Source organism: Nomascus leucogenys, chromosome X, assembly GCF_006542625.1.
Source record: "Nomascus leucogenys isolate Asia chromosome X, Asia_NLE_v1, whole genome shotgun sequence".
NCBI classification, from domain to species: Eukaryota; Metazoa; Chordata; class Mammalia; order Primates; family Hylobatidae; genus Nomascus; species Nomascus leucogenys.
This window is the reverse complement of record NC_044406.1, coordinates 55,185,734-55,329,912: the sequence shown is the minus strand read 5'-3', so window position 1 is coordinate 55,329,912 and position 144,179 is coordinate 55,185,734. Positions and strand designations below refer to the sequence as shown.

Genomic DNA, 144,179 nt, shown 5'->3' with positions numbered 1-144,179 from the left:
AAACACTGGAAGAAATACTTTCGTTTTTCTTTGTATGTTACATATTTTTCTGCTGGTTATCAATTTATTGACTCTCAGCTCCAAATGCAAAATTTCAGGATGCTCTCTGAAATTGAATCTGGGCTCTTTAAATATTTTTCCTTTGCCAACTGACATTGAATCCTTCTCAATAGAGGGCGCCAAAGATACACTGCCGGAGGAAAGGGTTGTACTTCCTTGTTCCGCTGACTCAGCGGGTTCCTGAAGCAGGCTTAGCTTTCTCCGACATTAGGCTCCTGCAGCACGGGCAGTTTCTCCAGTACCTAGCTCTTGCAGTGTACAGTGCCAGCAGTATCCAGCAGTAAGTAGCTTCCCCTGGCATCCTCCCAAAAGCCTTTTTGTAGCAAAGTGTTTCTGATAAAATACCTCTCCACGCCGGGCGTGGTGGCTCACGCCTGTAATCCCAGCACTTTGGGAGGCCGAGGCGGGCGGATCACGAGGTCAGGAGACTGAGACCATCCTGGCCAACATGGTGAAACCTCGTCTCTACTAAAAATACAAAAAATTAGCCGGGCATGGTGGCACATGCCTGTAATCCCAGGTACTCGGGAGGTTGAGGCAGGAGAATCGCTTGAACCCGGGAGGCAGAGGTTGCAGTGAGCCGAGATCGTGCCACTGCACTCCAGCCTGGGCACCAAGAGCAAGACTCCGTCTCAAAAAAAAAAAAAAAAAAAAAGAAAAAGAAAAAGAAATACCTCTCCATGGGCAACTTACCTCCTCACCATAGAGGGAAGATTTCCAAAAAGTTCTGTGAGTGTAGTATTCCAGAAACGTCTCTGTTATTCAGTGAACCATGGCTGTGGTCTCTCCAACAAGGTCTGGATTTCAACCCTAGGGGAGGAGTGTCTTCCTGGGGTGCTCTATCTTAACCCTGACATAGTGACTACTCATTATATCTGCTATTTCTGTATTCTTTAGAGGCATCTTTTCTTCCTACTAGCCAGTCTTTCATGATGCCAATAATATATTATTGTTGATAATTTTTTATGCTATAGTTAATGATTATAGTGAATATTATTTATATTAAACACTCCCTGTTCAGATTATAATATGGTTTGTCTCAGATTCAGATTGATATGCAATTGGTACCAGTAGTGATCCCAGGAGATAGACTCTCTGTCAAAAACAGGATTTTAGTGTGGTCATACCTTTGGGTTTGAGAGCTGTGCTGATCTCCTTGCCAATGGGAAAATTGATGTTGGTGTGGTGGCCTCAAAATTAATCAAGCTATCAGTTGTGGTTGATTGTGATAAAATGCTAACTGAAACTTGTGCCTTAGGAGCCCAAGTGGCTGCTAAACTTGATTATTATGACAGTAATGATGACTAAAATGACTGTGGTATGGAATAGATTATTTGGAGTTCACTTGAGTGCTAACAAAGAGAAAATGACAAGCTCAGAAATGTTAAATCCCAGCTCCAGTTATAGTTCACGAATCAAAGAGCTTCTATGACAGTCCTAAAAGGAGCTATTACTTATTGTACTCAGAGGGCTGTTGTTGCTGAAAATCAAACACAAAATTTAATTATGTGGGTTGCTGAATTACAATGGCAGTTAAATTCTCAGGCTTGCCAAGTTTCTTGTGAAATTTAGGGCTAAGAATGGGATGCTGAAATTTGCAATGGAGACAATTGGTTGGATCCACATAAAATTGACAATCTTGAGCCCCAGTGTCAAACTTGCTAAGGCATTGCATTGCGAAAGCTGTGGGCAAGAGCTAACAAGCCAGGTTTGAAAATGCATCACAGGCTGCAGACTTTATTTCAACCTGTAGTGCCCTTGAACATGTTCAGAGGTCAAAAATATCACTATATAGAATCAGTTCCAGAAACCTGTCAGTGGATAAGAAAACCCTGAGAGTATCTCCTGAAGAAAAAAGAAATCTTTCCTCTGAAGGGTGAATGGAATAGGAGCCATTAGAAGGACAGAGAAAAATAGAAGGAAATAGGAGAGGAGGATGTTGGGGAAACACATGTAGGAGGGTATTTACAAATGATAGAAAGGGCCAATGGTGTAAAATACTGCAGTAAGTTCCATTAGTGAAAAGACTTAAAAGTGTCCACTGGAATTTTTCTTGGTGACGTTTGCAAGAGTGGTTTGAGTATAGTGGAGTAGAGAGTGGGATGGTAGATGAGGAGATAGGAATACAGATTGCCTTAACTCATCTGCAGTAAGTTACTTCCTTTGAGTTTGCCCTGTGTTTCCTTGACTGACAGTAATTATGAAACAATATATGTATTTCCTTACAGACAGGAATAAGGTCAGCATGCCTGACATCACCACAAACCTTAAATATAATTCTGGATGTTCTGACCAATGTAATGCAATCATAAAAAAGGAAATGATAACGATGATGATGATGATGGAGATGCATAAATTCTTGACATAAAGATAAACATTTAGTAAAATATCATTATATGAGATTGAGAAACTGTTTACTTAGAAAACCTTGAAAAATAACTGATGAAATACTAGAAATAATCAGAGAAGTTCAGTGAGGGAACCAGATGCCAGATGAAATGGAAATAAATAAAATTAAGCTTTCTTTTAACCAGCAATAACAAATTAAAAATAATAATGAAAAATATTTACCACTTACAATATATGTGTATATTAAAGATAAACTTAAATACATGGTAAAATTTGCCATTTCTTGAATGGAAAAACTCAATGTCTTAAATGTATCAGTTTTCTGAAAATTATATATTTAAGGTCATCCCAATTCAACGTTACAAAACTTTTTATTTCTTAACACAGAAAAAAATTATTCAAGAGTATAGACAATTGAATGGACGAAAAGAGTCAAGAAATCAATGTAATTGATATCTTTGAGGTAGAACTTTCTGTAAAAAATAATAAATAGTAGTATAAAGTTGTTGTAGTTTAAAATAAAAAAGAAAAACACCAGGATTTAAATGGACTTTAAATTAAAGTCAAGAGCACATAATTAACTTAGCATATCACAAAAGAGTTATTTTATATCACTATAGATACAGAATAGTATTCAATAAATAATGTCTATCAGGAAAAATTTAGGGAACAAATACTGCTAGACTCCTACCCCAACTCCTCCATAAGAATAAATTTAAATGATTCTTTCCATTATAAATGTCTGTGAATATGCTTTTCCCCCAAGCCCCAAAAAATTAGTCATAATAAAAACATACAGACGAGTATGAAACAAATGACAGTGAAAAGGTACTGATTGCAGCACTGGTATAACACTAAATAGTTGGAGATGACCTAAATATTCAAAGAAGGGATTGGTAAAATAAATTAGGGTGTATCTATAAAGCTGAATAATATAGAACCATTGAAATGAGGATTTATATATGTGTATAAGACAAAGATGATCACTATTTGTTGCGTGAAAAATTGTTTAAAATATTATTAGAATATGTATGCATTTTAGTAAAAATGTATATATTAATATATGTTTAGAAAAATTTAAGTATGCTGACAGTGATATATTCAGGTATAATATATAATGCCTATGATTTATTTATTTGCTATCTTCATAATATTTTTTCTGACATAATTTTGCATTCATATGAAATAGAAAATCTATTTCATAATTGACAGTAATATTTTGATGGCAACCATTTTTGTATATTAACAGAAGCTGCCCTTTGGATTATTTGTAATGAAAATAGAAATAATTGTATAAGCTAGGTATTACTGCATAATGGCTTAAAATAACAATCAATTGTTATTTACCATAGTTGTTACGAGTCAGAAGTTGGAGAGGGCCTTGGATGGTTGCTTCTGGCTTTGGGTCTCCTATTAGGTCTCAGGACTGAAAGATCAGATTCCAAGGTAGATCATTTACATGGCTGGAAAGATAGTGCTGGCTTGTGGATCAAAGACCACGGTTCCTGTCCTCATGAGGAGAGCAGCCACGGGACTGCTTGCATGTCCTCAATATATACCTGCTGGCTTCTCCCACAGTTAGTGATTCAAGAGCACAAGGAGGAAGCTGCAAAATCTTTTATGGCCTATCCTTTCAAGTCACAAACTGTCGTTTTTAGTATTTCATAGGTTGCAGGTTTGCCCCATTCTTTTTTTTTTTTTTTTGCCCCATTCTTTATTGGAGGGGATTACATAAGGGTGTGAATATCTGGAGGTGAGGATCAGTGAGGACTATTTTGAAGTCTAACACATAATTATATTAAGAAAACATAAAAATAAAATAATAAATGTATAAAAAATTGTAAGATGCAATAGAATATCTGTTATGTTAGCATAGCAAACTGATTGGTCTTATTCATCAACTGAAATGATTGAAAGCGTTATTGCAGAGAAAATATTTTAAAACTAATATTAGGTAAACAGAGATACACACAAAAATGCATATAGGGTATTAGCTACTATTTAAAGTGAACGGTGGATAAAGATTGAGGTAAAATGAAGAAATTCAAATGGTTATATTAGAGAGTAGGATTATGGGCAGATAAACATTTTTATTTATTTTCTTTAATATGGTACCCCTTTTTTTTTAGCAAGACATGTATTTAAAACAGAGACAATGTCAGTATTATACAACATTTAAGTCATTATATATTAATTCTGTTTGTCTATAATTGAAATAATGGATGATTAATTCAAAACAGTATCAAAAATTAATAAAAACAACACAAAAGCCTACAAAGAAACCAAGAAAATTTATAAGAAATTTATAAGAAAATCTTACAAACATCAAAGAGAAAACATAACCTAATGATAAATATGGATAAACCAATATTGAATATACTTCTATAAAAGTGGAGGGATTTTAAATTTCGACACATGAATACAAATGTTAGAAGGTAATATGATCCCAGCACTTTGGGAGGCTGAGGTGGGCGGATCACGAGGTCAGGAGTTCGAGATCAGCCTGGCCAATATGGTGAAACCCCATCTTTACTAAAAATATAAAAATTAGCCGGGTGTGGTGGCGTGCACCTGTAGTCCCAGCTACTCGGAGGCTGAGGCAGAAGAATCACTTGAACCCGGGAGGCAGAGGTTGCAGTGAGCTGGGATCGCACCACTGCACTCCAGCCTGGGTGACAGAATGAGACTCTATCTCAAAAAAAAAAAAAAAAAAAGGTAATATGAACTGTTTCCAAATTGTTATGGCACATTTAGTCCTTCATTCAATAAACAATTATGGAGCACTGATTTTTTGTGTCATCATTAAATGAGGTGTTTATTACATAAAGTTGGATAAGACACTGTCTTTTATTCTCCAGGTACCCATAATCAAGTAGTGAAAGCAAATAATTGCGATATATTATGATAAATCTTATATTTAAAAGCCTGGTATAAATAAGGAAGTAATCTCCATAAAAAGAGAAAGAAGGGGTCAGCAAAATGATTTAAAAACTGAGTAGAGCTTTTATTTTCTATATACTATCAAAATGAATAACAAACCCAAGAACATTGGTGTTTTAAAAGATTAATTTTGTTCTATTTTGTAACATAGTTTTCTGTACATATGTTAGCCTCTTTCAAGTTGCAAGACACATGCTCAATTTCCTTCCTGTAATAGGATTTGTTTTAAAGATAAACAGAGAAGGCAGGAACAGCAGCCACAGAGCCAGGACTCATGTGCGATTGAATTGTCAATCAGAATGCAACACAGCCTTAGCAATTCAGGTATCCTGTCCTTCTCTTAAGAAAAGCTACACCTTGCTGGCATATCCTGTAGATATGTAATACCAAGTTTGTTTTTTCAGTGTATAACTCAAGGTTCCTGCTGTTCATGACTTGTACCATCCAATGGCTTCTCCACCATTAGCTGAATTTATCATCCACTCACTACTTCATAGTCAGTGCCCCGCTGGGGAGCACTCTAATGTCAGACCATCTAATGAAATACTGCTCAGCAATAAAAAGGTATGAGCTACTAATCCATGTAGCAACATGGATGAATTGCAAATGAATCATGCCAAAATAAACCACTCAAAAGGCTACATACTGCATAATTCCATTTATGTGAATTTAAAGATAAAACAATATTTTAGGGGCAGAAAGCAGACCAATGCTTGGGGTTGGCGATAAGGGGAGAGTATGAGGTAATATTTTGGGGTGATAGAAGTGCTCTATATCTTGGTTGTGATGGTGGTCACATGACTGTATGCATTTGTCAAAACTCATAAAACTGTACACCAGAAAGAGCAAATTTTATTGTATGTACTTTATTTTTATTTATTTATTGAAACAGAGTTTCACTCTTGTTGCCCAGGCTGGAATGCAATGGTGCGATCTCGGCTCAGTGCAACCTCTGCCTCCTGAGATCAAGTGATTCTCCTGCCTCAGCCTCCCAAGTAGCTGGGATTACAGGTGCCCACCACCACCCCCGACTAATTTTTATATTTTTACAAAATACAAATGAGGGGGTTGAAATATTTGTCATTCTTTCTTACTTATTTCCTCTTATTTTTAGTCTCTAACCAAGGAACTACGGAGAGACGGGGTTTCACCATGTTGGCCAGGCTGGTCTCGAACTCCTGACATCAGGTGATGCACCTGCATTGGCCTCCCAAAGTGCTGGGAGCCACCATGCCCAGCCTACTTTATTTTTAAACAAGTAAATATAAAAACTGATTTACGGTTTTTATGCATGTAGCTTCAAGACCCAAAACAAACCTACAACAGAGTTACCTGAGAATCACAGAAGGAAAAATGATCTAGAAAGCTTGCTGTCAATAACCCCTCATTTTATTTAAAAAATTCAGAAGCTGAGCCTTGATGGAAACAAAAATACTTGCAAAAGGGGGCAGAAAATATTTAATCTTGATCCTTTGAGGCCCACATCAAAATGTAAGGAGAAGATGACAGTTGCTAGGCACTTCCCAGAACCCACCATTTGATTATCTCAAGGTGCCAGAGAAATAAAAAGTTGAAATAAAGTCTTGAAAAATGTCCAGGAATCTCTGAATTAGATTACAGATGAATATGAGACCTCAAGGGAATATTCTGCATATTGAGAGTAAACAGGTTATTCTTTCTAATATTCTTCCATTTTTCAGAAAGTTTAATCCCTGACAAATAGTTCATTTGAAATATGAGGTAGTCAACCCACAAACTCCAAGTTGAAATTTTCTCCCTTACGCTAGGCTTCTCAGAGAAGAATTAATAATTGAGGAATTGGGCAGTTTGAGTAAAGTCTATTACTTTGCCTTGATATTGGGGACAAAATGAAGGTTTCCCTTCTTTCCCTTTCTCTGACTCCTATGTGAAGACATCACAGGAATAGGGAAAATATTTCTCAACTTTGGAAATTAAATATCATTTAATTGACCTGCTTTTCTAATAACTGATTCAATTTTCTTATCTACATGCTATTTTTAAAAAATATAAATGTAGTATTAGATTACTTATTTTAAAAATAAGTTTGAAAAGATAAATTCTGTAACTCTTCCTCCATAGTTCCTTGGTTAGAGACTAAAAGTAAGAGGAGATAAATAAGAAAGAATGACAAATATTTCAAGAGTTGGAAAAAAGAGAATAATAGTACTATTTGGCCTCTAAGATCTTAACAGCAAACACTGATGGTTTTAGAGGTACATATACCTCATGCTGTGCTATGTTAATAAATACAATTTTTAAATGAAATGAAAAGCTAAATAATATAAAAGTTATACTTTCAACTCCAGTCATGCATATTGTGTAACTGGGGCTGAACACTTGAGTTTTCATTATTTAACATGAACTGGTCATATCACTGCCAATTCCTTTTTTTTTTTTTTTTTAGAGACAGAGTCTTGCTCTGTCACCAGGCTGGAGTGCAGTGGTGCAATTTTGGCTCACTGCAACCTCCGCCTCCTTGGTTCAAGAGATTTCCCCTGCCTCAGCCTCCTGAGTAGCTGGGACTACAGGCATGCGCCGCCACGCCTGGCTAATTTTTTGTATTTTAGTAGAGACAGGTTTTCACCATGTTAGCCAGGATGGTCTTGATCTCCTGACCTCGTGATCTGCCTGCCTCAGCCTCCCAAAGTGTTGGGATTACAGGCGTGAGCCACTGCACCCAGCCCAATTCCTTCTTTTGTCATAGAATTTTTTTTGGAAATAGTTTGTTTTCATAACAGAATTATGAAAGCATAAAATATCAGAGCACTTGTTACTGAGCACTGGAAATATGGCTATTGTGATACAAGAGCTACATATTTTATTTCATGTAATTTCAATTGATTTAAGCTTCAAATAGCCACATGTGGCTAGTGGCTACCTTATAAGGAAACATAATTTGATACACTGGCCAAGAAGACATGTGAATCGCCCACAAGAAAAGGAGAGGTTTGAAGGACAAACAAATTAGTCCAGTCAAGGATGTCAAATATAACTGCAATTGTCTGCTAGCACTTTTGATTATACTGAAACCTTATGTGGCATGGGAAAGGGTTACCACTAAAAATAAATCAGGGCCTTTACTGCTGATTTCACATTTTCTTGCTACATAGGTCAACCAAGAGAGTACCAACTGGCTGGCTATTTACATTTCCACAAGAAAACAACAGATAACTTACAGCTACCTATAAATATAGTGGAGGACACTTGAAACGGGAAACCAGATAATCAATCTGCCTCACTGGCACAAATTTACTGAGCGAATTCTCACCGGGTGTGCTGTCTCTGCAGGATTTTATATATTCTTTACACTGTCTGGCTGAATTATATTCATATAAATGAAGTAAATCTCCCTTTGAATCCACAACAAAAGTGGAATGGTTTAGAATTTTGAGCAAAATGGTACACTCACCATCAGGAATATTGTGCCCAAACACAACGAGATATTATGTTTTGTTATATTCTTAGACCTCATATACATTTTCCTCAGATATCCCAATGGTAACACTTTCGGGAGTAGAGGATACTATATACATTTTATTTATTTGTATTTATTCAAAATTTTATTTAAATTCTGTATTAATATAATTGTGGATTCACATGCAGTTATAAGAAATAATACAGAAATCTCTTGTGTAAAATTTTTGAAGCTTCCCTTAATGGTAACATTTTGCAAAACTATCATATAATATCATATCCAGGCTGTTAACATTTGTATAATACCCCTATATTATTCAGATTGCCAGTTTTACCAGTACATGTATGTGTGTGTGTGTGTCTGTGTATGTGTCTTAGTTCTATACAATTTTGTCACCTTTGTAGTTTCATGTATCCTCAACCAAAGTCAAGATAACACTTCCAACACCACAAAGATACCTTATCCTGCTCTTTTCTAATCATACCCAGCTTGCTTCTGCCTCACCCTATACTTAACTACTGACATGCCCTCCATTTCTAAAATGTTATCATTTTAAAGATTACAGAAAGGAATCATGCATTATGTCATCTTTTGGGAATAGATTTTTTCTCACTCAACTATTGATACACCCAAGTTTCTGCATGTATCAGTAGTTAATTTCTCATCATTACTGAGTAGTGTTCCATTGTATAGATATATGACAGTTTGTTTAACAATTTACCTGTTGAAGAGCACTCAACTCTTTTCAGGTTTTATTATTATGAATAAACCTGCAATGAATATTCAGTTTTGTGTGAACATAGTTTGCTCCTCTCTAGGATGAATGTGTGTGACTGCAATTGGTGGACTGTATGGTAGTTATATTTTTACTTTAATAAGAAAATGTAAAACTGCTTTCCAGAGTGGCTATAGATGTTACATTCCTACCAGAAATTTCTGAATGATCCAGTGGCTCCACATTCTCATCAGCATTTGATGTTATCCTTATTTTTTTATATTAGAAGTTGACAATTTAGTGGTCTTTCACCAAGCAGCTCTCGGTTACATACAAACACTTCCCTCATCACCAAGTTCCCCGTATAGTTTAGCATAATTTTGTTTGGATTAACCTACAACTTTTTTTTTTAAATTTTGATTTTAATTTTTGAGGGGAAGTAATGGGCATATATATTTATGGGGTACATGTGATGTTTTGATACAGGCATGTAATACATAATAATCACATTATGTGAAATGGGATATCTGTCTCTTCAAGCATTTGTCTTTTGTGTTATAAACAATTCAATTATACTGTTTTAGTTATTTTAAAATATAAAATTAAAATATTTTGGACTATAATGGCCCTGTTGTGCTATCAGAGACAGATCTTATACATTATTCCTAACTACATTTTTTTTTTGTACACATTAACCATCTCAACCTCCGCCCCACCCTCCCACTACCCTTCCCAGACTCTGGTAACGATCCCTTTACTCTCTACCTCCATGATTTCAATTGTTTTGATTTTTAGATGCTACAAATAAATGAAAACATGAGAAGTTTGTCTTTTTGTACATGGTTTCTTTGATTTGGCATAATGACCTCCAGTTTCATCCATGTTATTGCAAATAACAGGACCTCATTCTTTTTATGGCTGAATAGTAATCCATTCTGTATAAGTACCACACTTTCTTTATCTGTTCATCTGTTGATGGACAGTTAGCTTGCTTCCAAATCTTGGCTGTTGTGAACAGTGCTGCAACAAATGCGGGAGTGCAGATACCTCTTTGATATACAGATTTCCTTTGGTATATACTCAGCGGTGGAATTGCTGGATCATATGGCAGCTCAATTTTTAGTTTTCTGAGGAACCTCCAAACTGTTCTCCATAGTGGTTGTACTAATTTACATTCCCACCAACAGTGTATGAGGGTTCCCTTTTCTCCACTTCCTGGCCAGCATTCGTTATTGCCTGCCTTTGGATATAAGCTATTTTAAGTGGGGTGAGATGATACCATGTTGTAGTTTTGATTTGCATTTCTCTGATGATGAATGATGTTGAGCACCTTTTCTTTTTTTTTCTTTTTCTCTCTTTTTTTAAAAAAAATTATTTTACTTTAAGTTCCGGGATACGTGTGCACAGTGTGCAGGTATGTTACGTAGGTATACGTGTGCCATGGTGGTTTGCCGCACCTATCAACCTGTCATCTAGGTTTTAAGCCCCACATGCATTAGGTATTTGTCCTAATGCTCTCCCTCCCCTTGCCCCCGACCTCTCAAAAGGCCCTGGTGTGTGTTGTTCCCCTCTCTGTGTCCATGTGTTCTCATCGTTCAACTCCCACCTGTGAATGAGAACATGCAGTGTTTGGTTTTCTGTTCCTGTGTTAGTTTACTGAGGATAATGGCTTCCAGCTTCATCCATGTTCTGGCAAAGGACATGATCTCATTCTTTTTTATGGCTACATAGTATTCCATGGTGTACGTGTACCACATTTTCTTTATCCAGTCTATCACTGATGGACATTTGAGTTGGTTCCAAGTCTTTGCTAATGTGACTAGTGCTGCAATAAACATATGTGTATATGTGTCTTTATAGTACAATGATTTATATTCCTTTGGGTATATGCCCAGTAATGGGATTGCTGGGTCAAATGGTATTTCTGGTTCCAGATCCTCGAGGAATCGCCACATTGTCTTCCACAATGGTCGAACTAATTTACACTCCCACCAACAGTGTAAAAGTGTTCCTATTTCTCTACGGCCTCACCAGCATCTATTGTTTCCTGACTTTTTAATAATTGCCATCCCGACTGGCGTGAGATGGTATCTCATTGTGGTTTTGATTTGCATTTTTCTAATGATCAGTGATGAAGAGCTTTTTGTCATATATTGTTGGCTGCATAAACGTCTTCTTTTGAGAAGTGTCTGTTCATATCCTTTGCCCACTTTTTGGTGGGGTTGTTTTTTTCTTGTAAATTTGTTTAAGTTCCTTGTAGATTCTGGATACTAGATCTTTGTCAGATGGGTAGATTGCAAACATTTTCTCTTATTCTGTAGGTTGCCTGTTCACTCTGATGATAGTTTCTTTTGCTGTGCAGAAGCTCTTTAGTTTAATTAGATTCCATTTGTCAATTTTGGTTTTTGTTGCAATTGCTTTTGGTGTTTTAGTCATGAAGTCTTTGCCCATGCCTATGTCCTGAATGTTATTGCCTAGGTTTTCTTCTAGGGTTTTTATGGTTTTGGGTTTACACTTAAGTCTAATCCATCTTGAGTTAATTTTTGTGTAAGGTGTAAGGAAGGGGTCCAGTTTCAGTTTTTTTGCATGTGGCTAGCCAGTTTTCCCAGCACTATTTATTAAATAGAGACTCCTTTCCCCACTTCTTGTTTTTGTAAGGTTTGTCAAAGATCAGATGGTTGTAGATGTGTGGTGTTATTTCTGAGGTCTCTGTTCTGTCCCACTGGTCTATGTATCTGTTTTGGTACCACTACCATGCTGTTTTGGTTACTGTAGTCTTGTAAGTATAGTTTGAAGTCAGGTAGTGTGATGCCTCTAGCTTTGTTCTTTTTGCTTAGTATTGTCTTGGCTATATGGGCTCTTTCTTGGTTCCATATGAAATTTAAAGTTGTTTTTCTAATTCTGTGAAGAAAGTCAATGGTAGTTTGATGGGAATAGCATTGAATCTATAAATTACTTTGGGCAATATGGCCATTTTAACAATATTGATTCTTCTTATCCATGAGCATGGGATATTTTTCCATTTGTTTGTGTCCTCCCTTATTTCCTTGAGCAGTGGTTTGTAATTCTCCTTGAAGGGGTCCTTCATGTCCCTTGTAAGCTGTATTCCTAGGTATTTTATTCTCTTTGTAGCAATTGTGAATGGGAGTTCATTCATGATTTGGCTCTTTGCTTGTCTATTATTGGTGTATAGGACTGCTTGTGATTTTTGCACATTGATTTTGTATCCTGAGACTTTGCTGAAGTTGCTTATCAGCTTAAGGAGTTTTGGGGCTGAAATGCTGCGGTTTTCTAAATATAGAATCATGTCATCTGCAAATAGAGACAATTTGACTTCCTCTCTTCCTATTTGAATACCATTTATTTCTTTCTCTTGCCTGATTGCCCTGGCCAGAACTTCCAGTACTATGTTGAATAGGAGTGATGAGAGTGGGCATCTTTTGTCTTGTGCCAGTTTTCAAAGGGAATGCTTCCAGCTTTTGCCAACTGAGTATAATATTGGCTATGGGTTTGTCATAAATAGCTCTTAGTATTTTGAGATATACTCCATCAATACCTAGTTTATTGAGAGTTTTTAACATGAAGGGATGTTGAATTTTATTGCAAGCCTTTTCTGTGTAGATAATCATGTGGTTTTTGTCATTGGTTCTGTTTATGTGATGGATTACGTTTATTGATTTGCATATGCTGAACCAACCTTGCATCCCAGGGATGAAGCTGACTTGATCATGGTGGATAAGATTTTTGATGTGTTGCTGGATTCAGTTTGCCAGTATTTTATTAATGATTTTTGCATTGATGTTCATCAGGGATATTTGGCCTGAAGTTTTCTTATTTTGTTGTGTCTCTGCCAGGTTTTGGTAACAGGATGATGCTGGCCTCATAAAATGAGTTAGGGAGGAGTCCCTCTTTTTCAGTTGTTTAGGATAGTTTCAGAAGGAATGGTACTAGCTCCTCTTTGTACCTCTGGTAAAATTTGGCTGTGAAGCTATCTGGTCCTGGGTATTTTTTAGTTGGTAGGCTACTAATTACTGTCTCAATTTCAAACATGTTATTGGTCTATTCATGGATTCGACTTCTTCCTGGTTTAGTCTTGGAAAGGTGTATGTGTCCAGGAATTTATCCATTTCTTCTAGATTTTCTAGTTTATTTGTGTAGAGGTGTTTTTAGTATTCTCTGATGGTAGTTTGTATTTCCATAGGATCAGTGGTGATATCTCTTTTATCATTTTTTATTGTGTCTATTTGAGTCTTCTCTCTTTTCTTCTCTATTAGTCTAGCTAGTGGTCTGTTTTGTTAATTTATTCAAAGAACCAGCTCCTGGATTCATTGCTTTTTTAAAGGGTTTTTTGCGTCTCTGTGTCCTTCAGTTCTGCTCTAATCTTAGTTATTTATTGTCTTCTGCTAGCTTTTGAATTTGTTTGCTCTTGCTTCTCTAGTTCTTTTAATTAGGATGTTAGGGTATTGATTTTAGATCTTTCCCGCTTTGTCCTGTGGGCATTTAGTGCTATAAATTCCCTCTTAAAACTGCTTTAGCTGTGTCCCAGAGATTCTGGTACATTATCTCTTTGTTCCCATTGGTTTCAAAGAACTTCTTTATTTCTGCCTTCATTTCGTTATTTATCCAGGAGTAATTCAGGAGCAGGTTGTTCAGTTTCCACATAGTTGTGTGGTTTTGAGCGAGTTTCTTAATCCTGAGTTCTAAGTTGATTGCACTGTGGTCTGAGAGACTGTTTCTTATGATTTTAGTTCTTTTGCATTTGCTGAGGAGCATTTTACTTAAAATTATGTGGTCAATTTTAGAATAAGTGCCATGTGCCACTGAGAAGAATATATATTCTGTTGATTTGGGGTGGAGAGTTCTGTAGATGTCTATTAGGTCCACTTAAACCAGAACTGAGTTCAATTCCTGAATATCCTTGTTGATTTCCTGTCTTGTTGAGCTGTCTAATATTGACAATGGGGTGTTAACATCTCCCAGTATTATGGTGTGGGAGTCTAAGTCTCCTTGTAGTTCTCTAAGAACTTGCTTTATGAATCTGGGTGCTCCTATATTGGGTGCATATATATTTAGGATAATTAGCTCTTCTTGTTGAATTGATCCCTTTACCATTATGTAATGGCCCTCTTTGTCTCTTTTGATCTTTGTTGGTTTAAAGTCTGTTTTATCAGAGACTAGAATTGCAACCCCTGCTTTTTTTTTGCTTTCCATTTGCTTGGTTGATCTTCCTCCATCCCTTTATTTTGAGCCTATGTGTGTCTTTGCATGTGAGATGGGTCTCCTGAATACAGAACACCAATGGGTCTTGACTCTTTATCCAGTTTGCCAGTCTGTGTCTTTTAATTGGGGGCATTTAGCCCATTTACATTTATGGTTAATATTGTTATGTGTGAATTTGATCCTGTCATCATGATGCTAGTTGGTGATTTTGCCCGTTATTCAATGCAGTTTCTTATAGTGTCATCAGTCTTTATATCTTGGTGTGTTTTTGCAGTGACTGGTACCGGTTTTTCCCTTCCATATTTAGTGCTTCCTTCAGGAGCTCCTGTAAGGCAGGCCTGGTGGTGACAAAATCCTTCAGCATTTGCTTGTCTGGAAAGGATTTTATTTCTCCTTTGCTTATGAAGCTTAGTTTGGCTGGATATGAAATTCTGGGTTGAAAATTCTTTTCTTGAAGAATGTTGAATATTGGCCCCTACTCTCTTCTGGCTTGCAGGGTTTCTGCTGAGAAATCCGCTGTTAGTCTGATGGGCTTGCCTTTGTCAGTGACCTGATCTTTTTTTTCTCTGGCTGCCCTTAACATTTTTTCCTTCATTTCAACCTTGGATAATCTGATGATTATGTGTCTTGGGGTTGATCTTCTCATGGAGTATCTTAGTGGTGTTCTCTGTATTTACTGAATTTGAATGTTGACCTGTCTTGCTAGGTGGGGTAAGTTCTCCTGGATAATATCCTGAAGTGTGTTTTCCAACTTGGTTCCATTCTCCCCATCACTTTCAGGTACACCAATCAATTGTAGGTTTGGTCTTTTTACATACTTCCTTATTTCTTGGAGGCTTTGTTCGTTCCTTTTCATTCTTTTTTCTCTTCTCTTGTCTGCACACCTTATTTCAGCAAGGTGGTCTATGATTTCTGATATCCTTTCTTCCACTTGATTGAATAAGCTATTGATACTTTTGTATGCTTCACGAAATTCTTGTGCTGTGCTTTTCAATTCTATTGGGTCATTTATGTTCCTCTTTAAACTGATTATTCTAGTTAGAAGTTCCTGTAACCTTTTATCAAGTTTCTTAACTTGCTTGCATTGGGTTAGACGATGCTCCTTTAGCTCAGAGGAGTTTGTTATTACCCACCTTCTGAAGCCTATATCTGTCAATTAGTCAATCTGATTCCCCATCTAGTTTTGCACCCTTGCTGGAGAGGTGTTGCGACCATTTGGAGTAGAAGAGGCATTTTGGCTTTTGGAATTTTCAGCGTTTTTGCACTGTTTTTTCCTCATCTTCGTGGATTTATCTACCTTTGATCTTTGAGGCTGATGACCTTTGGATGGGGTATTTGTGTGTGGGGTGTCCTTTTTGTTGATGTTGTTGTTGTCCTTGCTTTCTGTTTGTTTGTTTTTTTTTCTAACCGTCAGGCCCCTTTTCTGCAGGTCTACTGCAGTTTGCCAAAGGTTCAGTCCAGACCTTGTTCGCCTGGGTATCACCAGTGGAGGTTGCAGAACAGCAAAGATTGCTGCTTGCTCCTTCCTCTGGAGGCTTTGTCCCAGAGGGTCACTAGCTTGATGCCAGGTGGAGCTCTCCTGTACGAGGTGTCTGTCGACCCCTGTTGGGAGGTCTCTCCCAGTCAGGAGGCACGGGGGTCAAGGACCCATATGAGGATGCCATCTGTCCCTTAGCAGAGCTGGTGCACAGTGCTGGGAGAATCCTGCTTGTCAAGATCTGCTGCTCTCTTCAGAACTGGCCAGCAGGAAAGATTAAGTCTGCTGAAGCTGTGACTGCAGCCGCCCCTCCCCCGAGGTGCTCCATCCCAGGGAGATGAGAATTTTATCTGTAAGCCCCTGACTGGGGCTGCTGCATTTCCTGTAGAGATGTCCTGCCCAGTGAGGAGGAATCTAGAGAAGCAGTCTGGCCACAGCCACTTTTCTGTGCTGTGGTGAATTCCATCCAGTCCAAACCTCTCAATCTCCTTAGCACTGTCAGGGGAAAACTGCCTACTAAAGCCTCAGTAATGGCGGATGCCCTTCCCCCCCACCAAGCTTGATCATCCCAGGTTGACTCCAGACTGCTGTGCTGGCAGTGAGAATTTCAAGCCAGTGGTTCTTAGCTTGCTGGGCTCTGTGGGAGTGGGATTTGCTGAGCAAGACCGCTTGGCTCCCTGGCTTCAGCCCCCTTTCCAGGGGAGTGGATGGTTCTCCTGTCTCACTGGAGTTCCAGGCACCACCGGAGTACGAAAAAACTCCTGCAGCTAGCTCGGTGCCTGCCCAAACAGCTGCCCAGTTTTGTGATGGAAACCCAGGGCCCTGGTGGTAGAGGCTCACAGGGGAATCTCCTGATCTGCAGAATGCAAAAATCCATGGGAAAAGAGTAGTACTTGGGACAGGTAACACAGTCCCTCACTGCTTTCCTTGGCTGGGGGAGGGAGGTCCCCCAGTTCCTTGCACTTCCTGGGTAAAATGATGCCCCATCCTGCTTCTGCTCACTCTCTGTGGGTTGCACCCACTCCCTGACCAGTCCTGATGAAATGAACTGGGTGCTTCAGTTGAAAATGCAGAAATCACTTGCCTTCTGCATTGGTCTTGCTGGGAGATGCGGACCAGAGCTGTTTCTATTCAGCCATCTTGACCAATACTATTGAACACCTTTTCATATGCCTGTTTGCCATTTGTATGTCTTCTTTTGAGAAATGTCTATTCAACTATTTTGCCCATTTTTAAATCAGGTTATTATATATTTTTTTCTTATAGAGTTGTTTGAGCACCTTATATACTCTGGTTATTAATCCCATGTCAGATTGGTAGTTTGCAAATATTTTCTCCCATGCTGTGTGTTGTATCTTCCCTTTGTGGATTGTTCCCTTTGCTGTACATAAGCTTTTTACCTTAATGTGGTCCTATTTGTCAATTTTTGCTTTGCTTGCCTGTGCTTGTGGAGTACTTACTACTCAAAAAGTTTTTGCCTAGAACAGTACCCTGGAGAGTTTTCTCAATGCTTTCTAATAGCAGTTTTATAGTTTGAAGTCTTAAATTTAAGTCTTTAACCCATTTTGATTTGATTTTTGCATATGCTGAGATATATGGGGCTGGTTTCCTTCTGCATATGGATATTCAGCTTTCCCAGCACCATTTATTAAAGGGATTGTCTTTTTCCCAGTGTATGTTCTTGGCACCTTGTCAAAAATGAGTTCACTGTAGGTATGTGGATTTGTTTCTGGGTTTTCTCTTTGTTCCATTGGTCTATGTGTCTGTCTTTATGCCAGTACCATGCTGTTTTGGTTACTATAGTTCTGTAGTATAATCTGAAGTAAGGTAATGTGGTTTGTTCTGTTTTCTTCTTTTTGCTTAGGATAGTTTTGGCTACTATGGGTCTTTTGTGGTTTCACATAATTTTTAGTATTATTTTTTCTGTTTCTGTGAAGAATGTCATTGGTACATTGATAGGGATTACATTGAATCTGCAGATTGTTTTAGGTCTTATGGGCATTTTAATAATATTGATTCTTCCAATCCAGGAACATGGAATATTTTTTCACTTTTTGGTATCTTCTTTAATTTTTTTAATCAGTGCTTTATAGTTTTCATTATAGAGATCTTTTACTTCTTTGGTTAATTCCTAGATATTTAATTTTATTTGTAAATGGGATTACTTTTTAAATTTCTTTTTCAGATTGTTCACTGTTGGCATATAAAATGCTACTGACTTTTGTATGTTATTTTGTATTCTGTGAACGTACTGAATTTGTTTATCAGTTCTAATAGTATTTTTTGTGGTCTTTAGGTTTTTTCAAATATAAGATCATATCATTTGTAAGCAAGGATAATTTTACTTCTTCTTTTCCACTTTTGATGCCCTTTATTTCTTTCTCTTGTCTGATTGCTCTAGCCAGGATTTCCACTACTATATTGAATAACACTGGTGAAAGTGGACATCCTTGTTGTGTTCTAGATCTTAAAGGATATGCTTCCAATCCATTTATTTATGCTCTGATCTTGATTATTTCTTTCCTTCTGTGAATTTTAGGTTTTGTTTGCACTTGCTTTTCTAGTTCTTTCAGATGCATCATTAGGTGGTTTATTTGAAGTTTTTCTTCTTTTTTGAAGTAGGCATTTGTAACTATAAAATTCTCTCTTAGTACTGCTTTCCCTGTATCCTATAGGTTTTGTTATGTTGTGTTTCCATTTTCATTTGTTTCAAGAAATTTTTCAATTTCTTTCTTAATTTCTTCATTGATCTACTGATCATTCAGGAGGATATTATTTAATTTCCATGTATTTGTACAGATTCCAAAATTCCTCTGTTATTGATTTGTAGTTTTATTCTATTGTGGTCAAAGTAGATGCTTGATATTATTTTAATTATTTTGAATGTTTTAAGACTTGTTTTGTGACCTAACATATGGTCTGTCCTTGAGAATGATTCATGTGCTGAGAAAAATAATGTGTATTCTGTAGCCATTGGATAAAATGTTCTGCAAATATCTATTGGGTCCTTTTGTTATATAGTGTAGATGAAGTTTGATGTTTCTTTATTGATTTTTCTTTCTGGAAGATCTGTCCAATGGTGAAAGTGGGGTTTTGAAGTCTCCAGCAATTACTGTATTGGGGGCTATTTCTCTCCTTAGCTCTAATAATGTTTCCTTTATCTATGTGAGTGCTCCAGTGTCAGGTGTATATAAATATATCCATAATTATTATAGCCTCTTGCTGAATTGACCCCTTTATCATTATACAGTGACCTTCTTTGTCTTTTCTTATAGTTTTTGTCTATTTTGTCTGATATGAGAATTGCTACTCCTGCTCTTTTTTGGTTTCCACTTACATGGAGTATCTTTTTCCATCCCTTTATTTTCAGTCTATTTGTATCTTTATAGGTGAAGTGTGTTGCTTGTAGAGAACATATCATTGGGTGTTGTATTTTTATCCATTCAGCCACTTAAAATCTTTTGCTTGGAAAGTTTAGTTTATTTACATTGAATGTTTTATTGATAAGTAAGCTTATTCCTACCATTTTGTTGTTTTTCTGATTGTTTGTGGTCTTCTGTTCCTTCTTTCCTTCCTTCCTGTCTTTCTTTAAGCGAAGGTGATTTTCTCTGGTGATATAATTTGGTTTCTTGCTTTTTAATTTTTGTGTATATGCATTGTATATGTTTTGGTTTGAGGTTACCATAAGCCTTGCAAATACTATTTTAAATTCCATTATTTTAAGCTGATAAAAACTTAACACTGTTTGCATAAACAAACAAACAAAAATGAAACTAATAGAGACTCTGCACCCTAAGTTCATCACCCTAGTTTTTAACTTTTTGTTGTTTCTACTTATATCTGATTGTACTATGTCTTGAAAAGTTGTTGTAGTTATTTTTTTATTGGTACATCATTTAGTCTTTCTACTTAAGATTAGAGTATTTTACATACCGCACAGTGTTACAATATTCTGTGTTTTTCTGTGTACTTACTATTACTAGTGAGTCTTGTACTTTTAGATGATTTCTTGTTGCTCATTAATGTTAATGGCCTTTTCTTTCTTATTGAATTACACCCTTTAGCATTTCATGTACCACGGATCTGGTGTTGATGAAATCCCTCAGCTTTTGTTTGTTTGTTTGTTAAAGTCTTTATTTCTTTTTTAAAAATTTTTTGAGACAGAGTCTCACTCTGTCACCCAGGCTGGAGTGCAGTGGCATGATCTCAGCACACTGCAACCTCCACCACCCAGGTTCAAGCGATTCTCATGCCTCAGCCTCTTGAGTAGCTGGGACTACAGGTGTGCACTATGAAGCCTGGCTAATTTTTGTATTTTTAGTAGAGATGGGTTTCACCATGTTGGCCAGGCTGGTCTCGAATTCCTGGCCTCCAGTGATCCACCCACCTCTTCCTCCCAAAGTTCTAGGATTACAGGTGTGAACCACTGCCCCCGGCCTCCAGTGATTTTCTCTTTCTTAACAGAAATTTAGTTATGTATAATAACATCTCTTTACAATCACACCAAGAAAGTCCTAGGTCTCAGAATCTCTTTTTTGTTTTGTTGATATAATAGAAATAATGGCTGTCATTTGTGGAAACTGCATGTAAATCTGGTTGTAAAACTCTGTATTGAGGGTTCAGCCAAAAGCAAACCCCACCAACCAAAAAAAGGAAAAAGGGGAGTAGGAGGGTGTTGGGAAGAGGCAAAGAGACAAAACTTTCAAGAGCTTCTTCATGGAGAGGAAAGAGTTTCTGATGTATGCTAACAGGGATGAAAAAGCAGTTTATCCAACATTGAATAACATAATGGATTTGGGTACACTACAAGTTATATTTTCTCCAACCATTCAACAGGAACAAAATTTTCCTATTCCCACTCTCACCTCCCGACTCCTGCCCCTGAAGATATAATTGCCAGGATTACTGGTACTCTTCAGATGCAAATTATCAGTGCATTTTTAAACACTCATTTTTTTATTATGAAGAATCAGCTACTTTATATATTTACTTTCTAAAATATATGTATATAGATGATTTGATATATTAATTTTCAGTATGCTTTTCTATAACAGAAAAGAAAATATATATAAAATATGTATAATTTGATATATTAATTTTCAGTATGTTTTTCTTTTTTATTGAAAAGCAAAACATACTGAAAATTAATATATCAAATGATATATAATTATATTATACATATATATTATTTTAGAATCTGTAATCAAACATTTTTTTATTACCTGTTTCACAGGTTTTTCATCCCCTTTGGTTACGGAACATATCTTCAAATTATCTCATTTATTTTGCCAATATCACAAGCCCAAACAGATTTTTTATTCTATTGCACATAATTAATACCAAAGGGGTTTGGGGAAGCACCAGGAAATGAATTGAGGTATGAAAGATCCTTGAATCATTTGATGAATAATTGCTTTCACAATTACTACTTTGGGACTTTTTTCTCAGTCAACTAGTCACATTTATTCAGGTCCTGATTTGATTGTAGTTGCGTTGTATAATTCAATAGGCATCAATATCCCATAGCCAAAATATATTTGATACAAAACTAGTTTTGTCTAAAATGCCAGCGTATATAGTTCAGCAATCAAATACTGAACTCTTAAATAAAAGATAGAAAGATACAGCAATTTTTGCTTTGACAAAAGCATAAAGTTAAAGGGAGAAATGACAAAAACGGAATTGGAAATGTACAACAAAGGGAAAGGGCAAAAATTCAGGCATGTTGAAACTATGGAAAAAATCGGAGTGAAACAATTTAAAAATACATTCAGAGTCATTACCTAGATATAGTAAATCACAACAGAGAAATATAATTATTAGTACAAATTGAAGAGAAAAAGTAGGAAAACCAATATGCAAAAGTGATTATTTGATAGAAGTATTGAAACTCAACAAGCAATTCCCAGAGAATAAATAAGGGAATGTGCTATCTAAAGAATTAATGTTCAGTTGTTAAGTTCTGCTAATCATGTACTAAATTAAACTTTTGAGGAAACTTTTAATATACTATACTACATTTTGAAATTATCATAAATTATGCAGTAAATGATGTTGGGGTAGTTTGGATCAGCAAATCACTTTTATATCAGGATAAATTTTATATGAATAAAAACCCAAACAAACAAAAACATGAAAAAAACCCCAAACAGAAACAATAGTAAACAAACAGTAAAAGCACCAGAAGGAACCATGGGAGAATGTTGGTTCTTCATTATCCAATTTTGGCATAAGGGGAGTTTTTCCAGGAATAAATAAAAATGCTTTTTAAAAACTTGAAGCCATAAAAAATGATACATTTCACTAACACAGTAATTAGAAAAGTTTAAAAAATAGATATACAGAAATATATATTTATGCAGACAAGACTAATTTCCTTAATATATAAAGCACTTCCACTGTTGATAATAAATAGATCAACATTCCAAGAAAAAGTATATGAATAGACAGAGTATAGGAAAAAATAAATACTAATGACTTTTAAATAAATGAAAAGATGTTCATTTCTATCATAAGAGAAATGCAAATTAAGCTGCATGGAAATATCATTTCTTATGTAAGATAGTTGCAAAAAGATCAAAACATTGATAAAGTTTTTGTTTTCTATTGCTGCATAACAAATTACCACAAAGTTAACAACTTAAGACAACAGACATTTATTATCTCACGTTTTTTGGGGGGCAGAAATCTGAGCACTGCATGGCTGGATTCTCTGCTCAGAAATTCATACAAAATCAGGATGCCTGCAGAGCTACACTCCTTTCTGGTGGCTCTAGAAAAAGAACTCGATTCCAAGGTCATTTAGGTTGTTGATAGGATTTAGTTCATTTATACTAGAATATTCAAATTCAAATCAGTAATGGTGTATTAAGTCCTTCTCATACTAAAGATGTCTCTGACTGGCTGGGCACGGTGGCTCACGCCTGTAATCCCAGCACTTTGGGAGGCCGAGGCGGGTGGATTACAAGGTCAGGAGATCGAGACCATCCTGGCTAACATGGTGAAACCCCGTCTCTACTAAAAATACAAAAAATTAGCTGGGCGTGGTGGCGGGTGCCTGTAGTCCCAGCTACTCGGAAGACTGAGGCAGAAGAACGGTGTGAACCCGGGAGGTGGAGCTTGCAGTGAGCCAAGATCGTGCCACTGCACTCCAGCCTGGGTGACAGAGCGAGACTCCGTCTCAAAAAAAAAAAAGAAATGAAAATGTCTGACTTCTAGCTCACTCTTGAGCTTGAGAAAGCTCTCTTATGTTAAATTAGGCTCACCTGGATACTCTCCGTATCTTAAGATGGGTTATGCCATACAAATTTACATAGTCGTGGGAGTGATAACTCATCATATCCACAGGTTTTGTGAATTAGTTCAGGATCTATGAGTGGAGGGGGTATTTTAGAAACCCTGCCTACTACACATACTGTAACAGCTTAGGCGTGGGAAGAAATGTACTCTCATTTTTTGCTAGACTGTGATGAATATAAACTCACTGAAGAACAACTTTCTAGTTTCTATTAACAGTGACATTTCTTGATAACCATCTAGTGACAAGTGCACAGAACTTTGATCAATTCTCCTTATAGTAATTCTGTTATTCTATAGATATACTCACACATGTGAGAAAAAATATACACAACAGTCATCACTACCCTGTTTGTAATTTTAAAAAGATTGCAAACAACTTAAGGTGAATCAGAAGTTCACCAGGTCAATAAATTATTATACATCCATATAATGGAATATTATGCTGTTTGTAAAAAATGAGGACACTCTTGATGTACTGATATGACTTCCAAGATGTATTGTGTGAAATAAGCAGTAAAGTAATGATGTAATAGTATGCTACGAGTGATACAAAAAAGAGGGAGAAAATATTCCCCCTTCCCCTGTGCCCCACGGGTACATGTAGCAATGTTTGGAGTTAGTTTGGGTTGTCATAATTGAGGGGAGGGGGGTGTGCTACTGACATCTAGTGGGTAAAGGCCAAGGAAATAGCTAAATATTCTACAGTGCAGAGGATAGCACCTTAAAAATACAATTATCTGGTCAAAAAATGTCAATAGTTCTGAGGTTGAGAAATTCTGCTGTAAAACTACCATTTTGAGATTTTCAGAGTCTTGTTGGTTTTAAAGTTTCATGAAAAAGTTTGTGTCTATTTTGCTCTTTCGCGTGAGTACTATCTAATTCAGCCAAATTCTTCCTAATTCTTCATATTTCCATACTGTAAAGTCCTGGTATTTTAGATTGCCTGTCTTTCTCTCAGTTCCTGTAGATGTTATTATCCAACTCTGTTAAAACTTTCTTGTGATAGATTGACTAAAAGTGCCAACATCCTTTCAGGTAGTACGAGAAATGGCCCTGTAGGAGAATAAAATAATGCAAAAATTACTCTTGTTACTATCAAGTGAGGCCTCTCCTGATGAGAGATACTGCATGACATGATGGACTTTCAATTGCCTGTTTCACTCAGGAATCTATAATTACTCAGGAACCAGAGGTATTACTTGCCATCAGGTATTTGCCCGCAGTGAACATGAGAGGAAAATTGAGGGTCACCACAGTAGTCTAGAGGTAGGAAAGGTTGGCAGGAGCTTTGGACGGCTAAAACAAGATTTTTCAAAAGTTATGATACTCAATCTAATAGGGTGATATTATCAGAACTGTTCAACTTCATGGGGACATGCCCTTCAGAGCTCCTGTCCTCTATTGGTGTCTGCGTTGATTAGATTTAGCTGCTCTATAGGGACTCAAACTAATAGTGCATTAAATATGATTTAGTTTCAACTCTCTCTCAAATAATAGTCCCGGCTGGGTTGGTAGTTTTGCTATACAATTTAGTCAAGGCCCAGGCTCCTTTGATCTTTTCACTCTATCTACCTTAAAGTGATCGGGTGGCCCACTACCATATTTACAGTGAGCCCAAGAAGCAAGATAAGAGGGTAGGGAAACCATCTCCCACCATTGTAAGGCACCATTTTAACATTATAATTCAGAAGTGGCACAAGTCAGTTACACTCACAACCAAACCTTGTTTGCATGGCTACATCTAGCAACAAGAAAGCCTGGAAAATGTAATCAACCTGTGCAGTCATAGGCACATCTAAAAACTCTACCATGAAAAAATAGGAAAAAATGGATAATGCAGCACAGTTAGCAGTCTCTGAAATGATTTCTGTTTGTAGTAAAGCACACTTGTTACTAACATTAGAAAAAACGTGTATCCTTTGGCCCTGATCTCTTGAAGCCTTTCCTCATTCATCGTATCCTTTGTAAAAACAATGGATTATTTTTCTGGTAATTCATCTTGCTGCCATCCAATTCATGCTATTCTATTCTATCCAGGCATTAGTCTCATCACTTTATTCTTATTGGCATGGCTTTTTATTATCTAGAAGAACTTTTAATCATATACTACCTTAGTCAATTGTATTGTACATTACTCACTTTAAATTATTTCATAAACACATTGATTACTATACTTTTGTATTTCATGTCAATGATTTTTGGGGAACAGGTGGTTTTTGGCTATCTGTATAACTTTAGTGGTGATTTCTAAGATTTTGGTGACCTTCACTTGAGCAGTGTACACTGTGCCCAATATGTAGTATTTTATCCCTCACCCTGCTTCTGCCCTTCTCCCTGAGTCTCCAAAGTGCATTATATCATTCTTTTTTTTTTTTTTTGAGACATAGTCTTGCTCTGTTGCCCCGGCCTGAGTGCGGTGGGGCAATCTTGGCTCAATACAACCTCGGCTCACTACAACCTCGGCTCACTACAACCTCTGTCTCCTGAGTTCAAGAGAGTCTCCTGCCTCAGATTCCTGAGTAGCTGGGACTGCAGGCATGTGCCACCACACTGGCTAATTTTTGTATTTTTAGTAGAGACGGGGTTTCACCATGTTGGCCAGGCTGGTCTCGAACTCCTGACCTCAGGTGATCCACCTGCTTCGGCCTCCCAAAGTGCTGGGATTACAGGCGTGAGCCACCACGCCTGGCCCATTATATCATTGTTATGCCTCTGCATCTTCATAGCTTTGCTCTTACTTATAAGTGAGAACATAGGATATTTGATTTTCCATTCCTCAGTTACTTCACTTAGAATAGCAGCCTCCAACTCCATCCAAGTTGCTTCAAAAGCCATTATTTTGTTTCATTTTATGGCTGTGTGCCTAGAGGAAATCTTTTTATCCTATTTCAGTAACATCTAAGTCAGTACTCTAACCACTATAGTAGATTTTTCTTGATTGCATGCAGACTGCATTTTAAATAAATTATTTGATCTTTGAAATCATTTTTTTCAGTCCTTTAAGCAGATCTAAAAGTAAATATCTAAACATTCTACTAAGGATAATTTTGCATACTTCCTCACTGTTATCCCTGCCTTGGTGTTCAGAAATTCTAGACTTCATTAGAATTTCCTCTAGCTATGTATGAAGTAGAACCTTTGATTTCTAGTTCACATGGCAACTTTTATAGTTATTAGATGAGAGTTATATTTTTTCATAAATTAATTCAGAGTAGAATGGCAAGTCTGAATTGAACATTTAGGATGTCTCTCCTTAACTTCAATGGCCCCATAATAGTACTGTTCATCATTCACTATAATAATAAAGTTTAACCTTATTTATAATATATACATTGTTTCAGTAAGAACACCTTCTTTGACTTTTACATACAAGTTCTTGCCAACTATGCTGTCTTGGAAATATGCACAAAAATGCACATAAATATTTAATCCATGGTATATAATCAACATTATTCTTCATGAAGTCTGCAGAAGATTTTTTAAAATATATAAATATATATGTATAACATTTATAATACTATTTGTATTTTAATTACAATTATGCAAAATCTCTTGTCATTTTGTGTTATTTGTTCAACTTTAAAGTAATTACATAAATACACATGGTTGAAAATTTGGCTAAAAATAGCTTATATTTCAGTAAAAAGCCTTGAACTGTTAGTCAACATAATACTGGAAATATGAGCTAAAGCAATCAGACAAGAGAAATAAATAGAATGGAAGAAGTCAAATTATCTCTGTTTGGGATGATATGATCTTATATTTGGAAAAAAAATCTGAAGACTCCAGGAAAAAACCTATTAGAACTGATAAATTCAGTAAAATTGCAGGATGCAAAATCAACATACAGAATCAGTAGCATTTCTATATGCCAACAGTGAACAATCTGAAAAAGAAATTTAAAACGTAATCCCACTTGTAATAGCCACAAATAAAATTAAATATCTAGGGATTAACCAAAGAAATGAAAGATCTCTAAAATTAAAATTATGAAATGCTAATGAAAAAAATGAGGAGGACACAAAAAAGTAATGGAAAAATATTCCATGTTAATGGATTGGAAGAATCAATATTGTTAAAATGTCCATAAGACCCAAAGCAATCTGCACATTCAATGTAATCCCTGTCAATATACCAATGACATTCTTCACAGAAATAGAAAAAACAATACTATAATTTATATGGAACCACAAAAGACCCATAGTAGACAAAACTATCCTAAGTAAAAAGAAAGAAACAGAACAAATCACATTACCTTACTTCAGATTATACCACAGAGCTATAGTAACCAAAGCAGCATGATACTGGCATAAAGACAGACACATAGAACAATGGACCAGAAGAGAGAACCCAGAAACAAATCCATATACCTACAGTGAACTCACTTTTGACAAAGGTGCCAAGAACATACACTGCGGAAAAGACAGTCTCTTTAATAAATGGTGCTGGAAAAACTGGATGTCCATATGCAGAAGAAAACAAGCCCCATATATCTCATCATATACAAATACCAAATCAAAATGGGTTAAAGACTTAAATTTAAGACTTCAAACTATAAAACTGCTATTAGAAAGCGTTGAGAAAATTCTCCAGGGTCCTGTTCTGGGCAAAAATTTATTGAGTAGTACCCCACAAGTACAGGCAAGCAAGGCAAAAATTGACAAATAGGATCACGTCAAGTAAAAAAGCTTATGTACAGCAAAGGAAATAATCCACAAAGTGAAGAGACAACACACAGAATGGGAGAAAATATTGGCAAACTACCCATCTAACAAGGGATTAATAACTAGAATATATAAGGAGCTCAAACAACTCTATAAGAAAAAAAAAAACTAATGATCCAATCATGAAATGAACAAAAATTTGAACAGACATTTCTCAAAAAGAGACATATAAATGGCAGTCACATGAAAAGGTGTTCAACATCACTGATCATCAGAGAGATGCAAATGAAAACTATAATGAGATATCATCTCCCCACAAATAAAATGGCTTTTATCCAAAAGTCGGGCAATAATAAATGCTGGAAGGGAATCCTTATACACTGTTGGTGGGAATGTAAATTAGTACAATCACTCTGAAGAACAGTTTGGAGATTCCTCAATAAACTAAAAACTGACCTACCATGTGATCCAGCAATCCCACTGCTGGGTATACACCCAAAAGAAAGAAAATCCGTATATCAAAGAGGCATCTGCACTCCTATGTTTGCTGCAGCACTGTTCATCATAGCTAAGACTTGGAAGCAACCTAAGTGTCCATCAACAGATAAATGGATAAAGAAAAATGGGGTACATATACACAATGGAGAACTATTCAGACATAAAAAAGAAATGAGGTCCTGTCATTTGCAACAATGTGGATGGAACTGGAGATCATTATGTCAAGTGAAATAAGCAAGGCACAGAAAGAGAAACATTGCATGTTCTCACTTATATGTGGGATCTAAAAATCAAAACAGTGAACTCATGCATAAAGAGAGTAGAAGGAAGATTTCCAGAGGCTGGGAAGGGTAGTGGGGGGCATTGGGAGAGGTGGGGATGTTTAATGTGTATTAAAAAATCATTTAAAAGAATGAATAAGACCTACTATTTGCTAGCACAACAGGGTGACTTGACTATAGCCAATAATTACTTAATTGTACATTTAAAAATAACTAAAAGAATGTAATTGAATTGTTTGTAACACAAAAGCTAAATGCTTGAGGTGATGGATACCCTATTCTCCATAATGTACTTATTTCACATTACATGCCTGTATCAAACCATCTTATGTAACCCATACATATATACACCTACTATATACCCACAAAAATTAAAAATTGAAAACATTAAAAAGTCTTTATATGGCCATTCTTTGAAAATAGAAACTGAATGAGAGAGTTTAGAGCTAAACATGTGATGCAAATATTAGAATATTTCATCTAAAATTAATAGTTTGAGTGGATAAAAGAATATATAAGAAGCCAAGAAGGTTTATGTATAGTTACTAAGGACAATGGATTGAGCTTTAGGCTTGTTGAACTTGTAGAGCTATGTGACATTCCTCCTTTGTTGATGAGAATACCAACAGAACAGATAAACAAAATTGTTCTTCATTTGATTTTTATTGCCATATCTTTGGATTATACATAAAGTCCAGACTTGGGTTTTCTCCTTGAGAGTAAAAAATTAGGGAGTTTTGAGCTTCTTTGGAGTTTCCAGTTTTTTCAGAAATTGATTGAGGGGCTTTGTATGAACTGTGGTCTTGATTCAGTCAAGTTATATGAGCTATTGTTATTTCAATGCTGTAAAATTGTCCTGCGTAGGGGCTGAGGAGCATGGATGGGATTTGTATTGTGATATGGTAGTAGCGACTAGTATAAAAATTCCAGCCATGATTCACATCTCCCACTTGTTAAACCAAGATATATAGAATTTTGAAAGATAATGTCGATGGTTTGCATCTATCAATTCCTAAGAATTTACAAATAATAATCACCACTTCTGCTGTTTTTCAACTATTGACAGCAGTTCCAAGAAATGTGACTACTTGTCTTTGTATTTAGAACTACTTATTAATCTCTGCACCCTTGTGGAAAATGAAGCAAGAAATTCTTTATCATCTTGGTACTGTGAGAACCTTGTAAAAGTGTTGTGGGAAAGGTTTTACTGTTGAAGAATGACTGACTGGCTGGCAGATGGAGAGGCCATTCTCCTCAGAGTGAACATAATCTGCAGTAGCAAGGAGGAAATGAAAGCGCGTGGTATATTTTGAAACTCTTAGATAATAGAAGAAGGACGAGGAGAGAGTAGGGACTGGGCAATGTGAATATGAGTTTGTTGGAAAAGTCCTCATCTAGCAGCGAAGATGTGTGATCTCTATCTCCTGAGTAACACCATTTCACAAATGAGGACCCTGGAATAGTTAACAAGATTCCTAAAGCCTCTATATTCAATGTGTGGCCCCGGAACCAGAAGCCTTGTAATCACCTGGGAGCTTGCTTGTCATAAATACGGATACTTAGACCTTGCTTCAGACATACTGAAACAGAATCTGCATTTTAACAAAAGACCCAGAGGATTGCTTTTACATTGTGTGTGTGTGTGTGTGTGTGTGTGTGTGTGTGTGCATTTAAAAAGATACAGGTGTCACAATATGCATACTGTTTGGTCAATTTTAAAATTTAATACTGTATAATGGATATCTCTTATGTCAACACAGATCTACGTTATTATTCATCATAAATAAACAGTAAGTTATTGTATCCATCGCTACTGATTGGTATTCATATTAATCCAATATTTTGCTATCGTAAGAAACATTCTGATTCAGAAACGCTGACGTAAAGACCTCTGAGCAGGACATCTATGAGACACTGACTTTGTTTCTCCTATATTTCTCCCTTTCTGTTATATCTTGCTGCCTTAATAGACCACGTGGGCACATCACTTTCACTGATCTTTTTTTTCTTTGTAAATTTAAATTTTAATTGAATTATAAGGCCAGTTTACAGTGCATCTGTGGGCAGATTTCTTTAAAATGCACGGTACTTTAAACTTGGTCTTAAGAGAGGTCCAGGAAAATGCCCACTAAGCCTCTGTGATTTTAATACCGTGCCAGGCCATGGCAAAGTGAGGTGCCTCTGACGTTTGGGCTGCCACAGCGTGTTTTTCAGTTACTCTGGTGACACCTGTGACCTGAGGGTTATTCTATTCGCGTTAGCAACTTGCGCAGGTTGGGAGGCGCCAATGAGAGCAGGGCTTGAAACTAGAGCTTGGCGTCTGATGGTTGCCTAGCGACGGTCGTCGACGCTAATCCTTGGCCGGACGGATCCACATCTGTTTTCTGGCTACCGAGAGGGGAGCCATGAACACCCAAAGGGGTTCCCTCGTCCGCCGGGATATGGATAGCTCGGGGAGAGACATGCAGCTGCGGGTGATCTCCGCTGAGATGAAGTTCCTGGACACGATGGCCGGGAGGGTGTACCGCCTCCCAATTACTGTGCATAATCTTTGCCGCTGGAACCAGAAAATCCGATTTAAGGAGCCCATGAAGCCACAGGTGACACACTAAGGGGTGCTGGGAGCGGGACCTTTTGAGAGCGCCTCCTCACATGGCGTCTCTCTTTGCCCCAGGGAATAGTCATCTGGCTCCTGTGGGGATGGAGGGAGGATTGGGCTTCCCAGGAAACAGTGACAGGTTTCTGTGTGTGTGCTCTTTTTTTTTCTCTTTGTTTTCTGTTTTGTTTAGGATTAGGAGATGGGGAGGGCAGGGTGGAGAAAAGCTGACCTAGAGCCTCCCCGTTTCTTCAACCTGGGTTTAGAAACTTGTTAACAATTCCAAAATCTGTGCAACTTGGTTTTATGATTTTGCTGTTGCCTTAAGAATTATGAGAACAACATTCTCTATTAACTGTCCTTTGAATCATAAAGTGCCTGATAACTCTAGGAACTGTAGGATTAGTGGAAAGGTTCATTATTTCATATTTTAACAAACATTTGTTAAGCACCTACTTAACTATTAAGGTAATAGACTATTACCTTAATATTATTACCTTATTATACTTATTATAAGTATTATATTATTCTATCAATATTATAATTACTATAATTGTTATTACTATATTAGTAATATTATTATATTAATATTAATATTATAAGTATTATAAGTATTATAAGTACCTTATTATTACCTTATTACCTTATTATACTATATTACCTTATTACTATTAAGGTAATAGACTAGTAACTATTAAGGTAATAGACATGAGGAATACAGAATGGACACAGCCCTGCCCTCATAGAACTTAGAAACTAATGAGGGGGTTTTAGTACAGATCTAACCATCAAGAAAGTTAATGTTCTGAGAGGGTGTTTCTATCTTCTAATTTAAAGTGGGCAGAATTTCCTCTGTATCTCACTGTGTTATTTTACATCATGTGTGTGAATGGATGGTTATTAGTTCAGTATGATCACATTTTCTCAGGCAAATTTTTGATATAGGAAATGTGATAAGAACTTTTGAAATGTAAGCAATAAATAACTGAAAAGTTCAAGAGATATTCCTGATAAAAAATAGTGTTGAATACAGCTGGACTATCTGTGCAGAAAAAAAGATGTCCATAATTTTAGATTAAATTTACATATATTTCTTTGTATATATGTAGAAAAACCTATGTTAATGATTAGAAGAGCAATGAGAAAAAGGACTTCCATGTTCTAATTTTTGCTCTGTTAAAAAAATCGATGTATTATTTACTTACACTAAAGTGCACAGATCTCAAAAGTAAAGTTTGATGAATTTACAAAAAAATAAATACGTGTGTGTGTAGATAGATAGCTAGATAGATAATCTCCATTAGCTACCACCTGGATCAAATAATAGAATATGTTCACCACCCCAGAAGATCCCCAGTGCTTCTTCCTTACAGTACCTGGAGTAATCACCCTGTGGAACTGACCACTATTCTGATTTCTAACACCATAGATTAGTTTGGCCTGTCCTTGGCTTTCATATAAATGGAATCATGTTTTAATGATTTTCATATTTAAATATTTTTATTACAAAGTGTATCTCAAGAGACTATTAACTCCTCTTTAAATCAAAAAGTACTTGCTTACTCCAGATACTGTAAAATTAGGGAAAGGCTGTGTTATTTCACTACCTTAGCACATATTTATTGAACAATTAAATGTGTATCTGGAAACACTTTCTTTTGAAACAAGCTGGTGGTAATGTTTGGATGTGGACAACCACTATTTTATGGATGTTCAGGGGACACTTGTATGGATGGTTTCTGTGCAGTAACAAGAAAAATATTATAATTGGTTTTATTTCAGTTTATATCTAGGATATAATGGAAAACAATTCATTCTACAAGTCTTGATATTGACAAGAGAACATCCAGATATGCTTAGTAGTTAGAAGCCAATATCAGTGTGAATTTTCCTTTGTTGCACGACTATGAAATGCACTCCTGATCCTTCATAAAGGGAATTAGATAAATAGTGAAAAGTACATCTTGTTGGGGTGGGGGATAAGAAAAAGTAAAAACAAGGTGCTGTGGAAAGGTCATTGTCATCATCACTATTATAATTACTCAGAAAATGATTCCTCTAACATACAGCAGTGCTTGTTTTTCACCCAGACTCAAGAACCTGCATTGACCCTATGTATTGAATACCCACTATGTGTCATAGATTGCTGGTAGAAAAATAAGAAGACACATACTTCATCTTCAAAGAAAATAGAATTGATAGTACTATTACTGATTTTCAATAACATCCTTCAATCTCACCAACACTATCCATCTAAGAGTGTTTTTATGGCTTGTGTGGCCTCTGGTCTGGTCAGACCAGCCTTACTTATACCTGCCCCCTCTCCCTTATGACTCAGACTTCTTTTTCTTCTCACCCACATTTTCATACCCTGTCATCTGCAAGAATCATCCCTTTCCAAATCCCATCCATCTTTTAAGGTCAATGTGAGTTCTCATTTTCTCTAAGAAGTCTCTTATTATTTTATCCCCAAATTATTTCTGTCTTACTGGATACCATTTTCATTTACAGACATTCCTTATAGTTTGAATTTGTGTCGCTATGCCTCTTGTTAAATGTTAGTACTGCCTCCATTTTCAGCTCATAAACTGCTAAGAGTAGGGATGGTGCCTTGCACACAATTGCATCTCACTAAGAGTGCTCAGCAACCTGCAGTTTGACCAAAAGCACATGGTTCTGAAGTATTGGTTTTCCTTCTTGAAACTATAGCTTACTTAAAAGAAGATAGTCAAACCTGATATGTGGACTTCCAACACCTAAAGGCTTATGTGGAAAATATTGTATCCCTTGTTTTCCTTCTGTTCTATAAATTGCAGGAGGGTTGAGAGTTCGAATGTGGTAGTTAGGAGGTATCAGCATTGTTTGCTGAAAGCATGAAGCTCCCACATCAGTGTTACTTCCAAATCACTCCACTTCTCTGTATCCTTAATTGCTGCAAAGCACTATTTAGACTCAGCCTCACATTAGAATCCCTGAATAATCATTTTCAACATAACCTTCATTATTTCTGATTGAGGACTCTTGCCCAGGGAGGCTGGCTTATTATCTGCTTTCTGAGAGACTATTTTGCTTATTCTTGTTTCTGCTTGTGTCTGAGATATTTTTACACCTATAATGAGCACCTTCCTCGCTTCTTCTCCACCTTTAATATCCATTCTCTAAGACTAGGCCAGGCACACTCCTTTCTAGCCCACAATAATCATGTCCTCTCATGGATTTTCATGACACTTATGTCTGTATCACTCATATGGCGCTTAACTAGTCCCTGGCTTATGTTTAATTTTCAAGGGGTTTGTAGTCTGCTTCCTTAAAGAGATTATATATTCAGGAGAGGGACTCTTTCTAGTTGAAGGGGAGGAAGTGCTTATGATTTAGAGTCAGATAGATATGTTTTTGAGTCTTTACTTCCTGAGTGACTTCAGACATTAATTATACTTTACATGTCCCAGTTCCCTCATCTATATACTGAGAGCCTTAATATCAGCCTCACAGGACTGTAGAAGTGTATTTACATAAGATAATACATGTAACATGCTTGACGCATTATAAATACGTAATAGATATTATTTCTCTTTTTTTTCCCTTTATATTTTTCCTGGCATCTGGCAAACGTCTTACTAGAACAAAAGTGTTTTTATCCTCTTTGTTATATTCTTCTTTGATATTTCCTCCAAGTTATGAAGCTCAAATTCCCATGGATAAAGCATATAAAATATACATATGAGGGCCGGGCATGACGGCTCATGCCTGTGATTCCCAGCACTTGGGGAGGCCGAGGCAGGCAGATCACGAGGTCAAGAGATTGAAACCATCCTGGCCAACATGGTGAAAGCCCGTCTCTATTAAAAATACAGAAATTATCTGGGCATGGTGGCGCACACCTGTAGTCCCAGCTACTCAGGAGGCTGAGGCAAGAGAATTGCTTGAACCTGGGAGGTGGAGGTTGCAGTGAGCTGAGATTGCGCCACTGCACTCCAGCCTGGCGACAGAGCGAGACTCCATCTCAAAAAAAAAAAAAGTATACATACACACACACACACACACACACACACACACACACACGTACATGCATGTGGGTATATGTTATGTATGTACATGATTGAGCAACATTTTTATTAGGTTGTTCTTCCTTTTTTCTGTATTCAGATTTTAAGCTTCTTAGAATAGAAGCCACGTTAGTTCTATAAGTATCTTATATTTTTAAAGTAGCCCATCGGCATTTATATGTTTCTTAGCTACCTACATTGTCAGATTCAAATTGTGTACTCTTGAAAGCATATCTTAAATATCTAGAATCAGATAGGTATAAACATAAGCATTAAGTCTTTGCCTTTAGATACATAAGACAAATATCACATGCTCTCACTTATATGTGAAATATAAAAATTCAGACTCATAGAAATAGAGAGTAGAATGGTGGTTACCAAAGGCTGAGGGTTGGGGTGGGCAGAGAAAGGAAAAATGTTGGTCAGAGGGTACAAAGTTTCAGTTAAACAGGAAGAATGAGTTCTGGTGATCTATTGTACAGCAAGGTGACTATAGTTAATAATAAAGTATTGTATGGCTGGGTGCGGTGGCTCACGCCTGTAATCCCAGCACTTTGGGAGGCCGAGACTGGTGGATGATGAGGTCAGCAGATCGAGACCATCCTGGCTAACACAGTGAAACCCCGTCTCTACTAAAAAAATACAAAAAATTAGCTGGGTGTGGTGACGGGCACCTGTAGTCCCAGCAATTCGGGAGGCTGAGGCAGGAGAATGGTGTGATCCCGGGAGGCGGAGTTTGCAGTGAGCAGAGATCACGCCACTGCACTCCAGCCTGGGCAACAGAGTGAGACTCCATCTCAAAAAAAAAAAAAAATAATAACGTATTGTATATCTCAAAATTGCTAAAAGAATGGATTTTAAATGTTCCCAGTACAAATAAATAAGTGATGTGATGGATATGTTAATTAGCCTGATTTGCTCATTCCAGAATGTATACCTGCATTAGTACATCATATTGTGCTCAACAAATATATACAATTATTTGTCAATTAAAAATAAAATTAAAATTAGAAAGTCTTTGGCATTAGGGCAGGAATAGAGCCTGTATTTTGATAATAATATAACACTCCTAACTATAGTTGCTCACATTATTTATTTATTTATTTATTTTTTGAGACCGAGTCTTGCTCTGTCACCCAGGCTGGGGTGCAATGGCGCGATCTCAGCTCCCTGCAAGCTCCACCTTCTGGGTTCAAACAATTCCCCTGCCTCAGCCTCCTGAGTAGCTGGGACTACAGTTGCGCACCACCACACCCAGCTAATTTTTTGTATTTTAGTAGAGAAGGGGTTTCACCATGTTAGCCAGGATGGCCTCGATCTCCTGACCTCATGATCCGCTGGCCTCCACCTCCCAAAGTGCTGGGATTACAGGCGTGAGCCATTGTGCCTGGCCATGGTATTTTTTTTAATAAGGAGTTAAGATGTATAATTTAATTCTCTTTCTCCCACTGAAGTTCAAACTGATGTTGACCATTCTGGATAAAGAACTTGCTTCTGGCCTTCAGATGACAGCTATGGTGGAATATCATCCTGATAAAGACGAAGACACTTTTGACCGACTACTTATTTCAACAGAAAATAAAACAACAGAATTTCCTCTAATTGGGTATGTAATCTTCATAGATCATGCTGACATTTTGAATACTCTTTAAATAAAAATGAGGGTCAAAGTAATATTCTGTATTTTTTCTGACATAGTTTCCTTACAGTTGAACTTAAAGGACACATTTTTAGAAAACTGTAGTGTTTGTAAGAAATGAAACCTCATTCTCTGTTATTTTTATTAAAAAAACAACATTCAACAATTGAATGTATTAATAATTGAATTTTTGCAAACTTGTATTCACATTTTAATTTAATTTTAAAGTATTGTCAGGTTCACTTCACTAAATTTTAAATTAGGCAAATGTTTGGTGTCAAAAAAATCAAAATGCGGTTCTTCTGAGACTGGTTGAAAAATATGGATGAGTGTAAGTATAAAAAAGAGCTAAGTGACTGACTTGGTTGTTATAAATTATTTAACCAGGATGAATGATGATTCATTTGTTGTTTTTTAATATTAAAAAGTATATTTCTGTTCATCATAAATTTATCTATCAAAGTTAGTATTAAAATTTAAAGTGTTTCTTTATTTATATACATACATGTATGATCCTCCTTTTCCCCAGCAGAATGTGGTTTCCATAGGTGTTTTCTTTTGCCTCTATTTGCCCACCACCTACAGAGTTAATTTGGAATATTTTCTGCAGATTACATGGTATTAGATATATACCTTTTAAAAAATTCCCTTTTATTCAGGCTGGGTGTGGTGACTCATGCCTGTAATCCTAGCACGTAGCAAGGATACGTGCAAAGGCGTATTTGGGAGGCCAAGGCGGGTGGATCACTTGAGCTCAGGAGTTGGAGACTAGCGTGGGCAACATGGTGAAACCCCACCTCTACAAAAAATACAAAAAAAAAAAATACCTGGGAGTGGTGGCGCATGCCTGTAGTCCCAGCTACTTGTAGGGCTGAGGCAAGAGGATCACTTGAACCCCAGAGGTAGAGGCTACAGCGAGCCGAGATTACGCCACTGCACTCCAGCCTGGGTGAAAAAGTGAGACCCTGTCTCAAAAAAAAAATTCCCTTTCTTTTTCATTTCTATAAACTAAATTTAGATCTTCAATTATTTTGTTTCTTTGTGTTGTTGAGAAGTTCTGATTTAGCACATCATCCCATTTTGCATAGGAATCAAACAGTAGACACATGGTAGGAAAAAAACAAGCTATTAACCCAGTATAAATATTTAATTTGTGTTTTGCAATTTAAGTAGAACCATTTTGGATGCATTCTGCACTTTGACATATCTATGACTGGCACTGAGATTTGCTTGTTTGTGGTATGTATGGAGAGACAGGTTGAAGATACTTCTGTCCTTGAAAACAGATTTTTTTCTTGTTTCCAGAGTTCATGCCCTCTCTCATCGGAAGTCTATTTCTCACCATAGTTGCAATATAAGGACGGCACTGCCCCTCTTTTGGTGTGATGGAGAGGATTGAAGGAAGGGGTGTGTGTGTGTGTGTATGTGTGTGTGTGCATGTGTGTTATTAATTTCTACACATTTTTTATCACCTGTGTAGGTTCTTGTATCCACCATCACAGTCAAGATAATGAACAGTTTCAATACCACAAGAAAATCCCTCCTGTTGCTTTATTACAATTGTATCTACTTCCCTTCTGCCTCACACCCATGAACCCTAAACTGTGGATACTGCTAATCTGTCTTCTATGTCTAAAATTTTTGTCATCTCAAATATATTACATAAATTGAATCACACCCCATGTAGCCTTCTGTTTTTTTCTTGCAGCAAAATTTCTTGCAGCAAAATCTTGCAGGAGATTCAGCCAAGTTGTTGAATGTATCAATATTTTGTTCTTTTTATTGCTGAGTAGTATTCTATTATATATATATATCACAATTTGTTTAACAATTGATCTGTTGAAGAACAAAGGGACAGATTCCAGTTTTTAGCTGTTACAAATAAGCTGCTTTAATATTCTTGTACAAGTTTTGTCTGAGCATAAGTTTTTATTTTTTCTGGGATAAATGCTCATGAGTGTAATTGTAGGGTCATATAGTAATTACATATTTTGTTTAATAGAAAATCCCAAATTGCTTTTCAGAGCGCCTGTACCATTTTACATTTCAAAGAGTGATACATGAGTAATCCACTTTTACGATATCTTTGCCAGTATTTTTTGCTTTCATCACGATTTAAAAATTTTAGCTATTCTGATAGATATTTAATGGAATCTCTCCATAGTTTTAATTTGCATTTCCCCAAAGAATAATGATGTTGACAATATATTTTCAGGTGCTTCTTTGCCATCTGAGTACCCTCTCTAGTGAAATCTCTGTTAATGTGTTTTTCTCATTTTCTGATTACATTGCTCTTTGAGTTTTGCAATTTCTTTGTATATTCTGGATACAAGTCTTTTGATGGTTATGTGGCTTGCAAATATGTTCTCCCAGTTTGAGGTTTGACTTTTCATCCTTTTAACAGGGTATTTTGTAGAACAAAAGGGTTTTTTTTTTAAACATTCAATGATGTCCAATTTATCAATTTTCCTTTAATTAGTACTGCTTTTAGTGTTAAGTCTAAGAACTCTTTGCCTAATCCTTGATCATAATGGTTGAAGATTTCCTTCTATTTTTAACTTTTAAAGTTTTACATTTAAGTCTATGCTATATTTTGAGTCAATTTTTATGTAAAGTGGGACTTACATTGAGGTTCTAATTATTGCCTATAGATGTTCAATTGCTCTGACCAAATTTGTTGAAAAAGCTATTTTCCTCCATTGAATTGTGTACCCTTGAAAAAGGTCACTTCAACATAATCTGCATTGGTCTATTTCTGTGTTCTGCATTTTTTTCCATTCATCTGTGTATCCATACGTTTGCCAACATCATGCTACCTTAATTACCTTTGCTATATAGTAATTCTTAATATCATGTAGAATAAGTCCTCACGTGTTATTCTTCTTTGTCACCATTAGTTTAGTTATCAAAATATCTCTACCTTTCCATGTGAATTTTAGAATAATCTTTCTGAGCCTGCAAAAAAAAAAAAACTTGCTGGGCTTTTGAGAATGATTGAGCTTAGCTTATAGATCAATTTGAGGGAAATAGACATCTTTACTATGGTAATTCTCCCCAAACATGAATGTGCTATGTCTTTCCATTTATTTGGGTCTTCTTTGATTTCTTTTATCACTATTTTGTAATTTTCAGCCCAGAGATTCTCTACATGTGTTGTTAGTATAACTATTTCATTTTCTTTGGAGTGATTGCAAATAATATTGTGTTTTTAATTTTGCTTACTGCATATTCCTTGTTGCTATATACAGAGAAGTGATTGATTTTTGTTTGTTGACATTGTATCCTCTGACCTTGCTGAACTCCCTTTTTAGGAGGTTTTTGTATGGTTTTTAGATTCCTTGCCATCTTATATGTAGATAATCGTGTCATCTGTAGACAGGGATAGTTCGTTTGTGTGTTTTTTCCCATTCAAAAGCATATGCTTTTTACCTTTTTTTCTTTCTTTATTTCCATGGCTAGAACTTTCAGTATTATGTTGCGTAAGAATGGTGAAGCTGGGCTTGGTGGCTCACGCTTGTAATCCCAGCACTTCAGGAGGCTGAGGCAGGTGGATCACTTGAGGCCAGGAGTTCGAGACCAGCCTGGCCAACATGGAGAAACCTTGTCTCTACTAGAAATACAAAAATTAGCTGGGTGTGCTGGTGCACACTTGTAATCTCAGCTACTTGGAAGGCTGAGGCACGAGAATCACCTGAGCCTGGGAGGTGGAGGTTGCAGTGAGCTGAAATCATGCCAGTGTACTTCAGCCTGGGTGACAGAGTGAGACTCTGTCTCAAAAAAATAAACAAAGCAAATAAAAAAAAAAAACAGTGAGACATCCTTTCCTCGATTTTAGCTGTCAGTATTTTTGGTTGGCCTTTATCAAGTTGAAGTAATTCCCATCTATTCTAAATTGCTAAGAGTTTTTATTATAAAGGAGTGTTAAATTTTGTCAGATGCATTTTCTGTGTCAATTTACATGATCATATTTTTTTTCCGTAACTTAGTGATATGATGGATTACATTGGTTAATTTCTTAGTGTTGAATCAGTCTTGCCCTTGTATACATGAAATAAATCCATTTTAGTCATCATGTATCATTCTTTTTATATATTCTGGAATTTGATTTGCTCATGTTTTATTAGGGATTATTGTTTCCCAGTTTATTAGTGATATTGGTTTATAGTTTGTTTGATTGATTGATTGATTTGTTTGCTTTTTTAAATTGTCATTGTATGGTTTAGCTATTAGGATAGTGCCAGCCTCATAAAATGAATTTGGAAATGCTCCCTCTTCTATATTCTAGAAGAGCTTATTTAATATTGATAGCAATTATTTAAATGGTAGAATTCTCTAGTGGAACTGTCTGGCCTGGAGATTTTTCTTTCAGAATGTTTTAAATTATGAATTTAATTTTTCGATGCTTACAGGGCTTACTGCCTATATTATTATGTTGGTTGAGTTACTGTAGTTTCTGATTTCCACGGAATTCTTCCAATTCTAAGTTGTCAAATTTATGATTTTAGAGCTGTTAGAAATTTTTTCTGATTATTTTAAAATAAATAATAAGCTGCTGCATCTGTAGTGATATCCTTTCTTTCATTTCTGATGTCGAACATGTGTGTATTTTGTCCTTTTTAAAAGTATTGCTAGTGGTTTATCAACTTTATTGATTTTTTTTCCAAAGAATCAGCTTTCTATCATTGACTTTCCTTTCATTTTATTTTAAATTCTGTTGATTGCTGCTCTCTATTATTTCTTTTCTTCTGCTTGATTTGAATTAATATTGCTCTTGTTCTAGTTTTTGACATTGGAAATTAGATAATGAGTTTGAGAAAATTTCTTATTTGTGATGTAAGCATGTAACGTTATAAATGACCCTCAGCACTGCTTTAGCTGTGTCCTACAAATTTTTATATGTTATATTTTTATTTTGACTCAGTTCTATGTATTTAATTTTTTTAAAAGTTTCTCTTTGACTCCTGGATTATTTAGAAGTGTGTTAATTTCCACAGGTTTATTATGGACATATTTATGATCATTATTCCTTTCTGGTAGATTGATCCTTTTATTATATATAATATCCCTCTTTGTGCATGGTGATTTTCTTGCACTGAAGCCTCTGTTAGATATTAATGTAGCTTTTTGCACTTTTTTTCTAAGTAAAATTTGAATACTATGTTTTTTCCTATTCGTTTACTTTCACCCTACTATGGCCTTGAATGTAAACTGAGTTTTTTCTAAGCAGCAGCATATAGTTGGGCAATGCTTCCCTTCCCCATATTTTCCACCTCTGTCTTTTGATTGTTGTATCTAGGCTGTTTATATTTAAGTTAATTTGTATATGCTATAACTTGTGTGCTTGTTTATTATTTGTTTTCTCATTGTTCTCTTTGTTTCTCATACTTCTATTTCTCATTTTTGCATTCCTGTAGGTTAATCGAAGGTTATTTTAGGATTGCATCTTGATTTATTTATACTATTTTGTGTGCATCTCTTTGCATAATTATTGTAGTGGTTTTTCTGGATACTTCAATATACATATGTGATATAATATTCTAGTGGCATAAACATTTTGTCACTTTAAGTGAAGTGTAGAAGCTTCATTTCCATTCGAGTCTTTTTTTCTTTCCCTCCTTTTAATATTACTGTCTTGAGTATCTAAGGATGTTATTATTCTTGCTTTCATCATCAAATATAATTTATAAAACTTATGAGGAAAAATATAGCTGATTGTATGTAGCTAGTGTTTTGCTATTTCTGTTGCTCCTCCCTCCCTCCCTCCCTCCTTTCCTCCTTTCCTTCCTTCTTGGCTTCCTCCTCCCTCCCTCCCTCCCTCCCTCCCTTCCTCCTTTCCTTTTTTCCTTCCTTGCTTCCCTCCTTTCTCTTTTTTGAGGCAGGGTCTTCCTCTGTTGCCGAGGTTGGAGTTCAGTGGTGTCAACATGGCTCACTGCAACTTCAACCTTATGGGGCTGTAATGATCCTCCCACCTCAGCCCCCCAAGTTGCTTGGACTACAAACATGCACCACCAAGCCTGGCTAATTTTTTTTTCTTTCTTTTTTTCTTTTCTTTTCTTTCTTTCTTTTTTTTTTTTTTTTTGAGATGGAGTCTCCCTCTGTCGCCCAGGCTGGAGTGCGATGGCGCAATCTCGGCTCACTGAAACCTCCACCTCCCGGGTTCAAGCGATTCTCCTGAGTAGCTGGGATTACACGCGCCTGCCACCACGCACTTTTAATTTTTTGTAGAGGTGGGGTTTCACTGTGTTGTGCAGGCTGGTCTGAAACTTTTGGGCTCAAGCAATCCTCCCACCTTGGCCTCCCAAAATGCTGGGATTACAGGTGTGAGCCACCATGCTCAGCCTGCTCCATTTTTTTCTTTCTGATACTCCAAGATTCTCTCTTTTATTATTTCCTGACTTTCTGAAGAACTTTATTATATTTAATTTTTTTTTTTTTGAGATGCAGTCTCACTCTGTCATCAGGCTGGAGTACAGTGGCGCGATCTCGGCTCACTGCTACCTCCGCCTCCTGGGTTCAAGTGATTCTCCTGCCTCAGCCTCCCGAGTAGTTGGGATTACAGGCACGTGCCACCACGCCCAGCTAATTTTTGTATTTTTAGTAGAGATGAGGTTTCACCAGGTTGGCCAGGATGGTCTCGGTCTCTTGACCTTGTGATCTGCCCATTTTGGCCTCCCGAAGTGCTGGCATTACAGGTATGAGCCACCATGCCTGGTCATATTTAATTTTTATGAGTACATAGTATGTGTATATATTTAAGGTTTACATGAGATATTTTGATACAGGCATGCAATGACTAATAATCACATCAAGATAAATGAGGTATCCATCACCTCAAGCATTTATCCCTATGTTACAAATAATCCAGTTACAGTCTTTTAGTTATTTTAAAATGTACAATTAAATTATTTTTTACTATGGTCACCTTGTTGTGATAGTAAATACTAGGTATTATTGTTTATTGTTTCTAACGATATTTTTGCACGCATTAACCCTCCCCCTTCTTCCCCACCCCCAACTATCCTTCCTAGCCTCTGGTAACCATCCATCTACTCTCTATCTTCATGAGTTCAATTGCTTTAATTTTTAGATCACACAAATGAGTGAGAAATAGAATGCTTGTCTTTCTATGCCTGGCTTATTTCACTTAACATAATGACCTCCAGTTACATCTATGTTGTTGTAAATGACTGGATCTCATTTTTTATGGCTAAATAGTACTTCATTGTGTATACGTAGCACTTTTTTTTTTTATCAATTCATCTGTTGATGGACACTTGGGTTGCTTCCAATTCTTGGCTACTGTGAATAATGCCACAATAAACACGAGAGTGCAGATATCCCTTCAATACACTGATTTCCTTTCTTTGGGTATATACTGAGCAGTGGGATCACTGGATCTTATGGTAGCTCTATTTATAGTTTTTTGAGGAGCCTCCAGACTGTTCTCCTTTGCTTTGTGGTTGTACTAATTTACATTCCCACCAACAGTGTATGAGGGTTACCTTTTCTCCACATCCTTGCTAGCATTTGTTATTTCCTAACCTTTGGATAAAAGCCATTTTAATCAGGGTGAGATGATATCTCATTGTAGTTTTGATTTGCATTTCCCTGATGATCAGGGATATTGAGCACTTTTTCGTGTGACTGTTTGCCATTTGTATGTCTTCTTTCGAGAAATGTCTATTCAAATTTTTTGCCCATTTTTAAATTTAACTATTGATTTTTTCCTAGGGAGTGGTTTGAGGTCCTTATATATTCTGGTTATTAATCCTTTGTCAGATGTGTAGTTCACAAATATTTTTCCCATACTGTGGGTTGTCTCTTCACCTTGTTGATTGTTTCCTTTGCTGTGCACAAGCTTTTTTACTTGATGTGATCCTGTTTGCCAATTTTTGCTTTGGTTGCCTGTGCTTGTGGGGTGCTATTCAAGAAATCTTTGCTCGGTCTAATGTTCTGGAGAGTTTTCTGGGTGGGTCCAGGGGTACCATCCAGGAACAAGGGACTGGGGTAAAGTACCTTAGAAGTCTACCTATTGTACTGTGGCTGAGCTGGTACTCAGACCACAAGACACTGTTCTTCCCAGTCTTTCCTTCCCTTTCCAGAGGCACAGGCGCCTCACCCTATGGCCGCCACCACCACTGGCCCACAGGGAGTACTGCCAAGCTTACTACTGATGTTCTCTTAAGGCCCAAGGTCTCTTTAGTCAGCTTGTGGTGAATGTTGCTTGGCCTGGGACTCATCCTTCAGGGCAGCAAACTCCCTTATGGTCCAGGGCAGGTCCAGAAATGCCATTCAAGAGTTAAGGCCTAGAATCAGGGTCCCCAAAGGCCTGCTTCGTGTTCTATACCTCTGTGGCCAAGCTGATACCTAAGGTACTAGATAAAACACTTTTACTTTTCCCTCCACTTATGTCAGGTGGAAGGAGTCTTGCCCTGTACCCACCACAGCTGGGAATGTGCTGAATCTCACCTGAAGCCAGCAAGTTTCCAAGTGTCACCCAAGGCCCGTGACACACTACTTAGGTATCACTGCAGGTTACTCAGGGCCCAAAGGCTCTTTAGTCAGCAGGTGATGAATCTTGCCAGGACTGGATCTTTCCCTTCAAGGCAATAGGTTTCCTTCTGGCCCAGGGTGTGTTTAGAAATGTTATGTGTGAGCTAGGGCCTGGAAAGGGGGCCTCACACCTCTGATTGGCGCTCTCTCCTACTGTGGCTGAGCTGGTATCCAAGATTCAGGACAAAGTCCTGTTTATTCTTGCCTCTTCTCTCCTCAAGTAGAAGGAACTGGTCTCTTTTGGAGCCATGAGCTGTGCAGCCTGGGGTTGGGGAAGGGTTGGCACAAGCACTCCCCTAGCCACACCAGCTGGTGTCTTAGTAGGTTGTGTGTCTCCCCACGTCCACTGACTTTGACCCCAGTTTAACACTAGAACTCATCTAGAAGTTGCAGTCCTTGTGGCCTAGACTGCCTTTCAAGTTCATCTATGATCCTAGAGCATGTTAGCTCATGGTGGCAAGGCTTGCTAGAACTCAAGTCGTGGCCACTGGGATGGGTGATTCCTCTCTGGCTAGGGCTGGTTTAAACGTTCCTCCCATGGGCAGGCATCAGCTTAGTTTCCCTGTTTTACTTTCTGCTGTGACAGGGCAGCACTGAGTTCAATGCAGTGTCTCACAATTGCTGTGCTCTTCCTCCCTCAAATGCACAGACTCTCCATGCCATGCTGCCACTGCTGGGGGTTGGGGAGGGTTGACAAAGGTGATTCAAAACTGTGTTTCCTACACTCTTAAATGCCTCTTTCAGTGATATGAAGTTAAAACCAGGTACTGTGAGTGCTCACCTGATTTTTGGTTCTTACGAAGTTGCTTTCTTTTTGTGTAGATAGTTGTTAAATTGGTGTCCTTGTAGGAGGAATGATAGGTGGAGCCTTCTATTTGGCCTTCTTGCTCTGCCCACTTGAAGAATTTTTTTAGATGATCTTTAAGGATGTGTTTGCTACTGACAAGTTCTTTTAGTTTTTCTTTGTCTAATGTCTGTATTTCCCCTTCATTATCAAACATAGTTTTAACAGATATCAAGTTTTCAGTTGACAGTTTTCTTTTTCTTTCAGTACTTGAAAAACATTGTGACACTTCCTTCTGGACTCCATGGAGTCACATGTGAAACGTGCATTCATTTAATTTGGTGTTTCTCTATATGGAACACATTCTTTCTCTCTGGCCGATTTCATGATTTTTGTTTTTATCTTTTTTCAAAAGTTTAATTATGATATGCCTTTACATGATTTTCTTTGAGTTTATCAGGTTTGGGTTCACTCAGCTTTTTGAATTTGTATGTCAGTGTCTGTTGCCAAGTTTTGGAAGTTTTAGCCATTATTAGCATTTAACTATTATTTCAGCCCCATTCTCTTTCTTCTCTTCTTCTGAGACTTTAATGATGCAAATATTGGATCATTTGTTATTGTCCCACAGGCCCCTGAGACTTTGCTCATTTTTTTCTCTTTCTCTCTCAGTCTCTGTCAAGCCTGGGTGAATTCTATTAATCGAGCTTCCATTTCACTCATTTTATCTTCCGTTATCTCCATCCTGGTATTGTGTTCATCACTATGTTTTTATTTTGGTTATTGTATTATTCAATTCTGTAATTTCCATTAGATTCTTTTTGATAACTTGTATTTATTTGCTGAGATTTTCAATTTATTCATTAGTTTCAAAAAACCTTGAAATTGCTTGTTGCAGCATTTTTTTTTTTTTGTCAGTTGCTTTAAAATCCTTGCCAGATAATTTCAACCCGAGGTTCGTCTTGGTTGACATCTGTTGATTGTCTGCTCTCATCAAAATCGTTATTTTTTTGGTTCCTGGTATGACAGGTGATACTTGATTGAATGCTAAATTTTTTTTTCTGTTATGTTAGGAGACTCTGGGTCTTATTTAAATCTGTTATTTTAACAGGCACACACCCCATTTATGTTCAGCATGTTTTTCTTAGCCAATTTTGTATGTTGTGGTTGTGATGACAATTTAGTTTTCAGTATGTTTGTGGTATTATTTTGATCCATTTTATTTATATGTTATCACTACTGCTCCCACTGTCTTCTGCTGGTGCTTCCTGAAGGAGTGGAGGCATTTTTTTTTCCCAGGCCTGGCTGCCACATTTCTCCTCTTGATAGAGGAGAAATGTGGTGAGAACTCTATACAAGTACCCCCCTGGCTGCCCAGGTCTTCTGAGCAGATAGAGAGAGAAATATGACTTATGGGGCAAAGAAGTTTGTTGTACTGGGCCAGTTGCTGTATCTAGATCTCTTGCAGGTCCTGCTCACCTTTCCAGGTGTCCACGAGTGAAAAAGGAGAGGTTTGAGCCAGCAGTGACAAAGAGGCTTTTCATATATAGCTGCTTGCAATTGCTGGTTTTTTTTTTTTTCCTGGTTTCCCCAAACTACCTTGGTGTCTTTGGACAGAAAACTCCTTTTCTCAGGAGTTGAACTCCTGAGAAAGAGAACTCCTCTTCTGCAGGATCTCAGGCCTGGAGTAGAAGGAGAGTGCTTCCCCTTGTCACTTATGATTGGTATACCTCTTAATTGATCCCCAGGCTGGCATTGTCTGGCTCATCTGGTGTGTTCAGGGGGGCTCCTGTTTGATCCAGAAAAAGAATGATTCTAACTAGGTCAGCAGGCAAAGAATACTGGGTCTGCGTGGCCTTTCTCTGTTGGTTGGGGAACTGTAAGACACCCTGCTGCTATTGTTCCTCCAGTCCCAGAGTTCTAAATCAGCCAGCTCTCCTTTTCACCACCTTTCATCATTCTCTTTTGCTTGCCTCGTGTACCATTTTCAGGGTTTATACTTGTGTTTAGTAGAAGGAACAGGAAAAAATAGGTTTATGCTATTTTTTCTGGACCAGAAGTTTGTATTTGTTTGTTTCTCTCCATTAGATTGTAAAATTCTTGAGGTCCAGGAGAGTTTTATTTTTTTGTATAATCTAAATTGTATATACTCAGTGAATGTTTTGTGAATAAAGTTAGTCCAACTGGATCTGAACTATTCCATAATGGCATGACTGGAATGTGATTAAAAAAACTGTGTTGGAGTGAGCACATTTATTTTTACTTCAGAGTTTCTGTATATGGATCAGACATGTAATGATCCTTCTATTTGTTGTGGAGTGAACCCTGAAAAAAGAAGAAAGAAAACAGAGAAATTACATGTTTGATTTCTACATTTTCGTACATCAACCTGGACTTCCAAAGTGCCCTAGTTGGTAGATGATACATTTAGTGATTTTCAGAGCTTTTTTAATGTGTCTCCCAAAACTATGACCTTCTTTTATATTTAAAAATATCTACGATTTTCATCATTAGTTTGAACACTTGTAAAGAGGTAATGGCTTATATATAGTAAGTGTTACTATTTAAAAATAAAATACTTATATACCTTTTTAAAATGTATCCAGTAGAATGAAAATATCAATAATATGTTAACAGATGAAAAATTTACCTCTTTTCTTTTCCTCCTAAATTTGTAGTTCCATTCCATTTTTCACCACAGCATCACATCCTAATGTATTACATTTTTGTGTAATGTATTAGCATCACATCCTAATGTGTTAGCATCACATCCTAATGTATTACATTTTTATGCTTAGAAGTTTTTTTTCATGATCACCAGGAATAAAGTGCATAGGCAATTTGTCTATAGTTTATGTCTATATATGTATATGCACATATGAACCTATGTGTGTGCATCAAATAAACAGATATGTGTTTAAATATACTTGCTATAGTCATAAATCCATGCATATTTTTAACAATTCTTATAAATGATATTATTAATACAAATTGATTTAAGCTCCATATATCAAACTAAGTTTGATGAGTTTTTTTTTTAACAGAAAAGCAAAGTATTACTGGAAATATTTATAATCAGATGAATGGAGCATTTTAAACTTTTATTTAGTTAGCATGTTTATGGATGATAGTTACTTATTGCTTATGTGAATCCCACGTGCATTTTATCCCTATTTAAAATTTTTTGATATGGATGCTGAGAGAAGTTTTCTCCATAATGAGTAGATTGGAATGAAAGGATTTTATTGTAGTAATGTCTCTCAATTTTTTCAACTCTATAAAGTTATAGGGTAAAATTACAGCAGTTGTTTATCAAGTATTATTTTTAACAATGTGTCAGCTACGTCAGTTGTATTCCCCTCTTTTAATGTTGATGAAAGAAAATTGGATAAACACATTTATGTAAATAGATTTGTTACCTAGTAATTTTGGTCACTCACTTTATCAATATCAACACCAATATTTTCAGTTGTCTCTTAGTTTGGTGTCCCAGAGATGTTTCACTCCAAAGCAATGCATCACCATTAAATTAAGAAAAGATGACATCTGTTTCTCCTTTTGTATAAATAAATGGGAGAGGAATTGTGAAAAATGGGCTGAGAAAACAAAATATGTATAGACCTCTTTTTTCTATTTGTATCAGCAAATATACCTAATGAGATAGTAAAATGGGAAGATGCCTTTATACTATTGGAAGGTATTGTTTACCTATTAGGGCATCCCTGAGTTTAATGACCACTTGTACTTAGCCTTGTTGTGTTTATCATTCTCTTCTATTCTAGAGATTCCTTACACTATTGTCCTTAGATAGGCACTTCCTCTGACTAGATACTCTGTTGTCCTCAGAGGTCAACTGTCTTTATATGCTGTGGTATGTATGAAGCCAAAACAAGATTTCAAGATTTTTTTACAAGAGGAAGAGAAACTAACAGGAGATGCAGAGAAATCATTATGTATTACCAAAATCTTAACACTGAAGTAGACTGTCTCTCTTTTTCTCTCTCCCTCTCTCTCTCTCTCTCTGTGCGAAGTGTGGAGATTCCTAAGAAATTATTCTTAAGACCTTTTTCTACATCCAAAGTATGATAATATACTTAGGGGTACTTTTTAACCATGAATGTCTAGTCAAATAGAAAATGTATGTAACCTTATGAGGTTTGTATATAAGATGATAATGGATTTTTAAAAACTTGTAGGAACACATGCTACAAATATGCTACAGTGAATTTTTTAGAAATACATATGGAAAATAAATTGTATCATTTTGTACTTAACATCTTGTTTTAGACCTTAAATGATATGTTACAGCATCACTGCATTCTTTTATTTCATAAGATTTGGAGACATTCAAACTATTTATTTGGGATGACGTACCATGCACTTAGATGCATAAAGTCTCATTTCTTTGTTAAAAATGTAACCCATTACCTTGTTTTCATATCTTTATTTCATAATTCCTTTTATTGACAAACATGCCACCAGTAGATCTGTAAATAAACTGAGATGTCTTTTAAGGGCTTAAGTGTCCATCTGTATTCCCCTACATATTTAGCTATCAGGCTGTTATGATTGTTAAATTAATTATGTGGCCTTCTTTTCTCCTCCCTAGGTTGATTCCATCCTGTCAATTGGAAATCGAATCAGTAGTTAATTTTGGCACATTGATTGCCAATAGTAAAGTATATTCTAAAGAGATTACTATCACTAACCATGGCAAAGCTCCAGGTAAATGCTTCCTGTCATATTTACTTACACTTTTAGAAGAGTTGGTATTATTTGAAATGTATACCTTGTGTAATAGATTACCTAATGTAACTGAAAAAAGGTCTATCATTTCAAATAGCTCAAAACGAAAGGTCCTTAATAGTATTACTGTAAAAAACTGATAGGCAAAAATTCAAGAAAAATGAACCTTCCTCCTTATGATCCTGATTAATACAGTCAGAAAATGACTGGTGAAATCCCTCAGGATAGGAGGCAGGATAGTGTCAGAGAAGTTACATAGTTCAGAGACAGAATTAGAGCACAGCGCCTTATTAGTTGTGTGATCTGGGGCAAGTATTTTTAAGGATTTTGAACTTGAGATTCCTCATTTATAAACGGGTGATGATAAAATGTACGATGGTGAATTATGTACATACTTTGAATTGTGGTATGTTACTTGGCTCATCATAGATGCTTAATAAATATTTGTCTTCTTTCTCAATCATATTCAACTTTAAATTAATGTCAAACTCCCCAGAAGGCTTTTACTAATTCTTTTGTTGAAAGAAAAAATGCTTCTCTCTTTTCCAGATTGAATTATTTCCAGGGATTCTTACTGTGGCCTAAGAGTTTACATAAGGGTGTGTGTGTGTGTGTGTGTGTGTGTGTGTGTGTGTGTGTGTCTGTGTGTGTGTATATTCATATACACTTTAAATTGATAGCATACAATAAGCATAGGATTGCTTATCCCTTCAGTGTCCTGATTCAACGGCATGTGGGGTTGCAAGATTGCCATTTCTCCCAATCTAAAATGAGGACTAGCTCCAGACAGGGCGGGTATTTCTATCTGAGACTGTTTGTTGAATATATAAAGTAGGTCTTAAATCCAAGCTTCTATTCCACTAACTGAGAGTGTTCTCTGGGGCCACCTGATTGAGCACTGGGAATTATGAAGACAAAGGCAGTCTGTCAGTTTACTGATTTCTTCTTAGGATACAAAGGAATAAAATTCATAACTGTTCCACATTGGATGTTACTCATCTCACTTTCTATGCTTTGGTTTTTAAATGAATGCATGTCTGATGCCTGTGGGATTATAGAATTAGGCTCGTTTGTGGCCTGACTCGAGTGTTAAGGAGGAAGTCTCTTACAGCAAGTGATATGGGCAATATGATCCTTTAGACTCTCTAGTTATATTTTAGAGCACTGATATTTAATTAAGGTATTTTTATTTGTATTATTTTACTTTCCAGAATTTCTTTTAACTGTTTTCTATTCAATAACCTTCAATGTTTTGATAGCAATAATATATTCCCTTTTTGTTCAAAAATCTCACCAAATTTTACAGTTTTATTTCATATGAAAGCTCTCTATAAGTAAAAAAGAAATATGGTTTTACTTTTCATTGAATATTTAATACAATTTTACTCAATAAATCAGAATAAGTACAATTAAGCTGTGGACCGGAATACATAATGTTTTAGGAAAAATAATGCACATTGGCTATTAGGATTATGTTAGTATTTTATGTGTATATAGTATTTGTAATAACTTGGTTGGGTTTATTATAATTGAGTACTGTGAAATGTTAATGGCTATTACCTTACAAACTGAAACAAATTATTATCAATGAATTACATTTTCTTAGTGTTGACTTTATCCCACATGCTTGAAGTCAAATCAGATTATTTTTTCCACTACTATCAAAATTGATAGTGTATATTACATTCAGAGTAGCTAGTGCCTATAAAGTGTCATAAAGTCCTTACCATCTACAAGCAAAATATATACATGTTCATGATAATAGCAATGTATATTCATGAAGAAAAACATTCTGAAAATAGATTCAGCCATCAAAGTTGATTTTAATAACATTTTTGAAAAACATTTTATATGGTGAATTTTTTGTAGGTTTAGAGTCAAAGTTCAAATGCTTACAAATTTGTATGTATACTTAATAGGATATTTAAAACTCAACACTTGGCAGATTTAACATTTGTACATCTTTGTGTCTTCTCTCTCTGGTAGTATCACTGCAGTTATAACCTTTGTTTTTATAGACCCCCGAAGTTTATGTATGTAACAACTCCTTGATGATTTATTTTAATAGCTTCTTATGGAGTAAACATCCATGGATCTAGCCATATGTTGTTGAATAACTTTTGTTTCCTTATCCTTTATAGAAATGGTTCCTAAATTTACCCCTGATTGTACAAAGTAGAGCTTATCTTTTCTTTCTGAAGACATAGTCCATTCTTTATGGTGTCTCTAATGTTAGTGCTTTGTAGGTTAATAAATTCCATATTTACTTTTATGATTTTATGGTTTGATAATACCACTATTGTTTCTCAGCTTTTATCACTGAAGATTAGAAAAAGAAATTATTAATTTAGCATGTCTTGAATTGAAATCATTTCTTCCTTAATGTGAGCATACTTATTTATTTATTATTTTTTAAAATGTTTGTGGGCACATGGTAGGTGTATATATTTATGGAGTACATGAGATGCTTTGATACGGGCATCCAATGTGAAATAACCACATCATGGAGAATGTTGAGTAGACTTTTTCTACTACAGTATTACAACATAGAACAGTCTCTCAAATTCCTAAGTGAGAGCTTTACACATCATTTCTGAGTTTGAACATCTACCTCAGAACTTATCATCCTTTAGGTTTATTTGGTCTACTTTGTCCAATATATATGACCTTTCATTTGCTCTTAAGGCCCACTCTGCCTTTTCCCCTAATCAGCAGCATCATTTCTCACTTCATTGTCTAAAATATCCTGGAATCAACTGTAAACCAGAAAATTTGTCAAATTGTACCAAACCCAAAAGTGGTCCTGGGGATCTTCTTTAGTAACTCACAAAAGCACCCGCTACTTATTCTCAGTGCATAATTCCCGTCTTCAATTTTTTTTTTGGAAACTGATGCCATGGGATCTCCATATATTCTTCATGCATAACATAACCCTAATTTATAGGATTATATATTTTAACATAATCATAATTTATTTGGTTTAGTGATTTCTTGGAGTTTCACTAAAGAACTATGAAGCTTTTAATGAAAGATGATTAAACCCAGAAGGAACCTGTTAAATCCATATGAGCATTCTGAAGAGTCTCTAAAAATTAGTCATTTGGAAACATGTGGAGCCTCATACATATTTAGTGTGCTTAGAACCAAGGGAATTTAAAAAAATCGTAAGAAATAGCAATAGCCTGGGGTACATGACAATTGATTTTTAATAACATTCTATAGAACTACAGACTCTGGTTACCCTGGCTTGATCTTACAGATACTCTGAGGCAAAAATCTGCTTAGCAGTTCCTAAAAATTTTTTCAAGGAGTATAGACAGTGTAACCATGTATACTGCACCACTTAGTGTCTAATTTGCTTCTCTAGAGAAGATAGAACAATCCAGACTCAAAAACCACACAGATTTGTGTGAGGGACCCCTCATCTCAGCTATAGCTGTGGTTACCCTCGTGTTTTATATGCCCCCACTAAGTCTTATCAGTGGGCAAGTCTATAGGTCTGTTTTACATGGCTTATTGGCAAAAGCTGACATAGTTGGCCACTGCCACTTTCTTGGGGAAACAAAACAAAAACAATTCAAAGCCCTTTGGCTTCTGTGACAACCCACTCTCTTATATAGAATACTAATTAATAACTCAGGTCCTGAAGTGAGGTTGAACAGGGCCCAAATCTTAGTTGCATCATTTACTATCTGGGAGGCCCTGGGTAAGGAATTTGCACTTCCAAAACATCCATTGTCTGACTTACACATTAGAGATAAAGATAGTACCTTCCTCCTCTAATGGTGGTGATGATTAATAAAATGCTTAGCACACTCTCTCGCATATATAACTTTTCAGTAAATATTAGCTATTTGTTATAATTATTATTTTTCTACCACCTCTGCCCTCTTCAGTTCTCTTTCCTAGACTGGTGTTTCTTTTTGTGGTGTATTAAATGTGAATGTTTCCTAAGTTTTGCCATAGACTCTTATGTTTCTTTAGTCAAGGTACTCTCCTTGGACCATCACTTCCCTTCCTTTTACTTCACTGACTACTCCTAGATCTATACAATCCTTTGGGTATCCTTCAGTTTTCTCAAACTTAACAGCTTCCCCCAATACTTCTTTTTTCTTTGTCAATTAATGTTACCACTATGTATTTGGACAGTTCCAAAACTTGGCAAAATTTTCAACACCTCTCTCTTTTTCACTTCCTACCCCCTTAGTCAATTAGTAAATCTTATCTGTTCACTTCATAATTAAGCCAGTAATCCTACTTTTCTCTGCCCAATGCCACTTTTTTACAAAAAGCCATTATCTTCCCCTGCTGAATAACTACATTAACCTAAATTATTTTCCTGACGTTACTTCCTTTTAGTTTATTTCCCACACATTAGCCAGTGCCATATCTGAGAAGAAATGAAAATTTGATCACAAATATTCCATTTGTAACATTCTTTTTTCTTCTTCTGGTTTTTTTTTTGTTTTTTTTTTTGAGACAGAGTCTTGCTGTGTCACCCAGGCTGGAGTGCAATGGCATAGTCTTGGCTCACTGCAACCTCCGCCTCCCAGGCTCAACCGATTTTCCTGCTTCAGCCTCCCCAGTAGCTGGGATTACAGGTGTGCGCCACCATGCCCGGCTAATTTTTGTATTTTCAGTAGAGATGGGGTTTCACTATGTTGACCAGGCTGGTCTTGAACTCCTGACCTCAAGTGGTCCACCTCCGTCTTCCAAAGTGCTGGGATTACAAGCATGAGCCACCACACCTGGCCAACATTCTTTTTTTCAATAACTCTCTTCTTTTAGGATGATATTCTTGCTTCTGTTGTTAGCAATTTAAAAAGCCAAACAAATGGTTTTTGTATTAAAGTTAAATAAGACATAGTAATGTTGACATACCTGCAATTTAAACATATTTAGAAAATTAAACAATATTCTTTCATATTTTGTGTTGCTTCTGAATAAGTTTTTGAAATATTCACTTAAACTCTTTTGTCAAATTATGTCTAAGTGGTTACAATATGGGAAACTTTTTCACTGACTCAGCCTTAGCTAAATTTATAAACCTTTTTTTTCTTACAGAATGGAGTCAATAATACCTATTTATTTGAAATGGATATAATTTTATACATTTTTGATTTATTTTATGATAGAAAATTAACTTCAAATGTTATGCTATTAGCACATCTATGAAATGATTGAATTGACCAATTTTGTTAGTTACTTTGCATTTTCAAATATTGTCTTTTTAATATTTTCATCACTTTTGTTGTGCTAACATTTTGTTTTCCTAAATTAAATGAATACTTTTGGAAAATATCATCAGATGTGATTTAAGACTGGTGATTTCAGAATTTGCAAAACTGTTTATTTTGGCACCATGCTCATTTGTGTTATAATGATAATAAAGGGACTAGTGATTGGCTGCTTCTATTTGTTGGCCATACTTTAAGTACTGCTTAGTGCTAAGCAGTGTGTGGGGTGCTGTGACCACAGACATGAGAAAGAGATTGTATCTGATTTCAAGGACCACATGCTCTAATATAGGCACAAAACATTACCATAAATTATGAACCATTTCTGCTTTCAGAATAAGAATCTTTGTACCCCCCTTCTCATATGCCATTTGATTTCAGAAACCAATCCCCTTTGCCCTTATCCTGTGTGAATTGGATAAATTCATCTCCTAGGGAATGGTAATAACTGTAAGTATGAACCTGTGGTCAGAAATATCCAAGTGAAAATCTCATCTTCATTAGTTAACTAACTGTAGTAGTTATTGCTATATAACAAACCACCCTAAAATATCTTCAAACAGCAGTTATTTTTTAATTGGTCATGTGGTTATGTGTATCCAGATTGGCTGGAACTTGACTGATCTAGAATAGGCTGGGCTCATCTGGGTGCTCTGCTTCAAGCTGAAGCAGCTGGGCCTGTTCTGTTTCTCACTGCAGGTCTGTGGGTCAGCTGGGTGGCTCTGCTCCACATTTGCTCATTCTAGGGCATGGGCCAAAAGGACAGCAGTTACTCAGGAGAAACACTTCCCAAAGTCAAGGGGCTTGATTATGTAATTTGCTTTGGCTAATAACATGTGGGTGTAATTGATAGCATGCCAGTTCCAACCTAGATGCACTTCTACTATGGGAGGTGGGAAGTGTTTTATCCTGAGTAATTGCTGTCCTTTTGGCCCATGCCCTAGAATGACCAAATGTGGAGCAGAGTCACCTAGCTGACCCACACACCTGCAGTGACAAACTCTGGAACAATAGGGTAAAGATATGAATGTGGAAAAAGGTGAAGAATTGTGGTCAGCAAGCCAATCTACCACAGTAGTTGTGTGACTTTGAACAAGTCATTCATCATTTCAAAGCTTCTATTTTGTTACTTGTAAAATGGAGGTAATGATTGAAAATATTATATCATAGATTATTTATGGCAATTAAATAACCTATGCAGAGCTCTTAACATAAGTGTCTGAACGTAGTAAGCAGATAATTTTAACTATTGGTGAGACTTGAATTCTAACAACAGGATCATATTTGTTGGGTGACCTCAGAGATTGGACTTACAATTAAAGCTTTAATTCTTGGTACACTGTAGACCATCTGCTCCAGGGGTATTCAATCTTTTGACTTCCCTGAGCTACAATGGAAGAAGAAGAATTGTTTTGGGCCACACATCAAATACACTAACACTAATGATAGTTGATGAGCTTAAAATATCTCAAAAAATCTCATAATGTTATAAGAAAGTTTATGAATTTGTGTTGGGCTGCATTCAAAGCCGTCCTGGGCTGCATGTGGCCCATGGGCCATGGGTTAGGCAAGCTTGGTCTACTTGGTAAAGTATGTTGGTCCCCTACTGAGAGTGCGCATACAACATTATAAGGGTCCAGATGTAAATCAACTGCTCTTATTCCCTATAGGCATATTTAAGGCAGAATACCACGGCCAATTACCCATCCTCATTTTTCCAACTAGTGGTATCGTGGATGCTAAGTCATCAATGGTTATTAAAGTAGATTTCTGTGCAGACCAGCCAAGAATTGTAGATGAAGAGGCAATGTGAGTATATACTGTGGTTCTAAAAATTATAATATGGATCTCAATGCTTTCCCGTTTAACCCTGCAGATGTGACTTTGATTGTATGTTAGCTCCTTTGTTCTTCCATTCAGCATTGTTCATTGAGTATTTGCCAAGCAGTAGGTTTTTAAGAAATGGGAAGAACTAGAGGATGGCATATGGGTACACATAACAGGATCTTCTATTTTGAATTTCATTGAGGTGAGAGAGTGGACCAGGGAAGGGCTCCACTAACAAGGTGATAGTTGAATCAAATACTTATTGGTGAGTAGTAATTAGCCAGGCAAACAGCAGTGATGTGATTTGGGGTGTGTGTGTGTGTGTGTGTGTGTGTGTGTGTGTGTGTGTGTGTAGGGGTGGTGGGAGTTAGTGATGGGAGTAGCATAGAGGAGGGATTTCAGGCAGAGCAAGTAACATACTGGAAATCCTAGAGGCAAAAAGACAGTATTGCACACCAAGGGAGCTTTGGCAATGTAGAATTAAAAAGATGGAGGTGGGGAGTGACAGGAGACAAGACCAGAAAAACCAAATGGAATGTCTAGTTTGAAGGGCTTTGTAGTCCAGCATTTTTGTGCGGTATGTCTTAATTCATTGCTAGAATGTGCAATCAATATAATGGGCCATCACCAGTATTTTTAACAAATGACTTAAAAATATCAGAATGCATCTGTGGTGTGTGTGTGTGTGTGTGTATGTGTGTGTGTGTGTGTTCTGGCATTGGAATGTAAAATACTTTTTTTACTGAAGGTCACAGTCATAAATATGCGATAAACAGGTGTGAACCCTGATAGGAGCTTGGGTTTTATTGTGAAGGCTATGAACTCTTAGGAGGGTTTTAAGATGAGAGTGTCATGATTAGTTTGTATTTTAGAAAGGTCATGCGTCATGCTAGTGGCAGTGTGCAAAACAGACCAGGGAGTACAAGTGTGGAGTGAGAAGCTTGACTAGAAATTACTGTAAAGCAAGAGGAAAATGATAAAGGTCTGAGATAAGGTCAACTGAGAAGACTGATAGAAGTGTGCAAATTGGGCCGGGCGCGGTGGCTCACGCCTGTAATCCTAGCACTTTGGGAGGCCGAGGCGGGCGGATCACGAGGTCAGGAGATCGAAACCATCCTGGCTAACACGGTGAAATCTTGCCTCTACCGAAAATAGAAAAAATTAGCCAGGCGCGGGAGCGGGCGCCTGTAGTCCCAGCTACTTGGGAGGCTGAGCCAGGAGAATGGCATGAACCCGGGAGTCGGAGCTTGCAGTGAGCCGAGATCGCACCACTGCACTCTAGCCTGGCGGACAGAGCCAGACTCCATCTCAAAAAAAAAAAAAAAAAAAAAAAAAGAAGTGTGCAAATTGGAGATAGGCTGTGGAGGTAGATTTGACTAGATTTGGTGACTGATGGTAGCAAAGGAAGATAAAAGGTGGAACAGGGTTATGGGAGAAGATCTTAAATTCAGTTTTGATATGTTGGAATGGTTTTACTTTTCAGATTCCTGGTGGAGCTGGCTGGGGCTTATTAAATTATCTTGAGTCCCAGAAAGAAATTTGATTTAGATGTACAAGTTGAGTGTTCCTTACTCAAAATACTTAAGATCAGAAGTGTTTTAGATTTCAATTTTGTTTGGATTTTGGAATATTTGCATTATACTTACTAGTTTAGTATCCCTAATCTAAAAATCTGAAATCTGACATACTCCAATAAGCATTGCCTTTGAGTTTTATATCAGCATTCAAAAAGTTCGGGATTTTGGAGCATTATGGATTTCATATTAGGAATACTCAGCCTGTATAGGGTTGAAGATCATTAGTGTGTAAGAGTGTGTAAGTGGTAGAAGAAACAGACGTGTTGAGAAGAACTTTGAGAAGGAGAGTAGAGTGAGAAAGAGTAAGAGAAAAAACACTGCTATTCATGTTAACTATTCATCAAGTTTAAAAAAGGTCCCAGTCTTAGAAGAGTGAGAAGGTGGGGCCTGAGTGAGTTAAAAGAAAACCTGGAAATTATGGTGTCAAGGAAGCTAAGGGAGGAGCAATTCAATGCCCAGTGTTATAGGATATAGTGTAAGATAAGGGCTTAGGTGATAGTTGTGGAGTAGTCAGTTATCTGTGGTATCTGATGGGCCTAAATTGGAAGATTGCATTTATGCCAGAGTGGGATAAAAATGAAAGAGCAGTTCCCAAAGAGAACTGAAATTCATCTGAGAAGTGAAGTTTAATGGAGAAATATTTATTTCAGCAAAGAAGTGGGATTTTTGTTTCGTTTTGGTTTTGAGATGGGGTCTCTTTCTGTCACCCTGACTGGAATGCAGTGGTGCAGTCACGGCTCACTGCAGCCATGACCTCCCAGGCTCCAGCAATTCCCCTGCCTCAGCCTCCAGAGTAGCTGGACCTTAAGGTGTGTGTCATCATCCCTGGCTATTTAATTTTTTTTTTGTTGTTGTTGTTGTAGAGATAGGGTCTCACTGTGTTGCCTAGGCTCATCTCAAACTCCTGGACAAAAGCAGTCCTCCCTCCTTGGCTGCCCACAGTGCTAGGATTACAGGTGTGAGATCACACCCAGGCAGCAGTGCGTTTTACTGAGATATGTTAGATTGTAAGGAATTGAGGTGTAAGGATGGGGATAAGATAAGCTGTTGGACTTGGGAGATGAGAAGAATTAGAAAAGAATTTCAGAATTTGAGAGCTAGAGGTAACCATACAAATCATTTAAATAATTGGCAATATGAATATGCCATTGAGTTTTTTCTGGGTTCAATTCATGAGATTGTTTTACAACTTTATTGTTTCCTGAAGACAGTGAATTAGGCTGCACATATGCCATTCCATTTTGTAGATTCAGATATACAGAAGAACCTGATAACCTCTGGTACGTATGTGAAAGGAACTACTCTTACGCTACTGAATTTTAATGATAATGTGATTCTATAAAGTTTCTGTTTATTGAAATGTGTGGGAGAAGAACAAAGTATATAGAATTCTAATTAAAATATGTGTGTATGTGCATATTTTATTATCCTGTAGAGTGATTTTGCAAGGCCAACCTGAGATGTTCTTGAGTATCAAAGCTCATGTGGTTGAGCAGATTATTGAATTATTAAACATGAGTAGTGACAGAAGGCTGGAATGCATACACTTTGGTCCTGTTTTCTTTGGGTCATCAAAAATTAAACATGCACGTATATACAATAATAGCCTAGAGCCCATAAATTGGGTGGCCATAATACAAGATGATGCCGTGGGAGAAGAATTGGTAAGTAAATGGTGCGATGGGGGTATCAGGTATTATGATTTAAAAGAGATTGTGCTGAATCTACTAATAACCAACAAGCTTTTTAATTGTTCAAAATATCTTTTAACATGGGCAGATAGATTTGATTTCATGTGTATCCAATAGCAACCTCAAAAAATTCAGAAATTAAGCTAACATTTGTAGTAATATATATCTGAAGTAAACTAGACAAGTGCTTCTTATAGATCAGTGGCTAATTGAAGATATTTCTGTTCTCATCAATTTTTTAATCCTTTTTCAAATTGTATGATGTGCCTTGATCAAATTTATGTGTAAATGTTACGTTAAAGATAGATATTTGCTATTTCCTAGATTCTGGAATTTCAATAATTATTTTGTAACCTCCTCAAAAAATTTTTTTGTGTTTTGCCTTAATATTCTTTTATATCTGACTTTATATTACAGGGTGCAGATATTCGACAAAGAACAGATATTGCTTTAAATAATCTCACCTACATAAGAAAAATAAAGAACATAGATACTACTATCATTATCTCCTGTCTTCCTAATGAAGGGACTTTACAACCTTATCAAAAGACTGTAATTACATTTTGTTTCACCCCAAAGTAAGCAAAAATTAATTTCATTGTAATGTTAAATATTAATGGAAAGTATATTAACTATACTTTAATCAGATTCACTTTAATACTATAATAGTAAAACTTGCCAGAAGGCACAAATCAGATTTTTCTTGTCATGGTTCTAGATGTTTCTAACATGGTTAGTAATATTTCTAATAATTCTAAATATGGTTCTAAATACTTCATGTGAAGTTAAAAATCTCCCTAGACCTTGTGGAAATGGGGTGGTGGAAGTGCAAGTTTTGAGTTGTTTTGGAGTGTGGCCCCAAATTGTTTGTGCAGTCAAGACCTTGTTGTCCCCATGAATAGTCAGGTGCATGCAGCATGTCGTAGGTCCCTCCAAAGAGGATGCAATGCTTCTGGCAGGGCAAAATTACTGCTGACTATCCTAAGTATTAAACCTATAGCACCTTCCAGGGATCCAGCCAAGCTTGTTTGCTGAAATTCATACAGACTTTTAGCACTTAAGCCAGTGTACATTTTTCATAATTCCATGAACTTTGTTTTGTTATTAAATTTGAAGAACATGCTGTTTTAAATATATAATAGTAATTTCAGTGACACCTTGATAGGTTGTAATATGTGTGAACTGATTCAATTGCAAGAATATTTTCCCTTGTTTGTGAGAGGGTAATGTTTAATGTACTTCTTTTTTGTGGAACAGGGTTGTCTGTTGAAGATTGAGCTTGCTTTAATTTAAAGAGGTTAATAAATCAAGTAAGTGTTCTATATGTAAATCCACAATTGCCTTATTAATGATACCTTCATACAAGTAGTTTCTTTGGTGAATCTGTAAGATTCTGTTTAATACACAATCTTTGAAATTTCAGATGTTCTATTCTTTTTCATGGCAGCATGTTAACTTGAGAGTCTAGCATAGAATCATAGGTATATGTATGATTTGAAGTCTTAATTAAATGTGTTCTGACCACACTATTTGTATTCATATTTAATATTACGTGTCAGTCTTTTGTAAATGTAGTTGCGTTTGCACTACTAGAGAGCTGACCTCTAGGTAAGGCAGGTAAAAATAGCCAATGAGTAGACCTATGACATAAACCATCTCTGCCTTTGCTCCTATTTCCCTTCTTCCTAGCCTTCCTTTCCTTTTCTCCTCAAACAAAATTTAACTGTTAGCAATTCTTGTTCTCCAAATTACTTGTCCACAACAAGAGCACGGCTGGCAATATGCACTTAGTACATTGGGGAAGACAAATTTGTAACAAATGTTTTTTATTATGCCCAAGAGTAAGATGGACTATTGTAAAGAATTAATCAAAGTCCCTAGTTAGAGATGAATTTTGCCTGGAAAGAAAATTCTTTTCAGAAAAAGTGGCATTTGAGCTAGACCTTGATGACTTAGTATATTTAAATTACTCTTGCCTTGACGATGTTGGCACGAACTCATTTTTCTCAGCTTTATACTCTGTAGCCTTCTTTTGGCAAATCTCTCTGGCTGTGCAGTAAATTTGGATAATGGATTACAGTTGTATTTTCATTCCTTAACATTCCTTTGCTTGCATAGATTTAAAGGTTGGATTGATATTTCCTCTTACAGGGTGATAAAGTATATCACCTTTGCTTTAAAAATAACTCATTGTAATTTTTTTACAGGCTAATGGCTGATGGTAAAAAGGATGCTGGACCTTCATACAGGCAGGACTATGCTCTCTTTTTGAGATTTGAGTCCATAGGAAGTAAAGATGGATTTTTGGGAGATGATGACTATAAAACCATCAAAAGTAAGTGTGAAATTAACAAAATTATAAAATCTGTAGCCATTTAAATTGTTTAAAAATTTGAACATGAATATATGTAGAGACAATCTAATAAAATATATAATTAGTGAATAGAAAAAAAAGCAAACATGTCCAAGAGACCTTAAAGTGTCATCTGTGGCATGTTAAGAAGTCAACTTCACAATCGTTTACATAATAATTTTCCAGGTTAGAAGTTAGATTACTTTATAATTTTAAATGATGTTAGATAAACATGATGATCTAGAGTTTAAGGAATAAGAAAAAAACCCAGATTTCTTTTCTATGTATGCCTAGGTTTTTTCTCAGGATTGGTATGGGGACAAATGACCCATTCCGTCTCTACTAATCCTTCAGCTCTCTTAGAATCTACAAAAAGGAACAGTAAAAAACAAGTTAGTAGGGTACAGGACAGTGTTATTGGATACTGATTATTGCGCATGTTTTGCAGGTCACATGTCAATATGCCTTCTATGTTTTATATTCTCAGGTTATATTAGGTTGGTTGTAGTGAGGAAAAAAATGGAATGGGACTTGGAGTTCAGCTTAGCGAGACAGATCAAAGAGAAAATAGAGAATTAGGAAGATTAGGAATCAAATCCAGGAAAATGAGCTATACCAAGGAGGGATTAGATCACCATCCTGGATATTTATGCAAATCGAGTATGTCAGTATAAGTGATATTGAGCAGGATTTAACTGTATTCCTTGGGCATAAATGGATTGTTCTGTTACTATTTATATTGTGTTTTGTGATATTAAGCTATGTCTGCTGATCCTAGACAGCAATGAGAATTCCACATTTATACAAAGTTTACAGGTTAATCCAGTTTTGAATAGCCAGGGATGGAGTTACTAGGTTTGCCTTAAAGGTAATTTAGAGTCTAAGATTGCCTACTAAGAGCATTAGTGAAAAAATGCAAACTCTTTTTCTTTGGTTCTAGTTACACTGCTCTCTCTCTGCAAAATTGTTCTTCTGCTATCATCTTTCTAGTTTCCCAAAAACTTCATGTTTATATTTTTGCCCAGCTTCTATTCTCTTGTCCATTATTTTAATTACTCTTTTTCATGTGCACTTATATCTGTTGGTCTGTCTCCCACAGTGACTGAGTGAAAAGCCTCTAATTCTATGAAATTCAACTTTCGGCTTACATTGGGTCTGCACATAGGAATCTGATTGTGTTGGAGAAAAACACACAACCTTATTGAGAGGTTTCACTTTGTATCTATAATTGCTAATCCCAAGTGAGTTCTTTAAGCTGTTTGGCATTCCTATTGCATTCACCCATTCATTCACTCTTACACAATCTGAGATGAATATCACACACCTTTTATTCTCTCCTCAAGTCTCCACTCTTTCCTCCTTCATCTTCACTCGTAAGCTTGAACACAGAGTGGTCTAGTAGACATTTCCATAAGAATGTCTACTAGGTATCTCAGCTTAACATGTCCCAAACAGAACTCCTGATTTTTCCACAACCGGCTCCTCCTTCAGTCTCTTGTTTCAAGAAATGGCAATTCCATCATTTTGGTTGCTAAGGCAAAAAACTTAGAGTCATCCTTTATCATCACTTCTTCGTTTCCCTATTCTGTGTCCAATGTATCAGCAAATCTTCTTAAGTCTACCCTCAAAAATATATCTAAAATCTGACAATTTTTCACCATTTTTCTACTCTTCTCCTCCAGCCATTTGTTCTTTAAAGTCGTTTGAGCATGACAGACAAGTTCCTGCCTTAGCGTGTTTGTGTTTGCTGTTCTCTCTGCCTGGAATAAACTTTTCCTAGATTTTCACATTTTTTTCCAGACTCCCTTTATATCTTGGCTCAAGTATCTCCCTATCAGAGAGGCCTTTTTGGACATCTCTACATAAAACAGAATCCCCAAGACCTTGTACTCTGTCTCAACCTGTCTTACCTTTACCCATAATACTTATCTTCTATGAAATGCTGTGTAAACATATAACATTATTTGGTTGATTATTGTCAATGTCACCTCACTAGAATGTACTGTCCGTAAGAGCAGGAATGTTGTCTCTTTTATTCACTGCTGTATCCGCAAGGTGTGACACAGAGAAGACACTCAATAATTGTGTTGAATGAAAAAATTGAATGAGCTACCCAATTTGCATTAGGTCTTTCAGACAACAAATAGACTAAGCAAATATATTCTGGATTCCCCAAACACTTTTTATGTTCAACAGCTATTATTGCTTTTCCAGGTGAACGATTTCAGAAAATGGAATTAGCACTGACAGGCACAGGACTTCCTGTTTTACTACAGTTTGATCCAGGACCAGTTCTTAATTTTAAACCTTGTTTCATGGGTGAACGTTCAGAAATTCAGTATATCATAAAAAATCAATGCGAATTACTTCCTGTGACGTACCACTTTAAAAAAATTGCAAATTTTGAAATTGATCCTGAAAACGGCAAGATTAATGGAGGGGGTATGGTGGTAAGATAATTTTTCTTTGCTTTTACATGGCAGCTAACATTTTAAGGTGTGCTAAAATGCTATGCAGAGGATTAGAAACAACATGTGTTCTACCAGTGTTTATAAATTGTTTCTCTTCTGCAGCCTAGTTATGAGGATTTTTGTATTGGTACTCATATAGAATCCATAATGATTTGTTAAGTGCCTGTCATGTGCCAGTGAAAGCATTTGGCACCAGGGAATTTAAAGAGATGCAAAACATGGTTACTTCCTCTAAAATATTAGACATATACACAGGTAGGTATGGCTTAAGGAGAATATAAAACATGTTAAAGTTGTAACAAGGTGATATAGAAACTCAAATAACAGAATGTTTACTTCTAACCAGATAGAAAGTTCTCCATAGGAGAGTAATGTATGAGCCAGACATTGAAGCTTGAGTAGAATTTTGAAGTTTGAAACTGGTGATATTTACCAGGCCTAGAACTTGTACTGCTGGTACAAAGCAGAAAAAGAGAACGCCAAGGCATACCTGTGAGCACTAGGTCAGCTTCTGGTTGTCAGGAGCTGTTTTTCTTTTAATTGCTGCACAGGTAACTCTTTCCTATATCCTCTAAACAATGGGTTGAAAGACGATGGTCCACAGGTCAAATATGGCCTGATACCTGTTTTGGTAATTAGTGTTTTTGGAATATAGCCACTCTTATTTGTTCACCTATTGTCTAAGGCTATTTTCATACAAAAAGACAGAGTTGGCCGGGCGCGGTGGCTCACACCTGTGATCCCAGTACTTTGGGAGGCCGAGGCAGGTGGATCACAAGTCAAGAGATCCAGACCATCCTGGCCAATGTGGTAAAACCCTGTTTCTACTAAAAATATGAAAATTAGCCGGGTGTGGTGGCACGGTGCCTCTAGTCCCAGCTACTCCGGAGGCTGAGGCAGGAGAATTGCTTGAACCCGGGAGGCAGAGGTTGCAGTGAGCCGAGATCACACCACTGCACTCCAGCCTGGCGACAGAGCAAGACTCCGTCTCAAACAAACAAACAAACAAACAAAGACAGACTTGAGTGGTTGTGTGAAAATCTATGCCCCATGAAGCCTAAAGCATTCACTGTCTGGCAATTTACAGAAAACGTTTGCTGAACCCTGCCTTAAATATAGCAAACATGAGTGCTGTCAGTTTCTCCTCAGTTTCTTATGTTATCATATTTCTTCCACTGCGGTGATGTAGTTCATAAAGTTATTGAAGGAAGCTTTCTTCCAATTGCAATTAAGAACTATTGTATACATGTTTATATACATGCAGCTCCTATTTGTATCTCTTACTGCTTCATTAGTATGACTCTCTCCCTCCAAATTTGGATAGATGTTATCAGTTTTCATTGAATAGCAACAAATGTTAGCCACTTTTATACTAAATGTTTTTTTTTAACTGCTTCCTAGATTTCCTGTAGTCCAAGTCTCTTAAACCTACCGACTCAATTATTTTTCTCCAGTAACATATGCATCTTTCAAAACATATCTAATAGCTAACTCCCCAATATTATTTTTAACCCTCTACATTTATGAATTTTTCCAACAGTAATAATTTTCAAATTAGTAAAAATGTGAATGTAAGAAATATAGTAGACACTGGAGAACTGTGGCCTGCACAGACTGGTCAAATGGCCTTTGACTATTTAGAAGTGTGATAGGATTATTCTTTTTAAATAACAACTTTATTGATATGTAATTTACATACCATAAAATTCACAAATTGAAGTATACAGTTCAGTGATATTAATATGTTCAGAGACTGCACACATCAGCACTAATTCCACAACGTTTTCTTCACCCCAAAAAGAAACTCCATATCCATTAACAGTCATTCCCCTTCTCCTCATTCATCAGCCTCTGGCAAGTATTAATCTATTCTCTGTGTCAGTAGGTTTTCCAGTTTGGGTCATTTTTCTATAAATATTATATTTATATGAGGCATTTTGTGTATGGCTTCTTTCATTTAGCGTATTTTCAAGGTTCATGCACATTGTAATATGTATTAATGCTTCATTTTTATAGCCAAATTATATTTTTTGTATGGATATACCACCCATTGTTTATCTGGTCATCAATTGAGGGACATTTGGGTTGTTTCCACCTTTTGGCTATAATGAATAATGCTGCTATAAACATTCACGTACAACTTTTTTTGTGGACAGATTTTTAATATTGTTGAAATACACCTAAGAGTGGAATTGTTGGGGTCATATGAAAACCCTATGTTTAACTTTTTAAGAAACTGTCATACTGTTTTCCAGAGTGACTGTACCATTTTATATTCCTACCAGCAATAAATGAACATTCCAATTTACCCATACCCTCCACCACACTTGTTAATGTACTTCTTTTTTTATTATAGCCATCCCAATGGGTACAAAGTGGCATGTCCTTATGGTTTTCATTTAAATATCCCCAGTAACTAATGATGATGAATATCTTTTCATGTACTTATTGTCCATTTGTATATTTTCTTTGGAGAAATATTTATGCATATCTATGATAGGCAGAATAATGGCCCTCTAAAATATCTCTATCCTAATCTTTAGAAATTATGAACATGTGATGTTCTATGGCAAAGGAGAATTCAGGTTTCACTTGAAATTAAGACTGTTAATCAACCCACCTTAAAATAGGAAAATTAGCCTGGATTATCCAGGTGAACCCTAATATACTCTCAGGTTCCTTAAAAGTGGAAATGGAGGACAGAAAATATGTCAGTGTCAAAGTAATGGAAGACTTTACTGTCCACTGATTTCTGGCTCTGAAGGTGGAAGGGGGTGGGGTGCATAAGTTGAGGAATGGGATAGCTTCTGGAATCTGGAAAAGGCAAGAAAGCAGATTCTCTGCTAGAGTTTCCAGAAATAAACAGTTCTGCCGACACCTTGATTTTCAACCTGTGTTAGACTTCTGACAAGTGTAAGGTAAGAAATTTGAGTTATTTTAGTCAACAAGTTTTTTGGTAATTTTTTATTGCCAAAATAGAAAACTAATAGAATATATTTTACTATTTTTTAAGTTGGGCTGTCTTTTTGTTATGGAATTGCAAGAGTTCTTTATATATTCTCAATACAAGTCCTTTGACAGATACAGAAATCACAAATATTGTATTCCATCCTGTGGATTGTCTTCCCACTTTCTTTTTTTTTGAGATGGAGTCTCGCTCTGTCGCCCAGGCTGGAGTGCAGTGGCGCGATCTCGGCTCACTGCAAGCTCCGCCTCCCGGGTTCACGCCATTCTCCTCCCTCAGCCTCCTGAGTAGCTGGGACCATAGGCGCCCGCCACCTCGTCCGGCTAATTTTTTGTATTTTTTTTTTAGTAGAGATGGGGTTTCACCGTGTTAGCCAGGATGGTCTCAATCTCCTGACCTCGTGATCCACCCACCTCAGCCTCCCAAAGTGCTGGGATTACAGGCGTGAGCCACCGCGCCTGGCCCCACTTTCTTGATAGTTACCTTTGAAGGATAAAAGTAATACTTTTTTTTTTCTTTTGAAGTTTTATTTTATTTTATTATTATTATACTTTAGGTTTTAGGGTACATGCGCACAATGTGCAGGTTTGTTACATATGTATACATGTGCCATGTTGGTGTGCAGCACCCATTAACTCGTCATTTAGCATTAGGTATATCTCTTAATGCTATCCCTCCCGCCTCCCCCCACCCCACAACAGTCCCCGGAGTGTGATGTTCCCCTTCCTGTGTCCATGTGTTCTCATCGTTCAATTCCCACCTATGAGTGAGAACATGCGGTGTTTGGTTTTTTGTCCTTGCGAAACTTTACTGAGAATGATGGTTTCCAGTTTCATCCATGTCCCTACAAAGGACATGAACTCATCATTTTTTATGGCTGCATAGTATTCCATGGTGTATATGTGCCACATTTTCTTAATCCAGTCTAGCGTTGTTGGACATTTGGGTTGGTTCCAAGTCTTTGCTATCGTGAATTGTGTCACAATAAACATACGTGTGCATGTGTCTTTATAGCAGCATGATTTATAATCCTTTGGCTATATACCCAGTAATGGGATGGCTGGGTCAAATGGTATTTCTAGTTCTAGATCCCTGAGGAATCGCCACACTGACTTCCACAATGGTTGAACTACTTTACAGTCCCACCAACAGTGTAAAAGTGTTCCTATTTCTCCACATCCTCTCCAGCACCTGTTGTTTCCTGCTTTTTAATGATGGCCATTCTAACTGGTGTGAGATGGTATCTCATTGTGGTTTTGATTTGCATTTCTCTGATGGCCAGTGATGATGAGCATTTTTTCATGTGTTTTTTGGCTGCAAAAATGTCTTCTTTTGAGAAGTGTCTGTTCATGTCCTTTGCCCACTTTTTGATGGGGTTGTTCATTTTTTTCTTGTAAATTTGTTTGAGTTCATTGTAGATTCTGGATATTAGCCCTTTGTCAGATGAGTAGTTTGTGAAAATTTTCTCCCATTTTGTAGGTTGCCTGTTCACTCTGATGGTAGTTTCTTTTGCTATGCAGAACTCTTTAGTTTAATTAGATCCCATTTGTCAATTTTGGTGTTTGTTGCCATTGCTTTTGGTGTTTTAGACATGAAGTCCTTGCCCATGCCTATGTCCTGAATGGTATTGCCTAGGCTTTCTTCTAGGGTTTTTATGGTTTTAGGTCTAACATGTAAGTCTTTAATCCATCTTGAATTGATTTTTGTATAAGGTGTAAGGAAGGGATCCAGTTTCAGCTTTCTACATATGGCTAGCCAGTTTTCCCAGCACCATTTATTAAATAGGGAATCCTTTCCCCATTTCTTGTTTTTGTCAGGTTTGTCAAAGATCAGATAGTTGTAGATATGTGGCATTATTTCTGAGGGCTCTGTTCTGTTCCATTGATCTATATCTCTGTTTTGGTACCAGTACCATGCTATTTTGGTTACTGTAGCCTTGTAGTATAGCTTGAAGTCAGGTAGCATGATGCCTCCGGCTTTGTTCTTTTGGCTTAGGATTGACTTGGTGATGTGGGCTCTTTTTTGGTTCCATATGAACTTTAAAGTAGTTTTTTCCAATTCTGTGAAGAAGGTCATTGGTAGCTTGATGGGGATGGCATTGAATCTATAAATTACCTTGGGCAGTATGGCCATTTTCACGATATTGATTCTTCCTACCCATGAGCATGGAATGTTCTTCCATTTGTTTGTATCCTCTTTTATTTCATTGAGCAGTGGTTTGTAGTTCTCCTTGAAGAGGTCCTTCACATCCCTTGTAAGTTGGATTCCTAGGTATTTTATTCTCTTTGAAGCAATTGTGAATGGGGGTTCACTCATGATTTGGCTGTCTGTCTGTTATTGGTGTATAAGAATGCTTGTGATTTTTGTAGATTGATATTGTATCCTGAGACTTTGCTGAATTTGCTAATCAGCTTAAGGAGATTTTGGGCTGAGATGATGGGATATTCTAGATATACAATCATGTCATCTGCAAACAGGGACAATTTGACTTCCTCTTTTCCTAATTGAATACCCTTTATTTCTTTCCCCTGCCTGATTGCCCTGGCCAGACCTTCCAACACTATGTTGAATAGGAGTGGTGAGAGAGGGCATCCCTGTGTTGTGCCAGTTTTCAAAGGGAATGCTTCCAGTTTTTGCCCATTCAGTATGATACTGGCTGTGGGTTTGTCATAGATAGCTCTTATTATTTTGAGATATGTCCCATCAATACCTAATTTATTGAGAGTTTTTAGCATGAAGGGTTGTTGAATTTTGTCAAAGGCCTTTTCTGCATCTATTGAGATAATCATGTGGTTTTTGTCATTGGTTCTGTTTATATGCCAGATTAGGTTTATTGATTTGCATATGTTGAACCAGCCTTGCATCCCAGGGATGAAGCCCACTTGATCATGGTGGATAAGCTTTTTGATGTGCTGCTGGATTCGGTTTACCAGTATTTTACTGAGGATTTTTGCATCAATGTTCATCAAGGATATTGGTCTAAAATTCTCTTGTTTCGTTGTGTCTCTGCCAGGCTTTGGTATCAGGATGATGCTGGCCTCATAAAATGAGTTACAGAGGACTCCCTCTTTTTCTATCAATTGGAATAGTTTCAGAAGGAATGGTACCAGTTCCTCCTTGTACCTCTGGTAGAATTTGGCTGTGAATCCATCTGGTCCTGGACTTTTATTGGTTGGTAAGCTATTGATTATTGCCACAATTTCAGAGCCTGTTATTGGTCTATTCAGATTTGACTTCTTCCTGGTTTAGTCTTGGGAGGATGTATGTGTCGAGGAGTTTATCCATTTCCTCTAGATTTTCTAGTTTATTTGCGTAGAGGTGTTTGTAGTATTCTCTGATGGCAGATTGTATTTGTGTGGGATCAGTGGTGTTATCCCCTTTTTCATTTTTTATTGCATCTATTTGATTCTTCTCTCTTTTCTTATTAGTCTTGCTAGCGGTCTATCGATTTTGTTGATCTTTTCAAAATACCAGCTCCTGGATTCATTAATTTTTTGAAGGGTTTTTTGTCTCTATTTCCTTCAGTTCTGCTCTGATTTTAGTTATTTCTTGCCTTCTCCTATCTTTTGAATGTGTTTGCACTCACTTTTCTAGTTCTTTTAATTGTGATGTTAGGGTGTCAATTTTGGATCTTTCCTGCTTTCTCTTGTGGGCATTTAGTGCTATAAATTTCCCTCTACACACTGCTTTGAATGTGTCCCAGAGATTCTGGTATGTTGTGTCTTTGTTCTCGTTGGTTTCAAAGAACATCTTTATTTCTGCCTTCATTTCGTTATGTACCCAGTAGTCATTCAGGAGCAGGTTGTTCAGTTTCCATGTAGTTGAGCAGTTTTGAGTGAGTTTCTTAATTCTGAGTTCTAGTTTGATTGCATTGTGGTCTGAGAGACAGTTTGTTATAATTTCTGTTCTTTTACATTTGCTGAGGAGAGCTTTACTTCCATCTATATGGACAATTTTGGAATAGGTGTGGTGTGGTGCTGAGAAGAATGTATATTCTGTTCTTTTGGGGTGGAGAGTTCTGTAGATGTCTATTAGGTCCACTTGGTGCAGAGCTGAGTTCAATTCCTGGGTATCCTTGTTAACTTTCTGTCTTGTTGATCTGTCTAATGTTGACAGTGAGGTGTTAAAGTCTCCCATTATTATTGTGTGGGAGTCTAAGTCTCTTTATAGGTCACTCAGGACTTGCTTTATGAATCTGGGTGCTCCTGTATTGGGTGCATATATATTTAGGATAGTTAGCTCTTCTTGTTGAATTGATCCCTTTCCCATTATGTAATGGCCTTCTTTGTCTCTTTTTATCTTTGTTGGTTTAAAGTCTGTTTTATCAGAGATTAGGATTGCAATCCCTGCTTTTTTTTGTTTTCCATTTGCTTGGTAGATCTTCCTGCATCCCTTTATTTTGAGCCTACGTGTGTCTCTTCATGTGAGATGGGTTTCCTGAATACAGCATACTGATGGGTCTTGACTCTTTATCCAATTTGCCAGTCTGTGTCTTTTAATTGGAGCATTTAGCCCATTTACATTTAAAGTTAATATTGTTATGTGTGAATTTGATCCTGTCATTATGTTAGCTGGTTATTTTGCTTGTTAGTTGATGCAGTTTCTTCCTAGCCTTGATGATCTTTACAATTTGGCATGTTTTTGCAGTGGCTGGTACCGGTTGTTCCTTTCCATGTTTAGTGCTTCCTTCAGGAGCTCTTTTAGGGCAGGCCTGGTGGTGACAAAATCTCTCAGCATTTGCTTGTCTGTAAAGTATTTTATTTCTCCTTCACTTCTGAAGCTTAGTTTGGCTGGATATGAAATTCTGGGTTGAAAATTCTTTTCTTTAAGAATATTGAATATTGGCCCCCACTCTCTTCTGGCTTGTAGAGTTTCTGCCAAGAGATCTGCTGTTAGTCTGATGGGCTTCCCTTTGTGGGTAACCTGACCTTTCTCTCTGGCTGCCCTTAACATTTTTTCCTTCATTTCAACTTTGGTGAATCTGACAATTATGTGTCTTGGAGTTGCTCTTCTCCAGGAGTATCTTTGTGGCATTCTCTGTATTTCCTGAATCTGAATGTTGGCCTGCCTTGCTAGATTGGGGAAGTTCTCCTGGATAATATCCTGCAGAGTGTTTTCCAGCTTGGTTCCATTTCTCCCCGTCACTTTCAGGTACACCAATCAGACATAGATTTGGTCTTTTCACATAGTCCCATATTTCTTGGAGGCTTTGTTCATTTCTTTTTATTCTTTTTTCTCTAAACTTCCCTTCTCGCTTCATTTCATTCATTTTGTCTTCCATCACTGATACCCTTTCTTCCAGTTGATCACATTGGCTCCTGAGGCTTCTGCATTCTTCACATAGTTCTCGAGACTTGGCTTTCAGCTCCATCAGCTCGTTTAAGGACTTCTCTGCATTGGTTATTCTAGTTATCCATTCGTCTATTTTTTTTCAAAGTTTCTAACTTCTTTGCCATTGGTTTGAATTTCCTCCTGTAGCTCGGAGTAGTTTGATTGTCTGAAGCCTTCTTCTCTCACCTCGTCAAAGTCATTCTCCGTCCAGCTTTGTTCCGTTGCTGGTGAGGAGCTGTGTTCCTTTGGAGGAGGAGAGGCGCTCTGCTTTTTAGAGTTTCCAGTTTTTCTGCTGTGTTTTTTCCCCATCTTTGTGGTTTTATCTACTTTTGGTCTTTGATGATTGTGACATACAGATGGGTTTTTGGTGTCGATGTCCTTTCTGTTTGTTAGTTTTCCTTCTAACAGACAGGACCCTCAGCTGCAGGTCTGTTGGAGTTTTCTAGAGGTCCACTCCAGACCCTGTTTGCCTGGTTGTCAGCAGCGGTGGCTGCAGAACAGCGGTGGCTGTAGAACAGCGGATTTTGGCGACCCACAAATGCTGCTGCCTGATCGTTCCTCTGGAAGTTTTGTCTCAGGAGAGTACCTGCCCTTGTGAGGTGTCAGTCTGCCCCTGCTGGGGGATGCCTCCCAGTTAGGCTGCTGGGGGGTCAGGGACCCACTTGAGGAGTCAGTTTGCCCGTTCTGAGATCTCCAGCTGCATGCTGGGAGAACCACTACTCTCTTCAGAGCTGTCAGACGGGGACATTTAAGTCTGCAGAGGTTACTGCTGACTTTTTGTTTGTCTGTGCCTTGGCCCCAGAGGTGGAGCCTACAGAGGCAGGTAGGCCTCCTTGAGCTGTGGTGGGCTCCACCCAGTTCGAGCTTCCTGGCTGCTTTGTTTACCTAATCAAGCCTGGGCAATGGCAGGCGCCCCTCCCCCAGCCTTGCTGCCGCCTTGCCGTTTGATCTCCGACTGCTGTGCTAGTCGTGAGACTCGGTGGGTGTAGGACCCTCTGAGCCAGGTGCGGTATATAATCTTCTGGTGTGCCATTTTTTAAGCCCGTTGGAAAAGCGCAGTATTAGGGTGGGAGTGACCCGATTTTCCAGGTGCTGTCTGTCACCCCATTCTTTGACTAGGAAAGGGAACTCCCTGACTGGTTGTGCTTCCTGAGTGAGGCAATGCCTCACCCTGCTTCAGCTCGCGCACAGTGCGCTGCGCCCATTGTCCTGCACCCACTGTCTGGCACCCCTAGTGAGATGAACCCGGTACCTCAGATGGAAATGCAGAAATCACCCGTCTTCTGCATCGCTCACGTTGGGAGCTGTAGATGGGAGCTGTTCCTATTCGGCCATCTTGGCTCCAGCCCCAAAGTAATACTTTTGATTAAGTTCAATTTATCTATTTTTTTCTTTTGTCTCTTGTGCATTTAGTATCATATCTAAGTAGTCATATACTCTCTGAGGTCATTAAGTTTTGTTCCCATGTTTTTCTGTAAGAATTTTAGCTCAAACTTGTAAATCTATTTGTTGGCTGGGCGTGGTGGCTCACACCTGTAATCCCAGCACTTTGGGAGGCCAAGGCGACCCAATCACGAGGTCAGGAGTTCAAGACCAGCCTGACCAACGTGGTGAAACCTCGTCTCTACTAAAAATACAAATATTAGCCGGGCATGGTGGCGCACGCCTGTAATCCCAGCTACTCAGGAGGCTAAAGTAGGAGAATCACTTGGATCCGGGAGGAGGTTGCAGTGAGCCATGATCATGCCACTGCACTCCAGCCTGGGTGACAGAGCGAGACTCCGTCTCAAAAAAAAAAAAAAAACTATTTGTTATTTTTTGTAAATGGCATGATTTAGAGGTTGAAATGTATTCTTTTTCATAGAGATGTCAAGTTATCACAGAATATTGTCACATATATAAAAAACCAATTGAACGTGAATATAAGGATTTCTAGACTAAAAATTCTATTTTGCATATCTGTATTTATCCTATGTCAATACTACAATGTATTAATTACTGTAGCTTTTTTTTTCTTTTTTTTTTTTTGAGACAAGGTACTTCACCATGTTGGCCAGACTGGTCTGGAGCTGCTGACCTCAAGTGATCCACCCGCCTCAGCCTCCCAAAGTGCTGGGATTACAGGTGTGAGCCACTGTGCCAGGCCTGTAATTACTGCAGGTTTATGGTACTTTTTGAATTTGGGAAATATGAGCCTTCTAAATTTTTTCTTTTTAAAGAACATTTTTGCCTAATGTGAGATGCTTGCAAATACATGTGAAATTTAACATTAGCTTGCTAATTTCTGCAAAAAAAAAAAAAAAAAAAAAAGACAGCTGGAATTTTGAAAAGAATTGTGTTGAATTTGTAAATCCATTTAGGGAATATTGCCATTTTAACAATATTAAATCCTGTGATCCAGAAGATTGTATGTCTTTACACTTATTTATGTCTTCTTTAATGCCTTTTAATAATGTTTATAGTATTCAATGTACAAGTCTTGCAATTATTTTAAATATTTATTTCTGAATATTTTATCCTTATTTTATGCTATGGAAATGAAATAGAATTCTTAGTTTTATTTCTGGATTATTCATTGCTAGTGTATATAAATGCATTTATTTTCTGCATTTTGATCCTGTATTCTGCAAATTTGCTGAACTCATTTATTAGTTCTGGTAGTTTTTTGGTGGATTCTTTGGGATACAAGATCATGTTACCTGTGAATGGAGGTCATTTTTCATCTTTCTTTCTAATCTAGATTCATTTTATTAACTTATTTTCTTACCTGCTTGTCCTAGCTAGAACCTCTAGTACAATATTAAATAGCAATGGCAAAAGGGGTATCTTGTCTTGCTCCTGATCTAAGGGGAAATCATTTAGTCTCTTATCAAGTTTGATGTTAGTTCTAAGTTTTTCATTGACTGCCTTTATAAACTTGATGGAGTTCCCTTCTATTCCTAGTTTGTTGCATGTTTCTATTATGGAAGTGTATTTTGTCAACTACTATTTCTGTGTCTATTAAAATGATAATATGGTTTTGTCCTTTATTAAGATTGTGCATTACATTGACATATGGATGTTAAACTTGAAATCATACTTGTACATAGTATATAATCTTTTCTACATTTTGCTGGTTTCAGTTTGATAGTATTTTGTTGAGGATTTTTGCATATATATTCATAAGGGACATAGGAATGCAGATTTTTAAAAAATGTTTTTGATTTTGGCATCAGAATAAAATTGGTGCCACAGAATGAATTGAGAAGTACACTCTTCTTTTAAATTTTTTTGTAAATGCTTGTGAAAGACTGGCAGTAATTCTTCTTTAAACAGTTGGTAGAATTTACCACCAAAGCCATTTTTTCCTGGGATTTTCTTTGTCAGAAATTTTTTGGCTATTAATTCAATCCCTTTATTTGTTGTGGGGCTATTCATATTATCCATTTTTTCTTGGGTCAGTTTCAGTAGTTTATGTCTTTCTCTTCATAAGAATTTGCCCAGGTCATTTAGGTTATCTGATGTGTTGGTATTCAGTTGTTGATCACTTAATCTTATACCCCTTTTTACTGGTGTAAAGTTGGTAGTGATGTCCTCTCTTCTATTCCTGATTTTAGCAAAGTTAGTCATCTCTTTTTTTGCTTATTAAGTCTAGTTAAATTTTTTTCAGTGTTGTTAATCATGTCAAAGATATAGTTTCAGGACTGTTGATTTTTTTCCTAACGTTTTCTATTATCTTTATTATTTATTACTGCTTTTGTGTTTATTATGCCTTTTCTTCTACTTACTTTGAACTTACTTTGTTCTTTTTTAAAATTTCCTAAGGTGGATGGTTAGAATATTGATTAAAATCCTTTTTAAAAAATACATTTGTTTATAACCATAAATTTCTGTCTTGTCACTGCTTTTTCTGCATTTCATATGTTTTGGTATGTTGTGTTTTAGTTTTTCTTTGTCTCAAAATAATGTTGAATTCCCCTTGTGGTTTTGTTCTTTGATCTATTGGTTATTTAGACATGTATTGCTTAATTTCCAAAATGTGTGAATTTTTCACATTTTCTTCTCTTATTGATTTTAATTTCATTGCATTTTGGTTGGAAAACATACTGCACAGATTTCAGTCCTTTTAAATTATTGAGGCTTATTTCATAGACTAACATAGTCTATATTTAAAATGTTTCATTCAAAGTGCGAAAGTGTACTTTGGAAAAATGTGCATTCTACTGTAGTTGGGTAAAATGTTCTACAGGTATATTTTGGGTCTAATTGGTTTATGATGTTTTTCAGTTCTCTGTTCTTTGTTGATCATATGCTTAGTTTTTCTAATCATTATTGGAAGTGGAATATCAAAGTCTCCCACTATTATAGTTGAATTGCCTATTTCTTCACTTTTGTCAGTTTTTTGACGTTATTAGGTGTATATATGGTTATAATATACATTCCTGATGTCTTGACCCTTTTATCATTATAAAATGCTCTTTTTTCAATGTAGAACTTTTTCTATCAATATCTATTTTGTCTTATATTAGTATAGGCACCCTGTTCTCTTTTGGATATTGTTTGCATATGACATATCATTTTGCAATCCTTTCACTGTCAACCTATTTGTATTTTTGTATACAATGTGTACCTCTGGTGGGAAATATGTAGATTATGTGTTTTTGCCTACTCCACCAATCTCTGCTTTTTGACTGCACAATTTAATCCATTTATGTGTATCCATTTATCTATTGATGAACACTTAGGTTGATTGCATATTTTGGCTATAGAATGATGCTGCAGTTAACATGAGAGTGAAGATATCTCTTCAACATGCTGATTTCATTCGCCTTGGATAAATAAAATGTGGTGTGTGTGTGTATGTGTATGAATACTATACAGCCTTAAAAAAATAGGGAAATCTTGTCATTTGCGAAACATGGATGAACTTGGAGGATGTTATGCTAAGTGAAATAAGACATACTCAGAAAGACAAATACTGCATGGCTACACTTATATGTGGAATTAAAGTTGAACTCATAGAAGCAGATAGTAGAATTGTTGTTGCCAGGGGCAGTGGATGGCGAATAAGGGGATGTCAATCACAGAATACAAAATTTCAGTTAGACAGAATGAATAAGTTCTGGGAGTCTATTGTACAGAATGGCGACTATGGTTAATAAGAGGGTATAAATATTTTCAGCACAAAACAGTAAGGATATATTATTTAGCTTTATTGTTTCAAAATTACATATTAAATACTATATATTTACTATATATTTGTATACAAACAATTTTTAATTATTAGTTATACCTTAATAGAGCTGGGGGAAAGAAATGTAAAGAAAATCCATTTACTTTTTTCAAAAATTTTAATTTTTATTTCAAATTCTGGGGTATGTGTGCAGGATGTGCAGGTTTATTACATAGGTAAATGTGTGCCAATCCATTTATATGTAATGTAACTACTAGTAACATAGGATTTGCATTTGCTATTTTTCTATTTGTTTTCTATAATTACATATCCTCCTAGTTTTCTATTATTTCATTACTGCTTTATTTTGTACTAAACAGATATTTTGTAATATACCATTTTAATTTCATCATTATTTATTTTACGAAACTTTAAAAACATTTAATTTTCTTAGTGGCTGCCCTTTGGGTTACATTTAACATCTTTAACTTAAAACAGTCTCATTCACATTAATGTCAACTTAATTTGTATAGTATACAAAAACTTTGCTCCAATAGAATTATGGTTCTTGTCTCCTCTTTGTGCTATTCTTGTCATACAAATAATATGTGCTTATTCTTTAAAAGCTCATCCATACTCTAATACTTATTTCTGTATGCATTGCTTTTTAAATCGGATAGGAGCAGGAAAGCATTGCAAACAAAAGTACTTTTATATTTATCTATGTAGGTAGTTACATTTGCCTGTGCTCTTAACTTCCTTGTCTGAATTTGAGTGACTATCAGGTGTCCTTTTACTTCGTTGTGAAGAATTCCCTTTATATTTTTGTGATGCAAATCTACTAATGATACATTCTCTTCATTTATATTTATCTGGAAATGTCTTAATTTATACTTCAGTTTTGAATGATAGTTTTGCTAGTTATAGAATTTTGCATGTAGTCTTTTTCCTTCAATATTGGAACACACCTCTCCACTGCCTTTTTGCCTTCAGTGTTTCCAGTGAGAAGTTAGCTGTTCATTTCTAAAGAATCCTTCTCATGTGATAATTACCTTTCTTCTTGCAGTTTTTCAAGATTCTCTGTCATTGGTTTTGATAGTTTGACTTTGTTGTGTTTAGGTGTGGATCTATTTGATTTACCCTGCTTGGGTTTTGTTGAGTTTCTTTGATATGTAGATTGTCTTTAATCAAGTTTTTGAACTTTTCATCTATTATTTCTTCAAATATTTTTTCTGACCTTTTCTTTCTCTCTTCTCCTTTTTAGACTCCCATCATACATATGTGACTATGCTTGATGGTGTCCCCAAAGTCTCTGAGACTCTGTTCTTTATTCTTCATCCTTATGTATCTCTCTTCAATGTGAATAGTTTCAAATGTCTTGTCTTCAATTTCATTGGTTAGTTTTTCTGCCAGTTCAAATCTGCCATTGAGTCCCTTACATAAATTTAAAATTTTAGTTACATTACTCTTCAATTCCTGAATATTTATTTGTTCTTTTTTATAATTTCCACACTTTATTGAAATTGTGTATTTTGTGAGACATTGTTCACATACTTCCTTTAATTCTTTTGACCTGTTTCCCTTCAGTTCTTTGAAAATATTTACAATAGTTAACTTATCATGTTTGTCTAATAAGTTCACCATTTGGATTTCCATAGGGACATTATCTATGAACTACAGCTTTCCTAGGTATTGGCCATACTTTCCTGATTATTTGGGTGTCTCATATTTTTTTCATGTTGAAAACTGGGCATTTTACATAATATAATTTGGCAACTATGGAAATAAGCATCGCAGTATTTATTGTTGCTTTTTTGTTGTTGTTGTTTTGTTTATTTAGTGATTCTCTAGACTAATTCCGTGAAAGCTTTTTCTTTATTGTGTGTAGCCAATAAAGTCTCTACTCAGTTAATTTAGTGTTCAGCTAATGATTGGATAGAGGTTCCCTTAAATTCCTTGAATCAATAAGTCTCACAGCCTATATCAAGAGCCTCTGTATAAGTAAGTATGCTGGGGCGTGTCTTTGATATTCTGTCAAGTAGTTTACAACTCTTTCTAGTCTTTAATTCTTCCTTGTAAAGAGCCGTAAATTCAGCCATAGATGAGACATGAGAACTTTCTTAAATCTTTTCTGGGAATATACACAGTCCTGCAGATGTGTGTCACAATCTAGGTTTCCAGGAATATTTCAGAGCTTTTCAAATACCATCTGAATATCTTGTTCCCAAGTGATTTTTAGATTTTTCTATTTGTGCATTTATTTATGAATAGCTTTCTTTTAGCCTTAAATGGTAATGCCACCTCAAGTTACTGAGTTTTAACTTCTCAGTTAAAAAATTGCTGCATATATGCATACACAGAGTAATATATACCTATATATTTGACAGAACCCTGGAGAGAGAATTGTGCACACAGAGTGAACTCTGAATCATGTGAGACAAAACAAATATGTACATCTCTCTGCTAGTGAGGCGTTTGGAGTGGTCCAAACTCATTCTTTTCCCTCTTTTGGCTACTAGGCTAATGGTTTTCACACACAGTTGCAAGGCTGTTGTTTTTCAAGGAGACCACAAAGCTGAATTTTAAAGAATGGGATTACATCAAGTAAAAATGGCACAGTCTTCTATTCCTTCAGAGATTCAATCTTTTTTCTTTAAGTAAATACTCCTTGGATTTTTGTGAGCCTTTAGGTAATCTTCAAATATCTGAAAGGACTACATTTTGACAATTTTTATTGCCAGTGTTCTCTTTCCTCTTCTGGAGAAGTAGGTTTTTGGAAGTCCTTAATCCACTATTCTGAATTTGCTTTGGTACTATGTTTAATTTTTCTTAAATAATTTGCCAGTAATGAATATTTTAAAAGTTTGTCAATGCTGTATATTTCTGAAGTACTTTCATACTACCATTATGAACTAGCTTTCCTTGAAATTTTATTAACTGGTGTTTTTTTTAGATTTGCTTTTAACTTTTTTTCTACCAATTTATTATTGGTTACTTTTCATCTTTTTTTTTTTTTTTAGGATGTGATGTGTTCATTTTTTCCACATCAACTTGGAGTCTTCAAAGTGAAGCAGATGATGGAGATTATTGGTTTAGTGGCAGAAGAAGATTTGCAATCTTTATCAGTAAAATCTTTCCATCACGTATATTTAGCTTTCAACAGCATCTGCAAAGCTTCCACCAAGAAAGTTGTGATGAAATTTGATCCTGGTATGCTATTGTGTAATGCTGACCTGGCTTTGTTGTTATTGTTGTTAATTTAAGATTATTTTAATATACTAATTGCTTAATTACACATGCACATATATGTGAAAGAAGTGCTGTTAGCATTTCCCAACGACCGAGCTGCAACTATCAGGTCTAAAGACATATATATATGTATGTGTGTATATATAAAATAATGTGGTCTGACCCAGGAGTTCTCATCTTTTAACATGCATCAAAATCACCTAAAAGGCCTGTTAAAACACATATCATTGGCTTACATCCCAGCAATGATTATTAAGCTTGTCCGTGTTACAGCCCAAAGACTCACATTTTTACAATGTTCCCAGTAGATGCTGACACTGCCGTTACTGCCATTCTGAGGATTGCGCTTTGAGTAGCACTGGTTTATTGATGTATACAGTTTATTTAATATTTTCATGGTTTTTATATTTTATTCTTCTTAGTTTTGTTGTTGAGGGAGTTTATAATATAAACTGTTTTTGACTATTCCATGGATTTACTTGTTGCTACTGTTTTATCTAATTCCTCATTATCTTTTATATGTTGAACCATATGAAGTTGCTGATAGTCAACTGTTTTGGACCAACAAAAAATTTAGTTTCATATGGGTCAACCTAAATCCTTCAAGTTATCATATTTTATATTTTTATATATGCATTTATATTATTCATATTTTATTATTTTGCTAAATTGTGTTGTGTAGGTCTTTTTATTAATGATTTGTATTTTCCAAATGTGTTTAGGAGTTCAGCATTTAAGTTAGAATCAATTATCTAGTGTATTAATTAATTCATGGTTATTGTTTTTAAAGTTGAAATTAAAAATACCATCTATAAACTTATATTCAATTCTATAAAAGGTATATTGCCTTCGATCCATAATCCCACGGGAAAGTTTGTGGTCAAAGACTTGGCAAAATGCAAGAATTATGCACCTGTAGCAATGCTTCAATCAGCCATGACACGCACTCACAATCATCGCTCATGTGAAGAGCCAGTGAAGGATATGCTATTAGCCTTTCCCAATGACCGAGCTGCGACTATCAGGTCTAAAGACCATCATAAACATTTCAGGTAACATGAAATATTAAAACCCTGAAATTTGGAAAAGCATAATGGACAACATGTCATGCAGAAGTTTCATCAGATCCTGCTGTATAACACTAATGATTGTGATAATAATAATAATAATAAAACTGCAATTATCTTTTCATTTTTTTTTTTACATGGAGTGAGATGGTTGTTGAATGCCACTGTGTTTGTTTTAGGTTTTCACCTCAATATGTACTTACCTGGAAGTGAATGGTATATAAAATGTTCTTAAAATATGCTATTGACAAGTATAGAAGAATAATACAAATAATCATCTTTGGAAATGTAACAGGTCCTCAGAGTAGTAATGTTTATTAAGTATGGTTGAAAGCTTGAGTTTATTTAAGCTAAAAAAAAAATAAAATTGTGTAAAAAAATCACAGTTATCATCATCATCATCATCCTCATCATCGTCATCTTTGTTTGACCCCCTTCAAAGGCACATTTTTAATAATCTTCCACAAAGTGAACTTAAACCTCCCCAATTAGGATGATAAAAAGTGTTCAACCTCAGTTTATATTTATCCAAATCTCAAATAAATTACTAACTTTCCAATGGTTAGTGAGAAGTGAACTAGGCATCCCGACATGCTTATCTGGGCCCTGTGCCCAGGAATAGTTTTTACACATTGGAGACAGAAATAAGTTGTTTTTTTTTTTTTTTCTGCCTGCTTTTATGCTACTAGTAAAGTATCTAAACTTTATAATGGCTCTGGGCTTTCTGCACTTGTCCTTTTAGCTTTGATTAGTCATTAAGCTCACTTAATTCTGCAGACATTTTCTTGCAATACCATTTGATTTTTAGGACATAATTGTTTTATTGTCTACGATAGGAAAAGTCCAGGTTTTTCTATAGTCTATCTTATTATTTACAAATTCCATCCAAATTAGCCTTTTTAAAAATTATTACTTGACAAGTACCATAAAACACAGAAACATAAAAACCACTCAGACTCCATTTTAAATAATTGCCATATTATAGAAAAGAAAATTCTGTTTTTTCCTCTGACTCATTCTGTTCACTCCCACTCTGCAGAGGCAGCTTCTAGCAATAATTTTTTGTGTACTTTTTTCAACTCTTCCTTAAGGTTATACACATCTATATAGAGATATCTATGTATCTATATATGTATATATCTATATATGTATCTATATAGAAATATAATGTGTTAATATTAACATTTGTTTCTGTCTCTGTATTAATCGAATGATCTAAAAATAGCAGAATTTTAAAAATAAGGCTATTTACTATTTATCCCCTGACCATAATTATTTTTCTCAATGAACACTTTTTCATATTAATAGTTAAGGCAGTATTTAGTCCTTATGTTTTCTGGCTAGCAATTAGTAACTTTAAGTAAGGAAATAAGTTTCATAGTGTATTTACTTGTTGATAATTGTAATTTCTATTTCATTTTAATGCATTTTACCTTTTCAATTTTTGAGAATAAAATAAGGTAGGGATTTTTGTCTAGTTTTTATTTACTGCAGTATGCCTTGTGCTTAGAACAGTGTCAGGCATAGAGTAGGCACTTGGTAAATATTTTTTGAATAAATAAATAAGGAAAAATATTTTATTTCCATAGTAATTTTTGTCTCCTTTTCTTTGCATATTTTAAAAAACTTATCCTCCTTAAGCTGCAGAGGTATTTCTAGATGTTTTTCTAAGGAGCTGATAACGATTTAGATATGTTAATAGTCAGCTCTTTCTCATTTAAGGCATTTACACCACTACTTCTTTCCTTATCCCTCTCTCCTTGTTAGAGGTATCAGGACTTCAAATATATGTAGGAATTATTTCTAGGTTCTAAAGGTGGTTAAGTGTCTCAGAGCTTGAAGGAAAATTTAAATATCAAAAATTGTCTTTGAACAACAAAGCATTTGTTTCCTGTCTTGTTTTTTCACTCTCTTAAAGAATTTAACACAGTTGAAGCTGTATTACTGTAAACATTGAGGAGTTGTTGAAGACAAGAAGAAAAATTAATTTTCATTTGACTTTGTGACTAATATCTTCATACTTATGTTTTTTTTCTTTTTTTTCATTATACTTTAAGTTTTAGGGTACATGTGCACAACGTGCAGGTTTGTTACATATGTATACATGCGCCATGTTGGTGTGCTGCACCCATTAACTCATCATTTATATTAGGTATATCTCCTAATGCTATCCCTCCCCCCTCCCCCCATACTTATGTTTTAATTATTGAGGGTGAATATCCTAATGATTAAGAACATTTGCTGAAGATTGAGGTAGACCAAAGCCAGAAGGTGTGAATACTCGCACATTTTTTTTTTTTACTGAAAATATATGGTGGGTAAAAAGGAAGAGCATAAACCCAGTTGAGTGGATATTAGATATAAAGTAATTCACAGTTCTTTTATGAATTGTTTCCTCTATATAGGTTTATTGTTGATGGTTATTTCATAAGTTGTGAAGTTTAAAGGAGGTAGCATGTTTAGCAAAAAGATTCATTATTCTACTTTTTTTTCTAATTTTGATCATAATGATCTAAAACCAGTTAACTTTTAGGAAACACTAGTCAGATTCAGATCTAGTTTCTTGGAGTCTTATCTGTAATCTAGCACTGTCCAAATTGCCTATCTGACTAATTCTTCAAAGATGGGTTTAGAATAGGCACCATTACATCCCAGTGACCTTACAATGGATTTTTTTTTATTAGATTAAGAAAAAATAGGCTTTGCTCTAGTTCTACATGCAATCATGTCTTGATATAGAATAGCATATGAGGGGAAGGACTAGAATCTGTCCTATTTGCCATTCCACACCCAACACCTGATATAGAAATTGGCTAGGAGGATCTCAATAAATACTGATTGAACAAATGCATATATAAAAATATTAACAATATATTGCAGGCCAATTTTCACAAAAGTTCCAAGATTTAACTATGTGAATCATGATTTTGCATATACTACATTTAAAAAGCAGCAAAAGAAATTACATGAAAACTATTATGCAATGTATCTTAAATATTTAAGAAGTGTGCGCTTGCAGAAGAAACAAGCAGAGAGGTAATGTTCAGTTCCTCAAAAAATATGCAACAGATCATGGTGTCCACAGAGTCAGAATTTTTTTTTTACTCCTTGGTTTCTTTTTTATTTTAGATGTTGTAAACTACATTTCAATACATGATAAAAGCAAAACACTGAGCTGCTTTAACTACAATTATTTCTTTTGTTACCTTTTGACTTGGAATTGTCTTAGATGGGTTTCCCCAGAAGCAGAACTTGAAACAGGGATTCCAGTGCCTGTGATTTATGGAGTATGTGCTCTCAGGAGAAACCTGTACAGAACGAGGGAAGCAGAATAAGGAAGGAGTGAGAGCTGAGGAAAAATGTGTTTCAAATAATGTTGACACTCAGGGTCTCTTGAGGCTAAATTTTACCACATAGTTGCTGCTGGCTTGAGCCAAAGGGGCTTGTGTTTTGTGTTCCATATTGCTGTCCTTGGGTGTGGCAGGCATGAGCATAATTTCCTCGATAAGGTGTTTGAGAAGGGGATCTCCTCAGCAGAGGACAATTTTATGTGGATTAGTGCACCAGTCTGGTTAAGTGGATATGAGTGAGGCAGCAGCAATATGCACTATGGGAAATGCTTGAATTTACAGATGCATTTTTTGAATGACTTCACCTCAATTACTGATTATTATTATTAATTTTATAGGGAGTGCATGTATTCATATGATGATACAGACATAGGCTTAGAGCCAGGATCAGGTCTAAAGTCACCCTCACTCTCCGAAGCGGAAATAGAAGAGGAGCTGTCTTCAGCAGCGAATTCAATCAGAGCGAATCGATTGTTAACCACCAGGAGTATAGCATCTCAGGAGGAAGAGTCCGTGAGAAGAAAGGCATGTGCAGTGTTTTACATTTGGTTATTCCACCAGAATTCTTAAAATAGCTTTTGCTAATAATGAATAATTCTGGAAAAATATGATTTTTTACAGGTTCTCAAAGGACTTAAATCAGAACCATCCACACTGCAGGAAAAACATGATTGTAGCTTAATTTTGACACCAAAGCAAATTCATCAAGTAATCGTTGGTGAGAATACACAAAAACCTACTACAGCCTTTTTTTTTATAAAAAAAGATTTCTTAAAGTATAATTTATATTTCGTAAAATTTAAAGTATGCAAGTATCAACTTTGGAAATATAAGAAGTCCTCAGAGTAGTCATAGTTATTAAGTATGATTGACAGAATGAACTTTAGTAAATTTAAAGTTATATAACCACCTTCGCAATTTAATTTTAGAATGCTGCCATCACTCTCATGCCCATATGCAGTTACTCCCTTTCTTTCTTTCTTTCTTTCTTTCTTTCTTTCTTTCTTTCTTTCTTTCTTTCTTTCTTTTTTCTTTTTTGAGACAGAGTCTCACTCTGTTGCTCAGACTGGAGTGCAGTGGCGTGATCTCGGTTCACTACAACCTCCACCTCCCAGGTTCAAGCAATTCTCCTGACAGTCTCTCAAGTAGCTGGGATTACAGGTGCAGCACCACCACATCCAGCTAGGTTTTTGTATTTTTAGTTGAGATGGGGTTTCACCGTGTTGGCCAGGCTGGTCTTGAACTCCTGATCTCAAGTGACCCACCAGCCTTGGCCTCCCAAAATGCTGGGATTACAGGTGTGAGCCACCGTGCCCTGCCCAGTTACTATTTCTACCCCTTGCCTCAGACAACCATTAATCAACTTTCTATCTCTACACAGTTGCCTATTCTGAAAATAAATGGAATCATACAATATCTAGTCTTTCATATATTGCTTCTCACACTTAGCATAATGTTTTTGAGGTTCACCCACATGGTAGTATCAATATTTTGGTCCTTTTTCTATTGAAACAGCACCCTATTTTATGAGTATACCACACTTTGTTTAGCAATTCCCCAGTTGATGGACATTGAGTTGTTTTCAGTTTGAGGCTATGATCAATAATGCTGCTATGAACATTCACATAAAATTCTCTGATTTCTAGGAGTGGAATTGCTGTACAATAAATTTATATCTAACTTAAAAAAAACCCTCTAAAATGTTTTCCAAAGTGATTGCACAAAGTTGTAATCCTGTCAGCAATGTATAAGGGTTACAAGTTCTTCAACATTCTCACCAGCACTGTTATTTTCTGTCTTTTTGATTATAGACCTACTAGTGAGTATGAAGTGTTATCTCATTGTGGATTTGATATTCATTTCCCTAAATGAATAAGATGTTGAATATATTTTCATGTACTTACTTAGAGAAATGTCTATGTATGTCATATATAGTCTTTGGAGAAATGCCTTTTAAATTCTTTGCCATTTATTTATTTATTTATTTATTGAGACGGAGTCTCGCTCTGTCACCCAGGCTGGAGTGCAGTGGTGTGATCTCGGCTCACTTCAAGCTCTGCCTCCTGTGTGAGGTAAAGACATGAGGCATCTGGGCTGACTGTGAGTTAGGAGAACAAGTGAAAACTCCTTTCTAACCTTGCAGAAGTGCTATACAATATACCCTTCTAGGTCCGTTTTCACCAAGTGATTGAGGGACAATTATGATTAAAGAAGTAGTGGCTATAATGATCTGAAGTGGGAGTTCTCATTTCATTCTAACCACAGTTAAGGTGGCCATGAGGGAGATGTGGACAAAGGATGATTGATTGATGTGGATGGGCTGATTCTCTCTCTAGGGGGGGAAATTCAGCATATAAAACATGGAGAATGGTAGTAGAGAAGGAATGTAAAGGGGCACAAAGTTTTTGGAGTGATGAATGTTCACTCTTTATTGTGGTGATTGTTTCACAGGTGTATACATATATGAACACTAATGAAATTCTATACTTTAAATATGTTCAGTTTACTATATGCCAGTTTTAACTAAATTAAGCTGTTAAAGGCAGGGCAAAACTTAAATTATTAAAATTGCTTTGATATAAAATCCTGGGCATTTTAAGGGGAAAACTTAAGCAATGGGTCATGGGAAATTTACCAGTTTCCGTAAATTATAGATAAGTGAACAAAATACTTGCACTACTGGGAATAGAGGAGATGTTGAAGTGTTGCAAATTAAGGTGCTAAGTTGTAGTGAATGGTTCTTATTTAGTCATATAATTTTCCATATAATTAGAATATATTTATATTGAATTGTAGCCAATAATGTCCAAACGTTTAATCATGGTCATCTAGAAAAAAATGCTTACTTAATAATTTCTGATATTATTGTATTTTTTAAAATTTCATTTTTATACAAATTGGTTAATCAAAATATATTTTGAAAAAAAGTAAATGAACTCATTTGCCATCTTTAAACTTAACAAAATACTTTTCATTTTTTTTCAGGGCCTTCTGTCCTTAACTTTGGTTGTATTTGTGTGAACTCTCCAAATACTCATCTACTTCATGTTATTAATATGCTACCTATGCATGTTTTGCTCCAGTTAGATACTGATTTAGAAGAACTTTGGAAGACCAACCAATTTTCATGTGATTCCACCTACATCCAGTACTTATATTTCAATGGTATTTGAATCTCCCACCGCTGGAAAATTTTGGAAGTAGGAATTATTTTTGAATTTCTGTTTGTTAGAATCAAAGTATACTTTTGTAGAATATGTATTTATTTGCTTGAATAATTGTATTGTATATTTGTTCTCCAAACATAGAAGCTATATCTGCATCAATTTTTAGATATATAGGTTGATAGTTTAGTAGCAATATCATTATCTTTCATAATTAAAGTATTACATGCTAAGAACTGTGGATGTTAATCAATGCTATGTGCATTTTACATGTAGCTGAATTCCATAATCACAAATAGCTATTATCAGTTAAATTTGGATGCTTTTGCTGCATTACAGGTCTTTTACCTTTACAGTGAACAACGCACCCAGTGGACACATCCTAGTGATGGCAGTTGTCCAGCTAGTAACACTTGAGCTATCTTCTAATGAGCTAGTATTGAGACCACGAAGCTTCTTCATGAAAACATGTTTTCGGGGGACAGTTAGATTGTATAATCTTCAGAATTGTTGTGCTCAGTTTCAATGGCAACCCGTAAACACAGGAAGTGGGATAGCATTTTCTATTTGTCCAGCTAAAGGTAACAGTTTATTGTTTGTTTGATTTAGACATTTATTTTTTCATGTATTCATGTATTCTGGTATTAATTATTTATTGAGTGTGTACTGTGTACTGGTGCCAAGAGTATAGAAGTAAATCAGATACTGTCATCAGGGGTATTTATTTTTACAGATATAATATGATTTGGAAATATGGAACCCTTACTAGGGTTCTCCAGAGAAACAGACCAACAGGGAGAGAGACAGAGAGAGAGAGATAAAGAGAGAGACATTTTAAGGAACTGGTTCTGGCTCACAGGTTGTGTGGTTGTGTGGCCTGGCAAGTTTGAAATTTGCAGGGTAGGGTGGTAGATTGGAGATACAGGGAAGAGTTGATGGTGGAGTCTTGAGTCCAAAGGCATTCTGGAGGCAGAATTTATTATTCCTCCTGGGACATCAGTCTTTTCTGTTAAGGCTTTCAAATAATTGGATGAGACCCACCCACATTATGAAAGGTAATCTGCATGTTAATTAACTGATTGTGATAATTATACTATATATGCATATCAAATCATTATGTTGTACACCTTGAATGTATACAGTCTTTGTCAATTAACTGTTTCAAAAAGCCTACTGATTTAAGTGTTAATTACATCTAAAAAAACACTTTCACAACAACATCTGGACTGGAGTTTAACCAAATAACTGAGCCCTACAGCCTGGAGCAGTTGACAAATAAAATTGATCATCACAGATACTTATGGACAAAATAAATTTTGTTTAGTTTTAGTTAGATAATGATGATAATCTATGATTCAGAATGACATTTTTCTAGTATGAATTCTTTTAGAAAGATCTAGAAATTACTTATAGCCAATATTTAATACAACTCATAAAATCCAATTAATAAAATTAAGAACTTAAAATGAAATAAGATGATTTTTAATTAATAGAAGACAATCTCAGATATAACATTTTTGATGTGCCCTGTATTTGTGAACCATCCTCTTAACCTTGTTTCCGCCATTCCCTGGAGTCTATAATTCCACATAGTGTACCCGCTATAACATGAACACTCATAACTGTGACTTATTTAGTAGCCTATCAAATTTGGCAAACATCCTTGTGATGTGCTGTGAGGACCTCATGATGGCACAAGCTATCATTTAGGAAATAAGATCGCAATTTAGAAGTTGAATGATCAATACAGTATCTTTGTTTTATGTACATGTCATGCCTTTCCAGCTAGATGAAAAGGCTGGATCTTTGTATCAATAGTGACCCATTTGGTGCTTTATAACAGCCGAAGTCCAGTTTTGCATGAATGGAAAGTAAAACAGACTTTGGATAATCTTAGCTGCTCACTAGCTATTTTAACTTAAGCAAAGTGCTCTATGAATACAAGTTTCCTCATCTGTAAAATGGAGAGCTGACTGCATCTCAAAGATTAAATGTGTGAGAAACTTCTCTAATGCCTGGCAAAGAGTAGGTGCCAAATAAATGGATAGCCATTTTATTACGAAAATTTTCTAAATCTGTTTGGAATTTTTTCCTGAAACGATCCTCAGAGTAATAACCTATCCTGCACCTTTCCATCCATCCTCATTAGAAAACCCTTTCTCCCTGTTTCCTTCCATCTTTCCTCCCTCCTTTGTTCCCTTTCTAGTTCCCTTCCCCTTCTCTCTCCCTCCCTCTTTAAGTCTAATTTAGCAACAGTAATTATTTAGAGTCTAAATAGAAATATACTATACTTCATATTTCAGACGAGTCCTGGTTTGTAGAAATCTTGCCTTAAACATATTTTCTTGTGAATATCAGTCATTTCCAAATCAGCATTTTACATAGCTCTAAAAGTGCTTGTAACAGGGAGTGTTATAAAAACAATCTTAAGTATTAAATTAAATGCACTTAATTTTAGTGTGGATGTGTAGATAGAGATTTTGACAAATTTAACAAGTGGAAGCATAGGACAGTTCCTTCATTAGGTTTGGAGATCACTGACACAGCTATTTGATCTTCTTATTAATGTGGATTGATTTAACACCATTCTAGATCATAATTTGTTAAGTATCTGAAATATACTTTCATCAATATTTCACAGATTCACTTGACCGAGCTCTTTATAAATTATAATACTGAAAATACCGGATCCTGCCTCAATCTATTGAAATGCTGAGAGAGTAATTAGAGAAGAAAGAACATATTTCTATACATTTAAGATATTTTAGATAAACCTTCTTCAGTTTGTTTGAACAGGTATCAAACAGTGGTTGTTGTATTATCAGCATTCCAGCTACAGGTGCTGACCAACCATCTGATATTGTGCTAAGAGTGTTAAAAAGCTCACTACCCTATACTTCTCCTCGTATTAATATTTCTCTAACTAGGGAGGAATGGGCTGGGCTTGCCGTATGGCTGCCATGGAAATGCAATGATGATACTTAATTTTTGTAAAAGAGAAGTGGAATTATGATATTATAAGCTGGAGTACCAGTTATGCTTCTTGTGGTCTTTAGAACTCTTATTTTTACAGGAGAGGTTTTTACATTTACTTTTATTTTCTTTGGTTGCTCATGACACCTCTTATAATTTTTAACCAAAGAATTACCAAGGTACAAACACACAAAGATATTTAATTTCAAATAAAATTTTTGTGTAAGTAATGCCATTAGTACTTAAGTTCTTTTTAAGAATACAAAAATATAATCCTCAAATCTATCTCATATAGCATTGAAAAAAGTGTTTGTAATTTGTAGCATGTACAGTTTTGCTTATGTTCCTTTCCTCAGAATATTTATATAGTGATTACTCAATTTCATATTGTTTTTACCATTTTATAAACAGAAAGTGACTTTTTACCAAGCTATTTTTCTTGTGCTATATCAGTTTTGCATCCTGGACAATACATTTAATCATATGCCTCTCTCTATATTTTTATAAACTGAAATGAATAATTCCAAATTAAAATTTATATTGTCTTTGTCCTTCTTCCCTGAGGCATGATAGGTTTTGTGTTTGTGTTTGATAGTGGATATTGTAAGGGGAGAATATAAGAGTGGATTGATATTTTCTTTTTTATTATTTTTGAGGCAAAGTTTCACTGTTGTTGCCCAGGCTGGAGTGCAATGGCGTCATCTCAGCTCACTGCAACCTCCACCTCCCGGGTTCAAGCGATTCTCCTGCCTCAATCCTCCCAAGTAGCTGGGATTACAGGCACACACCACTACGCCCGGCTAATTTTGTATTTTTTAGTAGAGACGGGGTTTCTCCATGTTGGTCAGGCTGGTCTCGGACTCCTGACCTCAGGTGATCCGCCTGCCTCGGCCTCTCAAAGTGCTGGGATTACAGGCATGAGGCTCCGTGCCTGGCCAAGAGTGGATTGATATTTTCTAAGACAGAATTCACTTCTAATTTGACTTTTTCTGTGGGTATTGTTCATGCTTCTGCTTGTTTTGTTTTGTTTTTGTCTTTTTTATCTTTATCCTTACTAAAACCTTGAATCACACAATCCATGAACTTGTTTTTGATCAATTCACTCCCACTCTTTCTCACTTCTCTCACTCCTTGGTTGTATGCAGTACCAGCTCTACCAGTCCCAGCCTTGCTCAATCCAGCTGAAGGGGAGAAAATCTAGTTTATTTTCTCAATCCTCATGAATTTTTAACTGAGATACTCTCTCGAAAACAAAAGTCAGAATAACAAAAGAAAAAACAGCAGAAATGTATTGATGCATGCTGTACTGATCACATAGGAGAGGCCTCGTTCAAAAGTATCTCTCTCAAGGCAGTGGCTTAGAGGTCTTATTAAAATAGTATTTTAACAAACAGCAATAAATCTTAGCATACTAAGACAAAGGAGAATGCAGTTCCAGTCTTTTAAAAGGCAGAAAAATATAAGAAGGTAGATTTTACCATGGCAACCGTAAGGCAAGCCCAGCCCATTCCTCCCTAGTTAGAATAGAGAAATATTAATACAAGGAAAAGTATAGGGTATTGAGCTTTTTAAACCTTAGCACAGTATCAGATGGTTGGTCAGAACCTATAGCTGGAATGCTGATAATACAACAACCACTGTTTGATACCTGTTCAAACAAACTGAAGAAGGTTTATCTAGAATATCTTAAATGTACACCTAAAATCTGCTCCCAGATGTCTTCTCTGGGGCAATAAGCAAGTGATGTCTCCAGTAAGGAAGGATTTACATCCCAACATCAGGCAAACAGAGGCTGAGGCCCAGTGTTCTCCTGTGTTTTTAATTTAACAATCTTAATATATTGGAGAGAAATACTTTGTTTTCCTTCACAGCCATCCAGTTTCTTTCCCATACCCCTGATATACTTAATATTCCTGAAGAAAAAATATATAACTGTGCTCAATGGAGGGAGAAAATTCTTCTCAAGCTGACCTGTCAATATGGATGTATAATTCTTTCACTGCTTTCATCTCTTCTCAGCTCACTGAGATGGCTTTATTTATAGGACTGAATCGTCTTTGCAGAAATTACTTCCCATCACAATCTTCCCCAAACCCCAAAGAACAGGAAAAAGCTGTTCTGTAACCTGACTTTTACATATTCCCCAGGATTTGTCTTTCTGCAGAATTCCTGATCATCTTTCATGTCACAATTCACATGCCACCTCCATATAATGAAGTTTCCTCTAGATTTTTGGCTAATTTAATTTTTTTTACCCTTTATTTCTGCTCCTATTATGCATTTGTTATGTCATCAACAATTATTTGTTTTTATCTGTCTCTTATTTTGGCGGGCGTTGCTAAATCCGTATCTGATGTTGGTTCCTCTTCCCGTTGCTTAGGATAATGGCTTCCAGCTACAGTCAAGGTTGCCGCAAAGGCCATGATCACATTCTTTTTTATGGCTGTGTAGTATTCCATGGTATATATGTACCACCTTTTCTTTATCCAGTCTAGTGTTGATGGGTGTTGAGGTTGATTTCATGTGTTTGCTATGGTTAATAGTGACAGACAAATGCATGTGTCATTATGGTAGAATAATTTATATTCCTTTGGCTATATACCCAATAATGGGATTGCTGGGTCAAATGGTATTGCTTTTTTAAATTATTGGAGAAATACCAAACTGGTTTCCACAGCGGCTGAACTAATTTAAATTCCCACCAGCAGTGTATAAGTGTTCTGTTTTCTTTGTAACCTCAACAGCATTGGTTATTATTTGACTTTTTAGTAATAGACATTCTAACTGGTGTGAGATGGTATCTCATTGTGGTTTTGATTTACATTTCTCTAATGATTAGCGATGTTGAGAATTTTTATATGCTTGTTGGCTGCATGAATGTCTTATTTTGAGAAATGTCTGTTCATATCCTTTGCCCATTTTTTAATATTAGACTTTTGTCAGTTACGTAGTTTGAAAATATTTTTCCCATTCTGTAGGTTGTATTTTTACTCTGTTGATAGTTAATTTTGCTGTACAGAAGCTCTTTAGTTTAATTAGGTCTCATTTGTCAGTTTTCGTTTTTGTTGCAATTGCTTTTGGTGTCTTCATCATGAAATCTTTGCCAGGGCTTATCTCCGAATCCTATTTATTAGGTTATTTTCCAGGATTTTTAGTTTTAGGCTTTACATTTTAATCTGTAAGGCATCTTGAGTTGATTTTTGTATGTTGTATAAGGAAAGGGTCTAACTTCAATTTTCTGCATATGGCTAGGCAATTATCCTAGCACTGTTTGTTGAATAGGGAGTCCTTTCCCTGTTGCTTGTTTTTGTCAATTTTGTCAAAGATCAGAAAGTTGTAGATGTGTGGCTTTATTTCTGGGCTCTCTAGTTTGTGCCATTGGTCTATGTGTCTGTTTTTCTACCAGTACCAAGCTGTTTTCATTACTGTATTCTTGTAGTACATGGATAACTAGAAGTTGGATAATGTGATGCCTCCAAGTTTGTTCCTTTTGGTTAGGATTGTCTTGGCTATTTGGGCTCTTTTTATGGTTCCATATGAATTTTAAAATAGTATTCTAATTCTGTGAAGAATGTCAGTGGTAGTGTGATAGGAATAGCATTGAATCTGTACATTGCTTTGGTCATTTTAACAGTATTAATTCTTTCAATTCATGAGCACAGAATATTTTTCTATTTGTTTGTGTCATCATTGATTTCCTTCACTAACGTTTTGTAATTCTCATTGTGGAGATCTTTCACTTCCCTGGTTAACTGTATTTCCAGGTGTTTTATTCCTTTTGAGGCTATTGTGAATGGGATCTCATTCCTGATTTGGCTCTCAGCTTAGACATTGCTGTTGTATAGAAAAGCTACTGATTTTAAAAAAAAACAAAAAACAAAAAACAAAACTGATGCATGAAAAATATCAGAAAAAAAAAAAAGAAAAGCTACTGATTTTTATACATTGATTGTGGATCCTGAAGCTTTGCTGAAGTTGTTTATCCAATCTAGGTGTATTTGGGCAGAGACTATGGGGCTTTCTAGGTATAGAATCATATCATCTAAAAACAGAGATAGTTTGACCTTATCTCTTCCTATTTGGATGTCTTTTATTTATTTCTCTTGCTTGATTGCCCTGGCTAGGACTTCTAGCACTACACTGAATAGAAGTCGTGGGAATAGAAATTCTTGTTTTGATCTAATTTTAAAGATAAATACTTTCAGCTCTTTCCTGTTCAGCATGATGTTGGCTGTGGGTTTATCATAGATGGCTCTTATTATTTTGATCTTATTATTTTGAGATGTGTTTCTTCAATGCCTAGTTTATTGAGGGCTTTTAACATGAAGGGATGTGGAATTATATTGAAAGCCTTTTCTGCGTCTATTGAGATTATTATGTGTTTTTTATTTTTAGTTCTATTTATGTGATGAATCACGTTTATTGATTTGTGTATGTTGAACCAACCTGTGTCTCTTGGGATAAAGCCTACTTGAACGTGGTGGATTAGCTTTCTGATGCGCTGTTGGATATGGCTTGCTAGTAATTTGTTAAGAATTTTTGCATCTATGTCCATCAAGGATATTGGCCTGAAGTTTTCTTTTTTGTTGTATTTCTGCCAGGTTTTGGTATTAGAATGATCCTGATCTTGTTGAATGAGTTAGGGAGGAGTCACTCCCCCTCAATTTTTTGGAATAGTTTCAGTAAGAATAGTGCCAGCTCGCTTTTATACATCTGGTAGAATTTGGCTGTAAATCTTTTTGGTTCTGGGCTTTTTCTGGTTGGTAGGGTTTTTACTACTGATTAAATTTCAGAACCCATTACTGGTCTGTTCAGGGTTTCACTTTCTTTCTGGTTCAATAATGGGATGTTGTATGTTTCCAGGAATTTATCTATTTCTTGTAGGCCTTCTATTTTTGTGTACAGAAGTGTTTGTAATATAAGTTTTTTTTTGTATTTCTGTGGAGTATGTGTTAATGTCCCCTTTATCATTTCTGATTGCATCCATTTGGATCTTCTTTTTTCTTTCTTACTCTAGCTAATGGCCCATCAATCTTATTTATTCCTTCAAATAACCAGTTCATGGATTTGTTTATATTTTGTATGGTTTTCCATGTCTCAATTTCATTCACTTCAGCTGTGATTTTGGTTATTTCTGGTCTTCTGCTAGCTTTGGGGTTGGTTTGCTGTTTTTCTAGTTCCTCTAGTTGTGATGTTTGGTTGTTAATTTGAGACCTTTCTAAGTTTTCAATGTGGGTGTTTAGCACTATAAAATTTCTGCTTAATATTGTATTAGCTGTGTCCTAGAGAGTCTGCTATGTTGTATTTTTTTTCTTATTAGTTCTAAAGAAATTTTTGATTTCTCCTTAATTTCATTTTTTACCCAAAAGTCATTCAGGAGCAAGTTGTTCAATTTCCATTTAATTATATGGTTTTGAGCAAGCTTCTTAGTGTTGATTTCTATTTTTATTGTGCTGTGGTCTGATGGTGTTTTGTTTGATTTTTTAAAATTTACTGATAATTTTTCCATGGCCAATTGTGTGGTCAGTTTTAGAGTATATGCCATGTGCAGATGAGAGAAATGTATACTCTGATGTATGGGAGTGGAGAGTTCTGTATATGTCTGTTAGGTCCATTTGGTTAGGTTTTTGAGTTTAGGTCCCAAATATCTTTGTTAGTTTTCTGCCTCAGTGGTCTGTCTGATAATGTCAGTGGGATGTTGATGTCTCCCACCGTTAGTGTGTTTATCTAAGTCTCTTTGTAGGTCTCAAAGAACCTGTTTTATAAATCTGGGTGCTCCTGTTTTGGGTACATATACACTCCTGGGCTGTGTGCTATAACTCTTGGAGCTGGTAGTGGGCCCCAGGTTTGTTCTCTGGCCCCTCAAGATTAGGAACCTCCGTGCTGGGGAGACTGAGGTGTTCCTGGTCTGCTGGCCACAACATTCCTATTGGGGGTGCTGTCAAAAGCACCTCATCGGGGCCAGGGTGGTGGGATGCACTTGTACTAGCAGTGGTGGTGTGGTGGGGTGCACATGGACACTAATGCCAGCAGGGGAGGAGAGGGGAGATCTGCCTGCACACATGCCCTGGCAAAGCAGTGGAACAAGTTGTGGGTGACATGCCAGCAAAGTGGCAGGGGAAGACTGTGATGGCGGGAGAGTGCAGGTGGGCTGGTACATTTCAGTGGAAGCTGGTCTGCTATAGTTCCTTGATGGTCAGGCACAGTCTGACAGTGAAGGAGCTATGATAAGGGCCCCCAGGAAGCACCCTGGTTAGGCATCCAAGGCCGTGGTGCAAGCAGGCATGGCCAGACTAGGGATACTGGAAATGACAGTAGACAGGAAGTTGCTCAGATCAGACTAGTCCTGTCCTATGAGCAAGACAGCCCTGCTCTTCCCAAGTCTAATAGTTACCCAAAGGCTAAATTATTCTGGAGGATCACTGCAAGCCTTGGAGTGTGGGGATCCCAAGTTGTGCTCAATGGTGGCAGTTCCCATGCCAAACCCTCGGGGCTCTACACAGCCTGGAGTCCTGCCCCTTCCTCCTGAGCGGCTCTCCCTGCCATCATTAGCTTATTTAATCCCCACAATGTGATTCCCTCAGTTAAATACAGTTGTTAGCTCCATTTTACATGTAATTAAACTGAGCTACAGAGCAATTAAGGAAATTGCCCATGGTTTCAGGTAGTAAGTGCCAGTTCTGAAATTTGAACTAGGAAGACCTTAGAATTTGTGCTCTTTTGGGGTTGCTTTTCTTGAGGAACATCTTTGTGGTGTTCTCTGTATTTCCTGAATTTGAATGTTGGCCTGTCTTGCTAGGTTGGGGAAGTTCTCTTGGATAATATCATCTGTTTTCCAACTTGGTTCCATTCTCCCCGTTGCTTTCAGGTACACCAATCAAATGTAAGTTTGGTCTTTTCACATGGTCTCATATTTCTTGGAGGCTTTGTTTGTTCCTTTTCATTCTTTTTTCTCTAATCTTGTGTTCGTAAGTTGATCTTCAAACTCTGATATCCTTTCTTCTGCTTGATGGATTCAGCTGTTGATACTTGTGTATGCTTCACAAAGTTCTCGTGCTGTGTTTTTCAGCTCCATCAGGTCATTTATGTTCTTCTCGAAACTGGTTATTCTAGTTAACAGTTCCTCTAACCTTTCATCAAGGTTCTTAGCTTCCTTGCATTGGGTTAGAACATGCTCCTTTAGCTCAGAGGAGTTTGTTATTATCCACCTTCTGAAGCCTACTTCTGTCAATTGGTCAAACTCATTCTCCATCCAGTTTTGTTCCCTTGCTGGCGAGGAGTTGTGATCCTTTGGAGGAGAGGAGGCTTTCTGGTTTTTGGAATTTTCAGCCTTTTTGAGCTGATTTTTTCTCATTTTCATGGATTTATATACCTTTGGTTTTTGCTGTTGGTGACCTTCGGATGCAGTTTTTGTGTGGTCGTCCTTTTTGTTGATGTTGGTACTATTGCTTTCTGTTTGTTAGTTTTCCTTCTAACAGTCAGGCCCCTCTTCTGCAGGTCTGCTGGAGTTTGCTGGGGGTCCACTCCAGACCCTGTTTGCCTGGGTATCACCAGCGGAGGCTGCAGAACAGCCAAATTGCTGCCTGCTCCTTCCTCTGGAAGCTTTGTCCCAGAGAGGCACCCACCAGAAGCCAGCCTGAGCTCTCCTGCATGAGGTGTCTGTTGACTCCTGCTGGGAGGTGTCTTCTAGTCAGCAGGCACGAGGGTCAGGGACCCACTTGAGGAGGCAGTCTGTCCCTTAGCAGAGCTCAAGCACTGTGCTGGGAGATCTGCTGCTCTTTTCAGAGCTGGCAGGCAGGAACGTTTAAGTCTGCTGAAGCTGTGCCCACAGCTGCCCCTTTCCCCAGGTGGTCTGTCCCAGGGAGATGGGAGTTTTATCTATAAGTCCCTGACTGGGGCTGCTGCATTTCCTTCAGAGATGCTCTGCCCAGAGAGGAGGAATCTAGAGAAGTAGTCTGGCTACAGCAGCTTTGCAGTGCTGCAGTGAGCTCCGCCCAGTCCGAAGTTCGTGGAGGCTTATTTTACACTGTAAGGGGAAAACAGCTTCCTCAAGCCTCAATAATGGCAGACGCCCCTCCCCCTACTAAACTCAAGTGTCCCAGGTCGATTTCATACTGCTGTGCTGGCAGTGAGAATGTCAAGCCAATGGATCTTAGCTTGCTGGGCTCTGTGGGAGTAGGATCCGCTGAGTGAGACCACTTGGCTCCCTGGCATCAGCCCCCTTTCCAGGGGAGAAAACTGTTCTGTCTCACTGGCATTCCAGGTGCCACTGGGGTATGAAAAAAAACTCCTGCAACTAGCTTGGTGTCTGCCCAAATGGCCACCCAGTTTTGTGCTTGAAACCTAGGGCTCTGGTGGCATAGGCACCTGAGGGAATCTCCTGGTCTGTGGGTTGCAAATACCATGGGGAAAGTGTAGTGTCTGGGCTGGAATGCACCATCCCTCATGGCAAGGTCCATCATGGCTTCCCTTGGCTAGGGGAGGGAGTTTCCTGACCACTTGTGCTTCCCAGGTGAGGTGACACCCCACCCTGCTTCGGCTTGCCTTCTGTGGGCTGCACCCACTTTCTACCCAGTCCCAATGAGATGAAACGGATACCTCAGTTGGGAATGCAGAAATCACCCACCTTCTCCACTGATCTTGCTGGCAGCTACAGACCAGAGCTGTTCCTATTCGGCCATCTTGCCTGGGAATTCAAATTTGTGCTCTTTTAACCACCATGATATATGATACCTTTTTACACTGAGGAAGGCCACATGGTAAGGAATGTTAATATAGGAAGCTAGCAGGAGCTCATTGGTCTTTGAAGGCGTTGTCAACCTGTTAAGACAGATCTGCAATACCTATCCTTGGGATTTTAATTGCATAAGATAAACTCTTATCTACGTAACCCACTGAAGCAGGACTTTTTGTTATTTACATTCAAATGTAATCTTGATGGACCCTTATTAAACTGATGGCACTTCCACAACCAGTTCTCTTCTTTTTATAAATTAATGTGCCTAACACAGTGTTGGCATTCAAGAGTATTAAAAATATCTGATATTGGGTGTTTTCCGGGCATCATACACTATGTTACTTCCTGTACATATGTTGTTATCTACCTATATGGCCACTGCAAAACTAAGAGGGAGGTAGGCAGTATATAGTTTTTAAGATTTAGAAAACTTCCATTCCATGACAGTCAACCTGACCCAAGGCAAAGTTTTCTTGTGATGGTAATTGATTTCTTTCATTCAGTATCCTGTGCCTTTGAATCTCAGGGGCTTCTCCCTTTCCGAAGGAAGGAAGAACATCTAAGTTATTGTTTCCATTAAGTAATATTTTCCTTTCTCCAAAGGAAATGATGAATTTAAACAGATAAAACAGCTCACACCAAATGTACCTGATACCACATGAGTTCTCAGTGTATTTGAATTATAGCAATGTGTTAATTACTGATAGCTAAATCAGAAGCTACATCTCTAGGGATGTATGTATTTCAAAAAAATTCTCTGGTAATGATAATTCTTCCTTCTGAAAGCTGAATGAATGATACTGACAAGTATTCCAGAATGTCAGGAAACATGTGGTGTGGGCAATTTGGTTAGGAATCACAAATCATTTTCTACTGTTTATATGTAAATTTATCTCTAATCATAGAGTGTTCACTTCATTGTTAAATTCTCTATTGTTTTCCAAATATTGGCATATTTTTCATATATTTTATTTGCCTATTAAAATTGAAAAATAAGGCATGCATTTTCTATTTTAATCAAACCCTATAGATCAATACTCATTTGATAATATCTCACTTAGCATTTTTCTGTTTTTGGAGTTTAATTTTAATAATTTATTTAATGCAATCACATTTTTACCTTAACTCTTACTTTGGATATTAACAAAAATAAATACAATTAAAATGTGGAAAATGTCTTATTTTCTCTCTGCATTTTCTGTAGGCACTATTGAAGCATACTCCTCACTGGAATGTGAAGTAACATGGCAGCAGGGCTTCAGTTCTCCAGAAAAAGGAGAGTTTATTCTTCATGTCTTTCAAGGAAATGCGTTGAAGCTAAAATGTGTTGCACATGTAATTATTTTCCTTGAACATGGTTTTTGTTTTGAGGGCTATGAATTGGTTGGGTATACACTGGTGTGTATAGTTACCTGTATCTAGAATTAACTGTAAGTATACACTGGTGTGTATAGTTACCTGTATCTAGAATTAACTGTAAAACCCAAGACTTTCATGCAACAGTACTAGTTTTTTTGTTAGAGCCTCTATAAATATGTAATATCATCATGGGAGCCATTGAAATGAAATTATTTTATTAAGAGACACAAAAAATATTTTCAGAGAATATACTTGATAGATTAAAAATGTGAGTAAAGGGAAAGCTGTAATATGCAATTTTAACCTTTTTCTGGTACAGTCCAGAGGGCCTTAACTTCATGACTCAATCACCAAGCATGATTTTACGTGTGTACCAAATTTCCCACTCAATGTTCTTAGAAATATTAAAGAAACCAAGTGCTCTTTTACTAAACCCCGTCTATATTTCTAGGACATGATGATACTCTTACATATTTCAGCTGTGGAGGAGTTTTTAGCCTCAAGAGATGAGAAATTCATCTACTTTTAGTGATGGCAAGTGACAGAACTCAATATGGTTTTTCTTCTAAGCCTAAAATAAGCTGGGTCCTACTGCTTTTCATTATGTGTAAATTAGTTTTATTCTTTAAAAAACTTTCTATTGAAGTATAACATGCATATGTATATGTGGAGAAACATGAAGTGATTAAATAAGATATTCATTTGTTTGTCATTCATATATGAAGGCCTGATTGGTCTGTTTACTCTTCTGTTAGTTTTGTTTGAAAATTTATTATTCCAATTACCTGGATAATATTCTTCAAATAAATGTAATTATAGAATATATTAAAACCTATGACAATAACAATAGTTCATAAGTGAAGACAATAGGGTCTGATATAAAGAACACATAATGAGAAGTTGGAAAACTTGGATTCTAGTTCCCCTTTGGCTACTGCTTGCTTTCCTGAAAAATCGAAGAGGTGGATGATAACAACATTTCCAAAAATCAGTCTATGTTGCACTAGTTCTGTGAGGTGCTTTGTGTGAGATGAGGAGGGGGAGTCCTGACCTTAAGTAATTCTGTGAATCCCCATTTTTCGATAAGCAAAGTGCTCATTATCAGTATATTAAGCCCCACGAGTAGACTTCTAGTAGAAACATGCCTGAATAATTTCATTTGGCACCTTCTTTTCTATACTTAGGTGAGCCTTCAACTCTTTCCTTTTGCACTGCACATGGTAACACCTTGTACATAGTTGTGTAGATGCTGTCTAAGATCCCTTTCAGTGATTAATCTACACAATTCTTAGTCCTGGATCTGCTTTCTTAATAGAATTATCTTACTCTTCTTGCCTTACCTAGTTTGGGGGTATATTTTAAATATTCTATTCATTTTCCTTTCTCTTAAGCACTCCACAAAATCTGGTAACACTTTTTATTTTAAAAGTCACTATGAAGCTGAAAAAAATTGTGTCATATCTTAAAGTGAAAAATGTATTTTTTATAGCTTCATTACCTTCTCTTCTTTCCCCATGAGAAGAATTGACTTTACTTCCTTGTTCATAGTTAGGAGTTTTTTCAACTGTAAAGAGACCACACAAGATTGACACATTAAAAACTACATATGTTTTGTGGAGCTGGCGAATGTTATGTAATCATTGTATGACTTAGACAAAGTACTTAATCACCCTAAATTTTGGTTTCTTCCACTGTAAAATGTGATAGTACCATCCATTCATTCATTTAACATTTATTTATTGAGCCCATACACTGTACTAGGCCCCATATAGGCTCTGTGTATTTAAAGATGGATAACATAAGCATAGTCTAGCTTCCCTCTGAGCACCTTCTGTACTGGTAGACCGTAGTGGAAATGTAAGTAAAAATTAATCATGTATCTGGTTAATACTGGGTACACAATAATATTATTACTATTATCCCCATTATTTATGATTACCACCAGTATCTAGATATTTTACCTAAAAATATCTAAATATCTAAATTCTAAATATCTAAATATTTAGTTACTATTACAGCCAAAATATCTAAATAAAATATCTCCTATGATTTTATTACCCCATCTTAACTAGATTATCACAGATTTAGTTTAAATTTTGGAAAATAAAGTTATTATACCTTGGGTACTTTTTCATCAAAACTAACATATAAAATCCTGATTTGTGATTTATTTTGCATGTTAGAACATAATAAAGAATATAGGAGTATTATAATTTTTATTTTCTTTTAGTATTTATATCTTTGGTTAATATAGATTCAGAATTAGAATACTTTATTTTTGTGACCAAAACAATTAAACAGAGTATTTTATTTACCATTAATTCAATTGTATTTTTTCTTTCCTCCTCTCGTTATTAGCTTGTTCGCACCAAGGTTTTACTTTTGCAGCCAAGGATACTCTTTCGTAATTTCCCTCAAGGTTTAACAACTTGGAGGAAAGCCATTCTTCAAAATGTAGGACAAAACCATGCTTATTTCAAGGTAACATAGGATGTTGGTAATTTCTTATTTGGATCAGATGACATGGTCATAATGCTATGAAGTTAATACTTTATTCTTCACTGTTGCTAATTTTTAGATACCTCACATGAAATTTATCTGAGTATAGTTCATCTAGTTTGTCCTCTTAATTTCTTGTAAGAACAATTTTTCTCACTACCTTCCTTAGCCTCTCTGTTTCTTCTCTTTTCCCTTTTATTCTTTCTGTTATTTGGTTTTATTGAAAAAATAGATGTTTAAGTTTTAAAATATACATTATTAATTAATGTTACACTCCATATTAGTTATATGATTTTCCTTTTCATTTCACTCTGTAATCAGGGCCATGATGGTAGCACCTGGGAACTAGATCAAGGCCATTCTGGAGAGAGTATGTTTATGGTTGTTGCTCCTGATTTGAATGGAAAGAGGAGCAAAGTGGTGATTTTTTTTTTAAATTGAAAAATGTAGTAAGACGAGCTTCCCCTCCCAGTAATAGTAATAGAGGTTAGCATTTGAGATTTTTCATTCAAGCTTTACATTAATGTGTCTTTTTCTGCCCAAGTTAAGTCTTTAGCAAAACTGAAAAATGAGGATGATCTTTTCTACTCTGCTGCTTTGGAATTAATTCTTACCTACATAGTCTATTTGTTCCTTTAGTCCCAAAAATCTCTTGGCCATTTTTCCTTTAAATTATTCTCGCTTAAAGCATGGTAAATAGGTTTAAATTGGCCTGTGAAAATCCATAGAATAAATAATTGATAAGTTACTTAGAACTTTTCTGAAGATCAAAATGATATCTTAGAGATTAGGCTTTCTGTCAAGGAAATAAACAAGAGATTACTTCATCATCCTACCTCCTCACTAACATTATTTTTAGTTTTTAGGATCAGGGAAAGACAAACTCTCAAAAGTAGTATCTAGAATGTTGTCATCTTCTCGAACAGAAATATCATCTTTATAAATTTTGCTGTCTTGAAAGCACTCCAGATAATAAACTTCAGCATCCTATTTGAATTGGAAGTTGTCACTACTGAAGGTTCTGTTTTCTTGGATAGGGTTGCAATTTCTTGTTTTAGTCCAAACTATTTGTACCTTTGGTATTTTCAAACACTATTACAAAATCATTTTACGTCCTGTGCCTGGAGATCTTCTCTCTAGGTAGTGGCATGGAGGCTTTCCTATGAAAGCTTTGAAACTATAATTTTAAAGAATAATGTAGCATTTCTGCAAATTTTCTATTACAGGTTTGTAGTCAGAGTCTTTTGCCTATCATTAATATTATTCCATCACAAGGAATAGTTCCATTTGGGGGAATAACTGTTCACAATATCTCCTGTAAACCCACTGTGGCAGAAAAGTTTGATACAAGAGCAAAGGTATGTCCATACATATGAGTTTTTGCACCTTACATATGTCTATGTGGGTTTGTTGGTTGTTTAAGTTATCTATAATGGTAGGTATAATGCTACAAAATGGAGTACACATGTTTATTATTAGAAAACTTGTTTTAATTATTTCTTCTATTGGGAATGGGATTTAAAGTTATGACATTAAAGAGCAATTTTCAAAAAGTATATTATTTTTCTAGAAATTAAGTTAGCTTTAAAGAAGTAGAGCTTTTGGAGATTTAAAAGAAAGCACTTAGCTTTATCATCTAATGAAAAATTGGATAGCAGAACTTGGAGAGGATTTGCAGAAAATATTTTTGATGAAGTTGGTGATGGAAATTTCTACTAAGTTGAAATGGATATCTTCCATCAATATGAGGCACTTTCTTATGAAATTGCAATGATATTTGTCATTTCTGAGTTTTGACGAACCCTAGATAGCCACAGAAAAGAGGATTGCTTTTTTCAAAGCATTAGTTAGGTAGATTAGGAAAAAGATAATCAATTTTGCAATGCTAATTCTAAATAGTCTTAATAATATGAATTATGTGTAATTTCTATATGATTTTAACATCTATATTTTAGAGCACACATAAAATGTTTTACTGCTTTATGTTCTGGGAATTATGTAAATGAAAAATATTACCCTGGGCCGGGTGTGGTGGCTCACGCCTGTAATCCCAGCACTTTGGGAGGCTGAGGCAGGTGGATCATGAGGTCAGGAGATCGAGACCATCTTGGCTAACATGGTGAAACCCCGTCTCTACTAAAAATACAAAAAATTAGCCAGGCGTGGTGGCAGGCGCCTGTAGTCCCAGCTACTCGGGAGGCCGAGGCAGGAGAATGGCGTGAACCCAGGAGGCAGAGCTTGCAGTGAGCTGAGATCACATCACTGCACTCCAGCCTGGGCAACAGAGTGAGACTCCGTCTCAAAAAAAAAAAAGAAAAAAGAAAAATATTATCCTGATATTAGGCACTTCTCTAAGTGATAAATAAAATATGTAAGACAAGTATGTGTAAAATTTAATTGTAAAACTCAAAGACTAGAGTGTTCTTGGTCAATCTTATGATCAACTGTTTGTATTTACTCACATTAAAAATAATATATACACTGTTATCAGATCAAAATGAATAACTTTAAGTATATCTTACATGTTATCCCTGAATGGACCAAAACAATACATGAGTAAATAATAGGTAACTTAATATAATAAAAACCGATTTCCCCAACCCTTGAACAAATCACTTAAGAATGATATCTTATTTTCATAAATAAATGTGTTGAAAATGTTTATAAATTATATATTGTGATATATTATCTGAGACTTGGGTAGAATACTTTTAAACACAATATTCTGGGAAAAATAAGAAAAATGGCCATCAAAAATATAGGTTTTACTAAACTTAATTCTCACTATATTTTAGAGGATTATGCTGATTTTTTTCTAATCTTACCTTTATTAACATTATAGTATAATGAGACTCATTTATTCATTCATTCAACATTCACATTATGCACCAATCTCTTACAAATGTTAAGGATGCAATGATGAACAAGATAACCAGGGTCTTTGATGTCAAAGAGCCTACAATCTGGTGGGGAATATAAACAACTCAATAAATAATTAAAATATACTATAATAAGTATTGTGATGAAGAAATGTTGCAGGCTAAGGAAGTATACAGGAGAGATACACAACCCAGTCTTAAATTATCAGAAACAGCTCCCTAGGGGAAGGTGTATCTAAAAGACACCTAAAGTTAAGAATAAGTTAAGAATATGACAGATTAAAAGGATGGTATTGGGGTGTAGGGGGAGAGGAGGAAAGGTTATTCAAGGCTAGCACGTTTTAAGGCTTGTGAGAGATAGCTGCAATGCAGACATAAGAAACTTAAAGATTAACATGACTAGATTATACTACCAAATGGATGATAGTGGGAAAAAATGTACTTATATGACTCGTGTTAAGTTTTAGATCATACAGGGCCTTATCAACATTAAGAAATCCAGGCTTCATTTTAACAGGTAGGAGTTTTAACTATGGGGATTTCACAATGAGATTTGCATTTTTTAGGGATCACTTTGGTGGTAGAGCAGTAAGCTGGGACCAGAAAGATGGAATGCAGAGTTACTAGTCTGGTGAAGAGGTTCAGGCAAGAGAAACTGGTGAGAAACTGATAAATACATGGGGATTGGTGATTGAAAAGGGGTCCCATGTAAATAAGATGGGTAAGTCAAGAGTGAGACAAATGGTGGCAACATTTAGAGAGAAAGAGATCAGAGTGTGAGTAACACCTATTAGAGGAAAACGTTTGCTTGAATTGGAGGCATCTTTTTGATCTTCATGTAGAGATGTCTAGTAAAGAGGCAGCCACATATATATACTGGTCTGAAGGCTAATGATTCATCATAGAGATGAAAGAGAATGTTTCTACTGTCGCTCTCTGGGTCCAGATGTGTGTAAGTGAACCAAATATATAATTGAGAAGTTGGAATGATAAAAGTTGAAAGAAATTGAATAAAGGAAAATATAGAAGAGAAAGGTGAATTGGGGTTGATTAGGAGAATATTACGTACACATCAGAGGCTTGAAAGTCTCTTCAATATGTGACATCCAGGAACTATTCTCTCTGAAAATGAGTGAGAATGCAAGGGAGAGAGGGAGTTGTAAAAATGAGACAGATGAATGAATTTATGGTTTCAGAGGTTGTGCATTTATGAGGAGTGATATTGTCCAGGGTGTAGTTTAAGTCTAGAGATGAAAATGTCAAGAGACCAATGGTCTAGGGTAGTGAATAAGCTATGACAGCCAGGAGTTTTGGATGAATAAGGAATGATTGGGAGGTGAGTAAAAGGCAGCCATAGGGAGTTGAGACTTGTGTATGGGGTTTATTAATGAAGAACATGTCAATTTGTAATTTCCTCTGAATCATTAAGTTATGCTTCTTTTGATTTTAGTCAAATATGTTTTTTATGTATTATATACTCTGAATAAAATGTGGCAATCATATAGCATTATGTATATAGCAACTTTAATAAGGCTATCTAGCTGGCATATTGATTTTCCCAGTAATTCTGAAAAATGGTATTTTGTGTTTCTTTGCATATAAACAGTATCAGTGATTGTGGAAGAGTGAAATACACTCGTTTTGCTTTCTTAGATATAATATACATTTAAATTTAAATCTAGACCTTGACTCTTTCCTGTGCTTATACAGACAGGGTTTCCAGGGAATTATAGTTTTACACTTCTGAGACTTTGCTTGAGCAACTATATGCTCAGATACTCTATAGTTCTTATTTTGTAGGAATTATACAACTAAATTCTTAATTTGCTATCTTAATTTTCTTGGAAGCAATAAAATGTTCAGGCAGCTCTTAGTTTAGCTGCTGCTGCTTTCAAGTTTGTGATCTCATGAAAAAGACAAAATACTTGGCCTCTGCAAGAGTCAGTTTCCTCATTTTAAAATTAGGAGTATTAACAGTAGTTACCTAATAGAATATTGAGCACTAAAAAGGATTTCACTGTACTTGACCCATATACACAGCAATTTTTAGCTGCTCTCATTACTATTATGGTTGTTGTGCATATTCCTATCTTTCTAGGGGTAGATATATACTGCAACCATTCTCCTGTTGTTTGTTTTTTAAAAATTTTGAATAATGCTTTGAAATTAGATAAATAAAAATTGTACTGCAAGGAGTGGCAATAAAGTTTAGTCAAATAGGTAGAACTCTGCATTCAAATTCACAAACCATCAGCTAATCACATTTATGGTGGTTCTAAGGGGTCAAACACTCACTTTTCTTAGGAGTATCAATTCTGCAAAACAAGAAATGTGATGACAGTTACCAGAAAAAATCTTGTACATTTATAATATGTTACTATTATTTAAATGAAAAAAACGTTATATAAATGCCAGGTAATACTTTAGCAACTTATGATTATATTTTAATGTTGTTTCTACAAAGTTTTGTATTTCTCCTAAATAAGGTTTCTATTCGTCATGCTATAGACCTTAGGATTGGTGGATCTGCTAAAATTGCTGATGTAGAAATCAATCCTGTGAATATGTTACTTATTTGTGTGATGAAACTCTGAGTGTGGTGATTTTTATTTGTTATGTATTTCTAGTTAGCCCATTTATGTTAAAAATATTTTCCAATATATAATTTTTAAAAGTTACTATATAGAAAGTTAAAAATTAATAAAAATTAATATGTCATATAAATGTAAGTGATGAAACAGAATATTGAATGAAGGTTTAGGAATTTACCACTGAATGTAAGGATCAGAACACTACCAGTACCATTAAAATCCTCTTCATTATGGTCCTGTCCCTTATAAGAGATAACCACCTGCCTAAAATGACACCACATAAATATGGATATGAATGTTTTCATTGTTGATTATTTAGTTTGTTTGTTTTTGAGCTTTATAACAGAGATGTACTATTTGTAGCCTTTGGTGAGTTATTTTACTTAAATATTGTGTCTTCAACATTCACCTAAATTGTGTGTAATGGTATGTTAATCATTGTCATACTGCATAATAGTTATTTGTGTAGACATACTGTAATTTACATGATCATTCAGTTGTTCATCCCAATAGGTGTTTCTGGTTTTTTTTTTAAGCACAAAAACTATAGCTGTGATCATTTATATGCTTATCTTCTGAGGTACACATACAAGAGGTTCTCTAGGAATGGAGTTATTGAGACATAGAGTTATGAGTGTGTTTAACTTCACAAGACTATTCTTAAAATGTCCTCTCTAATTTCCATTGCTCCAAATTCTATTATTCTACAAGTTACATTGTCAGATTTAAATTTTGCCGGTCTATTGAGTGTAAAATGATACCTCACTGTGGTATTGATTTGCATTTTCTGAACTAGAGTCACATTTATTTTTGCATTATTGTATGTACCCTGAAAAAATTTTCTTCTATAATTGATCGTGAGAAACCATCAAATTTTAAAACAAGAAGTGATATGATCAAATTCTTAATTAGTTTAAATATGGCTTCATTATGAAGGGGAGAGCTTGAGAAAAGTAAAAATCTAGAAACTAAATGAAAAGTGATGATTTACTAATTTCATATAGTTACAGTATGGACAAGAGGTGAAGAAAGGGGAAGAATTAATAGGATTTATTAACTTATTGACAGAGTGCACACACACACACACACAAACACATACACCACTTTTTTGTTGTTGTTCTGGCCAGCCCTTTCGTGTTTAGATCTGGACTTACCTATTCAAAGAAACTTTCCTTGATTCTTCAAAGTAGGGCCCCCCCATTGTGATATTTATAAGGTATTACAGAAATCTTATGCCCTGAGAACATCACCATCAGAGCAGTTGTCATATTATTTTGGGGCGATTTGTACTTTTGTTTTTTTCTCCCACTAGTACTATTAACATCTACCACCATACTGGTGTGGAGCTAAATTGAGCAGAAATAGATGATAAAGAGGTCAGCTTGCTGCCTCAGGTAGGGGGCTCACTGCTAGTCTGCATTTAAATGGCATCACCAAAATTCCAGTGTATGGCTTTAACTTATACTTTTATAACCTTTCGTTATTCAGTGGTGAAGGCATAAGTCCAGGTAGACTGACAAATACTAAGTTAGCTTGTCCAAGGCTGTGGTGATTCCTGGAGGTTAAACTCTGTAGTATCCAGAGTGTTTTTTGCATTACTATGGCATCCTTCTTTGAAAAATATTAGATAATATTGAGTCTTTTATCAATTTCTTTTCTCATCTGAAAGTCATTTTGGGCATGCTTTGCATGTTATGGTACAACTGAATAATTTATAGGACTTTAATATATTTTATCAATATTCCCTTATTTTATAGGATTTTAGACATAGCTGACTTTAAAAAATAATATTCACACATCACTAGATCTTTTTAGCTATACATTTATTAACTATACAGTAATGGCTAAGGCATTGACTGTGTGTCTTAATAACAATTAGGACATTTTACTCAAATGAGCACATATACAATGCTCATTTGAATGGGATAAGAAGAGTGATTATTTTTACATATACAAAACATCAAACTTTCATTTCCCATTTTGGATTTTACAAATTTTACATATACAACTGCATTGACATTTTAAATGAAACAAATAGTAGCCAGTCTACCTTCATACAGAATTCTCCTCAATATTAGGATGCTGTTGTCTCGATCTCCTTTAAATGTTGTATGTAATTCTTTCACTAAGAAACTCCATGGTATTTTAGTAACTCTACTACAAGGAGGAATTCTAAAGAGTTTTGTGATATAAGCACGTGCCTTGTGTGTGAGCTACAGCTCAGATACACTTAATAAACCTTTCTTGTTTATTTAAGGTAGATGTCGGATAGGTGCTAGGGATACAAAAATGAATCACGCTAAGGTCCAGTAGAAGAGACAGATAAGTAAATAAATACATAAATAAATTATGTGATATCATAATATAAGTAAATGTAAGAAACAGAATTGGTCCTGAGCACAGCATGATTAATTGCGGTTTATCCAACTGGGGTTTGAAGGATGTGTAATATTTTATTAGGCAATTGCAAGTTATAGAAAGGCTTTCCTGATAGAAGGGGCACCACAAGGGTGAAAACACAGAAGGGTGAAGCATCAGGTGTTGGTTGGAAATACCAAGTCATACAGCTTGCTGAAATATTAAGTGATAGGGTGAGAGTGGAGCTAGTTGAAGCTGGAACATGAGGCAGCAGAAGGCCATGGTGAGCTTTACGAGCCCTGCTAATGAGCTTGGACATGGTCCTGTAGATCGTGAGAAACCACCACATTTTAAAACAAGAAGTGATATGATCAAATTCTTAATTAGTTTAAATATGGCTTCATTATGAAGGGGAGAGCTTGAGAAAAGTAAAAATCTAGAAACTAAATGAAAAGTGATGATTTACTAATTTCATATAGTTACAGTATGGACAAGAGGTGAAGAAAGGGGAAGAATTAATAGGATTTATTAACTTATTACATGTAGGAGGCATAGAGGAGGTGGGGGAGAGGAAGGAAAATGTGACTAATTTTTATAGGGTTCTGCTTTGCAGTTAATAATTTCCTTGATAAACATCACATTGCAAGTTTTAGTTTACATTTTCATAGACTATTATTCTATTTTCTAATTATTTTTATTTTTTAAATTTCAGGATGTATTTAATTTCCGTGGCGCCTATATTGGTGGTACCCAGATTATTCCATTTGTAATAAAAAACAAAGGTATAACACGTGCCAGAGTGGAGTTTAATCTAAAAGACTTTCCAGATTTTTCAATGGATCTTAAAGACAAATCAGGTATATATTTTGTATATAATGGTATTATTGTAAAAGGAAAAGTTTTAAATTGCCCTGTGGTATAATTTCTAAAACTAATTCAACCAAGGGAAGTTCTTAAATGTTTTTAATGACCACTGCATGTTTTTCTTACACTCTGTAACTCATCATGGTTTTATTTGTAGAAATACATCATTATTAATATCAAAACACTTTGGTATTACATGAAATGTAACCATTCTTATTAGTGTGTTAAATATGGTAAGTATGTTATATATAAGTATATGCCTTAAATGAACATAAAATTATGAATCGTTTGTTTTAATTGCTCAATAATTTTAGATAAATGTCTTTGGGGAGCTATCTCTGTATGTTTACTCATGTATTAGATATCTTGATGTTAAATTAGATTCAAACAAAATATGCATTTTTATAAATGCATTTTATCTGTTTACTCCATAGGTTGTCAAAATAAGACCTATGAGCCAAATATGAGCCATCACCTGTTTTAATAAATAAGGTTTTATTAGAACACGCACAGACCCATTTGTTTGTATAATGCTTATAGCTGCTTTTATGCTATACTGGCAGAGTTGAATAGCTGTGATAGGAACCATATGTCTCACAAAGCTTAAAATATTTACTATCTGGATTCTTACAGAAAGTTTCCTAATCATTGGTTTAGTTATTTGTTATTCATTAAATATTTGTTGAATCCCAATTACAGGCAAGATAGTAGCGTTTGAGTCCATAAAAATAAGTAAGACATCTTACATATCCTCAAAAAGTGAAAAGTAAGTATATCAGTGAGGTAATGGATATGCATTTGTATTATTTACGGACTCTTTGAGGCATCAAAGGAGATCTGACTCTTCCCTGATCAATTTTCACTGGAAAGGGAGTCTCCTAGCTGTTCTGGGACCTAAGATTTAGTTAATTACTTGACCTTGCCCTTTATTACTATTTATATTCATCTGAATATGACTATAACATGCTTCTTGAACTTTGGAGTTATTTTTTAATGAGTTTACTGTCACTGTTTTGCCAATTGAATGTATATTTGTTCCATGTATAGATATCAATTTTGCTAATTAGAATCTTGGTATTTAGAACAATTCTTTACTGAGCATCTTCGCATAGCCCTGCACAAATATTTTAGAAATTGATTTTTGATTGTTATGAATATATGTACTTTTTTACCTCTTACAGAAGAATTTAAAGACCCTGCATTTCCTTATATATATTCTTTGGAATTAGAGGAAAATACATCTCTGGAATGTAGCAAAACATTTTCTCCCAAAGAAGTAAGTTCAGTTTTCTATTCCTCATATTACTGCAATTATGGGTATTCCTAACCAATAACCTATTAAAGATCACCCAAGATCTATCTGTAGAGGGTTTTTCTTTCTGACTTGTAAGCATTCCTGGGTATACCTTAATTCAGTAAAACATTGCTGGGGGGTTTGGCTCATGCTGCAGAGTGCCTGAAGAGGAGCAGAGGGCATGTACAGGGGACCTATGATAGTGTGGTCTTTGTTATACTATCTAGAAAATTCAAGATATTACACATTTTGAAGGAGAGGAAAGTTATATTCCAGGCACTTGGTGCTTTGTACTTACATTTGAGTTGTGTATGCTCTGTGAACCACTCTCTGAAATTGTCAAAGACATATTGTGAAGATTTAAGAAGAGTTGCTATGATATTGGCTACTTTTATATTGTACCCCTTGATGTTTAGTGATTTAAAAACAAGAGCAAACAAAAAGACAAAAAACCTATTCTGAAATGTGCCCAGAAGGAAGGGAGACCACTGGTCAGGTTTCAGCAGCCAACTCTGGTAGGCTTTTGCTTCATAGATTCTCTAACAGAAGTGCCCAAGGAGAGAGCTTCTCTCTATGCATGATATGAAAGTGCATATAGCCCTGTAATCTCAGCACTTTGGGAGGCCGAGGCCGGCGGATCACCTGAGGTCAGGAGTTTGAGACCAGCCTGGCCAACATGGCAAAACCCCGTCTCTACTAAAAGTACAAAAATTAGTGTGGTGGCAGGCGCCTGTAATCCCAGCTACTCAGGAGGCTGAGGCAGGAGAATCGCTTGAACCCGGGAGGCAGAGGTTGCAATGAGCCAAGATCGCGCCATTGCACTCCAGCCTGGGCAACAAGAGGGAGATTTCGTCTCAAAAAACCAACCAACCAACCAACCAACCAACCAACAAAAAACTGCATATTGGTGTATCCTTCCAAGCAAGAATCAAACTTCTCTATGGCAATCAGAGTATAAGATTCTTATGTCGAAACTTTTTTTAATACTCCAACATAGCTAGATTGATTCTACTCAATAGGTATAGATTAGAATTAAGAGAAAATAACTAATAACACAATAAAATTGTATTGAATGCTACTAAATACTATCTTTAATAATCTAATTTTTGGTAATGTTATTTTTACTGAGATTAAATTTTATTTCAGGAACAATGTAAGCTGTTATTTGGTTTTCAGGTGGAAAAAATAAAGTTTGAGGATGAATTTGAATATTAGAAAATGATAAAGATTAATTTTGCTATTTTGAAGTTCAGTACTTCAGTTGGGATAAGATAATGTTGAATAGAAAAACACCTTTGTCTTTTTCCTGAGAGCATATATCTTATACCTTTAAATATAAGGTTAGCAACAGTTATCTTTTTTAAAAAATTTCCTTTATTAGGTTGAGGAAGTTTCCTTTTATAGTTTATTGAGTATTTTGATCTTGAAAGACCTGGATTTTGTTAATTTTATTATCCACTTTGATGGTCATGTTTTTGTCCTTTATTCTATTAATATAGTATATTGATTGATTTTTTAATGTTAAAACAACCTTGCATTGTGGAATAAATCTCACTAGATCATAAGATATAATTCTTTTTATATATTGCTGAATTCAATTCCCTAGTATTTTGATGAAGGCTTTTGTATCTATACTGGTAAGGAACATTGGTCTATAGTTTGTTAGCCTTATTGTTTTTTTTCTTCTGATTCCTTTGTTTTGAATATCAGGCTAATATTGGCTTCTTAGAATGAATTATAGAGTGGTGTCTCCACTTCTGTTTTGGCAGAATTTGTGAAGGACCGAATTACTTAAATTGGTGTTATATTTCATCATTGAAGTCATCTAGTCCTCAGCATTTTTTTTAAATATTAATTTTAAACTAGGTATTGAAGGAACATACCTCAAAATAATAAGAGCCATCTGTGACAGACCCACAGCCAACATCATACTGAATGGGCAAAAGCTGGAAGTGTGCCCCTTGACAACCAGCAAAGACAGGGATGCTCTCTCTCACTAGTCCTATTCAACTTAGTATTGTAAGTCCTGGCCACAGCAATCAGGCAAGAGAAAAAAATAAGGGCGTCTAAATAGGAAGTCAAATTATCCCTGTTTTCAGACGACATAATTCTGTATATAGAAAATCCCATAGTCTCAGCCCAAAAGCTCCTTAAGCTGATAAACAACTTTAGCAAAGCTGCAGGATACAAAATCAGTGTATAAATCACTAGCATTTCTTTTTTTTTTTCTTTTTTTTTTTTTAGATGGAGTCTCACTCTGTCGCCCAGGTTGGAGTGCAGTGGTGCGATCTCAGCTCACTGCAACCTCCACCTCCCCGATTCAAGTGATTCTCCTGCCTCAGCTTCCTGAGTAGCTGGGAGTACAGGCATGTGCCACCACGCCTGGCTAATTTTTGTATATTTTTTTAGTAGAGATAGGGTTTTGCCATATTAGCCAGGCTGGTCTCGAGTTCCTGACCTCAGGTAATCCACCCACCATGGCCTCCCAAAATGTTAGGATTACAGGCGTGAGCCACTGCACCAGGCCAAAAACCACTAGAATTTTTATACACCAACAACCAAGCCAAGAGCCAAATCAGGAATGCAATTTAATTCACAATTGCTACAAAAGAATAAAATATCTGAGAATATAGCTAACCAGGGAGGTATATTTCTTCCCAAAAGAAGGGAAATGTGTATTCATGTCCATACAAAGACTTTTATGTGAATGCTCGTAGCAGCATTATTCACAATAGCTTAAAAGTAGAAACAACCCAAATGTCCATCACCTGATAAATGGATGAACACAATGTGGTATATCCATACACTAGAATATTATTTGGCAGTATAAAGGAACAAATTGCTGATAAGTCCTGCTAGATGAATAAACCACAAAAATGTTATTTTAAGTGAATGCAACTAGATATAAGAGAGTACATTTTGTATGATTCCATTTATGTGAAATTTCCAGAAGAGACAATCTATAGAGTAGATCAGTGGTTACCTGGAGTTAGGCAAATTGGCATGAAGAAGCTCTTGGGGTTGATGGAAACATTCTAAAACTTAATTATGGTGATGATTGCACAATTCTATAAATTTACTAAAAACCATTGAATTGTACCCTTTTGGTGAAATATATCTCAATACAGCTGTTAGAAGTGTAAAAAAATTATTAATGTAATCTGTTTGCTGTTATAGGTCTGTATTTATAAAATATTCTGTTTCTTCTTGAGAAATTTCATCTAAGTTACCTAATTTATTGACATACATGTGTTAATGGTGTAATTCTTTTTATTTCTGTAAGGTAGGTAATAATTTAGTTCCTTCTTTCATTCCTGATTTTATAAAATTGAGCCATCTCTCTTTTTATCTTGGTCAGCATATCGAAAGGTTTGTCTGTTTTGATGATATTTTCAAGATCCAACTTTTGGTATTTCTGATTTGCTGTATTATTTTTTGATTATTTCATTTATTTCCACTTTATCCTTTATTATTAATTTTCTTCTGTTTGATTTGATCTTCTATTCTGAAGTGTGAAATGTTAGGGCATTGATTTGAGATATTTCACTTTTTAAATATAGGTTTTGCAGCTACATACTTTCCTCTAAATACTGTTTTACATTTACCCCAAAAGTTTTGATATGTTTTATTTTCATTTTTACTCTTCAAAATGTTTTGCAATTTCTCACATAATTTATTTTTCACCTATTAGTTATTTGGTATGTCTTGTTTAATTTTCACATATTTGTGCATTTACCTAGTTTGTTTCTCTTATTGATTTCTAATATAATTCCTTTATAGTTAGAGAACACACTTTAATTCATTTAAATCACTTTAAATTTATTGCAGCTTGTTTCATGACACTCTGTAGGTTATTTAACTATGTTGCAGTAAGTCTAAAACAACTAATGATTACATCTGGATGTGTATGTATATGTTTGTGTGTGTGTACAAGGGTGCAATGGTGAAATGAGTGGAATGCTCATTATTTTAAAAATAAACTTTGTAAGAGTATTTTTTCAAACATGTATTCTTATTATTCTGATTTTTAAAAACCCTCTAAATAAAAAGAAACTAAGTAATTCTTTTCTCACAAGTTAATATTCTGATAAATTAAGGTATGTCATTCACCTATATAATGTTTATATCTCACATGTACATAGAAGTATGGAGACATACACACGCACACACACACACACACACGCACGCACGCACACACTTTCAACAAGAAAAAACCTAAATGTTCTGCAGTAATTTATCGGTTTTTAAAATTATGTTAAGGCCAAGTTTATATATTATTCTAATAAGCCTATATTGTGATTTTATATTTTCATATAATTGAAATGTATATAAAACATTTTACTTAAGGATCATTGAAAATTAGAAAAATCTATAATGCAATTTAAGTATCTTACATGACTTTTTTGGAGAATGTATTATATATAATATATTTAGACAATAGTTTACTAACACTGTCAGCAATTTAAAAAGTCTAAGTATTTCTGAATGTTTAGGATTCTAGAAATTGATTATAAAATTAAAATTAATTATATATATTTAAATTTCTGTGGAGTGCCACACTTTGCTTAGATTCTGAATCATTCTGCGTTAACTGGGTATTTTAAAAGAAGATTTACTTAGTGTAGTGGAGTGTAATTCACTTCAACAATGAGAAGAACATATAAAATCCTGCAGAGACAGCACACCCTTTGAGAATTTGTTCTATAAATCTGTGCCAGTAAGGCAGATTGATTATCTGGTTTCCAGTCATTTCGAATGTCCTTCACTATATTTATTGCTAGGTATAAGTTGTCTATCTTTGTGCATGTGTCAAAATGTAAATAGCAAATTGATGCTCTCTTGGTTGACCTATGTAGCAGGAAAATATGAAATCAACAATACATGATTGATTTATTGTTAGTTGTAAACCTTCCTTTCCTACACAGCACCAGGTTTGAGCACACCCTGAAGTGCTAGTAGTCAATTGCAGTTGTATTTGGCATTTTCAAATGGATTTGTTTATTTTATGTAAGTCACTCAAGCTCCTCCTTTTCTTGTGGGCTACTAACGTGTCTTCTTGGCCAATATATAGAATTGTGCTTCCTGTATGGTAGTCACTACCTACATGTGGCTATTTGAATTAAAGCTTAAATTTATTAAAATTAAGCCCAAAAGAAATGTTGTTTCTTTATCACAATACCTACATTTCACATTCTGTAGATTCACACGCGGCTATTGTACAATGCAGAGCATTTTCTTCATGACAGAGTTTCACTGGACAGCACTAGTATAGATCTTTCCCTATTATTACTCTTATTTTTCCTGCTGCTATGACCCAGGTTCTGCCCTGAAGCACAGGCTGGTTCATCTTCAGTGACTTAGTTACTCTGCAGCTCTTTGCACCTTTCATCTTTGTTGCTCTGTATTTTCCCTGCAGTTTTTGAATGTGAGGGAGAATTGTTCATGCTTTTTATTTTTCCCACTAGCCTTGATCTGCGATTTAAGGATATGCAGAACCTTGGGTAAACCTTTCATAATGGTTATTCTAGATTTACAATCATTCATACAGGAAGCTAAGAATAATTCCTCAAGGATTAAAGGAAAGGACATTTGAATGACACCTGCTCCTTTTCAATTCATAAACATGTCTGTCTACCAACACTGGACTGGGTACTGAAATCTGGCTTCATTAGAATATCCTTTTCAATTTGAGGTATTCCTGTCTTTAAATGAAAACATCTGGGAAATCACTTAAAATAGCACACATCACAAAACGTTCAAAGATTTCCTTCCTCATTGAATACCTCAGTGATTTTATAATGATAGGGCTCGTCTTTTCTTTCAATGTGTCACTTAGTTTCTGTGTAAAAGATAAGTCTTGTATTCTTGCAGTTTTGTTGAAGGGAGAAGACTTCCATGGGCGAAGGAATCATGGAACCTCCTAATTTGGCATTCTGTGTAATTATAGACCTATTTTGGATAAAAACATATTTTATGCAAATTGTGTGTGAAGATGTCAGTTAAGAGAAGAGAAGTCCAGTATGACTTTTCACCTATACATACTTGATAATCAGAGAAGGCAGGGATTAACCCTTAGCCTTGTGAATTCACCACACAGTTTTAGAAAAATCGTATGTCTCAGGAGGGAGAAAGGCTTCATACTTAAAAGAGACAGTTAAGGGCTGAGATGAGTACATTGAATTATCTCGATAATTACCAACAGTCATTACCATTGACAGTCACCAACAATCATCAACAAAGACAGCATCAGACATTTTAAAATAGAGCCCTCAGTCTGGTCCTGTGTTAAACCTATCCCATAACTTCAGCTTTCCACTCCTATCGTCCCTAACTTTGGGACTCAGCACTAGACTCGAAGACAGACACTGAAGACTCAAGCCCCAGTAACTGTCGACTCAATTCATCATGACTCAGATTCCTCTTTATTTCAGTCATTCTCCAAAATTGGAGCATCCTGTGAATAGCTTCTCTTCCCTGTCAGCTCTGATTCCCCTCACACTTAGCTTCCCTTCCCTTTTTCTCTGCCCTCTAGTGTCCCTACGCTTCTATAAGTCCTCTGTATTTTTCTGGGCTTCCTTTTTCTTCATGATTTCTTCTTATTGGGAACCTGACTATCTCAATAGCACTGTTTTTTTAAATAGCATTTCCTATGAATCTTGCTGTGGGTCTAGAAGTGATCCTTTCTGGAGGCCTTGTTCTCTGGGGTGATTTTTCTAGAGGATCCTTATCTGTTGAAAATGCCTGCTTCTGGCTGGGTGTGGTGGCTCATGCCTGTAATCCTAGCACTTCGGGAGGTCGAGGTGGGCAGATTACCTGAGGTCAGGAGTTTGAGACTAGCCTGGCCAACGTGGTGAAACCCTGTCTCTACTAAAAATACAAAAAATAGCCAGGCATGGTGATGCTCACCTGTAATCTCAGCTACTAGGGAGGCTGAGGCAGGAGAATCGCTTGAATCCAGGAGGAGGAGGCTGCAGTGAGCCGAGATCACACCACTTCACTCCAGTCTGAGCGACAGAGTGAGACTCTGTCTCAAAATAAATAAATAAATAAATAAATAAATAAATAAATAATTTTAAAAAGCCTGCTTCTTTGAACTTTGTATTGTGTGAGTTTACCAGTTCCCATCTGTGAAATCTCTGGTGAGTGGTCTCTTGTGAATAGTCATCTCCAGACATGCTCCTGGTCACTGCCAGCCAGACTCATAGTATATCCGGTACCCTACTCATCTCATTTTCTGAGTGATTTCAGTATCCACGTGGAGGTTTATCCAGAACCCTGGCCTCGCACTTCCTTTTTCTTCACATTTCTATTGATGTGGAAGAAACTAAGTGACACATTGAAAGAAAAGACGAGTCCTATCATTATAATTTTCCTTTTCTTCACATTTCCAGTCCCCTCAGCTTCTGTTAAAGACTAATATCCATCCAGCAATCAGATGGAGATGACAGTTTGGGAAACATACTCTTTGGCAGTATTTGACTTTAAAATATGAGTCCATATTATTGATATATAAAAAAGCCTTAAAAATAAAATAATAGCCTAAAATAATAGTAATATTATAAAATGTGTGATATTAATAATCAAATTAATCAAAAAAGCAGATGAACCAGAAGTGGAAAAATAAAAATGAGACACAAAATATAACCAGCTGCTAATGATTAAATGCTAAGATTCCAGGGAAATAAGATCAAGCAAAGTTGTTATTGTTTTTTCTTATCTATGAAATATCAAAACAGGTTGTATTTGAACATGAAATACTACATCTTTATGCAATTTATTCCTTGATGTCTGCATGCTAGTGCCACTGCAGAAATAGATTATCATGGGAATGAGTTGCTTGCTGTTTTGACAAAAGAGTTGAAACCTCCAGGAAAATAACATATGAGCAGTATTTTAGGCTTCTATAATTTGGTTATAAGAATGGACCGTACATAAGATTCTATGACAGAAAATAGAATTGGCAGTGGTATGGCCGGTTAAAGTTAAATAAAAATAGAAACCCAAGTGTTTTGCCTATTAGGGCAATATGAATGACTAGAGCTGAACATATGCACTTTATAATATTCAGCTCCTCCTCATTTTATTTAAAACTGTTTAGATTGTCAGCACTGAGTTTATGAGTATAGCACAGCACTAGATATATGTACCTTTGAACCCATCAATGCTTGTTGTCATGATCTTGGAGGTTTTGGCATGTGAGAAGTACTATTGTTCTTCCCTTTTCACATTTGAAATATTCACATTCTTGCCTGTTTTCTACCTCCCACCTCTAGAAGTTTACCAAGGTACCATGGAGTAACAGGGTTGACCATCTTAATATTTTTTAAACATAAATAATGTAAGGTTTTGGTAAAAAAAAAATCAACACAAAGTTTAAAAACATGTCATTAGAAAAAAATGAATTTTTGTTTTAAATTATCTGTAATGTAACTTGAAATGCAGTAAGAATTTTCTCATACATATGTAAATATTTTAGCATTGATATTACTTCCATAGCGTTTTCAGCTTCAGTATAGATCAATTTTATTTTTATCAATTTAAATTTCTAATAAATTACGTAATTTATAATTTTATTTTCAAAATTGAGATTTGGATCTAGAGCGATAATAATGGTATTCTCTTTGAATTAACCCTTTTTTATATGGTTGATAGTAATGTCTAAATCTCATTTTTTATTTTAGTTATTTATGTCTCCTCTCATTTGTTTACTGTCAGACTAGTTTAAAGTTTTGTCTTTTCTTTTTTCTTTTTTTTGAAACAGATTCTCGCTCTGTTTCCCAGGCTGGAGTGCAGTGGCATGATCTTGGCTCACTGCAAGCTCTGCCTCCCATGTTCATGCCATTCTCCTTCCTCAGCCTCCCAAGTAGCTGGGACTACAGGCACCCACCACCGCGCCTGGCTAATTTTTTTGTATTTTTAGTAGAGATGGTGTTTCACCGTGTTAACCAGGATGGTCTCAATCTCCTGACCTCATAATCTGCCCGTCTCAGCCTCCCAAAATGTTTTGTCATTTTAAAAATATTTTTAAACAACCAACTTTTTGTTTTATTCATTGTTATGATTTCTCTGTTGATATTCTCCTTTTGTATATACATTATTTTCATGATATTCTTTTGTTCTTTTCTATGGTTTCCTTTAGTTCTATGAACATATTTAAGATAGTGGCTTTAAAGTCTTTTTCTAATAAGTCCTATGGCCGGGATTTCTTCATAATCTTTGTTTTATTTTGTTTTTGGTTATTGAAAACTGGACATTTGAATATTATAATATGGGAACTCTGTACATCAGATTATCCTCCTTTGCCTGGGTTTACTCTTCTTGCTTATTGAAGGCTGTAGTCATCCATTTGTTTATTGACTTTTCAAAACTATTATTGCTAAGAATAATAATAATAATTGTTTTGAGATATATTTCCTTGACTGCCAGGAACTAAAATAATCAGACACATAAACAAAAACACCTATCATAGTCTTTTTGGATAGAGTGTCCTGAGGCACTTCTTCAGCAGTTAGTGAGGTTGTTTACAACAATTTCTTAGTTTTTATTTACCACTTGCACTTAGCCTAGAGTCAGACAAAGATGAAAGTTTAGCATCTTCTCAGGTATTTTCTGAGCACATGTCCTACTCTGAGTATCCTTGATGCTTTCTAAATTCTCCAGGGCACTTTTAAATGCCTTAATTTCTCCAAAAGCTCCCCTACTTTTATTTCCAGCCTTTAGGTAGTGTTTGCATGTCTCTACAGTAATATTCTGTCAGGTGGCTTTGGGTTTTTTGTTTATCTTACAATATTTTTGAACAATTTCACTGCTTTTCTGCCTTGCGTGAGTTCAAAGATAGGCAAAACATGGCAAGCACCTTGCATCAGTCCTTCATGTACCCCCAAGAAGGTTAGAAGAGACAAACACAATAATTTCTGAATGAAGTCTGTTCTGTTTCATCAAAAACCAGGTACCTTTGTTTAAGTTCCTTGTAGATCGTGGGTATTAGACCTTTGTCAGATGGGTAGATTGCAAAAATTTTCTCCCATATTGTAGGTTGCCTGTTCACTCTGATGCTAGTTTCTTTTGCTGTGCAGAAGATCTCTAATTTAATTAGATTCCATTTATCAATTTTGGCTTTTGTTGCAACTGCTTTTGGTGTTTTAGTCATGGAGTCTTTGCCCATGCCTATGTCTCGAATGGTATTGCCTAGGTTTTCTTCTAGGGTTTTTATGGTTTTGGGTTTTACATTTAAGTTTTTAATCCATCAAAAGATATGAACAGACACTTAAGACATTTATGTGGCCAGCAAGCATTAAAAAAACCTCATCATCACTGGTTAGTAGAGAAATGCAAATCAAAATTACAGTGAGATACTATCTGACGCCAGTCAGAATGGCAATTATTAAAAAGTCAGGAAACAATAGATGCCGGTGAGGCTGTGGAGAAATAGGAATGCTTTTACACTGTTGGTGGGAGTGTAAATTAGTTCAACCATTGTGGAAGACAATGTGACCATTTCTCAAGGATCTAGAACCAGAAATACCATTTGACCCAGCAATTCCATTACTGGGCATATACCCAAAGGATTGTAAATCTTTCTACTATAAAGACACATGTACACGTATGTTTATTGCAGCACTATTTACAATAGCAAAGATTCAGAACCAACCCAAATGCCCATGAATGATAGACTGGATAAAGAAAACGTGACACATATAAACCATGGAATACTATGCAGCCATAAAAAAGAATGAGAGCATGCCCTTTGCAGGGACATGGATGAAGCTGGAAGCCATCATCCTCAGCAAACTAACACAGAAACAGTAAAAAAACACCACATGTTCTCATAAGTGGGAGTTGAACAATGAGAACACATGGACACAGGGAGGGGAACAACACAGTGGGGCCTGTTGGTGGTTGGAGGGCATGGGGGGGAGAACATTAGGACAAATACCTAATGCATGCGGGGCTTAAAACCTAGATGATGGGTTGTTAGGTGCAGCAAACCACTATGGCACATGTATACCTGTGTAACAAACCTGCACATTCTGCACATGTATCCCAGAACTTAAAAAATTAAATTAAGTTAAAAAAATAAAGAAAACAGGTACCAGGGTCTTGCACTGGGGAATGAAGGCTGCTAGCCTCAAGACAACTGCTGAGTCAGAGGGAATGGAACAAGGGCGTGTAAAAGTGCCACAAAGCTTTCCTACTATTTTTAAGTTGTCTTTTTTCTTGATTCAGTATTCACTAGATTGCTGTAAACTTTTGACTTTTTGCCATTTCTGACAACATGGTTCCTGACAGTTTTTACGTGTTTTTGATGTTTCTGTGGGGCCATGGACATTTGGAGCTGCCTGTTTACCATTTGGCTGAAGCCAACCTTTTTAGTTTTGATGCAACCCCCAAACATGAAGATCGACTGTTTCTTTTCTCTTTGATGCAGACTCTGTGTTTTCATCTAGACTGGACCACATATTCTTTGTTTCAAAATGAGGGGCTAGCACTATATAATTGCAAATATATTTTGTAGCTCTGAGTGTTAATTGTTTTATGATTCACCTGCCTAGGTGCCGATATTGTCAGTCCATTTTGGGTTTTGAATCCAGATGTATAAAAATCAGAGCCAAGGAATTCGCTTTAACTTTTTAAAAAATGTGCATACACTAAAAGTCTCTTTCTGATATATGAACAATTAACAAATGTATACAATTGGGCAAAAAATACCAAAATCAATATAGAGAACAGTTGCATCACCTTCTGTACATTTTTCTTGTGCGTATTACTATAGGCTGTGAAGGGTACTAGGTGAATGAGGGGGAGGTATCGATGGTTAATGGGTACAAAAACATAGTTTAAAAGAATGAATTAAGACCTAGTATTCATCCTCTCCTCCACCTCCAGTCCATGGCAAACACTAATCTGAATTTGACCTCATAATTTTGCCTTTTATAGAATGCCATATAAGTGAAATCATAAGGTATTCATAAGGTAATCATGAGGTTTTCAGTCTGACTTCTCTCACTTAGCATAATACATTTGAAATCATCCACATTATTGTATGCGACAGTAGTTCATTCTTTTATTGTTGAAAAGTAAGTTTGTTATTCATTCACCATTTGGAGAGCATTTGGATTATTTTCAGTTTTTGGCAATAATGAATAAGTTGTATGAATAAGTTTCACTTCTCTTGGGTAAACACCCAAATTTGGGAGTCTTGAGCTTTATGTAAAATATATAGTTAACTTTCTAATAATGAAGAAACTTGTTTTTCAAAGTAACTATAAAATTTTGCATTCTCATCAGCAATGTGTGTGTTTTACGTGTTCACATGTTATTTTTGTTTAAGCAATTGTGACAGGTGTGAAGTGATATCTCATATGGTTTCAATTTGCATTTCCTTAATATGAAACATCTTTCCATGTGCTAATGTGTAATTTGTATAGCTTCTTTTCTGAAGTGTCTTTTCAATTATTTCACCAACTTTTTTCATTAGTTTATTTTCCTAAATTGAACTTTGAGTGTTCTTTATGTACTTTGGATACAAGATAGATTTTTTGTGAGAAATGGGTTTTTGACATACTTTTATTTTCTTAATAATGTCTTTTAAAATAACAGATTAAACAATTGATACTGTACAATTTAATTGCTTTTTAATAGATGGTTTAATAGGTGGTTGCTTTTGTATTTAAGAATCTTTGCTTACCCAAGGATTACAAGGATTTTTTTTCCTATAATTTCTTCCTAAATATTTACCACTTTGGATTTTATATTTAAAATCTGGTTCATTCTGATGAATAAGAATTATTTTAAAAATTTATTTTTATTTTTTTTGAATTGTTTTTGAACTCATTAAAAATGAACCATCTTTTAAAAAAATGTAGTTCAATGTCGCAAGATAATTTTATTTTTTAAAACTGCTTTTTAAAAACTGCTGTTTGGCTAAATAAATAGTATCCCATATTTCTCAAAGCAAAAATTAACAAGTATAATGTATTTTTTTTTCTATCAGGTGACGGTAGTTGAATTTATCATTCAAGTTCAGATTAATTTGTCTTCAAAGCTCTACACTAAATACTTGTCCAGTTCTCCTTTGAATCCAAAAACAGTACCACTTATCCGACCATGTTACGTTCAAGCTACTGGTATGTAATATAAAATAATCAATTGGTGTGGGTAGGCCAAAGATTTACACTTAAGTGTCTAAAAGATAAAAAATAGAATATGCTATTTATTTTTCATAAATGGAAATATTAGAAAATAAAATTTTAAGAGGATTCCTTTGTGTGTCACTTAAATTGAGTCTATGAGATTTGAATGTTGATAAACAGCACAGATATAATATCTGGCAAGCAACTTGCTAAAAAAAGAGAATAGAATTAAAATCAGGCCAATTTAGTACATTATTGTGTGGTCAATTTTAAATAATTAAGACAAAATATAAATCATTAAAGTATTACAAAATGCATTTAATATAAAATAAAATAATAAGAATTTTGTTTAAGAACTTATCTCTATTCCAAAGGGATGGGTTACTAAAAGACTAAGTACATGAAAAGAAGAAGTATTTTACAAATTTGAAAGTTTTGCTGAATATTTACTCATTTTCTTCAAATATTAAAAGATAAAAACTGATGTACTCTGCAAATTACATTTTTGCAAGTTGGCTTTGCTTTCAATTATATATGTGTATTTTTCATGAAAAGAAAAGAAGTCTATATTTTGTTTTTATAGTTCTGATATTAAGTTAAATTGTCATTAATTATAAAATAGTAGGGAGTATCCTATCAGTTAATAATTGCATTTGGTAACTAGTAAGAGAGGTCTCACAAAAACAGCATGCACATGATAAAAATATTTCACTCTCATTTAAAATCCAGAATTAGGAATTCCACAGCTGATATGGAGGCTCAATGAAGTTAAAGTTTTTCCCTTTGAATTAAGAATTTCTTTTGGAAAGTAATCATAATCTAATATTGCTTCCTGAATTAGGTAGATAAGCTTTCAAAACATTTACTTGTTTGAAAATCAAAAATTAAGATAGCATTGTTAAAGGAAATTGGAAAATGTAGAAACAAAAATATCTGAAATTCAAATATTTAAAGTGTTCTTAATATTTTGATATCTTTTTTGTTCTATACATCGCTTTTGTTAATGTATTTTTTTAATATGCTTGTGATCTTACTGCTTATGCTAAGTTGAAACCAGCTCTGTTTCATTTTATTTTTTAATTTTTAATTTTTGGGGGCACATAGTAGGTATATATCTTTGTGGGGTACATGAGATGTTTTGATACTGGCATGCAATGGGTAATAATCATGTCATGGAATATAGGGTATCCATCCCATCAAGCATTTATTTTTTGTGTTACAAACAATTCAGTGATACTCTTTTGGTTATTTTAAAGTGTATAATTAAATCATTGTTGACTGTAGTCACCCTGTTGTGCTAGCTAATACTAAGGCTTATTCATTCTTTCTAATTATGCCTTTGTACCCATTAACCATCCCCTCATCCTGCCCCTCATCCACCTACTACCCTTCACAGCCTATAGTAACCATCCTTCTACTCTCTGTCTCCATGAGTTCAATCATTTTCATTTGTAGATCCCACAAATAAGTGAGAACATGTGATGTTTGTCTTTCTGTGCTTGGCTTATTTCATTTTACATAATGACCTCCAGTTCCATTCATATTGTTGCTAATGACAGGATCTCCTTCTTTTTATGGATAAATAGTACTCCATTATGTATCTGTACCACATTTTCTTTATCCAGTAATCTGTTGATAGAACCTTAGGTTGCTTTCTAATTTGGCTATCGTGAACAGTGCTGCAACAAACATGTGAGGGCAGATATCTCTTTGATATACTGATTTCCTTTCTTTTGGGTATATAACAGTGGGATTGCTGGATCTTATGCTAGTCTTTTTTTTTTTTTTGAGGAAACTTCAAACTTTTTTTTATTAATATATAAAAAAGCCTTAAAAATACATTCCACTTTCATCCATGTTGCTGCAAAATACATGATTTCATTCTTTTTTATGGCTGAGTACTATTCCATGGTGTGTGTGTGTGTGTGTGTGTGTGTGCGCGCATGCACGTGTGCATATGTATCACATTTTCTTTATCCAGTATGTGCAGATGTCTTTCTGATGTCATGATTTCTTTCTTTTTGGGTTTATGCCTAGTAGTGGGATAGCTAGATCAAATGGTAGTGCAATTTTTAGTTCTTTGGGAAATCTCCACACTATTTCCATAAATGTTGTACTAACTTATATTCCCATCAACAGTATATAAGTGTTCACTTTTTTTCCATAGCCTCACTAACATCTGTTGTTTTTTTAGTTTTTAATAATAGCCTTTCTGACTAGTGTAAGATAGTGTCTCATTGTGGTTTTAATTTGCACCTCGCTGATAATTAGTGATGCTGAAATGTTTTTCATGTTTGTTGGCTGCATGTTTGTCTTTTTTTGAGAAGTTTCTGTTCATGTCTTTTGCCCACTTTTTAATGGGGTTGTTTTGTTCTTCTTGATTTATTTAAGTTCCTTACAGATTCTGGATGTTAGTCCTTTGTCAGATGCATAGTTAATAATTTTTCCCATTTGGTATGTTGTCTGTTTACTCTTTTTATTGTTTTTTTTGCTGTGCAGAGGCTCTGTAATTTCAATAAGTCCCATTTGTTCATTTTTATTTTTGTTGTTTTTGATTTTGAGGACTTGGTCATGAATTCTTTGCCTAGGTCAATGTCCAGAAGAGGTTTTTCTATGTTTTCTTCTAGGATCATTATAGATTATGGTTTTATATTTAGGTCTTTAATCCATTTTTAATTAATGTTTGTATATGCTGAGAGGTATGGGTCCAGTTTCATTATTCTGATATGAATTTTAGGATTGTTTTTTCTAATTCGGTGAAAAATGACATTGGTACTTTAATAGAAATTGTGTTGAATCTCTAGATTGCTTTGGGCAGTATGGCCATTTAATGATAATTGATTCTTCTAATCCATGAGCATTAACTGTTTTCCCATTTGTTGTGTCATCTGTGATTTCTTTCATCAGTGTTTTGTAGCTCTCCTTATAGATATCTTTCACTTCCTTGGTTAGTATTTTATTTATTTTTTAAGCTGTCGTGAATGAGATTGCTGTCATTATTTGATCCTCAGCTAGGTTACTGTTTGTATATAGAAACACTACTGATTTTTATATGTTAATTTTGTATGCTGAATCTTTACAGAATTCATTGATCAAATCTCAGAGGTTTTTGGCAGAGTCTTTAAAGATTTCTAAATGTAAGATTTTATCAATGAGCAGGGATAGTTTGACTTCCTCTTTTTTAGTTTGGGTGCCTTTTATTTATTTATTTTTTTCTCTTGCTTCGTTGCTCTGGTGAGGACTCCAGTACTATGTGGAATAGGAGTGTGAAAGCTGGCATCCTTGTCTTGTTCCATTTCTTACAGGAAATAGTTTTAGGAGGATTGGTATAATTCTTTGTATGTTTGGTAGAATTCAGCTATGAATTCACTGGTCCTGGGCTCTTTTGGGTGGTAGATTCTTTTTTTGTTACTAATTCAATTTCATTACTCATTATTAGTCTGTTCAGGAGTTTTAATTCTTCCTGGTTCAATCTTAGAGGTTGTATGTTTCCAGGAATTTGTCCATTTCCTCTAGATTTTCTAGTTTGTGAGTGTACAGTTGTTCATAATAGTCTCTGATGATCTTTTGCATGTCTGTCATATTAGTTGCAATGTCTCTGTTTTCATATCTGATTGTGTCTATTTGAATCTTCTCTCTTCTTGGTTAGTCTAGCTGGTATAATAGCTTATCCATTTTTTAAACACTTTCTGAGAACCAGCTTTTCTTTTTGTTAATCATTTTTGTTGTTTTTTGGTTTCTATTTTGTTTAGCTCTGCTCTGATCTTTATTTCTTTTCTTCTGCTAATTTTGGCTTTGGTTTGTTCTTGTTTTCCTAGTTCCTTAAGGTGCGACATTAGATTGTTAATTTGTGATCTTTCTTCTTTTATGATGTAGGCACTTAATGCTGCAAACTTCCCTCTTAGCACTGCTTTTGCTATATCCCACAGGTTTTGATCTTTACTATTGTGTTACATTTTTGTGTTCTTTCAAATGGGGAACTCATGTCCTTTAGTTCTACAAAGCGTTCCTAAATTATTTTCTTGCAAATTTTCTATCATCATTTTCTATATTCTGAGATTACTATTGGTTGGATTTTATACTTTATGGATTATGTCATATATATTTATATATATGCATATATATTTATTTATTATCTTGGGCAGTCTCTCTTATTGCCATTTTCCTCATCTTTTTAATTGTATTTCCCAATATTTTTCTTACTTGACTTTTCTAAATCTTAAAATATTATTTTGGCAGTTTTAAACTAGCAAGAGTTCTTAGTAGTTACTAATTATTTCTTTATTTATAGCCTGTTATTTTTGGAAACTAATATCTTTTATTTCTTTTTTTTTTTTTTTTTTTTTTTTTTTTTTTTTTTTTTTTTTTTGAGACGGAGTCTCGCTCTATCGCTCAGGCTGGAGTGCAGTGGCGCGATCTCGGCTCACTGCAAGCTCCGCCTCCTGGGTTCACGCCATTCTCCTGCCTCAGCCTCTCCGAGTAGCTGGGACTACAGGCGCCCGCCACCACGCCCGGCTAATTTTTTGTGTTTTTAGTAGAGACGGGGTTTCACCGTGGTCTCGACCTCCTGACCTCGTGATCCGCCCGCCTCGGCCTCCCAAAGTGCTGGGATTACAAGCGTGAGCCACCGCGCCCGGCCATACCTTTTATTTCTAATTATAATATGATTTCATTGACTTTTTTCTGTTGACTACATTTTCACTATTTTTACTGAATTATTTCTTCCTTTATGTCTCTCTTTTATGTTGAATAGTTCTTTAATATCTATTGACCCTTGCCTGTTCGCTCATGTTTATTAATACCTCTCAAAAGGCTGGCTTTATCATTAAATATTATATCACTATCTGGCAATCAGGATACTAATGAATGTTTTAATTTTAGGAAGTATGTCTGGGAAATTAGTCTGTGATCTTTAATCTTAGGTGGTTTGGTTTCTTCAGAAAATGATTCTATAAAAATTTGTGATAGGCAGAGTATAACTTATTTGTTTTAATGAAATAAGGCTCTCTAAATGGTGGAGTAATATGCCAAAACAATGCTTTGTTTTTAAAGTTATAGTCAACATATTATTTTCACTGGTTATTCCTAGTTGCCAATTTGTAAATGGAAAGACAATATTACATGTGCCACTTTTTATATATCTGCGGTAACATTGTTTCTTTTAGGATTTCACATGACAGGTTTTGGGAGTAACACAAGGATGAACACTGTCCACAACTTTCTCCTATCCCACGTGTCCTAGCCCCCTGTCAAATCATCCATTAATTCCAGCGGCATAATAAAAACACATGTAAGATATATTTTTAGGATCAGAAATTGTTTTTATTTACTTATTTTTTCAAAAGCTGGTGATACCCTTTAGTTTTCATTAAGAATTACAAATGTCTTAGAGGTAAGTTTCAAGAAGTGTAGGTTTTTTCCAGTAGATTATAATATCTTCTCTAATGTAGTGAGTATTTTTACAGATACCCCTTTTCTTAATCTTCCATAGAATAGCCATTTACTGCCAGAGTTTTCTTGTTTTATCTAGGAAATGTTACATGCTATGCCAGCTATATATTTTCTCTGTATTCCAATAAATTTTCCTTCTGTATTTGTGTTCACTTCTGTGTTGTTCAAACTCTAGTGTGGAGATCATTTTAGCTCTGTTTACTTTTTTCTTAGCTCAGTATCATCCTTTTTATTATCTCAAGGATAATTTTCCTATTTTACTTATAATTCATTACCATTTAAAAAATTCCACAAAAGGGAACTTTGTTAATTCAATAAACCAAGATATTTTAGAAATGTTTTTAAATGTTATTTTCTTTTCTGGTTGGGAATATAAAAATATATAGAAACAAATCTTATTTTCTTATTGTTTAATGTTTTAAAGTATACTAAGAAGTACCTATGGGCTTATATCTGTTGACATTTTATCAGTATATTTATGTTCCTCTCACAGCATTGCAATCACCATTGAACTTACCTAGTACTAAGTTTGTATTTGAAATCCCTTTACATGAGATGAATCCTAATAACAAGGTCACAAAAACTCAGGTAGGTATAAAGAAGTGATACAGTTTACAATTATTTTCATGATTATGAATTTTAGTTTGTTAAGTCGATTATTCATAAGTGTGAGTGATATGAACTATTCCCTATGATTAATTTCTCCCCAATTGTTTATGCCATTTGGAGCAAGAATACTGGCATTTTTAGAAAACTTACATATAAAATTTCTCAAGAGTAATTTTCAAAATATACAAATACATATACAGCTATTTATAAATACATATATGCATATAATTAATAAGAATATTTAAATAATAATAATAATATGATTAAATTATTCAATTCTCCTTATACAAATGGAAGCTATGATTTAAATTAATATGAAATATATTCCATAGATAAAAGAAAATGTGCTAGGAGGCAATAATAAATCTGAATAATAATAATAATAATAAAGTAGCTTCTATATTAAGTTACTATTTTTTCTTACAGGATATCTCTGCCTCTCTTCTAATTAGGAAGGAAAACAGAGAGACATGCATAAAAAAGAAGCTCAGCACACATTATAGAAATTTGTATTTGCACTACCCCTTTTTGTCTTATATATTGCTATACCTGTAACCAATTTTGAACCTTTATAGCATTGAAGAAAAATTATATAGAGAGAATATTTAGCATTGCATTAATAAAAAAATAGCAGAGTGCTGTATACAATTATAGTTAGAGATCAATAAATGATCTACTGAAATTAAAATGTGACTGTTTAGAGTATCAAAAGTCAAGAAAACTACTTCGAATAGAACTTCAAGGATACAAAGACCTTATGTGTGGGGCTAGAAAGGCAACTTTAATTAACTGAATTTAATGGATTTCAGATAAAAACAATACCTTCATAAATGTGAGATTATTTTATATCATTGAAATTTTATTCAATAGACATAAGCAAAGAAGATCTAGACACCAATAGCATTCTCTCTTTTGAGGAGAAAGAGGGACATTGGCCCCATGGAGAAAAAAAAATGTAACTCTAATCTTCTACTTAAACTTCCCATGAATGATATTTGCAGTCATAATATATAAGATATATGGTACAGAGAAGACTTAATATGTTTATGGAGGATTAATTTGACAGAAGGTTTAAGGATTTTGGAATAAAGAAATAAAATTCATTTTACATAGTGGGTAATTAAAGGGTATTGTCTAAAGTATAGAGAAAAAGAAAAACAAGAGATATATATATTTTGCTTAAAATTACCAAGTTGACTAATGGAAGAATTTTAAAAAATATGAATATCCAAAAAATAGGAAGTGGAGTGAGGAGTACAGGTAGTACCAATGAGCTGAGTCTTCATCTTTCCTAGTGGGCAGTCAAAAGACAATATCTGAAGCTGATAAACCATAAAATACTCATGCTGCCGGCAGATAATGGCCCCAAAGATGCTTAAGTATTAATCTCCAAAATTTGTGAATACATGACCTTATATCACAAAAGATACTTTGCTGATGTAATTATGGTAAAGGACTTGGACAAGGGAAGATTTTCCTGAATTATCTAGGTGGCCCCAATCTAATAACATGAGTGGTTAAAAGCAGAGAACCTTTTCTAGCTGTGCCCAGAGGGAGATGTGATGACAGAAGGGTCAGAGTGATGCAGTGTTCAACATAGAGGAAGAAGGCCACCAACCGAGGAATGCGGCTGGCCTCTAGAAACTAGAAAAGGCAATGAAATGGGCTCTTCCCTAGAGCTTTCGGAAAGCAACACAGTTCCTGCTAACACGTTGATCTTAGCCAAATGATATTTGCGTTGGACTTCTAATCTACAGAACTCTGATATATAATAATATATTTGTGTTTTCTTAAGTCCCTATGTTTGTGGTAATCTGTTATGGCAGCAATAGAAAACTAACATAAGCCATATTGGCGTCACATTTAGATAAAAACTCTGGAAACCATCATTCTCAGTAAACTATCGCAAGGACAAAAAACCAAACACCGCATGTTCTCACTCATAGGTGGGAATTGAACAATGAGAACACATGGACACAGGAAGGGGAACATCACACTCCGGGGACTGTTGTGGGTTGGGGGGAGGGGGGAGGGACAGCATTAGGAGATATACCTAATGCTAAATGACGAGTTAATGGGTGCAGCACACCAACATGGCACATGGATACATACGTAACAAACCTGCACATTGTGCACATGTACCCTAAAACTTAAAGTATAAAAAAAAAATCACAATTGGCTAAAATTGGTTGCTTCTGGGAAGCAGAACTTTTGATGAAGAGGAATTTGGTGGGACAACTGCTTTTAAACAAGCATTTTCAACTTTTTGTGTAAGCTGAATACATATATCATTTTGACAAAAATATAAAGAAAAAATAACACTAAACATACTGAACAAATTAACCAATATTTCTTTATAGATAACTGTATCAGTTCATTTCTCAGAATTATGAGATAGAGAAGGTAGATAGTATTTTGGAAGTATAATAACTTTCCCTCATTTTAAAATGACAAAAATTAAGCTTCAAATGGCTGGTATGATTTTGTGCTCACTTTCTGTATTGAAACATGTTGTTTTCTTTGGAATGTGTAAATTAGCCTTTTATAGTTAGGATATACCAATATTAGAGCTAAATAGATGCTTGAGTACTTCAAGGCTTGGGAAAAAAATTGGCTCATTGTTTATCCTATATGTTTTAAATCAATCATGCTTTAGAAAGAAATGAGGTATGTATTTTGTTGTGGTGATAATTGTACGGCTCATTCTATAGTCTTCCAATATTTGAAGAGTAAAGTTAATGAAAAAACCTGATTGATAGTTTTATTTTAATAGCAGGTTACATTGGAAAGATGAGTCTGCATGCAAGTCAGGCCCATAATGTTCAGATTTACTAAAATGTTTCAAAGTAGTGCAGAGAATTTCTGATAGCTTTCACGCAACTTTATCTAACATTACCTTTCACTACCATAGGGCATTTTTTTTAAATGAGAAATTAACATTAGTACATTATTGACTAAACAACAGACTCTATTCAGAAATCAATGGTTTTTCTGTCCCATTTACTGTCTGGACCATTTACTGTCCCAGGGTCCAACCAGGATAGCACATTGCATTTAGTCTCATCCAACCTGTGACAGGCTCGCAATCTTGCTTATTTTTTATTATCTTCATGATTTTAAAGAGTATTTGTCCAGCATTTTTTGAAAATGTCTTTTAATTTGAGATTGGTGTTTTTCACCTGATTAGACTGAGTTTTTATTTTCCATGGGTTTTGGAGAAGAATGTTACCGAGGTGAAATAATTTTTTTATCACATCATATAAAGGAATACATGATATGAAAATAACTAATTACTGGTGATATATTCTAGGTTTCTCCACTGTGAAGTTACTATTTTTCACTTTCCATACTCTATCCTTTGGAAGTGTGTGATCAATTTTAGCCTACAATCAAGTGGTAGGAGGTTAAGCTCTACTTATATATTACATATATTACTTGGAAATTTTCTTTAAAAAAGATTATTTCCTCTCCCTATTTATTTTATTACATAATATGTCAGCATGAACACACATATATTTATTTCTATGCTTTCAGTTATAATTTAATATTACATTAAATAATAATTTAATATTACATTAAACTGAATATACAACATTCAGTTGTAATTTAATATTACAACAAAATATTATTTTGTTGCTAAAATTGTTTCTGCCTTGGCCATTATAAGCTCTTTTACATTGGTCCTTTGACAGGCTGCCATCATTGTGATTTTGAAGTATTTTCTTAGTTAGTGGTACTACCAAATGTTCCAGGGTCATCTTTTATTTTACTTGCTCCAGCTCTAAAATCAACATTTCTCCAAGATCCCCTAGTACTTTTTATTGTAGAATGATATTTAGAAACCAAGGTCTAAGTACTGTGTATACAAGTTACTACTGCAGTGTCACAGGTTCTAGGCCTTTTCAACAAATAGAGTCAGGAAATATGTGTATATATACTAATCCACATATACATAGATACCTTTAATTATTTATATATGTCTCTCTCTCTCTATCTATCCATACATCCATCTAACACCAGCTCAGATTGATACCTCTAATCTAGCACCACAATGTCCATTCCCATCTTTCTCTCTTACTCATTTTTGACTAATTTCTCTGACAGTGAGAAATCTGCCTCTCATTTTTTACATTTATTTATTTATTTTTTAGTCCTCATTTCAAATAAAGTTTCAGAATTTCTAACCTGTAGCCTATTAAAATTGCTGACACGTTTATCACCTAGAGTACATTATTCATACACAATTTTTACTCTTTAGACTTGTAGCTTTCAGTCAAAAACACAGTTTTTCAAAGTTACTGAGGTCAATTTCTCCCTACCCTAACTACACTCAATGAGGTTATTTCACACATTTGTAAGACAGTGTATCAACATTCCAAGATGGATTACAGACTGTGATGCACTGTATTACAGCTGGGTTGATTGTTTCCGATTTACATACATTTAAGTTCACATAAGATCTTTGGGTTTTGAAAAATGCATAGAATAATGTGTCTACCTCTTCAGTGCCATAGAGAACAGTTTCATCAGACTAAAAACCCCTTTGTTTGTCTAATGTCATTTTAAAGCATTTTATCTATGATTAATCATTTGAATTTATACATAGGCTCATCAAATTGAGATGGTAATACAACTGAACTTTATATTGCATGCTATGATTTTTAACATTTTTTTGTCTTTTTGTGTGTGTGAGCAGAATCTTGTTTTATATAATATTACCAAACACCATGTGACATGGACTTTGGATCTTAGTAATACTGGCAAACTTTTCAAAGATGGCACATTCAAGTTCAGTGTACTGAATGGGATTCTACGACCAAATGAAAAATATAATGTTTCCATAAGTTTCTGTCCAAGTAAGATCTTTTCTCCTATATTTGTGGTTATACTTTCAGTTTATCCTTCATATATTAAATTGTTTTATTATGTATACAGAAATTTAGATTATTTCTTTTAATTTGAATAATTACAAATAATGCAATTTTATTAATCTCATTTTTTAATATTACATTATTTAATTGACAAAGTTGGTATATATTCAAGGTGTACAATGTGAGGATTTGATGTATGTATACATTGTGTAATGATTGCCACAATGAAATTACTTAACATATCCATCATCACCCATGTTGTACATTAGATCCCCAGAGACTTGTTCATCTTATAACTGAAAGTTTGTACCCTTTGATCAGCATCTCCCCATTTCTCCCACTCCCAAGCCCCTAGAAGACAATGCCTTACACTCTGCTTCCATGAGTTTGACTTTTTAGATTCCACATGAGTGAGATTATACAGTAATTGTCTTTCAGTGTCTGGCTTATTTTACTTACAATAATGTCCTCTAGGTTCAACCTTTTTTTTTTTTTTTTGCAAAGGGCAGGATTTTCTTCTTTTGTATGAACGAATAATAGTCTATTGTGTATACATACATCACAATTTATTTATCCACTCATCCACCAATGGACACTTTTATAATCTGGCTATTGTGAATATTGCTGCAATAAACATAGGAGTGCAGATATCTGAGATACTGATTTCATTTCCTTTGAGATTACTGGATCATATGGTAGTTCCATTTTTAATTTTTTGAGGAACATTCTCAGAATTCTGCTTATCACATTCAGCCACTATAGTGCAATGTAATCTGTTTTTCATTTTATTAGACTTATACAATACCCAAATTCCGAGGACACTAAGTTTTACACATGTGGTAATCTAGATAAAATACCCACAACTGGCTCAGTTATCAATAGAAGTTCAGGCAGGGTAAGAATCTATTATAGCTTTTAAGCTTATTAGAGAGTTCATTGAGCAGTGTGCTCTCTCTCTCTCAATAACATCTATTAGCACTGTGTTGCATTAAGTTGATGTTCTACTATATCTATTAGCATGGCATTGTATAATCATTTTAGCTTTGTGTGTGAGAAACATCTCATAGCATATTATGATTAGTAGGTTTAAAAATGTTTAATCTTTTTATTACCTCTCTTTAAATCTCTGAAAATATGATAGAAAATGTCAACTATTCTTTGCATTCTGAAATTTGTTTAGTAAAAATAATTAAGTTTTATTATGTATTTCTCTAGTTTCATCTCCATTTCTTCCATATTCTGGTTTGAAAGAAATAGCACAAAGGCTATTCCAGCTGAACCTGCCATCCATTTTTCTGTTGAGAACTTCTCCTTTACGTGCCTGTCAACATTTATACTCAGATAAAATGGACTGGACTGGTCAGTCTAGAAGGAAATAAGAAACGTTTCCATTTGACTTTTCCTTCCATATGCACTGGGCCCTAGCAGTCAAACCTGTGGTTTCCTTTATTAGGCTCCCAACTTTACTCTTTGTTGTTGTTGTTATTGTTGTTGTTGTTGGAGATGGAGTCTCGCCCTGTCACCCAAGCTGGAGTGCAGTGGTGCGATCTCAGCTCACTGCAACATTTACTTCCCAGGTTCAAACGATTCTTCTGCCTCAGGCTTCCGAGTAGCTGGGACTAGAGGCACGCTCCATCATACCTGGCTAATACAACCTAACTCTTAAGAATTAAACGTGCTTAAAATGCCTTTATAAATTACATCTCAGATGAGAGAGAAAACACTCTCAGCTTAAAAAGGGGTATGATTGAATCTCCAGTAGTCTGAGGTTATACAAAGAATCCCCTTCTCTATCACCCCAGAACCCTTTAAGAGGTCTGAAATTCTGAAATAATCTCTAAGTAGGCCTTTCAAAATCCAGAATTCAATAAGTTTTAAAACCTTCCCTAACTCTGAAATTATTTTTTCTCCCCAAAATAAGTTTAACAACATCAAATTTATGAAATGAAACCATCATTTCCCTATAGATTTGTAATGTTTTAAATACATTCTCTTATAGCTTATTTTATCAGCTCAAAGTATACGTGATTTATTTAAATTTTTCATATAGTCTTTCCAGTACTCATTTGTCATTATTGGTAGGGAGCCCATTATTTTTCTATTCCTCCTCTCCTTTCCTCTTCAGCTGCCTCCCTTTTTCCAAGAACCCTAGACTACTTACTTGATCTGGTAAAGGGCTTATTTGATTAAGTAATGGCCTTCAGTACAGACAGCACTAGTATGGCTGATGATTTCAATGAGTCCGTTGCTTTTGCTTCTAGCACTAAGTGTCACTTTTGAACATGGTCTTGCATCACCCAGTGCACTGTCATTTTCTGCTCTGAAGATACCCTTGATGGCCCCAATCTTTGCTAGGGTGCACTGGTGTCCCATTTGAGGGTTCTAAGATATCAGCTTGAAATCACAATCACTGGGTCACTCTTTTCTCTCTGTCACACACTATGCTTGGAGATTTCTGTGTGAAAGGGTATTGATCACTTGCTGTGATGGAAACTGTCCCCAGGAACTAGCTTTCAGCTTCCCGTGTTGAGCCCTGCTCTCCAATGCAAACTACCTTTTCTCTTATTAAGCTATGGCATGGGAATTTCCTGTCCTTTCCTACCAGGTAAAATTGGCCAGTCAACCCTGGTAGTATTTCTTAAACTTAAAAATTTGGGATACAGCACCTTCCTTTCATCTCAGGACCTCCTTTTCTCAGTAGTCCCCTGGGATCCTTATGGCAATGATCTATCCTCATCTTCATACTGCATATTTTAAAGGCCTGGGAAGCTTCTATTAAAACACAGAAAATAATTTTTAAATGTTCGATTGCACTGCTTTCCCAGGGCATATTTATTTTCTCCAAATTATGAAAATCTACATTAAAGAGACTTGCTCCATTTCTAGTCAAGCTGTACTTTAAAATAGTTTTCTTTCAACAGCACCTCATTACGTGTCTTAAGTTCTTCAGCAAGCTAAATCTAATTTCTGGGTAATTTATTCTGTCCCATTAAGTTGTAACATCATTGTACATTTTGAAATTTAGTAATAGTTCAGCTATGTAAATGTTTTGTGTGTTTTAACTAATTTAAAATACCCTTAAAAATTTGTTTTTCATTAGATCATCCTGGGAAATACACAGCAGATATTCCTATGCTTTTAAATTGTATTCCAGTTTGCTATAGAATATTATGTCTTACTGGAGAAGTAAAATCAGCAGAGTTATTGTTTGACCCTCCATTGATATTTTTCACTCCTGTTCCTTTGGATGCAACAACTGTGGTGGATATCAACATTTTACCTCAAAACTATTTCAGGTAAATACTTAATGTGAATTTACCACATTTTCTTTGCTTTTTTGTTTGTGTCTGTGTTATATAAGAATTATATAAGAATGGCTTGTTTCTATAGTTGGAAAGAACTATTAAAATATTTAACCATACATTAAAATTTAACAAAATAATCAAAAAATCTTTCTTAATTATCTCAGTTAGTCATTGAATTTTCTTGTAAATTTTCTTTTTCTGTATCTCTCTTCATGAAGTAATAAGCAAGCCTAAAAATTCAATATATTAGTTTTCTAGTGCTATGTGAAAAATTATCACAAACGTGGTGCCTTAAAACATGCATTTGATATCTCAAACAACATGAATTTGTTTATTATCTTGCAGTTTCTCTGACTTAGTAGTCCAGCTGTCTTAGCTGCATGCTCTGCTGAGTGTCTCAATAAGCAGAAGTCAAGGTGTTGGCTGGAGTGGCACTTTCACTTGAGGCTCAGTCTTCCTCCAAGCTCTCAAGTTGTTGACAGAATTAATTTCATAGTCCTTATAGAACTAAAGCATCATTTT

The 144,179-nt window shown here is 35.6% G+C and overlaps 1 protein-coding gene across 1 annotated transcript; it reads left to right on the top strand.

Annotated features, from left to right (window-relative positions):
* The first annotated feature begins 31,344 nt into the window (after positions 1-31,344).
* LOC100581179 (cilia- and flagella-associated protein 47) lies at positions 31,345-103,866 on the top strand. The gene is given in 17 exon segments (XM_030806835.1): positions 31,345-31,539; positions 37,036-37,187; positions 51,164-51,279; positions 58,208-58,346; positions 61,377-61,605; positions 62,050-62,210; positions 63,840-63,967; positions 66,200-66,435; positions 82,925-83,114; positions 83,992-84,205; positions 87,101-87,256; positions 87,909-88,095; positions 88,192-88,288; positions 90,556-90,697; positions 90,699-90,770; positions 91,074-91,315; positions 103,649-103,866. Coding segments are annotated over 17 exon segments (2,874 nt in total).
* Positions 103,867-144,179: the final 40,313 nt, after the last annotated feature.